Source organism: Diadema antillarum, unplaced genomic scaffold (genome assembly GCF_040938485.1).
Source record: "Diadema antillarum isolate AM-2024a unplaced genomic scaffold, OU_Dant_1.0 seq00000682_RagTag, whole genome shotgun sequence".
Taxonomy (NCBI): domain Eukaryota; kingdom Metazoa; phylum Echinodermata; class Echinoidea; order Diadematoida; family Diadematidae; genus Diadema; species Diadema antillarum.
The window spans coordinates 258393-389027 of NW_027271587.1; the positions used below are offsets into that span (position 1 = coordinate 258393).

The 130635-nt window shown below is 38.7% G+C and overlaps 1 protein-coding gene and 1 pseudogene across 1 annotated transcript; one reads left to right on the forward strand and one right to left on the reverse strand.

Moving 5' to 3' along the window:
- Positions 1-18516: 18516 nt before the first annotated feature.
- On the forward strand, positions 18517-111352 carry LOC139737091 (membrane-bound transcription factor site-2 protease-like). The gene is made up of 9 exons (XM_071647768.1): positions 18517-18631; positions 34422-34688; positions 50438-50541; positions 62474-62720; positions 65575-65755; positions 106024-106127; positions 107836-108028; positions 109060-109135; positions 109859-111352. Exons 1-9 carry the CDS (start codon positions 18557-18559, stop codon positions 110079-110081), a joined length of 1470 nt encoding a protein of 489 aa, XP_071503869.1. The 5' UTR covers positions 18517-18556; the 3' UTR covers positions 110082-111352.
- On the reverse strand, positions 80827-82836 carry LOC139737122 (uncharacterized; annotated as a pseudogene).
- Positions 111353-130635: the final 19283 nt, after the last annotated feature.

Genomic DNA, 130635 nt, shown 5'->3' on the forward strand with positions numbered 1-130635 from the left:
AGCCTTATATCTACGTCTACCACATAATATATTCTTAGTTGGTAGCACCGTCGTATCACGTCTTTTATATAAGGGTAAAAATTTGTAATGCTTTATGGTTACTAAACCGGAGGTTCGTTAATCCGAAAATCAAAAAGGGTTCGTTAATCCGAACATTTGTGGCGTTATTCCGAAGGTTCGTTATTCCGAAGGTTCATTTACCCGAAAACAAAATAGGGTTCGCCATTCCGAGGCTTGTCTATTCGAAAAAGAAATAGGGTTCGCCATTCCGAAGGTTCGTTAATCCGAACGCTTCTGGCGTTATTCCAAAGGTTCATTTATCCAAAAATATAATAGGGTTCGCTTTTCCGAAGGCTCGTTTATTCGAAAATGAAATGGGGTTCGTTATTCCGAAGGTTCGATGATCCGACAATGAAATAGGGTCCGTAACGAACCCTCGGAATAACGAGCTTTGTTTCATTTTCTGATTAACGAACCTTCTGAATAACGTTTAACCTTATTTCACTTTCGGATTAATAAACCTTCGGAATAACGAACCTTCGGGATAACGTACCTTCGGAATAACGAACTGTAACTCAGCAAACACACAACGTTTTCAGAACGTTTCCTAGACGTTTTTTTTTTTTTTTTGAGGTTCCGTAGGTCTTCGTATAAAATGGACATTTTTAAAACGTACATACAACGTCAAAGTTGGGAATTAGCATTTACCGCAAAGCACAGTTTTTTTTTTTGGAAACGTTTTAAGAACGTCAATGGACGTTACAAAACGATTTTATTACGTCTGCTACGTCTTCGTCCTTTATAAACTTCCACAAAACGTTTTCTCTAGGTCTGCTGTGTCGACTTCGTCTTTAATGAACGTTTAAAAAAAGTTTTTATTTGGTCCGCTACGTGTTCGTCATTGGTTTCATTATCATGAATATTCATGCATATCTATGAATATTCAAATAAGAAAGTATTAAAATAATTTGAAAACTAGTGGAAATAGATAAAAAAAAAAACATTTAATCTAAAGATTTATGGTGGGTCCGAACTTTCTGTGTTAAAAATAAGCTTACCTAAGTTATTGTTCAGTCACTCACAATTTCAAATTGTGTTATGAAGAGGTATTTTCATATGTTGATAGGCCTTATTAAGGTATGTGTGATCTAATCTTAGTAACCATGTCTTCATGCATCTCATCATTTTGCTGGTATATAAAAGAATGTGATACAGATTCATCAATTGGGAATAGGATGTAGTATAGATATAGGTGGTAGGACATTAGGAACAGGTTAGGATAGGATTATGATACGTAGGATTAGGATTAGGGTACATTAATCCCAGATTGTACCTACATTTTCTTAAAATATCCGATAACAAGATAAACATTAGACGTTCTTAACAGGCTTTCTGGACATTCTAGACGGATATAAAAAGTTCTCTTAAACGTTCTGGAACGGGTCATAAGACTTTTTAGACGTTCTTAAAACGTTGTTGAACGTTATAGACATTTGTCAAAAGTTTTCTTGACGTCGGCAGAACGTCCACAAAACGTTTTGAATACTCTTAATAAGTTTTACTGACGTCTATAACGTACAAAATATTTTCTGCAGGTCCTTAAAAATTGCGAAAGGTTTTTATTGTTTTTTTTAAACGTCTTCAAAACGTTTTCATAGCATAAAATCACTGCTCCCAAAGGTAAACAGGACCTTAAACATGTATGTATATGCACTCTCTATAGTAATCACTCCAAATATTTTTCAAATAACCTCTGTGATGCCAGTTCTATTACTTCATTAAAACGTCACGGAAAATACAATTCAAATAAATTTCTCAATGATATCTCTAAAAATGCCTACGAAGGAGAAATTATCAAAATACTCTTAAATGCATGGCTAAATTAAGTGACGAGCGCATCAAAACACCACTTTTTTTTTGCCGGGGGAGGGGTAGAATGAATTTTTGAACACTGTGTAGGTGATCAATAATTTCTAGTGGAGTCAACATCTTCTTGGTTTCGAGCCAATGTTGGCTCAACCTTATACATATAGTTATATTGGGCCGCTGCGGACTAACCATTCATGTAAACGCCACATGGATGTTGGCACAATTTGTTTTCACTTGATATTATCATTCCTTTATCTTTATCTTAATACCGTAGATCAAACATTTAAACAATCAATTTGCTGTCATACAAATGCGATCCTACACTAACCCTTCACAGACACCTGTTAACGCCATGCTAACACTCTTGAATAGCAAATTACTATCATACAGTATATAGCTGTTGTATAAAACAAACAAACAAAAAAGAACAATCATATGGATGCAAATGCAATTTCTTTCCCCCTCACTGCCTATATGTACACATCATTACATCATGCAGCACTATTATCCTACCCCCCATTAAAAAAAAAAAAAAAAATCATTCGTAGCTTGTCAACGGACACCACCTGACGCTCACTCCACTTTTGAGGCTGCCGCGGTTAATGTGTAAAAATAAGGCAGCCCATAAATAATCTGAAAACAAAGTGATCGCTGTCAGTGAAAGTGACCAGTGATGTGAACTTTGAAAAAGGCACCCTTTCGTTTCAATGTGCCTAATACCAAGGAGGTGAGAGAATTTTAGTCTCACCTCCCTGCTAAGTACCAGCGAGGAGAGTCACCTCTCTGCTGATGTTGTACACGTATACTGACTGCTGAATTTTGTAAATGATGATTTGCTAAACGACTTGCCCATGTGAAACATCTTCGAATAATGCTCCAATTTACCATGTACGACTTGTTTCCTAACGTCTCATTTTCCTCTGTAACTTCGATTAGTCGCAACGTGTTACTGTTGTGTGTATATTTGCACTGCGAGCAGAACAATACACCAAACACTTAAAAAAAAATGATGTTCTTTATTAGAATTTCATAGATATCAGGCCCATGTTTACAATGAAATTAATTTGAACAAAAATAAGCAGCTGAATTCTTTTCTCTTGTGCTCCTAAATCATATTTTTCTTAACATACAGTACAATATAGGCCTATATCGTACCATGCATAAAATATTGCATAGAATTCTGCATGAATTTCAGAAAAAGCTTTCTGATTTAATACTTATACCATAGTAACTTAATCAAGCCAATCCATATCTGCCTTACGCAACGGCGTAGCCAGGATTTCATCTTGGGGGGGGGGGGGGGTTAGTCTGCGAGGGAGCGAAGCGAGTGAGAGAGGGGGGGGGGGAGGGGAGGGTGTGGGAGGGGGTGTCCCCCTCCGACGATTAGAACTTTTTGCATTTTGATGTTGTAAATGGTGCAATTTGATGCATGTTTTTGCGCATTTTATCGACGTGAAACAGTCCCATTTGTTTAAGGTAGCAGTTTATTTTGATGTAGATTATTATTGAACAATTTGCCTATAAAATGGTATAATTTAGATACACTTCTTGTATTAATTCTTTTTCACTGAATATCATGAACGCGACTGAACTCGAGCGAGCGGAGCGAGCCAAGGGAGAGGGGAGTGTCTCCCCTCCCACAGTGAGAACTTTTTGCATTTTCATGTTGCAAATGGTGCAATTTGATGCATGTTTTTGCGTGTTTTAACGAGTTGAAACTGTTCCCCTTGTTTAAGGTTGCAGTATATTTTGATGTAGATTATCATTGAACAATTTGCCTATAATATGGTATGATTTAAATACACTTCTTGTATTAATTCTCTTCACTGAATATCATGGACGCGACTAAACCCGAGCGTGAGGAGCGAGCGAGGGGGGAGGGGAGGGTGTGGGAGGGAGGTCCCCCTCTCCCACGGTGAGAACTTTTTGCATTTTGATGTTGCAAATGGTACAATTTGATGCATGTTTTTGCGTGTTTTAACGAGTTGAAACAGTTCCACTTGTTTAAGGTTGCAGCATATTTTGATGCAGAGTATCATTGAACAATTTGCCTATAATATGGTATGATTTAAATACACTTCTTGTATGAATTTTTTTCACTGAATATCATGAACGCGACTAAACCCGAGCGTGCGGAGCGCGTGAGGGGGGGGGGGGGGGGAGGGTGTGGGAGGGGGGTGTCCCCCCTCCCATGGTGAGAACTTTTTGCATTTTGATGTTGCAAATGGTGCAATTTGATGCATGTTTTTGCGTGTTTTAACGAGTTGAAACAGTTCCACTTGTTTAAGGTTGCAGTATATTTTGATGTAGATTATCATTGAACAATTTGCCTATGATATGGTATGATTTAAATACACTTCTTGTATTAATTCTTTTCACTGAATATCATGAATGCGACTGAACCCGAGCGAGCGGAGTGAGCGAGGGGGGAGGGGAGGGTGTGTCCCCCCTCCCCACGGTGAGAACTTTTTGCATTTTGATGTTGCAAATGTTGCAATTTGATGCATGTTTTTGCGCGTTTTATCGACGTGAAACAGTCCCACTTGTTTAAGGTAGCAGTATATTTTGATGTAGATTATCATTGAACAATTTGCCTATAGTATGGTATTATTTAAATACGCTTAAATACGCTGAACCCGAGCGAGCGGAGCGAGCGAGGGGGAGGGGAGGGTGTGGGCGGGGGGTGTCCCCCCTCCCACGGTGAGAACTTTTTTGCATTTTGATGTTGCAGATCGTGCAATTTGATGCATGTTTTTGCGTGTTTTAACGAGTTGAAACAGTCCCACTTGTTTAAGGTTGCAGTACATTTTAGTGTAGATTATTATTGAACATTTTGCCTATAAAATGGTATCATCTAAATAATCTTCTTGTATTAATTCTTACACTGAATATCATGAACGCTGTCTGTTCAGCAATCAAACAGAAAAAGCATGCACACGAGGGTGTAGATAGGGGCATATCCCCTCCCACACGAATGTGATTCTGCGTTTTCAGACCTGAAATTCAGCGATCAGTGTTAAAATTTAGCTCTTATTCCGAATATGCACCATCTGTGTGTATGTATAAAGTCTAATGAGGTAGAGCGTAGGGGAAGGGGGATTCCCCCTCCCGCTCGCGGAGCTTTTGCGTTTTTAGAATTGAAATAAAGCGATCTGGTTATAGCCGGGCGAGCAGGGAGAAGGCGTGGACGAGTGTTATCTCCACCCTTCCCTTCCGATGGAGCTTTTGCCTTTTTAAGGTTGAAATTGAGATATCTCGTATACGCATATTTGATGGAATCAACATTTGGGAAATCAAAAAAAAAAAAAAAAACTGATGGGAGGGGGAACTGAGGGAGGAAAGGGTCGATTAAAAGGGGAAATTCCCCTTATACATAATATATGAGGGAACCTTGAGTTTTCGGAATATAAGTGATAAGTCTTGTGCACTCAGAATTATTCATAATTTTTTGTAAATCTAAAAAGTGTACTAAGCTAGGGAAAGAGGTACAGAGGGGGAAGGTTTGGGAGGGGGATACCCCTTCCCAAGCACGAGAGATTTTGCATATTTTGAATTGAAATTTAACGATCTGGTGCACACTTTGAGTGAAATATTCAACAAATTATCTTATTTGATGAAAGGTTGCAAAGGAGACCCGCTTCATGTGCATGCATACAATATACACGCATTTTTTTCCACCTCCCAAATCCCCGGTCCAAATCTTAGGGGTGGGGGGCGACCGCCCCCATCGCCCCCCCCCCCCCCCCCCCCTTGGCTACGCCACTGGCCTTACGCAAACACTTGTGCTGCTGAATCACCTTCTTTTTTTAACACTAACACACACACACACGCACACTCACACGCTCACACACACACACACACACACACACAAACAAACTCGTCGTTATGTTCAGGGAGGTCACCCCCCTGCAAATGTTTGAAAAGCATGAAGGCGTGCCATTCGAATCTGATTCTGTGTAGCAGACGACCATGCCATTGGTACTTGAACTTGAACTTGAACTTGAACTTTATTCTATCGACCCCTTTCGGAGTATGAGAACATACATTGTATAAACATGTCTATTATACATACATACAAGCATAAATACATGAAATAAAAAAAAGGAATGTGAGTACATGTATAATATAACAAGCTAACAGTTATAACAAGATGGCAAAAAGTATCGGAATGATGGAACTATATTAAATACTGTAACTATATCAATTCGCTTTTTCATCACATTTGCAAATCAGAACAGATATAACTTGAATAATATTAATGATAATAAGTATGTTAAACGACTAGAAAAGAAAAGAAATATATAGCGTATATATGAACTTATCTACTAAACTTTGACATAATGATATAATAATAGTAATAATAGTGAGACTCTTATAAAGCGCACATTTCTACCTAAAAAAAAAATACTCAAGGCGCTATAGAACAGAGTACATATTGTGTCACGTTACAACAGTATCACAGAAAATGATAAGACAATAAACCAACAAACAATAGGCCTATATACGTACACATACTATGCATACAGGTATACAATATTGTCAATTTAATTTGAAAATATATGTCTTGAGATTCTTTTTGAAACCATCAATGGAAGATGCTAAATTCTCTAAGAGATATGAGGAAACTTGGCAAGTTTTTACAGTAATTTGGTATTTGAAGTATTGAATAAACTATTAATTTTTAAAGCATTTGGACGTTTGGCAAACTGAGAGGGAATATACTTGCTTCTGTCTAACGTGATATGAGAACACTCAAATAAATAGTGAAATTTGTCACCAACCTTACCCAGGTTACAAAGATTACATAATCTAGGCCTATACCTGCATAGGAATACCTTCATAACGACCCTTGGTACAGGGTAAATAATGATTGCCACATCTGAATTTACAGAGATTCATTCGATCTTTATCATTAAGTTGCCTAAGATAAGGCTCTAAAATAAAGTTGTCTTTAAAAATCCTGTAAATTACATATTGGTTATTTGCAAAAATCTCGCTGTGCCAGTCTTGAATGGTCATATCGGTTTGGCGTAGCTCTAGAGCGGGAATTTAGGGCTCACACCCATAAATATTTTCCCATAGGGATGTGTGTTAAAAATCAAATTTCAAAAATTCTTTAAATATAGCTGGGAGTATGAGGTGTTTGAACTTCACTAACCTGGATAAGTTAGATATACCCTTTCATCCATCAAATTTTCAGGGTGGATTATTCAGTTCAAAGTCTGTCCAGGGGGCCGCAAAGCCAGACTACGAGTTCTTATCACTCAAAAAATCACCCATTTTCCGTACACGTACCCAATGAAATATAGTCCCCTCAAATTCCACCAGAAAAGCTTTCATCTTCCAACCAAAATGCAATTTGTAGAGGAATTCATACTCAATATATACAGCTAATCATTTTTTTGCCAAACTACATCATTGATTTTTAATTATTTTTTTTTCTTCTTTTATATTGGTATCTTTGGTACGAATTTGTGAAGGGGTCTGGGACATTCCATTGTATTTACGGGTGTGAGCCCTATAGTGGAGGTCATATTTCTTATTTGACTTTTAAACATCATAAATGTGTTTTTGAGGATATTTGCACCTACATCATATGGGAAATTACACATTCAAGGGTTATAAAGCTTCTCAAAGGGACACTTTTGAAACTCACACCCTTTGAGATTAAAAAAAAATGTAGTGTTGATCAGTTCTTCATAAGATGAATCTAGATGCAGGCAGTAATCTTTGATTATGGGGGTGTCATCATCACATTATTGCCTACAAAATACTTGAAAAGACTTGTTTTGTCAAACAGACTAACTTTATGAATTTTGACCTGTTTCAGTGGTAAACAAACAAAGAAATACATTAAAATAACACAGTCATTCAAAGTTGTGTGATACTGATGACTGCTATGTACAAAAATCTATCTATACCACAACAACATAATAAGAAAACAATTGTAGCCAAACAGAGTTGGGGGGGGGGGGTAGAGGAGAGAGAGGTAGGGGGGGGGGGTAGGAAGGGGAAGAGGGAGGGAGGAAGAGATCTGACACAATAGATCAACATAAACCAACAGAGTTTGTATGGGATGAATACTTCCCATAGACTTGTGTGCATTGCATGCATCCTCTATAGTGGAGGTCATATTTCTCATTTGACTTTTAAACATCATAAATGTGTTTTTGAGGATATTTGCACCTACATCATATGGGAAATTACACATTTAAAGGTTATAAAGCTTCTCAAAGGGACACTTTTGAAACTCACACCCTTTGAGGTTTAAAAAAAATAAAAATGTAGTGTTGATCAGTTCTTCATAAGATGAATACCTAGATGCAGGCAGTAATCTTTGATTATGGGGGTGTCATCATGACATTATTGCCTACACAATACTTGAAAAGACTTTGTTTTGTCAAACAGACTAACTTATGAATTTTGACCTGTTTCAGTGGTAGCAAACAAAGAAATACATTAAAATAACACAGTAATTCAAAGTTGTGTGATACTGATGACTGCTATGTACAAAGATCTATCTATACTACAACAACATAATAAGAAAACAAATTGTAGCAAAACAGAGTTGGGGGGGGGGGGGGGTAGAGGAGAGAGGTAAGGGGGGGGGGGTAGGAAGGGGAGATCTGACACAATAGATCAACATAAACCAGCAGAGTTTGTATGGGATGAATACTTCCCATAGACTTGTGTGCTAAATTTCTCTTGACTATAATGTAATGAAATGACGATTAAGTAGATTGCGTACAAGTATGTTGTGTATATAGCTTACGTGTACGTGTATTGGAAGGGCGTGCGCGCTCGGCAACTAATTATAGTACATGTGTAAAGGGCGGACGCGCTTAGCGCTCGTAGTATGCTATGCTATGGGTATATCTGCGAGCGCGTCCGCGTAGTTGGAGGGAGTTGCTGAGCGTTCACTACAGCGGACGGACGTGCTGTCTGAATTCTCTCCGGCAGACTAATCGTCACCTACGAGTTACCATAGGGTTACGTGTGTAGGTGTTAGGTGCTAGGCGTCGGCTTCACACCCACTTTGTGTCGACTGGATCGTCATATACGGTAATAAAGTTCTTTATCTTCATGAACTCGTTATGATTCGCGTGATTTAGTGTGATCAATTCTGCGATTATGATGTGGCGTGGTTTGTTGGCGTGATTTTTAACGTAAAGGCCGTGACCGTAGAGCCTACATAGAATACATCGTATATAAGATACTGTCTACTGACTGTTCAGAGAGAGAGAAACTAGAAGATACTTACGGTTACGTTACATTTTGGCGGCAGCGGTGGGATGCAACAACGGTATACAGATACTCATTATCTATATTAGTCTACGATTACGGCCGAAGATGTCAGAAAGACGTCGGCAACATCGCCTACATCGACGACTGTGTCGCCCGCAGTAACACTGACGCCTACCATATCTCAATGTACACAGAGTGCGCCTAGTAGCGCCTAACAACGGGAGAGTGCGAGTACAACACGGCGCCTGGCAGACGCGCCTAGACGACACGGCGCCTAGTTACGTGCGCCTGCCAGTATTGTGACGTGTTGGCATAGGTTATATTGCGCCTTACCAGTAGAGCGCATGTGTCACCTTCTGCAGGAGCGCCTGTGGAAGTAGGTTACGCCTATACTACTGTAGTATATGTACGATATATTCGCCTCGCATATATTTGTATATTCCAGTGAGGTATATAGAGCGCCTATGTAGAGCGCTACATACGCCTTCTCAGTTTAGTGCGCCTTTTGTGTAGAGCGCTATAGGCCCCCACGGCTTCTTGTAAGTCCTCGTTCTGGCTCTCTATAGTGTGTTGCATAGTTATGTGGCGCCTATAGAATGCAGGTTGAAGAGAAATAGGGCGCCTTCTATATGAAGAGCAGCCATATTGGACATGTCGAGAGATAAGCGCCTACTGTATTGTTAAATAATGTGAACGGCTCTTAAGGCAAGCTAAAAAAAAAAAGACACTAAATTTGTTAATGCGCCTTCAAGGTATAGTAGCATAGCGTTACATAAAGTTCCACATAAAGATTTTCGGATGTGGGTGCCTCAGTTTCAGTAGCGCCTGTAACCAGAGCGCCTTAAAGTGCAATTCAACAGTATTCAAATACCGAATACATCAATGTGTACTCAAATGAAGGACTTATGCGCCTACGTCATTTAGATACAGTATAACGTACATACGACTATAGCTTTTTACTTCCATAGATACTGATAGATAGAGCGTGTTAAATGGTTCTTCAGTATATAGCATTTACATGACGCCTACATATAGGTATACCTTTTGACACTGCGCCTACCAAGCGGCTATTGTATCACTCTATACAGCGCCTACAGAATAATAGTTGAGTTTAGTTTCTATACGACAATCTAAGTGGAAGAAAATGGCGACAGGAAAAGTCTCAGCTGAGGATGAGCTTGACGTTCTCACAACGGAGTTGAAGCAAAGTGAAGACAACCTACAACAGTCGAAGGAGGAAAACGATTTGCTGCTAGAACAGAACCGTTTGCTCAGACTGCAGATTGAACAATTGACACTAGGAGTGGCCGCAGATGGCAAAGTGACACCCCCAACCTCTTTGCCGCAATCGGCATTCTCCGTACCTGATTCTCAGAACAAGGTGAAAAGGGTAACAGACGATCTCGCTGATATTCAGCTTTCAGGATGGATGCCTAAAGCAACTTCAACGACAGATAATCGTTCACGGAGAAGGGTAAATGTAGATGGAGGAGTGCGAGTCGGTCAGGGAGGATTCCCAGAGCTTGGTAAAGCAACGGAAGAAATGAACCTCGATGTTGTCACAACCACTCGAAAAGATAATACTAGACATGGTTCCGAATCACCTCAATTCAGACAGAATTGCATGCCACTGAGGAATCTCTCCAAGCCAAATATTCTACCAGAGAAATTCGACGGGAAGACATCTTGGAGGGACTATTTCAAACATTTTGAGGCGTGCAAAGAAGCCAATAATTGGCAAGATGCGGAAGCTAAGGTGTTCTTGGCGGCGAGTCTTCGAGGTCAGGCAGTGAAGGTACTTGGGGATGATTCTTCCTTGCAGTACAAGGAGTTGGTGCGGCTTCTGGACAAACGATTTGGACCAGGGCAGTTAGCAGAAAATTATCTGCTCGAATTACGGTTCAAGCGTCAAGGACCTAAGGAATCACTGCAAGAACTCGGACAAGTGATACGGGAAATGTCAACTTTAGCTTACCCAGAGCTCTCTGAAGAAGCACAGGACCGTCTGGCTAGAACACATTTCACAGAGGCTATTGAGGACCAGGCGATCAGAGAAGGTGTGTTCCGGGCCAGGCCCGTGTCCATGGACGAAGCCATTCAAGCTGCATTAGCGACAGAAAACTTCTTGAGGTTAGAGGAGCAACGCAATGGCAGGGGTCGAAGTTATTTGAAGCATGCACGAGTTGCAGATGACAAGGAGAAGGATTCGATGTCCCTGATTTGGGAGGAAATGAAGAAGCTAAAAGACGCAATAGGAAAGCAAGCAAGAGAACACGCAGAGAAAAAATCGGAAGGTAGCAACCGTAGTGGACAGAAGAACTCAGGTCGAAGTCAAGAGTGTTACAACTGCCACGAGTTTGGACACTTTGCTAGAAACTGTCCTAAACGGGCTGCTGAGAAAACCTCCTCGGGAAACGACAACCAGCCAACTCTGGAACCCGAGAGGAGGCTGTAGGAGGTACAGGGTTCCAGCCAATCAGAACGGGACAAAGGAATACCACGACATCTAAAGGAGGTGATCACACAATATTTCTTCCAAGAGGGTGTGCGAAAGGTGGACTCTATGTCGACGTACAGGTACGAGGAGTTAAAGCATTACTCCTGGTCGATACTGGGGCAACTGACACAATTCTCTCCTCATCTATGTACTATAGGATACCACATGGACAGAGGCCGAATTTGAGCTCATTTGAAGCTGATGTACGGAATGCCGATGGGAGTGAAATGGAAACCATGGGCAGTGCCATCATGGAAGTGAAAGTGGGGCACAGTGTTTGTACATCACGTGTTGTGTTTGGTGATACAGGGAATCTAGAAGGAATCCTTGGGATGGATTTCCTGTTGGAAACACAAGCCCGCGTAGACCTCCGAGATATGCATCTGGAACTTAATGGTGAGAAGATCCAGTGCAAGAGCAGGTATGGCGACAGAATTTGCAGGAGAGTGGTTGTTAGTTCTACGACAAGCATACCTCCTGGCCATGAAGCTTTGATTTCGGGGTTAGTGAGAGGGCGACCTGAGGAGCTTGGTCTCGGACTGGTGGAACCAAATGAGAAGAGTGAGATAGTAAGCAAGGGAGTAATTGTGGCACGGGTAGTAGCATCGGCACAAGGTAATATCGTACCTGTTAGAGTCTTCAACCCAGGAGAGAGAGTGTGTGTGGTCAGAAAGGGAACAGCTGCTGGGTACTTCACTCCTTTAGAAGCAAGTGATGTGGAGGAAGTCAACACAGACTGTTTTGAGAGACAACAGGAAGTCGAAGTCCCTGAACACTTGAGCGATTTGTTGAAACAAAGTTTGGAAGGGGTTGATCCACTATTTCACTCTAAGATCGCGAAGCTGTTGAGTGATTACCAAGACATTTTCTCCAAGTCTGACGAAGACATCGGGTACACAAACCTAATTCAGCACCACATTGAAACGGGCACCACATCACCTATTCGACAACGCCCAAGACGGTTTCCTCCCAAGGAGCAAGATGAGGTGGATCGACAAGTGCAGAATCTGCTAAAGACAGGTCGGATTGAACCATCAGATAGTCCCTGGGCATCGAACATTGTCCTAGTGCGGAAGAAAGATGGGACTAAGAGGTTTTGCGTGGATTATCGCAAACTTAACAATGTGACAATCAAAGATGCGTATCCTATCCCACGCATTGACGACTCCCTAGATTCTTTGGCAGGTTCAACATGGTTCTCAACCTTGGATCTTGCTTCAGGATACTGGCAAGTTGGTATGGACGATGACGGGAGGAAGAAATCTTCATTTGTTGTCAGAGGAGGGCTGTACTCTTGGCGAGTCATGCCGTTTGGTTTGTGTAATGCACCTTCAACCTTTGAACGCCTCATGGAACGTGTTCTCTCTGGACTCCATTGGAACATCTTACTAGTGTATCTAGATGACATCATAGTCTTTGCGAGAACAATTGATGAAGAGCTAGCACGTCTGGCCACAGTGTTTCAAAGATTGCGGGATGCTGGTCTGAAACTGAAACCAAAGAAGTGTTTCCTCTTCCGTCGAAGTGTTCTATATCTTGGGCATACCGTGTCATCAGAAGGGGTATCGACAGACCCAGACAAGATAAGAGTCATTAAGGATTGGCCAACCCCAACCTGTGTGAAAGAGGTGCAGAGTTTCCTTGGCCTTGCCTCGTACTATAGGAGATTCATCAAGGGATTCTCGTCTATTGCACGCCCTCTACATCAGTTGACAGAGAAGGGACGAGATTTCATTTGGACAGATGACTGTGAGCAAGCCTTCAGGATCCTTCAAGACCACCTTGTGTCGGCTCCAATCTTGGCGTATCCAGACCCTGGAAAGGAGTACATCCTTGATACGGACGCAAGCAATGTCGGCATTGGTGCGGTCTTATCCCAAGAGGTGGATGGGAAGGAAAGGGTGATCGCATACGCGAGCAAGACTCTGACAAAAGCAGAAAGAAACTACTGTGTGACGAGGAGGGAGTTGCTTGCCATAGTTGTCTTTCTTAAGCAATTCCGCCAATATCTGTACGGCAGTAAGATCACAGTCAGGACTGATCACGGGGCACTGAAATGGCTTCTCAACTTCCGTGATCCACAAGGACAGATGGCCCGTTGGCTTCAGGTCATAGCTGAATACGATTTAACCATTGTCCATAGGGCAGGTCGCTCCCACGCGAATGCTGATAGTCTCTCCAGACGTCCATGTGGGACTTGCCGGCAATGTGATCGTAATCTCGAGGGCTCGACTGGACTAGTTTCACACTTGAGAGCACCCCCTTTACCGGAAAGTGACAAAGGACAAGCGGGTCATAGTTCTTCAGAACCTGAATCGAGCTTGAGAGCCGATGGTGTATCTGACAGCAACTACGTTCCTGCAGTAGAAGTAAAGGCTGTGACTGCTCAGCCGAATGTTACCACCGCAGACATAAAAGCTGCACAGTTGGAAGACTCATCCATGAAGTGGATCATAGAACGTAAGGAGAAATCTGACCCAAGACCAGACTGGTCAGAGATGATAGGCAAACCTGGAACTGAGAAGACATATTGGCGAATATGGGATCAGCTGGAGTTGAAGAGTGGTGTATTGTGCAGAAGATGGGAATCAGACGATGGAGGCGAGGTGAGATGGCACAGAGTCCTACCGGAAAGTCACCGCAAAGCAGTTGTCAGAGAACTGCATGGTGGTGCCACAGGAGGCCATCTCGGCATGAATAAAACCATCGCAAAGGTGCGCATGAGATTCTACTGGCCCAGTATGGATGCGGACATCAGGTCAGTGGTTAGAACATGCAACATGTGTGCCAGCAAGAAAGCTCCCAATGCTCACAAGAAAGCACCGCTACAACAAAGGCCAGTAGGAATGCCAATGGAAAGAGTTGCTCTGGACATAGTCGGACCTCTCCCGGAGACGGAACGGGGGAATAGATACATCCTTGTCGTTGGGGATTACTTTAGTAAGTGGATGGAGGCTTACCCAATAGCAGACCAATCAGCAGAGACGGTAGCAAACAAGTTCGTGCAAGAGTTTGTGTGCCGATTTGGAGTTCCCTTGACGTTACACTCTGATCAGGGCCGAAATTTTGAGTCCCGAGTGTTCAAGGAGATGTGTCGGATTCTAGGCATCGAAAAGACCCGTACGACACCTTACAATCCGAAGTCTGACGGCTTGATTGAGAGATTCAATCGAACTCTAATAACCATGGTATCGTTGATGATCAATCCACTTCAGAGGCAGCGTGACTGGGATGAAAAATTGCCATTAGCTCTTCTTGCTTACAGGTCTGCCCCTCAGGACTCTACAGGCGAGACGCCTAACATGCTGATGCTTGGGCGTGAGACACGTCTGCCGATAGACCTCACGACAGAGGTACTTCAAGACGAGTAGACCGAGGACGAACTGCAGACGGACTATGCGGAAAATCTTCGAAGACGCATGGGCTTAGCTCATGCAAGGGCAAGGAAGAATCTGCAAAAGAGCGCTAGACACCAAAAGATGACTTACGATAAGACTGCTGGTAAGAGAGACCTAAAGGTGGGGACATTCGTCTGGTGTTTTAACGCAGCCAAAACTAAGGGCTTGTCACCAAAACTCCAGAGGAAATGGCAAGGACCTTACCTTATCATCCACAAGTTATCAGATGTCACTTACAGACTTCAAGCAAAACCCCAGGGGAAGATGATGGTTGTCCATGCAGATCGCCTGAAACCGTATCAGGGCGAGGAGTTAGAAACGTGGAACCAAGAACCAGGCACAATACCAAAGCAACAAGACGTCGATTCGTCAGAGGGCAAACTAGTAATTCGAACAGCAGCACCACTTATCGAGTCAGAAGTTCCTGGTCTAAGCACCATGGATGTAAACACTGCTGTGGACCACCAACAGGAATACCACAATCAATCACCTATTGGGCGTCAGACTCCTGCATCAGCAGCTCGTAGGAATCCACAGAGACAGAGAAGAGAACCAAAGCGGTTGATTCAAGAAATATAATGCTCAGTCATTTTTATACTGAGCCACTAAGCCGATGTGATGCATCTGTGGTAATTTGCTGTTTATATTGGATTACACTTGACTTGACCACAGGTCTTCAGGACAGTAAAGATGTGTCCTGTTTGTTTGTTTTTGTTCTTAATTGTACAGGTATTTCACTATGGTTCGGTACGAGAGCGCCACCTTGAAGTGCTACACTTGTCGACGCTTCTTTCGTCATCGACGAAGTTTAATGCGGCATATAGATGTAGAGCACCGCAGGCCAATGTCCTATCAATGCGACCAGTGTGAGTGTGCATTCAATTGAAGGGACAATCTTCAGGCCCACATTAGGCACCGTCACCAGGGAAGGGATCGTCGTGGGGAAGGAAGCAGGAGTCAGGGCGGCATGTTTCCAGAGCGCCCGTCTGCTAGACAGGGACGGACTGAGCCTGTGGCGAGCAGGAAGGAAGAATCGGGAATTGAAATTCTTGTGTCGCCATTAACTAGGAAGGCTGTCGATGAAGAGCCGACGGAATCGCTGCCATCGAAGGAGGCAGCGAACGGCCCGGCAGAGAGTTCTGATGGCGAGGAACGTGCAGTTCATCTGGATGAAACCGAGCCTGTCGGTGAAGAGGCTGAGCTGCATCAGGCCCAGGTACAGGCAGCTCGTCCATCTTCCGTAATTGTTCGTCCCCCTTTGAGTGGAAAGCCAAGGGGAATGATGGCCCTCATTCAGGATGGAGCAGCATTCACAGACTCATCTGAGGAAGAGGAAACGGAAGAAGCTGAGGGTGATGGGATTGGGAACGGAAATGCGCCAATTTTGAGAGCGACTCAGGTTGGCCGTCCACTGCAGGAGCTAAGCGTCCACAAGCTGACTCCCGGTCAATTGCTCAACGTCAGTGAGCAAACTTCCAGTACAAGCTACAGTGGTGACGATAAGGTGTTTGAGGAGCATAAGGAACGGCGCTACCAAGTGATAGTGCTGCGACGGGCTACGGTACATACGTCGTCTCCTCCCACGAAGGTCCGCAAGCTGACACGGGGAGAGGTCGGATCTCCAATGAGCACCTCCCAACTTGAAGAGGCATGCGTCGGTCGAGTCTACCGTATCAAAGAGACTGCGAAACGCCAGACCTACAACGATGGAAACCTCGTCTTCCAGGAGGACTTAACCACCGTATACGACGTTAGTCTGGACGCAGGATTCCTTGGAGCTTGTTAACTGGCATTAAAGAAGGACATGTGAACTTTAAGGGACGCTGTACTCAGTTTTTTGTTGCAAAGACTGTTGTTTTTCTTTCTTGTTGTGTAACAATTTATACACATCAATTTTTATCAGTTTCAGGTAAACATTCTTACCTTGAAAGTTCCTGCGAGAACTTGTATCTGAACATTTCCGATAAGTACAGTTGTAGTTAAAAGTTGAGGTTGAGAAACGTTTCCGGCCTATAGAGGGCGGTGGTAGTCACGTGGCATGGAGATGTAATTAACATGGAGAATGACATGTTTACAAAGTGTTCTATGGAGTCAAAAGACATTTCATGATGTTGTACGAAGTGTGAGGTTATGAAGTCTTTAATGTTTTAGAATTTTTGATTGTCTTCCACAGTTGTCAAGGTGACAAAAAGATTTTATTGTTGAACTGTTGCACTGTAGCGTTCTAACAATGATGCTTATTCGGAGGACTAGTGATACGGAACAGTGAAACATTTTAATACCTCATCAATTTTGCTTTTTGAGGGGCTGAAACCCGATACATGCTGGTAGCAAGTGCCTCGTTAGTAGAGGAGTTCCTATAACGTTTGAAATGTTGAAACACTAGCTTGTGTAAATACGTGTATTCAGTAATTTCTTGAAGGAGAGAATGTGTTTTTGTAACATATCCATGTGTACTTAGTTGTATGGCATGATTACAAGAATATAAGTGAAGAGGCTGCTAGGCTAATTGTGTCGACTGGATCGTCATATACGGTAATAAAGTTCTTTATCTTCATGAACTCGTTATGATTCGCGTGATTTAGTGTGATCAATTCTGCGATTATGATGTGGCGTGGTTTGTTGGCGTGATTTTTAACGTAAAGGCCGTGACCGTAGAGCCTACATAGAATACATCGTATATAAGATACTGTCTACTGACTGTTCAGAGAGAGAGAAACTAGAAGATACTTACGGTTACGTTACAATACTAAAATGAAATACATGTACATGTATGTACAATGTTGCCTTGTTTGTTTTAGTATTACAAGTGTGTGTTTTAGGTTCTCTTTACCTCTCCTTAATGTATTTTTTTCTTTCTTCTCTTTTCTTTTCTTTCTCTTTTTCCTTCTTCCTATCTGTATTCCCTCCTGCATCCCTAGCTTTAGTCTCTTGTGTATCTGTACTTCGTCTCGTAAATATGTATATTTAAAAAAAAAATGTCTTTTTAGCTATGTTGATCAATCAGATTCAACTACATTTTCAAATGTTAAAGGTGCACTCACTTCAAGCTGTACTTACTGTGTTGTCACCTCCAGTTTGTCATTACTGAATTGTTACTGCTGTTACACGAATTGATCTGGAAATAAATGTTCTACTGAATTGAATTGAATTGAATTGCATGCATCCTCTATACTGTGCGACAGTACTATAGTAAATATTACAGTATGCCTAACGAAGTCCACGCGCATGCGTACAAAAACCAGCCAGTACACCGATAGTCTTTGCTCAAGTGACACAATTGGCAATTTCGACGCGTTAGGGTTACAGAAAAAAAAAAAAAATCGCATCCGGGACGCGTTTTTTTAAAAGACGGCACAGATTGGGGCATGGCGCGTATTAAACCTATGGGAAACACGTTGGGTTAGGGTTTAGGGTTAGGGTTAGGGTTAGGGCTAGGTTAGGGTTAGGGTTAGGGTCCCCAATCTGTGCCGTCTAAAAAACCACGCATCCGGTACCGGATCCACCAGTGCCCAGTATCCAGTGGTACTGATAGTGATATGTAAACATGCTACGCTCCACATGGATAGCTCTTGTACTTGGCTTTTGGTCTTCTCTTTACTTGGTGGATGTGTATTTGAGGGTAAGCATCAAGTTGTAGTTAAAGAAAAAACGGAACTCACGCGCTTATGAACTCATGGGGGGGGGGGGGGGGGGGGGGCTTAATGGTTAGTTTAGTTCCGCAGTTTTAACACGCGTTAGTTTAGTTTTTCTGTAGTCCCACATATTGATGTAAGGTGCGGCTGGCTGGAGTGACGACGACGACGTGAGGCAAGCAAGAAGGCCGACCGGACCGGCGCGTAATTACGTAGATTCTACTTTCTTATCCATGCAGATGTCAAAGCTCATTTGGTGGTAATAGGGAGCTTTAGATTCTAGACGCGCGGACGTTCAAAGGGAAAAAAACATATTCTGAGCGTGCGCAGTATAATGACCCGCGCTGCTGCGCACGCGCACTACACCTCAGATCATGTTTTTTCCCTTATGAACGTCCGCGCATCTAAAATCTAAAGCTCCCTAATTACTCGCGTGAATTTGAAGAGAATCTAGGAATATCGACGTTGACTTTCCGGCAATCATGCATTCTAGTCCTACATTTCTACGGCCTGTTGAACCCACATCAAATGTAAAAACATCCACAAATGTAAAAATACATCACCCGCAAATGTAGAAAATTGCCCACTAACGTTAATGTAAAAATTGGACATCGCCCACAAATGTAGAAAACGCCCACTAACGTAGAACTGATTCCAAAACGTCGCCCACAAATGTAAAAACGACAAATACGTTGTAGGTCTAACAGTGTTAGATCATACACATAATTTACTTCTTCTAGTAGGTATCGGTACTGTTTGTAGCCCGACCAGACGCTGTAAGTATGCTATTGCGACGTACCTATGTACAGCGACTGGGCTGTGTATAGTTACTAGCAGGGGCGGTTGCTCTTCTTGTATTAAAAAGTAAACTATATGGACTGTGTACGAGTGTTGTGTGTGTGTACACATGTCTGTAAATGTGTTGTGCATGTGGTGTGCTGCGTGTCACACCTTTCCGGGCAAGCTATGTGGCCACGGGCTTGTCGTGGAGATGCCAAGTTCAAAAAAATTTTATGAGTGAGATTTTCATGACTTGGGATCGGCGTCTCGGCTTGCGTGCACGTGAGCGAGGGAGTGAAGCGACCAGGCGGGGTTGGGGGTGGGAGGGTGTTCCCCTCCCACGGTAGGGAGCTTTTCAATTTTTAGCTCAGTGGTGCGATCTGGTGCTTCGATCTGGTTATTTTGAAAGACAAAACAGACATAGTTTTCATTGCCACTATCACACAATCCTTTGAGCTATAGAACCCTATGTCCCAATGAGTGAGAAAATGGATGCCATGCGTGAGATCGTGAGAGGACCCCTAAATGCGTGAGACTTGGTAGCTCTGTTGTTGCCAGTAGGGAATTTTCAGCACGCAGGTAAATTTTCTGCAGGCAGACAAGAATGTTTGGGGCTTCTTGCGAGAAGGGATTTTTCAGCACGCAGGACAATTTCTGCGGGTGGACAAGGATGTTGTTGGTGGGTTCTGTACTTGCGTGACATCTTACCTGCTAGAGGCGTGTTATTTACTACCTGCTGCTTGCGTGTATTCTGTGTGACCTGTGTGAGAGCTTCGAAACCGATCTGTTTTCAGTAATGAGTCCGCGTATTCGAAAACGAATCGGTTTCGAAGCTCTCACGCAGGTCACACGGACTACACGCAAGCAGCAGGTAGTAAGTAGCACACGTCTTACAGGTATAAAGACGCATGACGCAAGTACGGAACTCGCCAACATCCAGAAAATTCTCTAGCATGCTGGAAAATCTTTTTACTCGCAACAAGCTACATGTAGCTCGCATACGTAGCTTGCCTTGAAAGGTGTGACAGGGCCTTAAAATTGGTAAAGGCGCTCCTCTTTTACAGAATTCCTGGATCAGCCCCTGTGTTCAGGCCCCCCCCCCCCAAAAAAAAAAAAAATGAATTCATCCTACTGGTACACATGTAGGGAGTACTACAGCAGAACAGTCTACATAGATGCCCACTAATGTAGAAAGTCAACCACAAATGTAAAAATTTTCTACATTTGTGGTTGATGTTTGAATTTTTTACTACATCAGTGGGCATTTTCTACATTTGTGGGCGCTGTTCATTTTTACATTTGTGGGCGCTGTTCATTTTTACATTTGTGGTTGAAACTTTATACATTTGTGGGTGATGTTTTTTACATTTGTGGGCAATTTTTACATATTTTATTTGTGGGTGATGTACTTTTACATTTGTGGGTTCAACACGGCCCTTACTTCACAATGCTTCAGAGCACTGTGGCGGCTAACCTCGGCGCGGGGCACTGTACACATTTAATACGTTACGTACAAGTATTGGGGTCGCTGCTGCGGTTATATGGCGGCCATAAATGCATTTAATACTAAACAGTCTGGGGGCTTCCAAAGAAAAACAAAAGCATATTTAATTTCGCCGAATCAAGACCTCAACTAGTGGAGCATATGGCAGGCAAAAATATACGTGTGCTTTTATTTTCGCACTAGCTCCTGGTTGCGCGAAATATGTGAAAATTTCAACACCGTGAAAATTTCCACTTTACAGTTAATCATTTATGTTACAAATCCATTTTATTTCTGCTTTGTTGTGTTTTTTGTTGTGTGTTTTGCACCATGATAACTTAATGTCCAGATGTCAAAGTCAATTTAGGAGCCCAAGGAGGACTTTCAGGGCTTTCAGGGTACCCAACTTGTGTTGTCAGCTTCACAGCAAATGCAACTCTAAAATTTACATGAAAGATCTACCTTTGTTCATTAGAATTTTGCATCTTATCTACAATATAAAATGTGCTCACAGTATTATGGTTAAAGTCAAGAGGACTTCCTTTATTAATATTAGGGTCTATGTACATGTTTTTATACTCTTAAAATGACTATAGGATTTAACGTCTACCGTTAGTGGAGCGGCATAGCCGAACAATTGTGCATTTTGTGATAAAAGCACCAAATTTCATACACAGGTTGACAATCACCTTCAGATTAAATTTAGATATTGGGCCATCGTAAATAGTGCCCTCAACGTCCATGGCAGCCATTTTTCAAAATGGCTGCCATAAATGCCATGTTTTCGTAAAATTTGCTAATTCTAGGAGAGAAAAGTCAATAAGATTGTGGTTACAAATGGAAAAATTACATTCAAAATAAATCTAGATATCAGGCCATGGGAAATAGCGCCCTCAACGGCCATGGCAGCCATTTTTCAAAATGGCCGCCATAAATGCGTTTTTTTCAAAATATTTTTCCAACTCCAGAAGGAAAAGCCAGTAAGATTTTGCAAACAAGTGGAAAATTACATTCAAAATGAATTTGAATATTTGGCCATTGTTAATTGCGCCCTCAACGTCCATGATAGCCATTTTTCAAAATGGTTGTCTAATGTGCCACTTCTTCGATGATTTTGCAAAGTTCAGAAGGGAAAAGTTAATAAGATTTTGCCCATAAATGTTAATTACATTCAAATTAAATCTAGATATTGGGCCATCGGAAATTGCGCCCTCAACGGCCATGGTAGCCATTTTTTTTTAAATGGCCGCCATAAATGCCATTTTTTGTTAAGAAATGCAAATTTCAGAAGGGAAAGCCATTTTTTCTCTTTTTTGCAGACAAGCGGGAAATTACATCCAAAATAAGTCCAGATATTGGGCAATTGAAAATTGTGCTTTCAATGGCTGTGGCAGCCATTTTTTTTTTTTTTTTATGGGCACCATAAGTGCCACTTTTTCATTAAAAAGAATGCTAATTTCAAAAGGAAAAGTCAATGAAATTTGGGTTATAAATGGGAAATGACATTTAAAATAAATTTCGATATTGGGCCATCGGAAATTGCGCCCTAAACGGTCATGACAGACATTTTTCAAAATGGCCGCCGCCATAAATGCAATATTTTCGAAAAGATTTACTAAAATAAGAAGGGAAAGCCAATGAGATTTTGTAAACAGGTGGGAAATTACATTCAAAAGTAAACTTATTGGGCCATTGCAAATTGCCCCCTCAATGACCATTCCAGCCATTTTTTTAAAATGGCCACCATGAATGTCTTTTTTTTGGTAAAATGTTGCAGACGTCAATCAGAATTTCCACAAAGGTGGAAAATTACATTCAAACTGAATTTGATAATAGGGCCATCCAAAAGTGGACCCTGAACAGCCATAGCAGCCAAGTTTCAAAGCAGCTGCCATGAATGCCCCCCCCCCCCCCACCCGTTTTTGGCAAAAAATAAAAAATAAAATTGCTGATGTCAGAAGGAAAAGTCAATAATACTTTGCAAACAAGTTGAAAATTATGCTCAAAATAAATTTAAGTATAAGGTCTTCTTAGAAGGCGCCCTCAAGGGCCATGCTGACCACCATGGATGTCTGCTTCTCAGCATTTTTCTTTTCTTTTTTTGAAAGATTTGCTAATTTCAGAGAGAAAATCAATGAAATTTGTACATACACTACGTTGAAAATCATATTCAAAAGAAAATAATATATGAGGTTATTACAAATGACACCATCAACGACCATGGCAGCCATTTTCCAAAATGGTCACTATAAATGCTATTTATTTCTTGAAAATATGATAATGCCAGAGGAAGGCAATACAATTTCTTGTGCAAATTGACAAAAGAAATTCAAATAAATTCAAGTTTGAATTTGAAATGAAGATATTTAGCCACCATTTAAACATTGTCCCCAACGGCTATGGCAGCTCTTTGTCAAAATTGCGTCCACACATTCCTTTTTTTTTTCTTTGCTTATTCCAGGAGAAAGCAATAGAATACTGCTAAACAGCCATTATATCTAATGCAATCTGGTGTTTCATTGATGGGTTAGTTCTAAATTCATGTTTTCAGTTTAGTTTTAATTGCAGTATTTCGCGTGTGACGGCTAACAGTATGAATATCAAAGGTATGTATTTTTATTGAAGCATAGGAAGTACATTAACTTTTTTCCTAAAATGAAAGGCCATTTTTTTCGTACCTGTCTTAAGAATATTTAGGAAGTTACATTTTAGAATAGATACACGTCATGTAGTCCCATATATTCAATGATATGGTGTTACTGTCAAAGTTAATACATGGCGCCATTATCCCTGGATATTCATATTACTCTTTTTTTTCGGAAATTTTTCATGTTGGCCACATAAAGTATGCATTCATCATTGGTGAGATATAATCAATAAGTATTTGCCTTGTTTATTTTAGTTGTTCCTCAAATGATTTCTTTAACACCATATTTCAGGTTATATAATGTCTCCGTGAGTATTCTACTGTCTTCTCCTTCTGAAGTTAAGCAAATTTTCAAGACAAAAATAAAGAAAAGTGTATTGTAGCCAATTTGACAATTAGCTGAAAAAGCCATTGAGAACACAGCTTATGATGGCTCAATGTCTAAACTTCTTTGTATGTAATTGTCAACTTGCGCAAAAAAAAAAGATGTTTATTGCCTTCTGCCGGCATTAGGACATCTTCATAAAAGAAAAATGGCATCTATGACAGCCATTTTGGAAAATGGCTGCAATTACCGTTATTAGCAATTTTTTCTTCTTGAAAATTTGCGAAGGAACAATTTCTAGAGTTAATGCAATCTAGATATATTGTTTGATTTTAAACATGATTTTCAATTTATGTACACATTTGTTGATTTTTCTTTCTGAAATTACCATCTTTTAAAACAAAATGATTATGACAATGGCAGCCATTTTGGAATATGGCGGCCATGGCCGTTGAGGGCAGTATTATAAGAATCTAATACAAATATTTATTTGAAACATAATTTTCAAATTGTGTGCAAAATCTTATTGACTTTTCCTTTTGTGAAATCAGATAATAAAAAATAGTGGAATCCATGGTGGCCATTTTGAAAAATGGCTGCAATGGCAATTGAGGGCGCTATTTACAATGTAATACATAAGCGCAAGATATATTTCAAACGAAATTTTTAAATTGAGTGCAAGAGCTTATTGACTTTTCCATCTGGAATAAGTAAATTCAGAGAAAAAAAAGTGGTATTTATGGCAACCAATTTTAAACATGGCCACCATTGGCGTTGAGGGCGCAATTTGCGATGGCTCAATATCTAGATTTATTTTGAATTTTATTTCCCACTCGTTTGCAAAATCTTGTTGATTTTCCCTTCTGAAATCTGTATTTTTTTTGCGAAATATTGCATTTATGGCGACCATTTTTTAAAAATGGCTGCCATGGCCGTTGAGGGCGCAATTTGCAATGGCCCAATATCTGAATTTATTTTGAATGCTATATCCGACATGTTGGCAAAATATTATTGATTTTCCCTTCGGAAGTTTGTAAATTTTAAAGCAAAATGGCATTTATGTCGGCCATTTTGAAAAAATGGCTGCTCTGGCCGTTGAGGGCGCTATTTACGATGGGCCAATTTCTAAATTTATTTTGAATGTTATTTCCCACTCATTTGCAAAATCTAACTGATTTTCCTTTCTGAAATTTTTAATTTTTTGCGAAAAATGGCATTTATGGCGGCCATTTTGAAAAAGGGCTGCCATGGCCATTGAGGGCGTAATTTTCCGTGGCCCAATAACTAAATTTATTTTGAATGTTATTTCCCACTCGTTTGCAAAATCTTATTGATTTTCCCTTCTGAAATTTGTAAATTTTTACGAAAAATGGCATTTATGGCGGCCATTTTGAAAAATGGCTGCCATGGCCGTTGAGGGCGCTATTTACGATGGCCCAATATCTGAATTTATTTCAAATGTAATTGTCAACATATGTGCGAAATTTGGTGCTTTTATCACAAAATGCACAATTCCTCTAATTTTTCAAGCTATGCCGCTCCACTATAAATGCTAATTTTGTCAGACATGTTACGGGTACCATCATTTATCGATTCTTATGACCTAATTCATTACAGACAGGAACAAAGGAAAATTTAATTCATGTATATCATTTGCACAGAAATCTTTTCCAACATCATTTTTACCGTCTTCAGTGTAATTACAAAATTTTGGAAAATCAGAGAAAGTATATTTTAGATTTGTGTTTGTTTGGTTCTTGCATTTCACAAATATCTCAAAGCTTTATTGAAGAGTGTATCTAATCTTCTATCTATGACGAGATCATTCTTTACATTTAGAAGTGCGGTGTTTTAACAAAAATAGACATATTGTGATGTTCCTGCGAGCTAAAATGAATTGATTGGCATGATTGGTGTTGGGTCTGAAATTATATCATTATTTACAAATGTATGCTAATGGCACTGCTAATGTGTCACTGTAAAATACATTACCACACACCTTTCTTCTTTCGATCCAAAATGTATCTAGTCTGACAGAGATGCTACCTGGCATTTGCTATTAACGAGAAGTGTAATACTAATTCATAATGTTTCCATTATGCATAATCAATGAAATTATTGATGTACAACATATAATTCAAATGCAGGTAAAAAGTAAAGTTAGGGTAACATATTTTAAGCCGAAATACATACATGTTCTTGATTTTTATTTGACCTTCACTTTATGAATCATGATCATTTTCATTACAGATTAGACCAAGGTTGACTCCACAATGTTTCCATGATGTTTGTTTATCTTTAAGCTTGTAGTTTTACATTAAGCATTTCCATTTTAAAGCAAGAAATAAGCAGACAATGAACGATTTTCGAAGGTGCTACCTTTGGTAAGACATCTCATTATGTGGCTTTAACATTCACCAAAGGGACTCTGAGTTTGGAAATATTTCTAGAAAAAATATGAGCTTTCAAAAATCACCCATTGATAGTATTCCTAAGAGGGATTAAAGTTTCTGAATTGATAAAAAATTAATGAGATCTTTGATGCGGAATTTTTGTCATTGGTACAAATGTTTGCACACTTTTTCGGAGAATGGCCCAATTGTAAAAGAGGGGAATGTAAGAAATACACCTCTTTTTTCCCTGCTGGCACTTGGTATGTAAACTGAAGGGATTACAATTTTCTAGAACCACAGCTCAGATATTTGCTGTGGGTGATGATAAGTATCCCTTCTGAATTGGGGACTAAAGGCCTGGTCCCACTGCACTTACGGATGCAAAGAGGATGTAAAATGTAAAAAAAAATCTTGCCATCCGTTGGAAAACGCTACGCATCCGCTGTGTACTCATCGCTTACGTGTTTCATACGCTCTATACATCGAGCATCCGTCCACTGTGATTTCATCCGCAGAAAAAATTTTTAAGCTGCTTAAAACTTTTAGAACGGATGAACTTTCCAACGTGTACAATGTAAATCCACGGCATACAAGCAACAAACTTTGTACCGGTATGTCCGTTATCATCCCTTAAATGTCCGCTGTATCCTCTCTGCATCCTCTGGGCATCCTCGCAACTCACATCTGCTGCAGCTGAAAACGGAAAAAGGGAGGAAAGATATGGTACATGGAATGTCTGTACATCGTTAATACCACAGAAATAGAAAGGATGCCCTTATAAAAATCTTAGGTTGCGGCAAGCTTGCAGCAAGCTTGCGGTAAGCTTGCGGCAACCTTAATTAGCTTGTATTAAAGAGTGCAAGCTTGCGCATGCTTATTGCCATCTTACTGCAAGCATGATACAAACTTGGCATCCCCTGGTAAGCTTGCTGCAAGCTTGCGGTAAGCTTGCTGCAAGCTTGTGGTAAGCTTGCAGCAACTTACCATTAGCTTGTGGACGATTGCAAGGTCGCAAATATGATTGCAAAAATAATCGCAAGCTTGCAGATTGTGTCGCAAGCTTGCAGATAAGTTTGCAAGACCATATGAAAGCTGTGCAAGCTTATGACAAGCTTGCGGTGAGACAACTAACAGCTCTGCAAGCTGGCCGTAAGCTTGCAAGTAATGCAGAAATCTCCGCAAGCTTACCACAAGCTTGCAGGCCATTATCAGAATTTCTGTGAGCTTGTCGCAAGCTTGCAGGTTGTTAAAGAAAACTCCTCAAGCTTACTTAAGCTTGTGAACTGTGATCAAAATCTTTGCATGCTTGCTGCAAGCTTGCGGGTTAGAACCTCGCAAGCATGCAAAATGCAGTCAAAATCTTTGTGAGCTTGTCCCAAGCTAAAGCTTGTGGGTAAATTGTTAGAGCAAATTCTGCAACCTTACCGCAAGCTTACTGCAACTGTATGGCCACAATCAAAATCTTTGCAAGCTTGTCGCAAGCTTGTCGCAAGCTTGTCGCAAGCTTGTCGCAAGCTTATAGGTTAATTGATAGAGAAAATTGCCTGGTGCCCTCTCAGTTACAAAAAAGAAAGTTACTTTGTTCACTCTGAAATTCAAAATGGCGGTTTGACTGTTTCTGTGTGCAGCTTAGATTTAAGGACAATAATTCTGTTAAAGGTATGAAATTGATTAATACTATTATAACTAACTGCATGCATTAACATGCTGAATAACTTCACCATATTTTCATTCCCCATAAACCTCAATAATCTACACATTTTAACAAAGTAATCATAGTAACTTCCCCTAAATGTGCAATACAGTCCCACCCATTGTAATTTGTGTGTGTATTAACAGGTATTCTTATTGTTACATATAACTCAATACCGGTACATTCTGCATACCTCTTTTTTTTTTAATAGTAAAATAAATGAATGTAAAACAGATTTGAGTGTATTATTTATACTTCATCCTTTTTTTTTAATGTTTCACTTTTGTGCAAATTTCAATTAAATTTCCTAATTGTATCCCCCGAACAGAGTTCGGAGGATACTATGGATTTGGCCTCGTTGCACCGCTGCGTCCGCTGCATCCGCGTCCGCCACAGAGATTTTCTTGTGAGAGCGCTCTACTGGCTGCAGTTCTTCGTAGATCATCTTCAAATTTGGCATGAAGGTGTATTATGGTACAACGAAGATGTCTGTTGTTTCTGGTGATGGCGCCCTCGCTTGTTCTGTCTTTATACATGAAAATAAGGTCAATTTAACAGGGTCTGCTTGTGTGTGCAACGTACCCTGGCCTTGTTTCTTGACCGATTTTTTTTTTCAAATTTGGTAGGCCTATGTATTAATGTATCATAGTCAAATCTATACACCTACGTGTATACCTATTGATAATGCTGCCCTCACTGTTCCACCTTTTACAGGGTCAAAGGTCACCCTGATCATGTCAAAATTTGCAAATGTGCTTATATATGCAATAACTTGATTGTTACTCAACGGATTTTATTCAGACTTGCTAAGGAGGTGTATGGGTGGTCATTCTACATGAAGGACACAACAGTTTGTGGTGATGGCGCCCTCAGTGTTCCGACTTGGATGCCATGTCACATTTCTTGTGTGTGCTCTATCAGCCACATTTCTTATTAGATTAGAATTTGGCAAAAAGGTGCATCATAGTGAAATCAAGGTGCCTACTGTTTTTGGTGGTGGTGCCCTCGCTTGTTCCGTCTTTATACATGAAAAGGTAAATTCAACAGGGTCTGCTTGTGTGTGTGATGCTGGCCTTGTTTCTCGACCGATTTTTTTTCAAATTTGGTATGTAAAGGTATCATAGTCAAATCTATACACCTATACCTACAGTGTATTGATAATGCTGCCCTCACTGTTCTAGCTTTTACAGGTTCAAAGGTCACCCTGACCATGTCAAAATTTGCAAAAATGCTTAAATATTTATGCAATGACTTGATCGTTACTCACTGGATTTTACTCAGACTTGCTATTTTAAAGGAGGTGCGGGTGGTCAATCTACATTGTACATGAAGGACACATAACAGTTTGTGGTGACAGCGCCTTCAGTGTTCCGACTTGGAGGCCATGTCACATATCTTGTATATGCTCTATTCGTAAGCTATTCAGAAGCGACATTTCTTGTCAGATTTTATTCAGACTTGCTATGGAGGTTTTGTGGGGGGTTATTCTAGGTACCGGTAACAAAAGTTTTCATTGACAGCGTCCTCATTGTTCCAACTTTTAAGGATATGTCATATTTCTTGTATGTGCTGTATGGTACTACATGTAACCTCAATTCTTATGGGATTTAATTATTCAGACTTGCTAAGGATCGGTAAACGAATGATCATTGTACATGTACATGTAGGACACAACAGCTTGTGGTGGTGGCGCCCTCAGTGCTCCAACTTAGATGCCAGTCACATTTCTTGTGCATGCTCTATCAGCCACATTTCTTGTTGAATTTTGTTCAAACTTGCTATTGAGGTTTATGGGGAGTTATTCTAGGTAACAAAAATGTTCATTGCCAGTGCTCTCATTGTTCAAACTTTTATAGGATGACATGTTATATTCCTTGTATGTGCTATATACCAGCCTCATTTCTCGTCAGATTTTATTGTATCCTGCGACAGTTGCCATATTATACAACATTCTGGCCTAAAGTAATCCAGATGGGGAATGGGAGATTGGTTCAGGGGATACAATGTATGTGAAGAGTTGTTCGCAAAAACCGATAAGTCCATATTTACCAAATGGAGATATTTGCGATTAAAGGTCAAGAAAAATAAAGAGAATAATAAGGAAATTTTTGCTTCTTTTGACCGTAACTTCAAAAATGTACCTTTATATGTAAGGACCAATATATCATTTTAAGGGTATAATTTGTACTTTATAACAGAAACCGTACTTCAAAATCTTCAAAAATGGACTTATCGGTTTTTGCGAACAAACTCTTCAAGTGCTCGAACGGGTCTCCTGTGCGAGCGCTCTATAGTAATCAAATTTCTTAATTTCTTTAAAAAACTAAGCTTGCAAAGGCTTGCGACAAGCTTAGCAGCAAGCATTCCGCGAACTGGTGGCATAGCACACAAGGTTGCAAACTCCCTGCAAGCTTGCAGGTCAGCTAGCCCTGCAAGGTTGCCAGAAGTCAATACATAAGGCTGCAAATTTGCAGGTCAGCTACCAGTAGCCCTGCAAGGTTGCGGCAAGCTAATATGCAAGGTTTCAAACTTTGTGCCAGCTTGCAGGTCAGCTAGCCCCGGAAGGTTGCAGCAAGCTAGCATGTTAGGTTGCGGCTGCTCATTTGAATATTTGGAACCCTGCAAGCTTGCCGCAAGCTTGCCACAGACTGGCCCGCAAGCTTGCAGCGAGCTAGCCAGCAAGCTTGCGGCAAGCTAAAAACTTTGTGCAAGCTTGCAGGTATGTGAGCTAGCCCTGCAAGGTTGCAGCAAGCTAGTATGCAAATTTGCAGCGGCTCATTTAAATATTTGGAACCCTGCAAGCTTGCTGCAAGCTTGCTGCAAGCTTGCCACAGGCTGGCCCGCAAGCTTGCAGTGAGCTGGCCGGCAAGCTTGCGGCAAGCTAAAAACTTTGTGCAAGCTTGCAGGTATGTGAGCTAGCCCTGCAAGGTTGCAGCAAGCTAGTATGCAAATTTTCGGCAGCTCATTTAAATATTTGGAACCCTGCAAGCTTGCTGCAAGCTTGCCGCAAGCTTGCCGCAAGCTTACCGCAAGCTTGCCAAGATCTGGCCCGCAAGCTTGTGGCAAGCTAATCCGCAAGCTTGCGGCAAGCTTGCGAGGCATGCTTTACAGATTTGTATAAGGGTGTAAGCGTATGCATCTCGTATATAAAGTATTAAGAAGGGACAAAGCGTTTATTTCCGTTAGGTGTACGTGATGCATCCGCTTCATCCACTCTGCATCCGCTCTTTCCGCTATGCGTCCGTTTCGCAATTATCTCTGGTAACCCCTTCGGAGCTTTCATCCACTTCCATCCGCTTTCATCCACTAGGCTTCTGATGAACATCCGTTTAAAGTGAGGCAGTCCTCACGAATTTGAAAAAAATATGTTGTTGGTACCTCCAATGAACTACTTTCACCAAAAACAAACTTTCAAATCACCAAATAAGCTCGTAAATTTTGGTTGAAAAAGTGTGAATCTGCATGGTGAATATACTCTAATGAGCAAATCCTGTCGGAGAGTCAGACGTTACCGAGGCACAACTCTTCCCAGCCGTGTTCTGCTCGTTATCCGTACGCTCCATAGTTACCCGGATGCATGAAGAAGTCGGTGGCTACTAGTATTTGACATTGTTTCTATGTAGTGTGTGTGTGTGTGTGTGTATCGTGTATTGTATATTAGCACAGTACACGTGTGGACGGTACAACTAGGTCTACGGTAGATACCCCGTACGCGGTTTGCCCTTCGCACTTTTTCAGTCTATCACAAGCGCAGCTGCAGCCCTGTTGCCGCGCATGCATGTTCTAGTATGTACAGATTGTAGGTAGAAACGGTTCTACACAGACCTACTAGTACACTAGAGGGGCGACCGCATTCAGCGTCGTCTGGTCAGGCTATCTTACATCAGTAGTTTTGCTCGAATCATGCAGAAAATTTCCCAGGAAAATCCTTTTTCCATCCCAGACCCACAAAAGTATCGTGAAAGGTGAGCTGTATGGCTGGGAAATCTCGGTACAACGAAGCCGAACATAAACTTAGGGCCTACAAAATTTCGATATCGTGTTGTGACCTACCTGTGCGTGGACCATTTGAGAAGCAATGTTTTTACTTGGACCGGCAGGCTGTGGCCCTCGGTTATAAACTGAGAAAACTCCTGAAGCCAGATGCAATCCTGACCATTTGCTCACATGAGTTATAAAACAGAAACACCTCGAGCATCGACTTCGAAGAGAACCGAGGAAAAAAAATTGTAGAGAGGAAAGAAAAGTGGCGAGCTTATATGTTTCATTTACGGTGGGGCTGCAGCCGGGGTTGGACTGCAGTACAGTGCTACTGAGCTAGCTGCTGCCAGTGCCGACTGGACATGCACGGCAAAGTGGAGCGAAATCATATCCCTATGACCCCCTGTGTTTACCCTGCCCGGCAGACGTCATATTTTTTTTGAGGAAAGTGCTTACAGAAATATCGAGATACAGACAATATTTTTTCTGAAGAATTCAACTCTCTTATGCACAGGTTATCTTCGGTTTTAACGCCAAACTCAGCTAGACGGAGTACAGTGAATTTCCATTACAACGAACACGGTTATAACGAAGTAAAACTTCTGGTCCCAAAATAATGGCCATTAAAGTCTATTGTACAAAATTCGGTTGTAACGAACTCGGTTATAGCGAAATTTTTGTTATAATGAAGCCTTTTCCGAGCACCACTGACGAAGAAAAACAAAAGAAATGTGCTTCGTTATAACGAAATGCGGATCGCTTCCGAAAATACGTAGCGGAACAAGCATTTATAGCGTCTCTGCATGGGCAAACGCGTCACATCACTTCGTGTTCGCTCCGTGTGTAACGCAGTTTCCGAGGGGAACTTGCGTTATTGTAATACAATAATCCGAAATTGAATAACTGTTTGTTTTATTGTTCACAAAGCTTTCCAGTGTATGATGAGTACTCAACAAACAGACCATAATATATCCGTGACTTCCTTGTTTTCGTTTTATATTGTATTTGTTCGGTTATAACAAAATTTCGTTATAACGAAAGAAAACTGCCGGTCCCGAGCATTTCGTTATAACGGGAGTGCACTGTACTGTGTACATTATAGTATGGTAAGAATTCGCACGCGAGAGTGGTTTGTACGCTAAGAAGTACGCAACACGGACGGAAGCTAGAAAAGGACCGTGCCTATTTGATGTGAAGTTCATGGTATATTTGATTTAAAAATACATATGAATCTATGTTAACAATAATTTTTCATGAATTTCACATAACTAAGTTTGAAATATTTTGTTTGAAATAATAAAATCATGTACTTTCACATTTAGTGATAAAATTACAACTGATCATTTGAACACTTAAATTGTTTTTTAGAGGCACGGCTGTCAATCTTTTTGCCGGCTCTTACACTATCGCTTGCAGGAATTATTTTTCAAAATCGTGTACGGAGACAGTTTTTCATTTCTACGCGTATAAACTGGTGAAAGGTTCTGTTCTGTTCTGTTTTCGTCAATTTTTGCCAATTTTGTCAATTTCTGGAGCGAGTGAAAGCGGATGGAGCCATCTCCGAAATTTTGCTCGTCCGCTGTGTCCCTTCTGCATACGTTTTGTGTCCATCGGCCAGTGGGACCAGGCCTTACTCTATGCCACTACTTCAGGCATTTTGGAAATAAAGTGTGTATTGCCAATAAGATACACATGAATCATCCCCTTGAGCCTACTTAGGCAAAGTTAAGTGTATTAAATCACATGATAATGAACTCCTACATTGCTAATGTTGGAAAGCAACGTGCAGGACTTTTAATATCCCTGGAATTTCAAAGTGTCAGGAGAATAAAGCTTGAGAATATGGCACTGCAATTTTATTGTAGAATGGAATAAAGGCTTTTGAAACTAGCAAAGTTCATTTTGAGTGGTAAGCAAGTTTGACTCTAGTGCATATTGTTGTCACACTCCATGATATTTGACAAGGAAACAAAATAATGGCAACAGGTAGTGATGACAATTTGTACCATGTTCAAGAAAGTGATTGTTAGTTTCTCACACATGATCATTAAATTTTCGTACATCGTACTTCAATCTCAATGGTCCATTATGAATGATGCTCCTAGTAGGAAGGATAGATGGTACTCATGAGGACGTGATGATGGTTATGATAAGTGCATACAGTGCACTCTTGTAATACAGGTAGAGTGAACATGATCATAACAAAATTCCAGTCACAACAAGGTAAAAATTCAGGCTGCAACATAAAAGAAGATATCCGCTGTGTTTTTTGTTGTTGATTTGTTTGGTTATCACAAGATTTCGTTATAATAGAAAACTGCCAGTCCTGAGGACCTTGTAACAGGAGTCCACTGTATTTCATACAAATTGTATACAGAGTTTTTGATTCAAAAGACTGAATTTAGAATGCATATGCATAAACATTTTGAATTGTGAAGGGCTGAATGATTTATATGTATTTTTCTTTTATCTTAGACCAACAAACGATGCAGTGAGCAGTATTCTTCATTTAAGGGGCGATGTGGAATGCAGGTGTCCATTGGACAGATCAAGTTCCACACTGCCAAACTCAATCGACTCTTTTTGCGTCTTGGACAATGCAAGCCGAGAATGCTGCGATCATGGTTCACCCTAGGGTCATGGTTTGGAGTGGGTCTGATGTTTGTTGCTGTAGCACTGCTCCTAATGACATTGGTCAAGGCATTTTCCCAGGACAAACCTGAGCAAGTTTTAACTCCAGTAGTAAGTAGGGCATACCAATCAATCTTCATATTTCGATCTTGGATAGAATTGTCTTGTGATAGATTCTTGCAGCCTTTGATAAGGCAGCACTTTTAATTTTGCGCCTCCGCCACGAGATGTCGCTGGAGGCATTATGTCTTCGGGTTGTCCGTCCTTCCAAGTTCCATCTGTTCTTCTGTCTGTCCTTCCATCCGTCTGTAATCAATCTTGTGGACAACTAAAAAACCATGAGAGGTATCCTTATGAAACTTGGCATGCATATTTATGAGTGGGTGATGTTGTGCCTATTAACTTTTTGGTATAGATGCTCAAGCTCAAAGGTCAAGGTCAAATTCTCAAAATTTCACTATTCCTCCCATATCTATGCAATGCCTGAAGGTATCTTCTTGAAACCTAGTGTATTCATGAACTACCCAGTAAAGATTCTAAGAGAGAGTCTTGGGTCATGAGGTAGAGGTCAGAGGTCAAAGGTCAAGTGAAAAAAAAAATTAAATGTTCCACTTTTTTGCCATTTCTTGGAAGTGGTTCAAGGTATCTTCATGGAACTTAGTACATTGTACAATATGCAATGCATGTACTGATTGGAAGTGATTATCTAGGGAATTTTGGGGTTGTGGGATCAAAGGTCAAGGTTGACTCCTCAAAGTTTCACTTTTTCCCTCATATTTATTAAATGCAATGCCTGCAAGATTTTTCTTCAAACTTAGTGTATTAGGTATGTGACCCTGCATCACAAAACAAACAAAAAGTTGCCAGATATGGATTTTTAGTTAAGGGCAGATTCTGAAAGAGCAGATTCTAAGCTTTAAAATGGTGTATAACTCAATTCAGATGGATTCTCCTATTAAACCTGTATAAATACTGGAAAGAAAGCACACACTCTGTAAAGTATGAACTGAGAAAAGAGGCTCTGAAGTACAGGGTCTATGCCAGTGCTTAATCTTTACTAAGCCGTGCTACCTGTGCCATGAAAGGGAAAAAAACATGATGTTAACCACTGTAGCACCAACAATTAAGGGATTATCAAATTAAGCTTAAATTGAGCATGGTCTATTACGACATTCTGACAATGATCAATGTCAACTTTCAGAGCAGTAACATACATCCTTTCAAAAGTTATTAGACTTCAAAGTGCAGAGGGTGCAAAGGATTTTCAAGAAAGGAAAGGGGCCTCTTAAGAAAACCTGATCACAATACTCTAGCAAATAAGGGGTTGTAGAAAAACTGCATAACACCCATTTCCCCATTCAGTTTATGATCCCTTAGATCTCAAAAATAATGTAGAAGAAGAACAGCTCTTTCAGAAAATATGGAAACTCAAAATTGACTCGGTTCACCCATTTCACCTTTCTTGAGTTCTCACGTAAAATCAAGAGGTGCGACTTCTTGTTTGTTTTGGGGTGCACGGTCACATAGATTCTCTTGGAAGTCTTGTTTTAATGCCAGAAGGGTCAAAGGTCCAGTAAAAATGCTAAATTTCACTTCTTCCTCCATATCTCTGAAGTGGCTGAAGGTATCATCATGGAACTAAGTTACATATTTATGCATGTTCTGCTTGACAGTGATTCTCTTTGGAATTTTAGGGTCATAAGGTCAGAGGTCAAGGGGCAGAGGCCAGGTGACAAGTTACAGGCTTGTACTATGTAATCCTGAAATTAGACTTTTCCTCCATACCTTGAAATTTACTCTATGCATAAACTTATAAAAGGGTCAAAAGTGTCAAGTAAACATCCTCAAATCCCCAAATAGGACCTACAACTGTACATGCTCTCTTAGAAAATATGATCAGTTTTACAGTAAAGGGTGTAACTTTGATGTGGCAAGGGTAAAAAATTAAAGTTATGTTTCCATTTTTATCTTTGCCTTTATTTTATAATGGAATGTCTATATTTTCAATATTTTGTCATTCCAGAGCTTAATTCTTAGGCTAAATATGAAAAATGAAGTGACTATTATGGAATTTGAGACAAATTTAGGTAAAAACAACATGAATGTTTTGGTCACCCACAACAACCAAATGAACATAAATGGTGGAGTAATGCAACTTTTCATTTGCTGTGAACATATATATGAAATATCAAAACACTTTCCCCCCAACAGATATTCACTCTTGCAATTATTTGGATGTGAACTTCAAATTACGAGGTAAAAATGGTACCTGACAAACTATTTTTAAGTAAAAAGAATGTTCTAGAAGCAAGAGCCACTCTAAACATAGCCCCAAATTATCTCTTGGTAACAAACATTTATCAATCCAAATCCCAAAGAAATTCGATTATTTTTAACAAAGTTGAAATTTCCAGACTTGTGTGTTTCGGAGGCTTCAGTTAACAAACTAGTGTGTTTTGGAGGCTTCAAAATTGTTTTCGACACAAAGTTCTAGTCCTGTATTCACTTAAAATAATAAAATTACAGTAAGCAACTATCACAACATGCTATAAAATGTCAACATCAATAAAATGTGAATAACAGTATACAGATGTACATTTTATGGCAGTACATAATGTTAACTCTTCATACTTATTATTATTAGGAAATTGGCTTCCACAAAAGTGAATAACAATCTGTGTACACTTTGAGCAATGCTCAGTTCTAATTTATAACATTACATGTGGCAATATGATTCTAAAGGAAACTGCAACAGTAGCAATAAAGGTAACACTGATATGGAACATCTTTTTTGGCGGCTTGAAGTTAGCAGCAACACATATTTCGGAGGCTTCATCATAACTGTTAACATGCAAAAATGGTTCATTTTAATGTGATATGAAGTACATTAATGCAACTGATTGTTTCCAAATAACTAACAATGTTGTAACATGTAAAATAGTATGTACTGTATGTATACAGAAAAAAAGACTTGCCATCATATGTTAAGAGACAAAGAAAACTAGACTTGGAATTTGTCAAGACTGACAAATGAGGTGATCCGATTTTTTTTCAATCAATGATTCGAGTCCTGATCGCAATAGGCATGACCATATAGGTTTCATCTGTGTTTAGAGACATTGGCTGTGTGATATTTGGATTCTCATTTAGAAAAGAGAGTCAGGTCTGCCATCTTTGGTACCAAATTCGGTATACACTATAACGAAGATACAGAATGAAGTATATTTGACCATTGACCCAACTTTGCACAGCCAAGATGGCATCTGAGCAAAAAGTGGTTATCTTGTGAAATGATTCTTGTAACATGGTCTTTGCGTGTGCAAAATATGGGAAAGATAGGACATGTATTCACCAAGATACAGGTTGAAACATTTATGACCTTTGACCCTAATTTACATACCCAAGATGGTGTCTGATCAAGTAGTTGTTATTTTATGAAATAATGAAAGTGACATGAACTAAACATGTGCAAAATATGGGGATGATAGGGGCTGTTTTTCTTGAGTTATTGCAAAGAAAGTTGCAGAAAGAAAGAAATATCTCAATACATCGAAGATAAGTTTGATTTCAACCAAGTTTTTTGACGCGATCTCGGCGTCGTATGGAAAAATGGAGAGAACACTGACGATAGCCCAAAGTCTCAGCTACAACATATTAAAATCTGGGAGAAATTCACCGAAGAGTAAGTGAGCTAGTGCTAGATAAAGACAGTCATGTCAATTTTCATTTCCAGAAAAATTCCCTCCCATAGAGATAACATGTAAACTGGTTAAATTTGACAAGGTTACATTATATCCATTTTCACGAGGTGAAGACATCATCCGATTAAAATTTGATTGAACAAAACTTAAAGAGTATTAAATTGGCTACAACATACTAAAATCTGGAAGAAATTCACCTAAGGGTAAGTGAGCTAGTCGTCGATAAAGACAATCATGTCAATTTTCACATCTAGAAAAATTCCCTCCCATAGAGTTAACACGTCATAACGAAGATACAGGAAGAAGTACATATGACCTTTGACCCCACTTTGCACAGACAAGATGGCCTCTGAGCCAAAAATGGTTATTTTGTGAAATGATCCTTGTAACATGGTCTTTACGTGTGCAAAATATGGGAAAGATAGGACATGTATTCACCAAGATACAGGATGGAACATATATGACCTTTGACCCTAATTTACATACGCAAGATGGTGTCTGATCAAGTAGTTGTTATTTTGTGAAATAATGTACGTGACATGAACTAAACATGTGCAAAATATGGTGGTGATAGGGTATGTTTTTCTTGAGTTATTGCAAAGAAAGTTGCAGAAAGAAAGAAATATTTCAATACATCGAAGATAAGCTTTAATTTCAACCAAGTTTTTGGACGTGATGCCGACTCCGTATGAAAAAACGAAGGGCACATTTCGATAGCCCAAAGTCTCAGCTACAACATACTAAAATATGGGAGAAATTCACCAAAGCATAAGTGAGCTAGTGCTCGACAAAGATAGTCATGTCAGTTTTCATTTCCAGAAAAACTGCACTCCCATAGAGATAACACGTAAACTGGTCAAATTTGACAATGTTACTTTCAATCCCTTTTTACGAGGTGATGCCGTCATCCAATCAAAATGTTATTATATGACTGAAAGACCATTTAATAAGCTACAACATATTGAAATTCGGACGAAAATCGACAAAAGAATAAGTGAGATATGCTTGAGTGAACTTGAAATTTGATGACGTCATTTTGAAAATTTACTTTTTTTACTTTATTAAGAAATTTGATATCTTTTAATCATTTTTTCAGCATCGCCAACCCATGAAATGTCATGTACAACTCATCAGCTTTCAGAATATGTAAAGAAAATGGGGGGGTCACCGTCCATCCTGACAAGTAAAATCGGATTTAAAATTGGCGATTTTTTGGCATAGTTGCACTGTATATCGCCATTGACGCTCGCGCGAAATTTCAACTTTGACTGGCCCGTATGACGTCATATTGAGTCGGATTGACTTGAAACTTGGTAGAAATATTCCCTGACATTTCAGAAATCAGATATAAGTGAAAAAACGGGAAATTTCTATTGCATATGAGCTGTGCGTGCGTATATGTGCGCGCGCGTACGCATCCGTCCAATTTTTTCAATTTTTCAAAAAATGCTCTAAATGGTCTGAAACGTGTGCAAAAAGATTTTGAGCTCGATTGGAACATGTAAATATTTCAACGCGCGCGTACGCGCACGTTTTAAGAGTAGATATGAATTTTGAGAATATGAGTAGAATGCGCATAACTTGAAATATATGTGACGTGAATTTCATTGAAAAATTCCATTCCATTAATGAGATATGATTGAGAATGTGTTTTCATATAATGACGTCATAGTGACTTCACGGTGGACTGATCACATTGATACATTAGATTTGTTGTCTTTGGGACATGATACATACATGGTATAAGTTTGAAATTGATAGTCTCAGGACTTTCTGAACTTACCTCTGCACAACTTTTGAGGAGAAAGAAGTAAAAGAAAAAGAAGAAGAAGAAGAAGAACAAAGAATCAGTACAGATACAGAAGGTGATCCGAGAGGATACTCGGATCACCTAAATATAATATTTGCATAGCATGTGTATATCCATGACTGTGGCAGTGCAGAACATGAGTAGGCTACACACATGTACAGCTGTATGCATTTGTCAAACTTTTCACCATAATACAAATAGAATTACTTTCAATGAGTTCGAACTGCAGCTAGACTTAATGCAAAGATTATGTTTGCTTGCTTTATTTCTATTTTATAAGGACAGTTTGTGGGATGTATATTGACATAAACCACCCATCATAATTGTAGATATATATGTGAAATCGATTTCAGCTGTTGATGAGAATGGGATAGAAAATAGACTATGTGATGGCATGACGGTTAGAATACAACATAGTGTTGTAAAATATAAAAGGGGGTAAAGGCTTTTAAACATTCTTTTGCATATGGACCATGCCTGATATCCTCATACGTAGCTATCAAATGCAATGATCATGGTCATAGAACAGCAATCTAAAATGCTGATTAGCCATTCCATGTAAGGGTCATCATCAAACTGAAAAAATGGAGTTGGAATAATCATATGGGTGATATTATCATGGAGATAGAAATTAAAATGGTCAAGATCCCATTCATCTTTTTGAATCGCCTGTTGAAAAGATATTATGTCCTACCTATGACTGTGTATGAATTTTGAATTAAGAAAATGTTAACCAAATGTATAGTTTCCTATAGGATATGGTAGTTAGAATTTTGCTTTCTTTTTCTGTGGTATACAAGTCACCTCTGCTTCATATTATTTTCTCATATTTTTTATGCTTCAAAGGCTTCTTTTTTTTAAATAGTTATTGTATAAAATTCCAGTTTGTGTGACTCCTGTGACAGCTATTGTAGGAGGCCTGTTTTTGAAGGTAACGCATTGAGAAATTGCAAACAGAACTTTTACTTTTTCTAAAATGACAACCTTTTAGCAAAAGCAGATTAAAAAGGAGCAAATGTGATTAAATATCCAAGTTTGTTTTAGAATATAAACCCACAGACTACAGTTTTAACCCTTTGAATTTCAAAATACACTTAGGAGTTGTAACTTTTTCCAGAAAAGCCAGGACTAAACAGATTATAAAGATTTCAATCATTTCAATAATGTTCTTCATGAACATAACTTCTCCAGTTACCCCACCCATGTAAACTACATGTACCCCATGGCAAGAGGCTATTTATAAGTAGAGGTATCATTTATTAACAATCCTATCCCAACCATTACTGTCCATATACTGCACAGAGAACTACATCCGCAAACATGTCATAGAGTCTCACACTGCTGTCACACATGTATGATAAGAGATGTCTCGTAACACAAGTTACATTTTGTTTACTAAAAAAAAGTCAAGTGGTTACTGCCAGCATGACAAAATATGGAAAATAGAGTATAGTATCAAGATTGTGTTGCACCTAGCATGCATCAGATCTGACAATACATAATTGTACAGATTGATATGAAAACCTGTCTGAATGAAGTAATCAAATGTCAAAATTCCAAAACAATACCCTATGATGGAAGTCACACCACAGAAATGATAATCTGTAGGATGTTAGCTATTTTCTATCCAATCACAAATTTATTGATTACTTTCCTCCAAATAAGTAGCGGTATTGGAGATGAAAGCCAAAGAATTTGTTAGGAAATGGAAAGCTGAAAAAGGTCAGATTTTAGTATGGCAAAAACAAATGCCATGTGAGTAACAATGGAATGGATTTGTTGATATGTTAAAATGGACATGTAAAAGATTGTGTTTTGAAACTATCATACTCAGATAGTAGTGAGTCAAAAGTGTAAAGATCCAATGAGTATTTTCCACCATTTGCTTTTGATCATGCATAAATAGTACAACCTTAAATTCAAAAGTAATATATTTCTTAGTTTTGTGTATGTTTCCCTCTTGAATAACCATCTATTAAAATCCTTGAATCTTCAGGCCAGGAAGAGTGTTCAGCTTAAAAAAAAAAAGAAAAAGAAAAAAAAGTATATTTAATACTAAATAATCAGGTAATTATTTGGTCTTCATTTTCTAAGTCTGACCAGTCGAAAGAGTGATACAAAAATGGTATACAACACTTCATCTTCTCTCAAGAGTAAAAATGAGATGTCCTACTTAGTAAGAACATTGATGTGTCCACAACTACTTGCTTTGTTGCACTACTGTTGCATGATGTAGGCATGCACACTAGCTGGAAGTCACTTTCATTTCTCACAATATCTAGCCTATTATGTTGTTTCAAAAGGAAACCTACAAAATAAATGCTTTCAACACATTTAAACAACTACTTGTATGTACACCTTGTTTGATGAACCAACAAGTCTCATTCAGTCCAAACAGTTATTTAATAGACTTAGAATGGATCGAAACATTCCATTTACATGCTGTTAACATAAAATGAAGCCTCCAAAATGTCTGGAAAATTCATTTGGTATGCCTTATGTTTTCATGAAAATCATGTATGTTATGTAGAAAGTGATAGGTAAATTGTGTCTTTTTTGGTTGACATACACTGTTTAAACATATTTGTGGGGCAACATCCTCATCTACCAATATTTCATTGCTGAATGAAAAGGTGAGTGATGTATGACACGTCTGTGCTGTTAAGGAAAAATAGGTAAATTGATAGTAAATCTATGTTGGTGAGTAAACAAAGCAGCCAGAAAACTGAATGTAATAAAATATCTTTAGATATGTCATAAATGATTATTGGGTGGGTAAACAATAAATCTAATTTAATTTTGTCCAGAGAAAATCACAAAAATGCAGTGTTAACATCCTTCTGAATTCTCTGAAACCACTTTTTCTCTATAAAGTGTATTGGCTCAAAAAATTATTGCAGTATCAATGTTTTTATTATTTTTGTTGTCTGTCCATGGCTGTTGATGCTTTCATGGCATAATTTTGGGCAGACACTTAAAGAATTTATCAGAAATGTCGAATTAGATGTTTTTGCTGTTTCGGAGGCTTCACGTGTTAACGGAAAATTTGTATTGTCTCCTATTTTCAGAGAGTTTGGCAGATCTTAACTATTTTTGGTTTATTAGGTTAGGGTCCCATATCCTACATTTTGACATATAGATTGGGTCTCTTCTCTTTCTTTCATCTTATTCGACTAAACACTTTGTTTCGGAGGCTTCAAAACTGCTAACGGAAATTTCACTCGACAAAGTAAAATCATCACAAAATTTCAAATAGCCCTAGAATCAAGTAAACTTTGATGTAAGTCTAAAGTTTAGCTGTACCTTAATATTTTCAGCATAAAATAAAGTAACCAAAACACATCCACTGATCATTACTGTCCATCAAAGTTTGCTCACAATTGTTAACAGAAAATGAAACCTCCAAAACCTCAAATTTGAAGACATACATGTAGTATTCTAGAATACAGGGCCAGCTACCAACCAAACTAATTGGGTCATTTCAATTGACCATACAACTATGCTTTTAACATAAAAAATTAGATCTCTGCAGTTGCTGTAGAAAATTATTAACATTTCAAAAATGTCACATAAATTTCAATGCAACAAAATGGTCATTTTTAGGGTACTGTGACTGTCAAAACAAAATGCATCAATACCTGTACCTGACTATGCTACCCAAGATGGCTACTCATGAGGTGACTCACATGGGAAAAAATCTTTGAGATCTGTAACTATGTGTTCAGGGTGGGGTCAAAAGGCTAAAAATTGAAAGTTACACCCTTTACCGTAGAACTGACCATATACTTCAAGGCAAATGAACATTCAACACATTTGTGACAAACATGTCATTTTGATATTTTGCAAATTATGTGAAACTGTGATCACATATTGTCAAGATGTAGAGTTATTAGGAGAACCATGCATTATGGCTGAGGCATACCAGTCACCATAGCGACATTTCAAGTTTGTATTATATGGCTGTTACTCAAGGATTCAACTCAAATGTGTAGGATGTAATGCTTTAATACTTAATCATTATAAGAATAGGTTTGTACCACCAACATCAATATGTCATGCATACATTGTACATGTAGGCTGTAGATGAACTTGTGGAGTTCTAGTAATGTCTTGATTCTACAACAGAGTTTAGACACATACAATACTATTAATAAGAAAGTGCTAGCTATCAAAACTGACAACTGTGAATCAGGCTAAAAATTGCAGTAATTTGATTCTCACTAGATATTCAAAAGCCAACTTCGGACTGATCCAGATGCGAGCTGTTTAAAGAGTTGTACAGTGTAGGTAAATAAAGGCAAGAGACTAGTGAAAGTCTGAATGAAAACAAAGAAACTAAGAAGCAGTCATGTGTGTTATCATGACATTATATGACATTACATCTTATTTGGATCTCAAAACTTCTTTGACCATGATTATAAAGTAAGCAAATTAGAATTTATGGTCTTTATGAAGTGTATACTGAAAAAAAGATATAATGAATGTTTTGTTTTGCATCTCGTGTAAAATATTACCATAAATGCTGTGAAAAAAAGTTTGAGAACATGTTCTTTATGTATTATACATATTCGATACGTATCTATTTAATACAAAAGCTTGTATATCTGTTTTTATGCCTCTGCCACTAAGTGTCACTGAAGGCATTATGTTTTCGGGTTGTCCATCTATCCATCCATTCATCTGTCTGTCCGTCTGTCCATCCGTCCATCTGGTCCGTCTGTCCTTCCGTCTGTAATTGATTTTGTGGACAGTGTAACTTAGAACTGTACGAGGTATTCATATGAAACTCAGCATATGAGTGGATGAAGTTGTGCCTATCAACTTTTGGGCGCATGTGCTCAGCTCAAGATCAGAAGTCAAAGGTCAAAGTGAAATCATTAAGATTTCACTACTTTCCCCATATCTCTGCAATGCCTGAAGGCATTTTCACGAAACTTAGTGTATATGGATGTACAACTTACCAGTTAAAGATTGTCTGGGGGAAATTCTCAGCCATGGGGTCAAAGGTCAATGGAAATGCTTAAGTTTCACTTTTTTCTCCTTATCGTGGAAATAACTCATTTTACATGTTCATGGAACTTAGTTTATATGCATGTACTGCTTGACAATGATTCTTGTGAAAATGTTTTGGGTTATGGATCAATGGTCAAGGGTCAAAGGACAGGTGAAAATCTAAAAATCTGCTCTTTCATGCTGAAATTACAATATTTTCTCCATACGGTACCTTGAAAATTACTCAGTGCATGCACTTAAACTAAAGGAGAAGTCCAGACGATTTTGAATAAATTTCACCATAATCTTCATAAATCAAGGACCATAATGACTAAGTTTCATCGAAAAATACCCTCTCAACTCTTCACAATTGATTTTTTAGCGTCACTAATTTTGAATCATAACTGTTCAATTTCTGTACGCCAGCGAGAAAGATCACATGATGGCGTGACGTATTAGCATCACATTGCTCTTTGTTTGGAGCGTCAGCTGGCTCGGGGAGCCCTGCTTGAGCAACGGCGATACAGGCCGAGCAAGCGGTAGCGTTCCGCGTGGTTCCGGCCACGCAGCGGATGTACGCGGCATGATCTATTGCTTCACTTCGAAAACGCCCATGTGTGAAGCGTATGGGTGTTCTAGTAAACCGGGCGATGGCCAGAAGAAGAGTTTTTTTGCCATTCCGAACCCAGAAAATGAGCGGGAAAGGTGCGCAAGATGGCTCTCCAATATTTCAATTGACAAGATTGTCGTCAAAACTTACAAAACTACTCGATGCCGCCTCGTCATACTTCCCATCGGCGGCATAACTGCAACCAGCAGCCCCATACGCATAGCGTAATGGGGCTGCGCACTGTAGCATTCAGGATCATAATAAGGTAGTATCACGGATATATATCAACTTAAAATCGAAAAATTTCTTCAATTTGAAGACTTACCAGTAAAGTTAAAGTATTGACAACAGGCTTCGGGCAATGCTTGGTTCTGCCAATAGTCCCTTTCTGTTCGAATTAATGACTTAATGTGACTTGGTCGAGAGGAGCCTGGGAGAGCTACACTGAATTGACTGCCAGCGCATAACCGGTCGTCGATGGATTTGATTGTGTGCGTGTGATGTGTGCGCAAAGAGATGTCTCTTTGTGGGTGCGCCTGTGCTGGCCGTCAATAATTCAGTGTAGCTCTCCAAGGTTCCTCTCGACCGAGTCACATTAAGTCATTAATTTGAACAGAAAGGAACTATTGGCAGAACCAAACGGTGCCCGAAGCCTGTTGTCAATACTTTAACTTTACTGTTAGTCTAGAAATTGAAGAAATATTCCGATTTTAAGTTGATATTTATCCGCGATGCTACCTTATCATGATCCTGAATGCTACAGTACGCAGTCCCATTACGCTGCATTTTATGTGTATGGGGCTGCTGGTCGCAGTTACCGGCGGCGGTACTGTGATGAAGCTGGCGCTGGCGTTTCTTCCGCGGTTCAAATTATACTGTCGTAATTTACCACCGTCAGACATACTCAACAGTCTCGGACAACAAGAGAGGCAATAATTTTGAAATTGACAGACTGATTTCAGATTGTTCACACTCAGAAGTCGAAAAAAACGATCACGGATTGTGATAGCATTTGGCAGCAGCAGACGTAAATGTATGCCTGATCACTCTGATGACAACAATAGCCAATGAATTGCAAATTATGGGGTGGACACTAAAAAGTACGGCAGTATTACAATACATATGATATTTCAATAAAATGAAAATGTTATAACATTGCAACTATTTTACACTAATCTTTGACGGATTTTATATAGATATATACCGAAGATCATTTGAATAAAGGAATACAGCATTTGGCAACAGCACTCCTAAAACAGTGTACGGATTCCTGAGGTGGCGCCAACTAGGCAGACCTCGGCAGGCATGCAGATACCGCGCCGCAGTCAGCAGTGCTATGGGAGATCGATGCTTAGCTGGGCTGCACTTGCGGTGCTCTGCTGAGGAAAGTGAGTCTGTGACGTCACGCGCAATGCATATTGGGACAGATAGTACGAAGGGCTGCTCGCGACAGATTCGAACATGAAGAATTACCTTATTTGAAAAAAATCATAGTAAAAGTATCTGATGGTCATTTCTCGTTGGGAAAAGAGTAATAGGTTCATGAAATATTGTTCTTTTCACGGGAAACGGCTGATAATCGTCCGGACTTCCCCTTTAATTAAACTAGCTACAATTTTGTATATCATGTGCTACTGCACAGTAATTCTGTAATGAAAGATTTGGGCCATTGGGTCAAAGGTTAAAAAATGATGTTGAAATATCACAATCCGCCTCCCCCCCCCCCCCATTTTGATAATACAGCAAACCTCGCTTAAGTTGACGTTGCACAAGTCGACAACTCGCCTAGGAAAGTCGACACGGTAGAAAAAGTCCTGATTTTTCCCTTTGTTATTCCTTTAAAATTTCTTCATCTTTGTCGACTTTTATAAGTCGACAACACGCATAAGTTGACATGGTTTTCGGTGCCAACTGAGCTGAAATACGTATTAATTCCCTCGCCTAAGTCGACACAATTTTTCACTCAAATTCTTATCGCCATTCTCTGAAAAAGAATTGCTTTCCCACTCTGATTCGCAGCACTTCCACTTGGTAATTCACTAGTGTACGGCGCAATACCGTTCGCGCCATGGATCTGTTATATCTGTTGTCTTGTACATGTACGCCTGAATATAATGGGCATACACTCATTTACACTCAAGTACATTGTACTGTAGTACCGTACCCGAGGTAGTTCATTTTCTCCCCCTTTCTCCCTCTCTCTTTATGAGTGCTTGTGTCTCTGTGTATCGTTTGGTGCAGGAATGTCAGTGTGATGCAACTTATGGTGCAAACATGGAGCTAAAGCTGCATAGTCCAATGTGGGTGCAGCGGGAAATTGTTCTTGAACAGTTTTTTTCTCATTTTTTGTCATGTTTAAAATTACATGCATTGTACCAAGGGATGTACACTTGCCTGCTAGGCTAAGTCAAAAACATATTTTGTGTGATGACAGTAATGTATACAATTTTGTCAAATATGCTTATATCAAACCTCCTCTCTGCACGCTCATCTTGTTCACGCAGCTCGCAGGGATATGTTTGTTATGGGTGGTTTTGTTTATCCGAAACGCAGTGAGATTCCGTCATTATTTTGAAGATTTGGTATTCTCAAAACACACAAATTTGTACACCTACATGTAGGTTCTAGTAGATCTATATTCGTTATCGCAACATGAAATTGGCCTTTTCTTTAATCCGAATATTCTAATGTTTATTATTCCAAAGCGGGATTAGAAACCTGAGCCCGTTTCTAGAAACTGCTTTTAAATGCAACTTATGTGCACTGGACTATGACTGTCACTGCATGGTAATTTGTTAATTTCCTATAGCAACCAGGGATGACAGTTCATATCGCTTTGTATTCAGTGGAAAAGGTGCTCTAAAAATGTCTATTATTATTATTGTTATTATTATTACCATTATTATTAACTCAAAAAATCAATGCAGGTGTATCAAATCACATGCGATTTTGCATTTAAATTTTGCATCGCTGAAAATACTTGCGTTTGATAATCATACCGATTTAAGTAGAATATTGTTCAAAACTGACACTCTATTCCGTGTAAACGCAAAATCTAAAAATCAAATGCAGGTCCATCAAATCAAGTTGTGCCTGCCAACTTTTTGGTGCACATTCTCAAGGTCAAAGATCAAAAGGTCAAGGTCAAATGCTCAAAATTTTGCTATTTCCCCCATATCTATGCAATGGCAATGCCTGAAGATATTTTCATTAAACTTTGTGTATACGTGAACTACCAACCAAAGATTCTCCAGAGAGAGTTTTGCGTCGTGAGGTCAAAGGTCAAGTGAAAATGTTAAAATATCATTTTTTCTCCATACATCTCACAAATGGTATCTTCATGGAACTTAGTACTATGCATCCTATATGCATGTACTGACTGACAGTGATTATCTAGGTAATTTAGGGGTCATGGGTTAAAGGTCATGGGTCTAAGGTCAAAGTCAACTCCTCAAAATTTCACTATTTCCCTCTTATCTATGCAATGGCTGTAGGGTTTTCCTTTAAACTTACATGCATATTAGCCAATACAGAGTCCTTTGAAAGTTTTATTTTTTTCTTTTGCCAAAAGGTCAAAGGTCAATTTTTAGTGCTGAATTTCACTTCTTCCTTAAACTTGTAAAAGGGTCAAAAGTCAAGTAAAAATCCTCAAATCCCCAAATGCCTGATAGCCATTCATCCATTTAAACCTTGTTCAAGGGAAGTGAACATTCAACGCATTTGTGACAAACAGGCTGTCATTTTAATATTTTGTCAATTATGTGAAACTTTCATCACACATGGTCAAGACCTCGTACTATATATAGACCTATTAGGAGAACCATGCGTTATGGCAGAGGCATACCAGTTGCCATAGCAACATTTCTAGTTTTTAATGTTTTTTGTTTTGTGTGTGTTTACATTCCGTGCAAAATGTTTCTTTCCAGAATGAATGAAATTGATGATGTTCTGTGTGGAACACTGTATATCATTTGTACACAAAGGATCTTGTGTATGTTCATAGGGCAGCGGCTTCTTTGGTGTGACCATTAAGCCCTTGTCACACTTTGCTGGATAGGCCCATCATACACGAAACGGGCAATATTTTGCTCATCTGTCGTTCGAATCTTCAATCCGGTGAACAAAGTGTAAAGTTTCTGTATTAGAAGAGCGTACATATATGCACCATCTAGGGGCCAAACAAAACGCACCTGGGGCAATTGTATACAGGACAGTGGCACATGCCAAAACGCATGAGAAACGAATATGAACCACATGCCCACAGGACAAAACACGAGAGGAACAAACCGGCGATGTATGAGACGTTCATCGAATGTCTGAGAACCGTGCACATGTGCTGCATATAGTTTGTAGCTGTTAGAGAACTATCCGTTTCATTTTTTGCAGCAATGGACTGTACAGGAGGCCTAGCGAATGGAAACGTGTAGAAACGACAAAGTACAGTGCAGATACAGGAGAAAACGTACAACCATTGGGCAAGGGTCAGATTGCACTATCTGTTTTTGGCAAGAAAAAATTTTGTGCATGCACAAAGTTTTCTGGCTGCTCTGACGGAAATCACAGGAAGATAAACGTCTATCCAGTGGATAAAAAGGACATGAAATGCATATCAACGAATGCCAAAAATTGATAATCGTTTCTTATGTGTTTGCCTTATGCAGCAAAGTGTGATAGGGGCATTATACCCAATTACAAATTTACCACTTGTGCCTTTATTTTGTTGTTTTGCTGAATGTTTCTGTGACAGATGCCTGGTGTTAACCTTCCCCTAAACCAGATCACCTATTTCTTTGCTGTATTGTTCATAAGTGGCATCTTCCATGAACTTGGCCATGCTATTGCTGCAGTCAGGTAAGTTGAATATTTCTGAAATGTAATAGGTCCTTCTGTGTCACTGACTATATTTTCTTACATATCAAATATTAATCTATGCAAGATGTTATGTTTTTACACAGGGCTGCACACTAACCCATTTTTTCTGCCGGTCCAACCTGTCTCTGTCGGACCGGTATATGCCCCGTTTTACCATTTTTTGCCGGTCCGAACAGAAAATTTACCGGTCAACAACAACAACCTAAAAAAACATTAAATGACTTGCAAACTTATTTTCTTGTTTTTTATGGACATACCCCCCCCCCACCCATGTACATTTTACAGATTAATATTTTTTTTTTAAAACTTGCATTATTTATTGCACAAAAAAAAAGATATGAAAAAATAGAATGTTTGTTTGTGAATGACAGTGTAAAATGATAATGATCAAAATCAGATTGTATCAAATGCGTTTGTGACTTTTTCTAAACATCGGCACACAAACTTGCTGCGTAACCTGCTCTTGGTGGTCAGTTGGATTGCGACGATTTAATGAATTATTTTAGCTGTGATATTTTCTGATGCACGCGCTACAAGGGGTTCTTTATTTTTCTCCCGATAATCTATTCGCATTTGTGCATGCGTTCTTGAAAGGTACACGACATGCAGGGCCGAATTCGCGATCCTTTTTGCGCCCATTTCCACCTCAAATATTAGCGGGATTGTGACGATTTCATAAATTACTTCGGCTGTAATATTTTCTGATGCAAGCGCCAAAAGATGTGTAAAATGTGTCCTTTATTTTTTCCCGACAAACTCTTCGAATTTCGTAAGTGCGTTCTTAAAAAGATGCACCACCATGGCCGAATTCATGATACTTTTTTCGCCTATTTCTACCTTAAATATCAGCGGGATTGTGACGATTTCATAAATTACTTTGGCTGTAATCTTTTATGATGCACGCGCCAAAAGGGGTTGAAATGTGTCCTTTATATTTTCCCAATAAACTCTTCGAATTTCATAAGTGCGTTCTTACAGATGTTCCACACAGCCGAATTCATGATACTTTTTGCGCCTATTTCTACCTCAAATATCAGCGGAATTGTGGCGATTTCAGGTATTACTTCGGATGTAACTTTTTGTGATGCACGCACCGGCAAGAATGGTTGAAAATGCGTTCTTTATTTTTCTCTCCATAATCTCTTCGCATTCCGTACATGTGTTCTACGACACTGCCGAATTCACAAATCATTTTTGCGCCTATTTCTACCTCAAATATCAGCGGGATTGCGATGATTTCATGAATAACTTCGACAGTAATCTTTTATGATAAACGCGCCGAAATGGGTTGAAAATGTGTCCTTTACTTTTCCCGGATAAACTCTTCGCATTTCGTAATGCGTTCTAAACAGATATACGACACGGCCAAAAATCATGATTCTTTTTGCGCCTATTGTTTCCTCAAACTTCAACGGGATTGCGATGATTTCATGAATTATTATTTGGCCGTAATCTTTATGATGCACGGGCCAAAAGAGGTTGAAAATGTGTCCTGTATTTTTCTCCCAATAATCTCTTCGCATTTCGTACATGCGTATACGACACGGTCGAATTCACGATCCTTTTATCGCCTATTTCTACATTAAATATCAGACGAATTGTGGCAATTTCATCAATTACTTCAGATGTAATCTTTTGTGATGCACGCACCAGCTAGAATGGTTGAAAATGCGTTCTTTATTTTTCTCCCCATAATCTCTTCGCATTCCGTATATGCGTTCTTGAAAGGTATACGACATGGCCGAATTCACGATCCTTTTTGCGCCTATTTCTACCTCAAATATCAGCGGGATTGCGATGAGTTCATGTATGACTTCGGATGCAATCTTTTATGATACACGCGCCAAAAGGGGTTGAAAATGTGTCCTTTATTTTTCCCCGATAAACTCGTCGCATTTTGTAAATGCGTTCTTAAAATATACACGACACGGCCAAAAATCATGATTCTTTTTGCGCCTATCGTTTCCTCAAACTTCAACGGGATTGCGATGATTTTATGAATTATCACTCGGCTCTATAATCTTTATGATGCACGGGCCAAAAGGGGTTTGAAAATGTGTGCTGCATTTTTCACCCAATAATCACTTCGCATTGCGTACATGCCTGTACGTCACGGCCGAATTCACGGTCCTTTTAGCGCCTATTTCTACATCAAATATCAGCGGGATTGCGATATGTCATTAATTGTCCCCGACCGAACGAGTTCGAGCAGGGGACTATGAAACGGGCTCCGTACGTGTGTGTGTGTCTGTGCGTCCGTGCGTCCGTCCGTGCGTCCGTGCGTCCGTCCGTGTGTGCGTCCGTGTGTGATCAAAATGTTCAATTTGCTACTTCTCTGTCATTTATGAGCCAATTTTGATTCTGTTTGCTTTATATGATAGCACTACATGGGAGCTTTAAAACTTCTACACAGAATTTCAGTTGTGACCTTTGACCTTGACCTTTGACCTATATTGTACATTTGCTACAAAATGCTACTCCTTCGCCATTTCTAACCCGATTTCGATTCCGTTTGCTTTAAGTGATGGCACTAGGTGAGGGCTTCAAAACTTCTACACAGAATTTTGACCTTTGACTTCTTTGACCTTTGACCTTGATTTTTGACCTATGTTGTACATTTTGCTACAAAATGCTACTCCTTCGCCATTTCTAACCCGATTTCGATTCCGTTTGCTTTATATGATGGCACTAGTTGAGGGCTTCAAAACTTCTACACAGAATTTTGACCTTTGACTTCTTTGACCTTTGACCTTGATTTTTGACCTATATTCTGCATTTTGCTACAAAATGCTACTCCTTCGCCATTTCTAACCCGATTTCGATTCCGTTTGCTTTATGTGATGGCACTAGGTGAGGGCTTCAAAACTTCTACACAGAATTTTGACCTTTGTCTTCTTTGACCTTTGACCTTGATTTTTGACCTATATTGTACATTGGCTACAAAATGCTACTCCTTCGCCATTTCTAACCCAATTTCGATTCCATTTGCTTTATGTGATGGCACTAGGTGAGGGCTTCAAAACTTCTACACAGAATTTTGACCTTTGACTTCTTTGACCTTTGACCTTGATTTTTTACCTATATTGCACATTTTGTTACAAAATGCTACTTCCGGCGGGGACATATATTACGCACCGCGTAATTTCTACTTTTCCTTGTTATTTCGGCTGTGTAATCTTCTGTGATACATTCACCAGAAGGGTTGAAAATGCGTTCTTTATTTTTCTCCCGATAATTTCTTCGTATTTGGCGTTTTCAAAATTATACATTGCATGCAGGGCCGAATTCGACATTCTTTTTGCGCCTATTATTGTTTACTCAAATTCCAACGGGATTGCGAAATTTTCATGAATTACTATTCGGCTGTAATTTATATGATGCAAGCGCCAAAAGGGGTGAAAATGTGTCCTTTATTTTTCTCCCGCTAATCTTTTCCTATTTTGTACATGCATTACGACACGGCCTAATTCATGATCCTTTTTGCGCCTATTTCTACCTCAAATATCAGCGGGATTGTGGCGATTTCATGAATTACTTCGGATGTAATCTTTTGTAATACACGCACCAGAAGGGTAAAAATGTCTTTTTTATTTTTCTCCCGATAATCTCGTTGCATTTGTGTATGCGTTTTTGATAACCAAGACAGCATGCAGGACTGAATTCAAGATCCTTTTTTGCGCCTATTATTTCCTCAAATTTCAACGGGATATGCGTTGATTTCATGAATTATTATTCGGCTGTAATCGTTTATGATGCACTCACCAAAATGTGTCCTTTATTTTTTTTTTCTTTTTTTCCTCTATAATCTCTTCGCATTTCGTACATAATCTTTTGGAAGATACGACGCGGATCCTAAGGTCGAATTCATGATCCTTTTTGGGACGATTTCTACCTGAAATATGTAAGCGGGACTGCCATGATTTCATGATATTTTTTTCTCCCTAGCATTATCTCTTCACATTTTTTGCATGCGTTCTTAAAAAGTACACGGAAGGGCCGATTCTGTGATCCTTTTTGCGCCTATCTTCGTTATGAGAACATTCTGAGCGAATGAAAATATTAATTTGTGAAATGACTGTGCAAAATGAAAATAAACGAAATCAGATCCATTCACTGTATCGCTGAATATCGAATGTGTTTTTACTTTTTCTAAAAATTGACACAAGTAAATTAGTTCTAACATAACTGCCACGCTGCTGCGAAGCCGGGATCAGATCGAGCTTGCGTTAAAAAATCATGAGTAAAATGATCTAGAAATGCGTGCGCTTCTTTCAATGCTTCTTGTCTGGCATGACCGCAGATCGCTAGCAAACGAGAAGCAGTTACACTGTACATGCTTTAATTTGCATCGTGTGCTTTGCATGTATTGCATTGCATGGCAGTGCGTGAGCAGCGCCAAATGCGCAAGCGAGCGCGAATGTAACTGGTCCACTGCTAGTGCTAAAAACTATGTTTACTGTACAAATTGCACCGGTAGACATAAACGAAACTTGCGTAAAACTTGTTGAACAGTGCGATATCTTGCATTCTGTTTCTCCCTGATCGGGGCTGCTCTTTTCCTTTCTACTGACCCCACCAATGCTTTTTTTTTTTACTGGTCATGTCGGACCGGTAACTTGTGGATTTCCTGAAAAGTTACCGGTCCGACAGTGACTTTTACCGGTCTTTGACCGTCGGACCGGCGCCAGTGTGCAGCCCTGTTTTACATGTCAAATATCAACCTATGCAAGATGTTGCTATTCATGAAATTCTATTGAACTATGGATGTAAGATGCCTTCTATTCTGCATTGTTGTTATGGTAATTGCATAGATGTGAATCTGCTAAATATTGCATGGGTCCTATTGTATCCCTGATTCATGTGCGGAGGACACTTTGAATTCAGCAGTGTTAAACTGCCGCTTCGGCTCCTGCTGCATCACATTTGTATGTGCAATACTGGCCATGTTTCTAGAGCAGTTTTCTTAAAACTCATTTGAGATGTGCATTCATAAAAACATCTAGCATCCTAAACTTTTGCGGCAGCACCGTGAGTTTACTTGCCTGTTTGAACAACCTCTTTATTTTGAGGGTGTCTCCCTTCCTGAGATGACTGCACCATACAATACAGCCGTATAACACAGCACTTTCAATGACACTTTCAATGCAAAACAGTGTCATCAATATGAAAAGACTTCAGTTTCCTCACTGAAAGTAGTACATTCTTTGGCTGCCCTTACTTCAGCTGAATCACATCGTTCCCCCAGCTCAGTTTGTCATCCATCATGGTGCCCAGATACTTTGTGCCTGTTTACCCTTGGAATGTCAACTCCATGAACTGTAATTGAGGTTACCACCTGGTGACTGGACTTCCTAAAGTCTATAATTTCCTTTGTCAGCCTTTCATTAAGTTCTAGGTTATTTTCATCAAACCAATCTACAAATGAGTCTAAAGAGTTCCTATAATTCTTGTCATTACCTTCTTCAATTAGTCCAACTAAGGCAGTATCATCAGCATATTTCAGAATTGAGACATTTTCAAGGGCAGACCGACATGAGTTTGTGTACAATATAAACAGCACTGGTGAAAGTACACAGCCTCAGGGTACCCCATTTTAGTGAACACCGCATCTGATGAAGTGCCTGACACTGAGACTGTTTGAGTTCTGTTCTGTAAAAAATCCTGTATCCATAACAACAGTGTTGGATTTATGCACATAATTTTCAGATATTTGATTTAATAGTGTGTACTGGTACGGTTCCATTGTGTTAAACACAAGGGAGAGAGAAATCAGCAAACATAACTCTCATAGAGTTGCCAATACAATCAACATGCTGCGTTGAGGACAAGTCCCGAGTATACTCAGGGAAGGGTCTATGGGAGATGAGTGTTATAGCAAAATCAGTCAGTCCTCAACGGGTTAAAAATCATACCCGGTTGACCTATTGGCCTGGAGAAGTGTATCAAGTTGATGAAGTAATTCATCATCAAACTTATCATTCTTAAATCAATAAAAGAAATCGTTCAGGTCATCTGCCAACTGACTTGGGTTATCTGACATGTAGGAAAAACAGCTCCTGTTTTTAGCTCACCTGAGCCGAAGGCTCAAGTGAGCTATTGCAATTGCTCTTTGTCCGTCGTCCGTCGTGCATTGTGCATCATGTGTCGTGTGTAGAGGGACCAGAGTGGCCCACCCCCAAATTAAAAAATCTTTAAAAATCTTCTTCTCTACAACAAGAAGTGATAGAGCTAAGTGAATACTATTGTAAAAGTGGGAATTTTTGCAGTATTAAAATTAAAAACAGGCGAAATTCATCTTATCCAACTCAACGCTACTTGGCGAAAATATCCACTTAAATGAGTTAGTACATTGATACATGTGGTTTCAAGTTTTGTTTGTGGCGGATCCAGGGGTGCCCCCTTCATGTCCAGGAGGGAGGGAGGGTGGGATCCAAATGGGGGCCTAAATTGAACATTTTCATCTTCTTTCTGAAAACCCTTGATGGATTTTCACCAAAATTGTCAGGTAGCATCCCTAGGTGTACTAGCCTTGTGCCAGTCTCGCTGTATGGTGGTGAACAAATGGAGGGTGAATGAAGCGAGCCCTGCTGAGCAAGACCAGCTGAATAAGACAGTGCAGGACCCTTTTTGAGATCGGATTTGCATCCTTATGTTAGCTCTTTAAATTACCGTTTTATGCTACCCAAACTGGGTAGTAAAAATTGACCAATCTGCGTGTCGATTGGCATACTGTGAATGCATACTACTGACCTCCACTTATGCATGCGAACAGGCCGAACAATGCCAAGACAGAGGATGTGGACAGTGCATCATTACATTGGTTGAATGGAACCTGTTAACATGATAATTCAGTGGGGTTCCTTTGGTCATGAATAATAATGTGTGAAGCAGATCTCGAAAAAGGCTCTAATTGCACTGTCGCGCTCGGCTGGGCTTGCTTTGCCTGCCTGCTATAGGCATCACACAGCGAGAGGGTCTTGTTAAAAGGCTATAGCAGAGACTCCAACCCCAAGCACCTTCTGATTGCGAGATTCTCCTGCCTGAAACCCCTAGCAAACGGGAGACTCCAATTTGATGTGCGCGAAAATGCACATCACGGGCACAAAGCGCGAAGTTCCTTGCGGCCGGGGTCCAGGGCCCGCTTAAGGGCCCTGGAAGCTCTATAGGGTTCTAGATGCTCTCTCGTGCTATCTAAGGCTTATTTTTCAACATACAATGATATTAAGTAAGAAATCATTTCAAGCGGGAGACACAGAGCCAGGGTGGGAGAAATTAAATCTCAAACGGGAGAACGGGAGATTTTGGAAAAATGGGCTTTCGGTGGGAGTCTCTGCCATAGGGGAATAGGATCTCAAATTTGTTCAGGGCGGATCCAAGTGTACCCCCCTCGGAGACGGGGGGGGGGGGGGGGGGGGAGGACCAAATTCGGGCCTTTAATTGTAAATTTTCATCTTGTATTTGAGCATGATCGAATTTTCACCAAACTTGGCAGGTATTATTGCTTTGGTGATAGAATATTTGTACAAAATGGGCACTATTCCCCATCCGAGGGGGGGGGGGGGGGGGGGACTGGAGCACAATGCCTGATTGTGGGGGGGGGGGGGGGCGGGGTATACAGACAAAACTTCCAAGTTAAGGAATCTTTACAAATCTTCTCTCAAATTGTAAGTGATAAGCTACGGCAGTGCTATGTGCAATTTAGAATTAGTGACTGTGCGTAGGGTGAACTTGCAATACTTAGGTGAGCGCAAGACCTGGCCCGGGTCTCTAGTTTGATGTAAAACAGGTCATCTTCTGCATGCAACTCCAAGCATCCCTGGTGATATTTGTTATACCCCCACCCACACATAGTGCGTATAGGGGTATATTGGAATCACTCTGAAGTTGGATGGCTGGCCTGTTGGGTGGTAAGGCGGTCGGTCTGTTGCAAAATCTTGTGGATTGAACTACTCTCTCATTTTTTTAGCAATTGACCCCAAATTTGGCGTGTGTGACCGCTTTCAAAGGTAGACTTGCAAGACACCTTTTTCGTTAGTGTAGCGTAATGCATTACCATGGCAACAACAAATTTTTAAAAAATCTTACAAAATGTCGGGATCATATTTCTATCTCAGTTTCATAGCAATTCATTTGAAATTTGGGATGTGCGATGAATGTAATGTGTAGCTGTGCAAGATATGCCTTTTTTTGGTTTGTGAATAAATCTGTTGCCAAGGCAACAACAGTTTTTATACCAAGCGTACAAAAATATGTGGATAGACCTAACTCCCTGAGTTTTTGAGTATTTGACTTAAATTTTGACACATGTGACCACTGCAGTATGTAGATGTGCAGAACAAATCTTCTGTTAATGTTGAACAATGCATTGCCATGGTAACAGCATTTTTTCTCACTAAAAAGCATACAATATTGTGGATTCTGCTACATTGTAACTCTCAGCCATTGAGCATTGGGCTTGAAATTTGTCACATGCCACCGCTATAGTACATTGATGTGCAAACTCAATCTTTTGTCATTGTTAATGCATTGCCATGGTAACAGCATTTTTTCACTAAAAAGCATACAAAAATATTGTGGATTCAGTTACATTGTAATTCCCTCAGTCTTTGAGCATTGGGCTTGAAATTTGTCACATGCCACCACTATGGTCCATTGATGTGCAAACTCAATCTTTTGTCATTGTTAAACAGTGCATTGCCATGGTAACAACATTCTTTTAACTAAAAAGCACATAAAGATATTGTTGATTCAGCTAGTAGACTTCCTCAGTCTTTGAGCATTTGGCTTGAAATTTGGCACATGTGACCGCAATGGTACGTAGATCTGTGCAAATGCATTACTATGGTAACAGGATATTTTGAATGAAAATCATGCAAAAATACTGTGGATTCAGTTAACATTTGGCTTGAAATTTGGCACACGTGACCACTATAGTACATAGATGTGCAAACTTAATCTTTTGTCATTGTTGAACATTGCGTTACTAGGGTAACAGCATTTTTTCACTAAAAATCATACAATGATATTGTGAATTCAGCTAACTCTCTCAGTTTTTGAGCATTTGACTTGAAATTTGGCACATATGACAGCTATGATAATATAGTTGTGCAAACTTCATTTGTGACCGTGCATCACAAAACAAACAAAAAGTCACACCCACAGACTGATTTTGTGTGAGGACTGAAAATAGGTTAAATGGTTTAAGAGCAAGTCCTTTTCTACATTATGATAAAATTTGGGATCACAAAATGGGCAGGAAAGTTTTTTTTTTAGCAGTTTATCTCGAACAGCTTTTTGGTAGAATAGTGTGATTAGGTGTGTCTTTAGAGTCCCCTTTCATTTCTTAAAAACCTTGTACACTTCACTTTCAACTCTAATAACATTTGAAATTATGATGCTACTGCTTTAAAGGTGTATTAGCCCACATTTGTAAACCTGCAGCAATTGGTCTCATAGTTAGCATGGAGTTTGGGTATGATTGCAGTAACACCTGTGCAAAATTTCGTTCCAATTAGTCCATTACTTTCATAAAAATAAATGAAAATGCACCGTATGCATGCGTATAACGCTCGCTAGCTCCGGTCCACGTACGTACTACATGCATGCGATACATGTGTAAGTTACATGTACGTAGCTAGCCCGCGCTCGTAATTCGATTTTGGGTCGGGTTGACTTGGTTTGAAAATTGATTTTAAAACGATGATTTTCTCTCTTTTATCGAATGGTATAGACAAAGAGCAACAGGTGAGGTATGTTACTGTTATAACTTGTACTTGAAGTCATATTGGACCTGTTTTATGCAGTTTTGATTTTCGTGGGTTTGCAAATGTGGGCTAATACCTTTAAAATTTGGCATTAATCATGGACAGAATGTGTTAATAGGACATGCTCAATTTCAGTTTAATCTGATAATCCCTCCGTTGTTGTTACTCCAGAGGTTTACATCATGTTTTTTGTCCCATTCATCGCCAGCACGGCTTGGTAAAGATTAAGCACTTGAAGAGATACTGTACTTCAGAGCCTCTTTTCTCAGTTCACACTTTTCCTGAGTGTGTGCTTTCTTTCCAATATTTAAATAGGTTAGGAGAGTCCATTTTATTTGAGTTATGCATCATTTTAAAGCTTAAAGTCTGCTCTTTCAGAACATGCTCTGAACTAAAAGTCCACGTCTGGTGACTTTCTGTTGGTTTTGTGATGCCAATGTCAAACATTGTGTTGCCATGGTAACAACATTTTTTTAATGAAAATCATAGAAATTACTGATTGTTTTATCTTACTCAGGTTTTTAGCACTTGACTTGATATATGGCACATGTGACTATCAGTGAGCAAAACATACATTTATTCAGTATTGAACAATACATTGCCATGGTAACAATATATTTTTTTTCTCAATAAAAAACATACAAAGTAATTACTGGTTGAGCTAACTCCCTCAGTTTTAGGTGGTGGTATTAATCACAATGAGTGATACACGTAGTAGTAGTTTTAAAATAACTTTGCAGAGTAGCTCTCTTCTCTGTGTGTACAGTGTAGATTTAGCTCTGTTTATTTCCCTTTTCACTTCTTTTTGCAAAACTTTCAATATTTGTAAATCTTTTATCTTGAAATGATTCATGTTTGTTTCAACTCTTTTGTTAACCATGATTAGGCATCAGGGTACATTTTAACTTGGTTGGTTTCCACATAAAGCTGCTCACAAAACAGAATGTAATTTCATATCATCGGAACTTTCAAGAAATATATCCCAGACAGTGAGATCAAAGCAAGTATGTGATGGTCAGATCTAGATGCCTATTGTTCTTTACAATGCTGCCTCCAGTTATCCATCTTTTAGAGGGTCAGAGGTCATATTTAGGTCAGCCGACTTGTATACACTCTGCACTTTGACAATTTTTCTTTGGTTTGCAGGTCCATCAGGGTATACTCTCAACCCTTACAGTTTTACGAGGGCGGGGGGGGGGGGGGGGGGGGGGTGGGGTAAACTTCTGTTGTTGGAACAGATATTTCTACCTTCTCCCTTCCTCAGCATTTGGAGGGCATGCAAAGAAATTGGACTTGCCTCTGCTGAGATAAAACTTCCCAGTTACATAAACATTGTTTTGAATAGTTTGCAGTAATAGAATACCTTCAGTTTTCCATGGTTATAAAATCAAATCCAAGCAATGTCCTGTCTACTTTAGCACAAAAAATTCATTTTACAAGGTTACCGTAGTGGTGGTTGTGCATTCAACATACATACACACACACACACACACACACACACACACACAAAAGAAAGAAATAGATTGTGTGAAAGTAGACTGTGGAAGAAGATGCACTTGCCTACATACTCTTTCACAATATAAAGCTGTACGGTACCAATAACTGAGATTCAAATCCTGGCACTCTTGTTCACATGTACAAGAAAGAGATTATGATCCAAATCACACTGGTTCATTTAGAAAAATTGCAACCTAAATTTCGGAAAGTCAAACTTCACATGTGTGAGTCTTGGAGTTTGACCTCCATTATGTGTCTAGCCGTATGGGATACAAGAAAACTGAAATGATTTTGCACACTGTTCAAACAGTCTTTACCCTGCAATAATCGCGATTATTTTGGAAATGTGGTCATGATTGCGAATCATGATTTTGGATATCGCAAATAGTCACACAAAAAAAGTTTTATGTTGCAATCTGAATCACAATCGAAATGATAGCAACTATTGGTGGTTGTGTGAAAGGCCTAATGCATACCCTCATTTGGTTTTCTTGTGAAGTTTGTATTTATGCATGTTTTCATGTTTTGTATCAGTTTGCATTCATCACAGGCAAGGAACTCTCAGATAATGGTGAGATATTCTATACATGATGCAACATATACCTGTACCTGAATTTCTGTTTCAATGCATCCCGTCTGTCATAATGCAGGGAAAAGGTACGTGTCAATGGCTTTGGAGTCTTCATTATGCTGATTTATCCTGGTGCTTATGTTGACCTCCACACTGAAAACTTGCAGGCCTTGACACCCTTCAGCCAGTTGCGGATCTACTGTGCTGGAGTGTGGCACAATTTACTGCTTGTGCTCCTGGGGCTGGTCATACTAATGTTTCTACCCTACCTCCTGTACCCACTGTACCTCACAGGGCAGGGCGTCACCATTACATGGCTATCACCGGTTTGTTGTTTTTAGTAGCTCTTTCAATGTTTATGCCCCCTCAAGTACATAGTTCTGTGCTTTGAATTTTAGGACAGTATGGCAAAGAGGACTGGAGACAGAGCATAAAATTGATCTGCGCACATGTAAAACTGAACATCTCCCCATCCTGTTGATTTTCAGGAAGGTTCTTGATGAAAACAGTGTTTGGTCTGTGAACAGGACGGAGTGGCTAGCTACTGTGTGTTTAAAGATGGTATAAAGTTTTGGTACCTCAAAAGTTTCCCTGAGTTTCCTTGTCTTATTTTGTGTTTCAGGTTAAAGTACCTTTCATATAACTAACACTGTGAGACTAACTCGCCCCAAAGTGCTCTCATGTCTTAGTAATCATGCAATAATGGTTTCGTACAATACGTGTACATTGATTATCGCGGTACCGCGTCGAGTCAAACTAATGGCTCGTTAGAATTTTTCAGAGCCCACTCTGCTCTGGTATGAAACCAATATTGCATGATTATTAAGACATGAGAGCACTTTGGGGTGAGTAAGTCTCACAGTGTTAGTTATATGAAAGGTACTTTACCCTGAAACACAAACTAAGACAAGGAAACTCAGGGAAACTTTTGAAGTACCAAAACTTTATATTATCTTTAAGTACAGTGAGCATGCATGTGACAGCTTACACAGTACGGTTGACGCAAGTGTCCTCATCCACAGAAATTAAAACAACTAACAAATTGGGATAGAGCAAGACTGCCCTACTGTCCTGAATTGAAAGCTGCAGTGTGTGTGTGTGTGTATGTGTGTGTGTGTGTATGGGGGGGGGGGGAGGAGGTATAGAAATTATTCTTTGCTGAGGTCACGAGCTGGGGAGTAGATCGGTCAGTCTCTTTCAAAATTTTGTGGATCAAGCTACCCTCTCACTTTTTGAGCAAGTAACCTAAACTTGGGCACATGTGGCCACCATCATAGGTAGATTGGGAAGATACATTTTGTGGATTGAACTACTTTAAACCAGTTGGTTTTTAAAGCTATTCAGTCGAAATTAAGCACATGTGATTGATGTTTTGTACAATATCTTTTAAGAAATGTGTTGCCAACCCATGTCAACAGTATTTTCATGCAAATCACACGAAACTTTTGGATGTAACTACTCTCAGTTTTGAGCATTTGAGTTGAGTTGGAATTTGGGATATATGATGGCTGGTGACACGACATATGCTCCACCAACATATGCTCCACAGACAATTGCTCAAAAATTGCAACAAATGCTCCATGACAGTGGCTTTGTGGCATTTGCTCTTCCAGCAATTGCTCCGTTGACATTTGCTCTGCTGACATTTGCTCCACTGACACTTGCTTTGCCGTTGATGTTACCATGTTTGGTGTAAATGTGCTCTTAGTGTGCTTGTGTGGCTGAAGCAGCTTCACAAGCCGTCACGGCCATAGCTATACTAGTATCTGCCCTTAGATAGAATACACACCGTGTAAGGAGATTTGCCTGCAGCTGGTTCTAGTTCAAATAGAGTGCCAAGGCCTATGAGCCGTTTGAGAGGTGAGACTGATGAGGCACAAAAGCGCTAGTAGAAGTCTAAAAAGATAACATCTCTATACTTACTAGTAATTCTAAGCAAGATGGACTCAAGAAATAAAAATTTGCAAAAATTCTAACCAACTTGTACCTGATTCTGCGAAGAAGAGACTTCGCCTCCTACACAGATCACATGGAATTCATGCTTTAAACCACGGTGCTGCAAAGCAACAGTGCATCAGCACAGGGCTGATTCGTTGCTTGCGTGACGTCATAATTTCGGTCCCCAAAATTTTGCAGTCAGATTGGGTCTCAAAACACTATCTCTCCATCATTCTAGAGACGTTTTTACATTCTGAAACGTAGTTATTCATATTCCTAGAGACTTAAGCTTTCCAGAAATGTATAATTCACTTTACTTATGAATATCAAGCTATTTTTCGTGTGATGACTACTTTAAGGGTTTCTGGGAAGAACACTGAACTAGGGCTTTCTACAGCTCAGTCGGTAGAGCACTGGGCTAGCAATCCGGAGGTCTTGGGTGTGAATCCGATGGAATCCCATTTTCTGTGCTCATTTTTCCACTAATAAAGTGCTTGAAAATACAATTGAGAAGTTAATCTTCTGCAGAGTCAGTAAAGCACTTGCGAGGGGAGCAAATACTGTATCTTTGAAGACAATCTCGGCAGAGCAATAACATCGAAGCAAATATTACCCTTTCGGAGCAAATGTCGGCGGAGCAGTTGTCGATTGAGCAAATGTTGGCAGAGCAGATGTCGATGGAGCAGATATTGGTGAAGCAAATGACAGCAGAGCTATTGTCTGCAGAGCAAATGTCGACAGAGCAAATGTGAACGGAAGAAATGTTGCGGACCATTTGTCATGGAACCATGATGGCTATAATGTATAATTGTGCATTTGAGTCAAAAGCAAGCTTAATTTCCCCCCAAATATGCCAGCACACCAAGGATCACGCTGGATGTCTCCTAGCATTTATATAGTAATGCCGGAGAAAGCACAGATGACCCAAGAGCGACAATCTGGGATGATCTGTGATGTGAACTGTGAAAGTGTAAAAGGAGCTTTAGCAGTCAGAAACTAAATTTGTAATTGAAATTGTTCATAATTTCTCATCTTTGGGGTCCTTTTTTCAAATAGAAAAGGAATTATCCTCATCATGTTCAATCCACACATAGATATAGGGCTAAAGTCTTTGTACAAACACACACTCTTCTCTCGTTACCAATTCGTTATCATTTTGTTCCTTGCAGTATTCAGATTTGGGTGTCAGACCCAGCTGATACTATCACTAGTGATACATGCTTATCCCCTTGTTTTCATCAGAATTCCCCAGTACAAGGGCCTCGTGGTCTTGCCCCTGGCTACCAGGTTACGAGCATCAATGGCTGTCCTGTGTATAACACTGACATGTGGACCCAGTGTCTACGAGGGGCTGTATTCTATCCCATCTTAGGCCACTGTATGCCAGCTGGCAAGGCACAACTTCTAAACAGGGCTGTAAAACGTAAGTGTAGATCAGCTCTAATGAGTGCATCTTCTGACAGTAGTTGTAAGCATTTATTATAAGGAAAAATTTTCTTTGGATTGTTTATTTCATACCTGGCCCGGGCATGTATGGTACATGATGTATAGATGTGATGATCACATTTTGGGCAAAATACCTCCAGATCTTGTAGGTGATGTAAGTTAGTACATAGTAGGGAGGATAGTGATAATGAAGATTATTACCTATGTAAGGTAGTTTTACTGGGCAATTGTAGTTGGTATTTTGATTGGTCGGGAAACTACCAGTTTCCAGTGGGCAATATTAGTGGGTATTTTTCTTCTTCCAGGTTTTGCCAGTAATTTTACATGTAAGCATTGCGGTCAATCACCAAGAGAAAATAATGTGCACAAACTGCCAACATCCAGGCACTTGAGCAGGAGCTCCTGGTGATGAAAATTTGCTGTTGATGAGAGTTTCTCACGGAGAGGTTTCCCAATGAGGGGCAAATTCCCATACGTTAGTAACATGTAAAATAAGAGGATGATTGCTGCAACTGAAAAAAAAAAAAATCTCGCGCTCCAATTTGCAGCAGTACTGCTCACAGTTGCATTTAAACACAACTGAGTTTCAGTTTTGTACAAGTTTCTAGTCTTGTAGGATTATCTAACACAAGTCTTTTCAGCAATGCACTTGCATTTAGTTGCGTTTAAATGCAAAGTTGCATGTGATTTGATACACTTGCATTTTATTTTCTGAGTTGCATTTAAAGGGGCCCTGAAGCCCAAGTCAGCCTAATTTTAATGTTTAGGCAAATTTTATGTAATGATATGTGCTGATTTTGCATTTACAACTACTTTTTGTTGAATCTGACGGATGAAAGTGCTATTTTGAGAGAAGATACAGCTCTGGGAACGCCCCTTGAAATTCTGTCAAAACATGCGAACGGTGAGTAGGTCCTGACGACGTCGTCTCAAGAATGATGCGAGTTCAAGCAGACGCTACTCGGTTTTATTTGCACGATGTTGTATACAGATTCTATTAGCTTTTGTCGTTCATCTACAGTGGATAACACAACTATTTTTCTTTGGATAACCCTTTCCCCAGAAACTTGAGCGATTCATCGGATAGTAGCGTGGAAGAGAGGGTTGACTTTTCAAGTTCAGATTCTGAACATGCAGAATTTTGTGACAAAATTCCTGCAGTTTTGCCTAGTCCACGGTGCAGACGGGCAATTCCATTAGATTGGTGTCATGGGGTGAAAAAATAAATTGTTACGTTGAAACTTGCCACCTATTTCATTTTGTTCAGTATACATCTGTGCATGTGGAACAGCCATTTTTTACACTAATATACCTCCAGAATGGCAGATATTACACTTTAAAGTCAAATTACATTTTCATTGAGAATAACATTGAAAATGTATGTGAATGTTTGAGTTGAATCCATAGAATATAAAAGAATGGTATGTAATTGATTTGTTGATTTTTATGATGCATTGGGTATCAGTTACTAGTTTGTACTTTACTAGTAATTGGTAGATTGCATACTACCAAACTGCTAAAACTAATGTAACGTGAGTAACGAAAATACTCAAATAGTTTCATATCTTAATATTCCCTTGGATTTAAAATGTGCCAATGGAAATTCTCTTCATACTGCCTCTACCTAATATGAAAAATGGTGAAAGAGTTGTGTATATGCAGTTGTGTTATAATGAGAGAGGTTCAAAAATTGTAACGTGAGTAACAATGTAATGTAAGTAACAAGGGTGTAACGTGAGTAACGACAAAAAAATCACGAAATACAGATATATTTCTACACCAATGACAGCAACATTTTTTTGTGTGACTTGAGTAAGCTGAGGGAGCATAAAGAGAGTATGGTCTTGTAAATGACCTTACATGACCTTGCTTGAATTGGTTGTTATCTAATAGGCTAAACACAATTGCTATCCAAAGAAAATCTTGATTGGCAAACTAGACAAACCAGATGTGGATAATAATCGTGGAAATTAGAATTTTTTTTTGTTAAGTTCTAAGCCTTACATTATATTTTTTCAGATATCAGCTATGGATAACTTTAAATCCCTTTTAGAGCCAGCTTGATCTTTTTTTTTTTAATGCTCAAGGTTGTAAGTTGTACAATTTTGGGAATTGGTTAGTGGAGCAATCATAAGACAAACGGGAATTAACGTTGCATCTTGATGCAATTTACAAATGAATTGTAAGCATAATAGATTAACAAAAATCTGTATATATCTGATGTAACTTTGAGCAAGAGTTGGCATTGTCTCTTTTTACAATGCCATTTTTTTTTTTGAGTTGGGGGGGGGGGGGTTAACAATTATCATTTTCTAGCAGCTGGTAAGTGTGTCTAAGACATTTACATGAATTGTCAGTGTTACAGCTTTTTATATATTATTCTCTGGGATTATCAACCCAAAATAATGACAATTGCTTAACTACAATAACTTACTCAAAGTTAGAATTCACCACTACCAGAAGATACAAGAATATTTTTGGGTTAAGAGGTAGATCGATCAGTTAAGACTGTACATAGCAGGGCTGCCAAACTAGAGTGAGAAGTTGGAGTGAAGTGTGAGTAAGCCAGCGACTAATGGAAGTGACAGTGGTGGGGAGGGGGTTGGGGATGGTGTGGAAGGGGGTTGTCTCCCCTCCCTCCTTTCTACTGGAGTGAACTTCATCTATTTTGCATTTTAACTGGTGGATTTTGTGCATACTCTCGTAAAGATTTCAACACATGCCATAGAGAAAGTTTGCCTGTGGAAAAATCATGAAAGTTTGGGCTTGGGCATAATTGCATGTTCGGATAATCAGGAATTTTAGGGACATTACTTTTTTTTTTACATGCTGTTTTGGGGGTTAACTGTGAGAATTCTTTTATCAGAGATACTTAAAATTTGATGAATTGCGTGAGTCTTGTGCTAATTGCGCGAGAGTTGGCAGCCCTGACATAGAGTGGAAAGTCTACACTGGTAACAGTAGCTGGATGTAATTTGTAGACATATGTACTGTACATATTTCTAAAGTAGTTTGCAACTTATGAAATCAAGTGTTTCACTCATGATTAAAGCTACTTACATTTAAGTTCCTGTGAAAGGGAATAGAAGGAGAATATTTTGATTCACTGCATGAACTAGTATGTACTACTTTATATTTTCTTGCATTCGGTTTATAGTGGTTACTCGGATTCTGAAAAGTAAAGTATGTGGAATATATGACCGTATGATAGTGGGAAAATTATGAAAGAGTGCCAATATTGTTTTATTTTAGGGACAAAATATCTGTAGAGGTTAAAAGACATCAAAACCATTTAGTTTCCAGCTAATTCTCGTGGTCAGTTATGTGGTAGTGATTATGAGCTAATATGTAACGTGAGTAATGTGTAATGTGATTAACAATGATTTTGCTATTGCTGTCAAATATTTCCAATGCTCTCAAAATTTTGACCCCCTATATTTGAGTACCACAACATGAGTTATATAAATCATACAACAGTAGTTTGAAATACTGCCCAGTATGAGGACACTTTTTGAATAAAGGCATGTTGACTTTTTATGCCGTCCCAAAAAATGTAACGTGAGTAACGAAAGTATTTTTTCTTTATTTCCGGTATGGATGTGGTTAGTAAAATTCTATTAATATTGCATGGTAGACTAAGGACTTGTGCATCTATTGTACAACAGAGAGTATGTCAAACCTTCCAGTATAAAAAATATGACAATTACAATATGCAGAGATGCCTAAAAAGTGTAACGTGAGTAACGTGGAATTGCCCAGATAACTGTCGCTCGGTTCGATGATGGAGAAGACATTGGAAAGCGGCTTGGTAACATAGATTGGTAAACCAGACTGTCAATTTTATTTAACTGAAATTCTATTGGTTTTTGTAGTGAAACTGCAGTTCCCTAGCTACCAATTTGCCCCTTACCTGTACTTTTGCAGCTTTGACGTGCATATTATGTACTAGTAGTAGGCCTAATTATCACCCCGATCGGCCCGGGGAGCGAGCGTTTGCTACAGTCACTGCCAGCCGAGCCTAGCTGCGCCGCACTTTGACCGCGCCTTGACTGTGCTGTAGCTATAATACGTAATGAGTTTTTTCATGAGCTGAGCTAGGAACTCGAACTGCATGAGCAGAATTGAGATTTGCTTCGCTTAAAAATAATGAAAATAAGTTCTTGGAACTTTCAGCAATCATATTTGCATAAGCATGATGTTAAATTATGGTAGTGGACTATGAAAAAAAACCCAAACATACTTATTGTGGGGAATTATGCATTGATCAGGTTCTGACCAGCTCAGCCCCGGCGGTTTCCTGATGCTGATGTACGAACAACAGTGCCTAAGGCCTGCACAGCACTAGGCTCATGCTGATGAATGACAATGTTCCTTTTCATTAATTATCCCCTCTCTTTATCTGATCATAGGGCCTAAATGAGAAATTTCTGCGCATTCACATGAACAGAATCTTTAATCAGACCTTTTATTAGTTCCGAAAATATTATATCAAAATACATGTGGATCAATATGTGGATTTTTGTTTGTTTGTTCAGCAATTGTAGTATTTTTTTATATATTTATATCAACTCAAGAGACAAACTCTGATCATTCCAATTTCAGAGCAAAGTCTTCATTTATTGTTACAACTAACATCTACTGTATTGATACTAGTATCATCATTTTGTTTTTTACTTCATCTATTTTCATTGATTTACATACATGCATTTCTTCTATCAACTCTTTGTCAGTATGCCATGGTGCAAACCCCCTGTGTGTCACATTATTCTGAGACTGCAACGTAGTCATGCTTTGTGAAAAAATATTCTGTTTTGCAAACCTATGTAACTTTTTTTCTTAATATTTGTGTTAGTTACCGTGGACATGTAAAAGAACATAGTTGTAGAGAAAATCCCAAGCTCTGATTCGATGTAAATTGTATGACAAATCTATGATTTTGTTTCTTTCAAATTACTAATAGCTACATTATTGTAGAGGTACAGATTTTTGCACACAAAACAGCGACAGAAACCTGGAATTTACTCACAAAGCCAGTAGGAAACACCGCTTGATAGTGAGTAACAACATAAAATGCAAGCCACATGTGACAGGAATAGAATCTAAAGAAACTATTCCATTGTACTGTGGAATTTGGGGATTTATCGATTGGTCTGAGTGGGTTTATGCGTTTGAGCAGAATACGCGAACTTGGCACGTAGTTGACTGAGTCAGGTGTGGGAACGTGGCACATGATATACATTACCGGTGTATTACATGTATCATGGGGGGGGGGGGGAGGATTGCAAGTATTGGCCAGATGAACTTGTCATATACTTAAATGATTGCAAACCACCCTTATACAAATCTGTAAAGCATGCCTCGCAAGCTTGCCGCAAGCTTGCGGATTAGCTTGCCACAAGCTTGCGGGCCAGATCTTGGCAAGCTTGCGGTAAGCTTGCGGCAAGCTTGCGGCAAGCTTGCAGCAAGCTTGCAGGGTTCCAAATATTTAAATGAGCTGCCGAAAATTTGCATACTAGCTTGCTGCAACCTTGCAGGGCTAGCTCACATACCTGCAAGCTTGCACAAAGTTTTTAGCTTGCCGCAAGCTTGCCGGCCAGCTCACTGCAAGCTTGCGGGCCAGCCTGTGGCAAGCTTGCAGCAAGCTTGCAGCAAGCTTGCAGGGTTCCAAATATTTAAATGAGCCGCTGCAAATTTGCATACTAGCTTGCTGCAACCTTGCAGGGCTAGCTCACATACCTGCAAGCTTGCACAAAGTTTTTAGCTTGCCGCAAGCTTGCTGGCTAGCTCGCTGCAAGCTTGCGGGCCAGTCTGTGGCAAGCTTGCGGCAAGCTTGCAGGGTTCCAAATATTCAAATGAGCAGCCGCAACCTAACATGCTAGCTTGCTGCAACCTTCCGGGGCTAGCTGACCTGCAAGCTGGCACAAAGTTTGAAACCTTGCATATTAGCTTGCCGCAACCTTGCAGGGCTACTGGTAGCTGACCTGCAAATTTGCAGCCTTATGTATTGACTTCTGGCAACCTTGCAGGGCTAGCTGACCTGCAAGCTTGCAGGGAGTTTGCAACCTTGTGTGCTATGCCACCAGTTCGCGGAATGCTTGCTGCTAAGCTTGTCGCAAGCCTTTGCAAGCTTAGTTTTTTAAAGAAATTAAGAAATTTGATTACTATAGAGCGCTCGCACAGGAGACCCGTTCGAGCACTTGAAGAGTTTGTTCGCAAAAACCGATAAGTCCATTTTTGAAGATTTTGAAGTACGGTTTCTGTTATAAAGTACAAATTATACCCTTAAAATGATATATTGGTCCTTACATATAAAGGTACATTTTTGAAGTTACGGTCAAAAGAAGCAAAAATTTCCTTATTATTCTCTTTATTTTTCTTGACCTTTAATCGCAAATATCTCCATTTGGTAAATATGGACTTATCGGTTTTTGCGAACAACTCTTCACATACATTGTATCCCCTGAACCAATCTCCCATTCCCCATCTGGATTACTTTAGGCCAGAATGTTGTATAATATGGCAACTGTCGCAGGATACAATAAAATCTGACGAGAAATGAGGCTGGTATATAGCACATACAAGGAATATAACATGTCATCCTATAAAAGTTTGAACAATGAGAGCACTGGCAATGAACATTTTTGTTACCTAGAATAACTCCCCATAAACCTCAATAGCAAGTTTGAACAAAATTCAACAAGAAATGTGGCTGATAGAGCATGCACAAGAAATGTGACTGGCATCTAAGTTGGAGCACTGAGGGCGCCACCACCACAAGCTGTTGTGTCCTACATGTACATGTACAATGATCATTCGTTTACCGATCCTTAGCAAGTCTGAATAATTAAATCCCATAAGAATTGAGGTTACATGTAGTACCATACAGCACATACAAGAAATATGACATATCCTTAAAAGTTGGAACAATGAGGACGCTGTCAATGAAAACTTTTGTTACCGGTACCTAGAATAACCCCCCACAAAACCTCCATAGCAAGTCTGAATAAAATCTGACAAGAAATGTCGCTTCTGAATAGCTTACGAATAGAGCATATACAAGATATGTGACATGGCCTCCAAGTCGGAACACTGAAGGCGCTGTCACCACAAACTGTTATGTGTCCTTCATGTACAATGTAGATTGACCACCCGCACCTCCTTTAAAATAGCAAGTCTGAGTAAAATCCAGTGAGTAACGATCAAGTCATTGCATAAATATTTAAGCATTTTTGCAAATTTTGACATGGTCAGGGTGACCTTTGAACCTGTAAAAGCTAGAACAGTGAGGGCAGCATTATCAATACACTGTAGGTATAGGTGTATAGATTTGACTATGATACCTTTACATACCAAATTTGAAAAAAAATCGGTCGAGAAACAAGGCCAGCATCACACACACAAGCAGACCCTGTTGAATTTACCTTTTCATGTATAAAGACGGAACAAGCGAGGGCACCACCACCAAAAACAGTAGGCACCTTGATTTCACTATGATGCACCTTTTTGCCAAATTCTAATCTAATAAGAAATGTGGCTGATAGAGCACACACAAGAAATGTGACATGGCATCCAAGTCGGAACACTGAGGGCGCCATCACCACAAACTGTTGTGTCCTTCATGTAGAATGACCACCCATACACCTCCTTAGCAAGTCTGAATAAAATCCGTTGAGTAACAATCAAGTTATTGCATATATAAGCACATTTGCAAATTTTGACATGATCAGGGTGACCTTTGACCCTGTAAAAGGTGGAACAGTGAGGGCAGCATTATCAATAGGTATACACGTAGGTGTATAGATTTGACTATGATACATTAATACATAGGCCTACCAAATTTGAAAAAAAAAATCGGTCAAGAAACAAGGCCAGGGTACGTTGCACACACAAGCAGACCCTGTTAAATTGACCTTATTTTCATGTATAAAGACAGAACAAGCGAGGGCGCCATCACCAGAAACAACAGACATCTTCGTTGTACCATAATACACCTTCATGCCAAATTTGAAGATGATCTACGAAGAACTGCAGCCAGTAGAGCGCTCTCACAAGAAAATCTCTGTGGCGGACGCGGATGCAGCGGACGCAGCGGTGCAACGAGGCCAAATCCATAGTATCCTCCGAACTCTGTTCGGGGGATACAATTAGGAAATTTAATTGAAATTTGCACAAAAGTGAAACATTAAAAAAAAAGGATGAAGTATAAATAATACACTCAAATCTGTTTTACATTCATTTATTTTACTATTAAAAAAAAAAGAGGTATGCAGAATGTACCGGTATTGAGTTATATGTAACAATAAGAATACCTGTTAATACACACACAAATTACAATGGGTGGGACTGTATTGCACATTTAGGGGAAGTTACTATGATTACTTTGTTAAAATGTGTAGATTATTGAGGTTTATGGGGAATGAAAATATGGTGAAGTTATTCAGCATGTTAATGCATGCAGTTAGTTATAATAGTATTAATCAATTTCATACCTTTAACAGAATTATTGTCCTTAAATCTAAGCTGCACACAGAAACAGTCAAACCGCCATTTTGAATTTCAGAGTGAACAAAGTAACTTTCTTTTTTGTAACTGAGAGGGCACCAGGCAATTTTCTCTATCAATTAACCTATAAGCTTGCGACAAGCTTGCGACAAGCTTGCGACAAGCTTGCGACAAGCTTGCAAAGATTTTGATTGTGGCCATACAGTTGCAGTAAGCTTGCGGTAAGGTTGCAGAATTTGCTCTAACAATTTACCCACAAGCTTTAGCTTGGGACAAGCTCACAAAGATTTTGACTGCATTTTGCATGCTTGCGAGGTTCTAACCCGCAAGCTTGCAGCAAGCATGCAAAGATTTTGATCACAGTTCACAAGCTTAAGTAAGCTTGAGGAGTTTTCTTTAACAACCTGCAAGCTTGCGACAAGCTCACAGAAATTCTGATAATGGCCTGCAAGCTTGTGGTAAGCTTGCGGAGATTTCTGCATTACTTGCAAGCTTACGGCCAGCTTGCAGAGCTGTTAGTTGTCTCACCGCAAGCTTGTCATAAGCTTGCACAGCTTTCATATGGTCTTGCAAACTTATCTGCAAGCTTGCGACACAATCTGCAAGCTTGCGATTATTTTTGCAATCATATTTGCGACCTTGCAATCGTCCACAAGCTAATGGTAAGTTGCTGCAAGCTTACCGCAAGCTTGCAGCAAGCTTACCGCAAGCTTGCAGCAAGCTTACCAGGGGATGCCAAGTTTGTATCATGCTTGCAGTAAGATGGCAATAAGCATGCGCAAGCTTGCACTCTTTAATACAAGCTAATTAAGGTTGCCGCAAGCTTACCGCAAGCTTGCTGCAAGCTTGCCGCAACCTAAGATTTTTATAAGGGCATGCCTGGAATGACAGGTGCAGCATCGGGTTTCAGCCTTCTGATGTGTTTGATAACAAACTGGTTGTGCAGCTCCACTTTGAAGGCATCCTCCGGGAAGTGGGCGCTGCATACCAAGCTTGAGCTGCTGGGCCCGTCCCAATCGGCCCTCGTCCAGCTTTACTCTTGCTGTCCCAATTTTCTGTAAATTTGGATCTTATGAGAAAGGAGTGAAGACTCACCCCATCCTTTGCCGTGTTACTACACCCTGCAATGATGCATCATCTAGGCATGGTTTACAAGGTGCAGCTAAAGATCTCCTAAAACAATATTTTTCTTGCAATCAAACGTTTGGAAACCCAACGTCTTGTCAGCAATCAACACACGACAACAGCTGTCGGGGTACGCGTATGGGTAAGGCTGGGTATACGCGGTGCGGGTGCCTCGAACATTGGCTAAATGCAGTCAGCTGTCGTCTGCTACAGAAGCTTCATTCTTGAGATGACGTATATGGTCACTTGACTCACCTTTGTCGAAAGTTGACTTTTTTTTTTAGGGGCGGGGCTTAAGAACTTCGAAATGTGCAATATCAAAGTGGCAAAAGTGGTTTCTCTCTCACACCGGTGCTTTTTACAAACACTTGGTGGTAGAATATCAAAGAATAAACACATCTTCGCCCTCTCAGAGCCCAAATTTGTGGATTTCGGGGCCCCTTTAAATGCAAAGTTGTAAGAAAGGGCCCAGAGAGACACAAACACTCAGGGAGAGAGAGAGAGAGAGAGAGGGAGAAAGGGAGGGAGAAATCAAACTACCTTGGGTAGTAGTACTCGAGTGTAACTTAGTGTATGCCCTTTACATGTATATTCAGGCTTACAAGACAATGGAGGCATGGCGCGAATGGTACGGCGCGATACAGTAAATTAGCGAGTGGTAATGCTGTGAGTCAGCGGGAAAAGCAATTCTTTTCAGAGTATGGTGATAAGAATTTGAGCGACAAATTATGTCGACTTAGGTGAGGGAATTACCACATATTTCAGCTCAGTAGGCACTGAAAATCATTTCAACTTATACGAGTTGTCAACTAACAAATGTAGACTAAGACGAAATTTTCAAGGAATAACAAAGGGAAAAATCAGGACTTTTTGCTGTGTCGACTTAAGTGAGGTTTACTGTACAAAGGAGTAGACCTGTAACAAGAAAGAAAGGGGAAAAGACAAAGTATCGGAAGCTGCAACTGCAGGACAAACTAAGACTGCATTTATCAACTCACTTTTGGTGCAGAATTAAGGTTTCCAAACAACTTTTAGGGAGTTTGGGGCAGTTGATAATTACGAAGCTGTTTTGATTATGGGGTTAGAAACAAGTTTCTGAAACGCCCCCCCCCCCAAAAAAAAAGGAAGAAAAACCAGTGTGATCGCAGAAGAGTGACCACCTGAGTGGGTGGGGGGGGGGGTATTGTCTTTTAAGTGAGTATAACATAAGAAGTGTCACTGAATGTGATCAATGTCAGCAATAAAGAGCAAAGGGTGACAATGACAGTCAGAATAAAATACAAAGGAGTAGACCTATAACAAGAAATAATGGGGAAAAGACATAAGTATCAGAAACTGCAACTGCAGAACAAACTAAGGCTGTGTTTATCAACTCACTTTTGGTGCAGAATTAAGGTTTCCAAACAACTTTTAGGGAGTTTGGGGCAGTTGATAATCACAGAAGAACTGTTTTGATTATGGGGTTAGAAACAAGTTACTGAAATGTAAAAAAAAAAAAGCGCGATTGCAAACATGTTCGAAATAGAAATGCGTTTTTGGAGAGTTTTTTTACCTTTATATGTTTTATTGAATCAACAAAATCATGATATATACAAAATATTATAAATGATTAGACAAATTTATGGACGAAATCAAACATGAATAAAAAAGAAAAAAATAATAATGATATTAATAAATGCAGCTTATACCCCCCCCCCCCACAGAAAAAAAAAATCTATAGGATTACTAGTAAACATTAAGTTTGATTCGCTAATACATATATTTTCAAAACGATGTAAGAGATCGCATTCTGTCAGAGAGGGGAAGGGAGAGAGAGGTGGGGGAAAAAGAGTTGAGGCTTGGCGGAAGAAAAACCAACAACTTTAAAATCGAAAGAGAATCTGTGTAACAAACCACCAGCTCCCACAGGGTCCGCAAACAATTAAACCAACAAAGTAACCATTCATCAGTCTCACAACTTCCCTGTCGCGGCCCGACTCCATCTTCATCTTAATATGACTTGTTTTTAACCTTGTTGTAGTGTACACATTGTTTGAAACCAATAAACACACCCACACCCACACACACGCACACTTTTTTTTTTGTTTTCAGTGATCTTTTTATTAATTCCATTTCCTTTGAGAATATAACAATTCAAAAAAAAAATTACACACATTCTACATAACATCTGTCATAAATCATGTAGATATTCCTACAGTTATGAGACATAATCCATAATCCATAAAACAAGAATAATCCTTCAATTCATTTTAAGGCAGATATCAAACAGAAGAGAGGAAATAGAATGAATTATCCGATCATTCCTTTTTAACTACAAAACAAACAAGCAGAATTCATATATGCAATTGTGAGCAATTTAGCCAAACACTAAAAAAACAGGAAATGAAATTTCTATTATATCAAAAGAACGATGACAACAACAACAACATAAACCACCCTCATTCCCACCTTTCCACCATACCCAACCCTCAACTACTCATAACTTTAAACTTTAAACCCTCCCCCCCAAAAAAAAAGTCCTTCTCATCTCTAAACTACCTCCCCACCCTCTACACCACATCCACCTCCTTACCCGAGACAGACACACTCCCTCTCATCCACCTCTCATCTCATCCACCTTTCATCCACCCACCCATTTACACACCCACCCTGCACACACATCCGCTTAACACACACACACACACACACACACACATCCACTTAAACACACTTCCACACCCCCTGCACACACATTCACTCACCACAACACACAGTTATTTCTGCTCGCATTCAGAACATAATTATGCTAATTATGCTTAGGATATATGCTGCATACACACAATACATGCATGCACATACACATATCATACACACAATATACATATCCACATACCTGCATATATATTTTATATACACAATACTTATCTCTGAACTCAAAAATATCTAAAGAAAAGAAGTCAGTAATCAAACACACACAAAAGGGGAGAAGTACGGGTGCATAAATAAACTAATCCTTTACAAATTTTTTAAACATTCCCATTTCAGCAAATGCAAACCCAGTTTATTTCTTCTTATGGCAATATCATTCTCTTCCTTTCGACATGTCATTAATGCCTTTTTAAATTCTACCAATGTCGGTGTTATTAACTGTGACCTCGCTTTATATAACATATGTTTAACTATAAGAATAAGAGTGTTGTACAGTTTGATTCTGTGAGAAGTTCCTTCTAAACCAATATGTATATCCCGCCAAGCTAAATTACGTAACTCTTCTAACTGAAAGTACTCAATGAAATCATGCCATAAAGATTTAACTTTTTCACAGTTCCAAAATAAATGCGAGTAAGTTTCAGAGCTTTTTCCACAAAAGGAACATAAATTATCAGCCACAAAACCAAATTTTAGGAGCTGTTCCTTAGTATAAATCGCCCCGTGTAATAACTTATATTGAAATTCTCTTAAGTCTCCAATTAGAGTTGAACTTCTGGGCCTTATAAAAATATCTCTCATACTTTTATCAGCGAAAACAAATTTTTGGTGTCCATCTCTAATTTCTAAACAGTAAGACTGCTTTAAAAGAGACACGAAATGTGAATAAATCTTCCTGGATTGTATCTTTTTTAAATCTGTAATTTGGCCAAAAAACTTTAAAGGTATATTAAAATCACTGACATCTACTTCATACCAATTGCATAAAATTCCATCATATTTCCCACTTTTCAAAATGGACTCACAAAAGCTCCATACATAAGCAATATTTTCACTTTGTAAACCTAAACTTTGAAAATAACTAATTGGTCTTATGGATTGTTTATCAAATAATTGTTCTAAGTGATAAACCTTCCGCTCATATAAATCTGCATTAAATATCATTTTCCCTCTCAATAAAAAATCTTTATTATTAAATATAATTGGATTAATTTTCCCTTCTTCAAAACTTCTGCAGTTATATAAGTCTTCCCAGGCAGCTAGCATTTCTAAATAAAACGATGGTGCCTTAAGTGAAAGTTTTTTAGTCTCATAATTGCAAAGAAATAAAATTCTACCTCCTACAGCTTTAAAACTGTGATCAAAGTATACTTTCCAACTCATATTTCGTTCTCCATACAAAAGTCTTTTTACCCACATCACTCTCTGAGTTTTCACAAACAATTCAAAATTCATCATTCTCAATCCACCATCCTTGTAATCCTGATACATAATGGCTCGTTTGACGCGATCCTTGCCCTTCCACACAAAATCAAAGCAACTTTTTTGAATTTCATCAAATAACCATTTTGGAACAACAGAGGATGACGCCACATAAATCAATTTAGATAAAGCATAAGTTTTAAGTAAGTGAATTTTCCCCATGATGGTGAGATCTCTTTGCTTCCACCAACCTAAAAGTCTTTTAATTTTACTTAATATTTCTTTATAATTAACTTCCTCCATTCTCTTCCTTTCTAAAGCAAATGTAATCCCTAAAATCTTAATTTCTGTAACTATACTTCCAAACTGAAATTGTGCTACATTCTCTTCATCCTTACCAATAATCAAAACCTTCGTTTTATCCATATTAACCCTTAAACCACTGACTTCCGAAAAAATCTGAAATAAGTTTTGTAATAACCTAACTGACGCTTTATCTCTTATAAAAATTGTCATATCATCGGCATACAGTATCTGCTTTACTTCAAAATCACCAAGATCAATCCCTCTCAAAGTAGTCTCATTTCTCAAAGCATGTGCCAAAATTTCAATAACTACTAAAAATAAATAAGGTGATAATGGGTCACCCTGACGCACACCCCGTTCTATTCTAAAATAACCGGTTGAAAACCCCTCATTCATTACACAGCTGCTAATATCAGTATAACACAAGGAGACACATATAGACAGACACACACGCACACACAATAGACACACACTCACACTAGCTCACATACACACTAACATACATACACACAAACAAACAGCCACAGAGACACACACTGCAAAATTAACACCAACTCCTTGTATTCCATGGAGCTGTCCCTGCACTCGGGTAGGAGCGAGACAGACAAAACAACCCCTGGAGAGAAGTAAAACATGAAACTGGTGAAAATCGCGGAAACTCTCCCTGAGGTTTTGCAAAACATTTGAACAGGCCTTAACCCTGCTTTAGGTATAAAAAACAAAACACGTGTACACCGTACATTTTAGCATAAAACTAATCACGCAGTTTAATACATGCATACAATCACAATTTAGATAACATAGTATAACCTATACAGAGATGAACAATTATTAGTCACCTTATAATGATGGCAGTCCTCTTGAACTTTACAAACTCAGTTCTTAGAATACATAAATATATGCATATAAAAAAAAGATATGTAATTTGGGATTACTACACTTTTACAAGCAGTTGGGGAAAAAAGCAAAAACACAAACAAACAAGAAATATTCTTAATTAAGAAGTCATAAAGAAAATTTCCGTTTCCTAAAATGAAGCACTAACTTGTTTTTCTTCTTGGCAATACTATATTCTAACTCTTTATTACTTGCAATATATGCTTTATAGCCCTCAAAAGACGGTGATTTATTCTGAAACTTACATATGTAAATATAATATTTAAGTAAAAGAAACAAAAATGTAAGAAATCTGTCATTGTCAAAACCAAACATTTTTTCAAAAACAGTAGGGTTTAAAGTTTGTTTTGATTTCTCTATAATAACCTTAATAGTTTTCTCCCAAACAGGCTTGACCACAGGACACTCAACGAACAAATGTATGTAAGTTTCTGTGGCAATATTGCCAAAAGCACAGTTTGGTGAATCCTTCCTTTTAATTTTGTATAAAAACTCATTTAGAGGTATTGCTCTATGAAATAATTTAAAATAAAAAGAACGAATACGGGTGATAATGGTTGATCCAAAATTATTTGTATGAGTTTTTTTTCCCATTTCTCCTGCTCGGGATCAGGACAATTTTCCCAAAATATCATCTGTCTTTCGGGGATACAAGTTTCAAATAGTATATCATAAGCATAGTCCCTGTGAGGAATTTTCTTAATACTAAAAATTTTACTTTCATTTTATCAAATATAATACTTGGAGTTAAATCCGATAAAACCTACCACATACTTGCCAACTAATAAGATTTTATCAGATTCAGTAAGATTTTTTACATGAAAAACAGCAAAATAAGATTTTCTGTCAGAGAAATAAGATTTTTTTCTAAATATTTGGATATACCTTTCATGTGTATTTTCTGAAGATTTGACTATTTGACTGAAAGTAAGATTTTTAACTTAAGTTTGCACATAAAATAAGATTTTTGCAATCCACGAGTAAGATATTTCATCTGGAAATGTTTGCAGGTATGCAACCAATCTTTCGGAATACTTTTCATCAAAAAATTATACTTCCTCCTATCCCGTGAAGTTATATTAAAATCTAAAACCAATTCTTCAAATAACTTACTGCCAGGATAGGGAGGGTTCAATAAATCAGAAATAAAAATAATTCCTTTATCCGTCCAGTCTTGATAAAGGAAGTACTGTTTTGATTTTGATTGACAACCACCAATGGATGAGAATGGGATACCCCATTCTAGTTGAACAAACTTTTCTCCAAATAAATACCATGTTTGGAGTGATTCAGCTAATTGAGATAAGAATAATCTATCCAGAACACTTACAGGGGCATGCGTTTGTCATAAAACTTCCTTCTTTATACTAAATTGATTTAAAACAGAAATTTCAATGGTCTTCCATAGACTTTCATTATTATCATCTAGCAACAGTTTTACCCATAACATTTTTTGAGCCAGAGAAAAACTATGGATCAATCATGCGTAAACCACCAAAAGAAAAATCATTACACATGAACTGTCTTTTGACACTATCGCAGCCATCATTCCAAATAAACTTGAACAATAAAGTGTTCAATCATTTGAAAAAGGATTTGGGTAGTTTAATACAAAGTACTGAAAAAAAAATAAAGAAGCTGTGGCAGCAATAGGGTCTTTATCACACAGATCTTCCTGACAAGAGATAAATTTCTTGCACGCCAGCAATTTAAAGTGCTTTCAATAGTTTTAAGTTTTACTTTATGGTTCAAATCATATAATTGTTTAGTATTCAAGGAAAAATGAATGCCCAATGTCTTAAAAGTGAGCTTATTCCACTTCAAACCATTTGCAGGAAATGGGTGAGATGGACAACCCTCTTTTGAACCAATCCATATTGCTTCTGATTTGGATATATCAAGTTTACATCCAGAACTGTTTGAGAAAAAATCAATAGTGTCAAACAAAGATCGAAATGAGTTCTCTGAACCATCAATAAAACAGGTTGAATCATCAGCCAATATCTTTAACCGAGATTCCTTTAATGTTAGAATTTTGTCTAATAGCAAGGGCCATACATCCAATTACTAACAAAAATAAGGGGAGATGGGACACCCTTGGAAAATACCTCTTTGCATATCAATAGGTCTAGTCAAATTACCATAATTAGTAACATAACTTTTTCTTTGGGAATAAAAAACTGATCCAATTGAAAAACTTCTCAATAAAGTTAGATTTTTCAAGAACACAGAAAAGAAAATTGTGAGAGACGCTATCAAAGGCCTTTTGAATATCAAGGAGGAGAATCGCACGGGGAATATTGTTTGATTTTGTATATTCAATCACATCAGTAATTAAACGAACGTTATTTCCAGTATTTCTTCCTTTTAAAAATCAGACTGATCTGAATGAATTAAAATATGACAAACATCTTTTAAGCCGGTTTGCAAAAGTTTTAGCTAAAATTTTATAATCAAATGTTGAAAGAGATATGTGTCTGTAATTTTTCAGATAATTACTATCTTTATCTTTTTTAGGAATTAAAGTACTGATTCCATTTCTTTGGGAAGAGGACATTAAACCATTTTGTAGAGAAAAATTAAAAGAACTCAAAACATATCTAATATGTCCTTCCAAAATACAATATAAAACTCCACAGACAGACCATCAAAGCGGGGTGATTTATTGGTTTCATGGAAATAACGGTCTCATATAATTCTTGTTTCGAAATTGGTTCATCAAAAAACAGTTTATCAACTTCATTCAAATTTCGAGCCTCTATGCATTTAAGAAAATTTTCAATAATGGCTTGACTACTATTATGTTCCTCTTTATACAAATTCTGATAAAAAGAATGCATTTGATGGAGTATCTGTTGTTGATTTACAATATTATTTTCATTCTCAGCTTTTAATGTAAAAATAGTATTCTTTTCTCCCATTCTTTTCTCTAAATTGCAAAAATACCTTGAACTTTTTTCTCCTTCCTCAGCCCATCTTAATCTAGAACGAACTAGAAATGTCGCAATGGCGACTGATGCCTCCGCCATAATGCATGATTCTCCCAATAGGCGTATAGTACAAAGTCTTGACAATGTGTGATCCATGACAGTTTCACATAACTGGCAAAATATTGAAATGACAGGTTTGTCAGAAATGTCTTGAACTGGGTTTGCTATAATTTTCAAATTTTGGGGAAGTTTATGCATTGAGTAATTTCCAAGGTATGAAGAAAGAGTGATGACCGTACAAAATAGATTTTTTTTTTTTTTTTGGGGGGGGGGCATTGAAACCTAGCTGGTTTGACCCTTAACCTTTGACTTGCTGGAAATTTCCTGGAGAATCTCCATTAGGTAATGCATGTATTAAGTTTTGAAATTAATAATGCAAGCATTGCATATACTAGTATATGAGGGATATTGTAACATTTTGAGGAGTTGACCTTGACCTTTGACCCCTGACTATTGACCCATGACCCCTAAATTCCCTAAATAATCCCTGCCAGACAGTACATGCGTATGTACCAACTTCTACGAAGATACATTGAACCATTTGCGAGAAAAGTGATATTGCAACATTTTCACCTAACCTTTGACCTTTTGACCTTTGACCTTATGACAGGCAACGCTCTCTGGAGAATCTTCACGCAGTAGTACATGTCCACACCAAGTTTCAATAGAATACCTTTGGGCGTTGCATAGATATGGGGGAAATTGCAATATTTGTAGCATTTGACCTTGACCTTTTCACCTTTGATGTCTTGCTAATGTCACTAAAATCTACTCAACTAATTGTCCCATCATACATCATCCTTGGACCAAGTTTAGTGAAAGCTGCTTCATCCAGTTTTGAGTTAAATCACGTAAACAGATAAATGTTAGGATTTGACCTTGATCTTTGACCTTTGACCTCTGTCCAATTTCACTGAAAAACTAATCAAGTAATAGTCCCATCATACATCATCCTCCAACAAAGTTTGGTGAAATTTGCTCCATCCAGTCTTGAGTTATCGAGTAAACGGATACAATTTCACGATTTGACCTTGACCTTTGACCTTTAGCCGATTTCACCCAAAATTTAATCAAATAATTGCCCCATCATACTTCATACTTGGACCAAGTTTGGTAAAATTCCAGTAAATATTACTCAAGTTATCGCGTAAACAAAAGCTGATGGACGTACGTACGGACGGACAACCCGAAAACATAATGCCTCCGGCACCACTTCGTGGCGGAGTCATAATTATAAGACCTTTAGTTTCTTCCTCTAATGTTTGAACTAACACCTCTTTTTCAACCAGAAAGTCTTCATTATTCATATCATTACCCAATTTCTTATCAATTTCTTCTACATCTTTCAACAACTGTTTTTTATGCCTCCGCCACGAAGTGGTGCCGGAGGCATTATGTTTTCGGGTTGTCCGTCCGTCTGTCTGTACGTCCGTCCGCATTCGTTTACGCGATAACTTGAGTAATATTGACTGGAATTTTACCAAACTTGGTCTAAATATAAAGTATGATAGGGCAAGTACTTGATTAGATTTTTGAGTGAAATCGGCTGAAGGCCAAAGGTCAAAGGTCAAGGTTGAATCATGGAATTGTATCTGTTTACGCGATAACTCAAGACTGGATCAAGCAAATTTCACCAAACTTTGTCTGAGGATGATGTATGATGGGACAATTACTTGATTAGTTTTTGAGTGAAATTGGACAGAGGTCAAAGGTCAAAGATCAAGATCAAATCCTAAAATCTATCTGCGCGATAACTCAAAACTGGATGAAGCAACTTTCACCAAATTTGGTCCAAGGATGACATATGATTGGGCAATTATTTGAGTAGTTTTTTAGTAAAATTGGCAAGAGGTCAATGGTCAAAAGGTCAAGGTCAAATGCTAAAAATGTTGCTATTTTCCCCACATATATGCAATGCCCATAGATATTTTCTTGAAACTTAGTGTAGACATGTACTACTGCGTAAAGATTCTCCAGAGAGAGTTTCATGTCATAAGGTCAAAGGTCAGGTGAAAATGTTACAATTTCACTTTTCTCGCAAATGGTTCAATGTATCTTCTTGGAACTTGGTACATACACATGTACTGGCTGGCAGGGATTATCTAGGGTATTTAGGGGTCATGGGACAATAGTCAAAGGTCAAAGGTCAAGGTCAACTCCTCAAAATTTCACTATTTCCGTCATATACTAGTATATGCAATGCTTGCAGGATTATTATAACCTAATATAAACATGTATTACCTTATGGAGATTCTCTTGGAAATTTCCTGCCAGAAGGTCAAAGGTTAAAGGATGTGTACAGTTCTGATCGAGGTGTAGATTTAGCTTTTAACATTTTGCGAGATATTCAGAAACCACTCTGTGAGATGTCAAAGAGCATGCAGTTCTAAGGGGTATCAAAAGTTTATTCGATGAAAATCGGTTTTGAAATGGCTGAGATATCCAAAAACAAGGTGAAACAAAGAGATCCTAATAAAGTTTTGGGATGTCGCCTTTTATTATTAGCACTTTTTTGATATCTCAGCCATTTGAAAACCTATTTTCATCAAATAAACATTGAATCCTTCTTAAAATTACATGCTCTTTCATATTTCATAAGAGGCTTTTCATTATCTCACTTAGGAATGTTCAAAACATGAATCCCTACCTCAACCAGTACTGTACAGTCCCTTTAAGGGTCAAAGACCAGGCTAGAATTAAAAAAAAAAATTATTTTATGCTGTAATTACACTTTTTCTTCATACCCTGAAAATTACTCAATGCATAAACTTATAAAAGGGTCATCCAAAGTCAAGTAAAAATCCTCAATTCCCCAAATGCGTGTACCTGCACTCTTAGACAATAGCAAACCTAGTTCAAGGAAAGTGAACATTCAAGACATTTTTTACAAACCTGTCATTTCAATATTTTGCCAGTTATGTGAAACTGTCATCTCACATTGTGAAGATATTGTACTGTACACCTACTGGGAGAGTCATGCATTATGGCGGAAGCATACCAGTCACTATAGCGACATTTCTGGTTTGCAAAATTTGTTTCTTTTTTTTTTTCTAGCACAGTATTCTAAACATGATCCTGTTATCGTACATTTTATAGTATCCCATAGAATATTGGGATTGCAGTTAGAATTTGTATGGATAATTTTAAATTCTTGTATTTTTCCTGTAATAATCTCATTCAAATCTGAATCATTGTGTAAATATTGACAATTAAGTTTCCAAAAAGATTTACCTCTTACTGGCTGAATTCCTTTAAAATTTAACATGACAGCTGAATGGTCAGATTGAATACCTGGGATTATCTTAGATTGTAAACAATTTGCAATAAAATTATCTGAAATGAGAATAGAATCAAGCCTTGATAAAACTTAAGGATTTCTTTGGTGTCTAGAATACTGCTTCAAATTTTCATGAAAACTACGCCAAATGTCACATAAATTAAATTCTTCAATTAAAGTTAATAATATATTCCTCGCTCTTACGTTAGAATGCATTTCTTTGCTTCCTTGATAATCTGCAGGTCCCAAAACTAAGTTAAAATCACCAGCACATATTATTAGAGAAAAATCAAACTGGTCCAATCTACTAAACACCTCAAGAAAAAAACTCAGGATCATCATTGTTTGGACCATACACATCAATTGAAATCAAAGATACATCATTAATAGTTGCAGAAGTTATTAGATATCTACCATTAGGATCATTGTGCATGGAATTGAAAGTAACGGATACACAATTGCGAATTAAAATAGCTACTCCTTTACTGTTTGAATTGTAACTTGAAAACCATATCTTTTCCCCCATTGCTGTTTCCAAGAAGTTTCATCAGTTTTAGAAGAGTGAGTCTCTTGGGGGAAAACTATATTGGCATCAAGGGACCTTGAATAATGGAAAGTTTTTTCATCTTATAATCTTGGAAACCCCTACAATTAAAGGTTATTAATTTTAACTCCTTCATTCTGGTTGATAAAAACCTAATTTCAAGTAAATTGAATCCAAATATTGATTAGAACTAAAAACAACAAAATGACTGCCAGCATGAAGCAATAACTTTCAACATCACTGTAAATAAAAGCTGCAACTCATCAAAAACATACTCGTATAAATAATTGAAGATCATCAAAAACTGGTACAAAGCAGAACAAGAAAAAAAGCAATTGAAAAGCAAACAAAAAGAGCGTGCAAGTGCACAAGATAACAAAGGAAAGGGCTTCAAATCAAAAGCCAGCCGTTCCCTAGTGTGCAAATTAACAGCAGTTGGCTATATTTATTTCTTAATGAAAAAAAAGAACAAAACAACATTTAGAGATTGATTTCCCTAAAAAGGAAGAAGAGAAAAAAAGGTACAAGTGTCATATCTGACCTTATAAACAGCAATTAAAAAAGAAAGTCATACACATTAACCCTATACAGGACCATATATTTTGAGAAATTAAAAAGATTTTGTTGAATAAACATGGAAGAGCAAATTTATATCTCTCAAAAAAAAAATAAAGTAAAAGGATTACACCTAGTTTAAACTATAAGTGCATTTCAATTATTAACACAGATCATAAAATGTATATGAAATAAAAGAAAGTAACTTAAAAAAATTATAAGAGTGAAAATATATTCAAAAATGTTCTATGGTCAAAGCAAACAATATCAATGACTAAAACTCTTCAAGTGATAAAAAATATATATGATTATATGCACATAACAATAATGTACAAAACTAAAACCTGATGTATCTGTTTGCAGTTTGCAGATAAAAACTAAACAATGTGGGTACCAAGTTGTTTTGACTACCAGTGAAAGACCTAGACAAAACTTTTTTATTTTCCAACAGTACAGGTCTGGAGTAGCAGGAAAAAATTATAATAAGTACAGACCAAATGTGATATATACAAAACAAAACATTCAACCATTAAACTGTCATTTTCCATTCATATCACTTCATGAAGTTGGATGCTTTTAAGTCTCTCTTTTGTGAATTCCTGGAATTTGGTTAAAAATTAAATAACAAGACAGAGTTTCGTGATCAAAATCAGTAGTTTTTCCATGGGCAGCAAATAAGTTGAGTTTATTCAACGATGTGCAATTTCCCCTCTTTGCTTCTAAACCCAAGGCGGTCAGGGTAGAGAAAAAAAGGCCTTTTCCCCTCTTCTTTTAAGCATCTGAATGTATCCATTTTCTCTTTTCTCTTGTTTATAGACTGGGGGCCCAGAAGTTTTATTCAGCTGAAAAGGGTCACACTTTTTGATGGTCTCATCATATAAGGATGTGGCCAAGGGTCAATAAAATGAATTGCTGGCAAGTCACATCCTGTACCGTAAGCCTAGGGGCCACAAAAAGGGGCCCCGAAAAATGGATTTATTCAGCCGAAGGGGGTCACGGACAAAAGTTGGTGGATATTGTTCCTTGTGGTGTACTTATCATGAAAACAGCAATGCCAGCTATTTTATCCTGTACGGGGCCCCAGACAGTAGCCCCAAAGGGCCCCACCCATATGGTGTTATTCAGCTGAAAAGGGTCACGGCTAATTTCTTTTGCAATGGAAGTAGGTCCCATCAGAGATATCCAAAACACCAATGCCAGCTATTTCATCCTGTACGGGGCCCCAGACAGTAGCCCCAAAGTGCCCCCCCCTCCCACACACACACATTAGTTTCATTCAGCTAAAAAGGGTCATGGCTAATTTCTTTTGCAATGGAAGTAGTACCCATCAGAGATATCCAAAATACCAAAGCTAGTTATTTTATCCTACACGGGGCCCCAGACAGTAGCCCCAAATTGCCCCCTTACCCCCTTCCCATCCCCCCCCCCCCCACACACATTGATTTTATTCAGCTGAAAAGGGTCATGGCTACTTTCTTTTGCAATCGGAAGTAGTACTCATCAGAGATATCCAAAACACTAAAGCCAGTTATTTTATCCTGTACGAGGCCCCAGACAGTAGCCCCAAAGTGCCCCCCCCCCCACACACACATTAGTTTCATTCAGCTGAAAAGGGTCACGGCTAATTTCTTTTGCAATGGAAGTAGTACCCATCAGAGATATCCAAAATACCAAAGCCAGTTATTTTATCCTGCACGGGGCCCCAAACAGTAGCCCCAAAGTGCCCCCCACCCACACACACACATTAGTTTCATTCAGCTGAAAAGAGTCACGGCTAATTTCTTTTGCAATGGAAGTAGTACCCATCAGAGATATCCAAAATACCAAAGCCAGTTATTTTATCCTGCACGGGGCCCCAGACAGTAGCCCCAAATTGCCCCTGAAAAGGGTTGGCTACTTTCTTTTGCCGGAAGTAGTACTCATCAGAGATATCCAAAACACTAAAGCCCCCCTCCCCCCAACACACACACATTGATTTTATTCAGCTAAAAAGGGTCATGGCTAATTTCTTTTGCAATGGAAGTAGTACCCATCAGAGATATCCAAAACACCAAAGCCAGCTATTTTATCCTGTACAGGGCCCCAGACAGTAGCCCCAAAGTGCCCCCCCCCCCCCACACACACATTAGTTTCATTCAGCTGAAAAGAAAGGGCCACGGCTTATTTCTTTTGCAATGGAAGTAGTACCCATCAGAGATATCCAAAATACCAAAGCCAGCTATTTCATCCTGCATGGGGCCCCAGTCAGTAGCCCCAAATTGCTCCCTTCCCCCTCCCCCCCCCCCCCACACACATTGATTTTATTCAGCTGAAAAGGGTCATGGCTACTTTCTTTTGCAATCGGAAGTAGTACTCATCAGAGATATCCAAAACACTAAAGCCAGTTATTTTATTCTGTACTGGGCCCCAGACAGTAGCCCCAAACATGGGTAATTTCTTTTGCACTGGAAGAAGTACCTATCAGAGATATTCAACCCACCAATGCCAGTTATTTTATCCTGTACGGAGCAGCCTCAGACTGTAGCTCCACAGTGTCCCATCCATTATACATGTACTGTGAATCAGCTGAAAAAGGTCTTACAAATTCGTTTGTAATGTAAATATCAGGGCCTACTAAACAAAGATATCACAAACACCAAAAGCAGGTCATCTTATCCTGCATACGGGGTCCTATAGGTTACAGTAGGAAAACACCCAAGAAATTTGCAAAGGAAGCATACTTTTGTATACTGTAAACGTGGAAATTTTCGCGGTACATTAATTTTCGCGGATTTCGCGCTACGCTCGGCTTTCGCGGATTTCGCGCTACGCTCGGCTAGCGCGAATTCAAAAACGCGCAAATATATCTTCACAATTTTCTACGCACATTTTGAACGGGATGAATTGTGTGCGCTTCATCGATGATACTGCTACGTAGTACAATGTACAGGCATGTTTACGCTACTAGTACTGTGCGAAGAGACGATACCTTAGATTGCTGTGTACTGTAGCATGCATGTGTGCACCGCACGCATCGATGCTACAGTCCCCCGTGACTACGGTACTAGAGTCACAGCTGTACTACGTATTTGAGTGCTTGTACTCGCAGTCGAGCCGCTCGCTACGTCGCTTGTCGTACGCTGGCATAGCAAGCTATGTAGCAGAGGCTTTGGATGAAAGCAGTGAATGTGTACTACAGTAAAGTAACCTGCTGCGGAGTGCGAATTTAAGAACCCGCGAATACGTTTTCGAGCCGCTCAGCGCGAAAAATTAATCGCGCGAAAATATTGACGTTTACAGTAGTGCACAACCGAGATGACCATATTACAAAGTACCAGTCATTTCATCCTGTACTGGGCCCGGAGCAGTAGCCGTAAAGTGCCCCTCCCCCTCATAATTATCATGACATCATTTAAGCTGAAAAGGGTCATAGTTTTTCTTTTACAATCGAAGTAGGCCTTAGTTTACATCGTAGATACCCAAAACATCAAAGCCAGTTAGGTTTTCCCAGCCAATTTCGCACTTTGTCGGTTCATTTGATAGAAGGTTCGAATTCGTAAAATGGGTATTCAAATTGGCTGGTACCCTACGTTCATTCAAATTTGCCTTGCCAAAAAGGGTATTTCAGTCATTAAATTTCGCGAAAGACAGTCAAATTCCAAACATGTTCATTCAAATTTACATCATGCTATTTCTTTTTTTTTAAAGGTGAGGACATTTTAATGTGTCTTTCTGTATGAGTTTTTGTTTCATCTATAAATTACTGTTGTTAAGCAGTAAAAGTATCATATTTCTTATCTAGTATAACTGGATTTGGTTGTTCTGTAACGCTCCTTCTCTTTCATACATGTCATTATAGACCTATATGTGTACCAGTAATGCAGATTAACTTCATTTTGTTATAGTCATGACAGCACAATAGATACAGACGTATATCTCTAGAAGACATAGAAAGAATTATTTTAAAAAAAAAATTGAGGATCATAACCTTGACTTCCTGGAACTGGCCGACCGCTCGTAATAAAGCGCTTGTAACGGCCAGATAATTTGTGGCTTCTTACTTCTTCGGATTCAATAAGCACGTTAAAGAAAAATTGTTGTCAAAGTCTCTTAAACGAATACGAAAACATGAAATGTTATGATGCTTACAAAACAATAACTACGATGAAAGAAAATAAGGAAAGAGGTCAAGCATGAACATATCTGTTTAATTGACTGCAGAGCATGTTAAATTAGATGCCCAGAAATCAATTTGAAATAACGAGCGCAGCATATACGTGATCACGTGACTATATCATTATGAATTTATGAATGAACGGATAGTGGAATGGTGCTTATCTTATATATGAATTTCAGTTAAAAAAGTGTTATTTAGAATAAGGTTAGAGGTAATGTGAATGTTTCAAAATGAATTTGAATGAAGAGATCATGACATTGAACTACCATGTCATCTAGGCTAAATTTTTGCTAAATTTAATTCAGCATTAAAGAATTGGATTAAAAGAGGTGTGAAATTGGCCCGGATGCAGGGCCCGTGACAGGTATAGCCCCAAGGTATTCCCACCCCATATGAATTAATCGTTTTTAGGTGAAAAGAATCATGTATGCCTATTTTCCTTGGCAGTGGAATTAACAGCTGAGATACCTAAAACACAAACCCATCCAGTTATTTTTATTCTTTAAGGGGCCCCCAACCAGTAGCTGGAAGGTGCTCCCGTATTATTTCATTCTACGTGAAAAGAATCACGGCTATAATTTCTTTTGCAATGGAAGTAGTACTCAACGAGGTATCAAAAACACCGAAACCAGTTATAGCTGTACGGGGCCCCACGGAGTGTTCCTAAAGTGTCCTCACATGTAATTCCACTATCAAGATCTGCATCCAGATCTATTCTATCTGTCAGATCGGGAGAGAGCGGCAAAAGTGTACGGGGACCGGGAGCATCGTAGCAGCAGCGTTTGGGTGATGGGGTTGGATCTGGCAATTTTACAGATCGGGAAGAAATTTTGAACTTGTTCAAAATTTCTTCCCTACATGTATCTCCCCATCAAGATTGACCTATTTTGAATCATAGCTCAAACGGGGAGAGAGCAGTTACAGTGTAAATACCGCAGGATGAGCGTAACAATTCCAGGTTTTTCTGATCGTAGTAACAGCGGCACAAGAACGGGAAGTAGGCTAAACTAGACACCGACGTTGTCCCGCTGCTGCGCCGCTTTCTTGATCAAAGCACGACCTTCCCGCTTTAACGACGCTCTCACTAAGTTCTCTACTCTCGTATAAAATCAAGGCCTGTTCCGATACGACGCTTCATTCCTGCTTTGATAACGCTGTTGGCCGTTTTAGCTACGCTGTTCCTACGCTTTACCAGACTCAATTCCGCATGTCTTCCGCTCTTGCCGCTCTAAAATCGAACGTAGCCGATACGCTGGAAAATGTTTGCCAGAACAGCAAAACTGATGATGATGAGGAGGACGTTGTCGTTGTCACGAAAATGAAGATGAAGAAGCACATATTTAAGAAGAAGAAGAGATGAAGACAAAGAAGAGAAGAAAGCAAATTTAAGCACTTTGGAGCTACTGTCTGGGGCCCCGTGCAGGATAAAATATCGGACTTTGGTATTGTGGATATCCGATGGGTATACTTCCATTGCAAAAGAAATTAGCCGTGACCCTTTTCGGCTGAATGAAACCAATGTGTCTGTGTGTGTGTGTGTGTAGGGGGGGCACTTTGAGGCTACTGTCTGGGGCCCCGTACAGGATAAAATAACTGGCTTTAGTGTTTTGGATATCTCTGATGAGTACTACAGTCAACCTCGCCTAAGTCGACCTCGCATAAGTCGAAAACTCGGCCAAGTCGAAGCTCCAGAAAAGTCCCGATTTTCTCTTTACTTATTTCTTTAAAATAATCTTGCACAAGTCGAAGTTTTACAAGTCGAATTTCGCCTATGTCGAAGATAATTTCGAGTCCAGATTTGTGTAAATGCATGTAATTTTCATCGCACAAGTCGAAGTTTTTTCCACGTCCGTCATTCAAACATGGAAGTGAAGCATTCTTTCATTCTTTGATAAATAAATGAAGGAAAAAAAACACCACTTTTGTAATAAAATACTCCCAAGGGTCGAAAAGAAGTTAAACCTAATATCCCTTGTATCCTTGATGTCCAGCTGAGAAGAACATAAATCACATGTACCAGGGTAGAGGCGAGCCATGTGCGGGCAGCGCAGCAGGGTTTGGGGAGAAAAAGGAAGAAGAAAAGGTCCTCACAATCCGGTACGAGCCACCAATCTCTGTTTGCGAGCGTCTTTGGGACAACAAAAACCGCTTCCACGACAATAAAAGCAGTGTGCGAGTTTGACTGCAATAATATTTACGAATTTAATTGCAACTGTTCAAGAATTTTGAAATTCCCTAGTAGGTGCCTATTCGCCACGCTCGCAAACATCTGCAACTCAGTGAGACTTTGTGGAGCATGCGAACGATTTGCGAAGGACGCGAATGGCAAAATCAAACTTTCGGAAGTTTTTATCCGAATGTGTTCCGAAAATGAAGCAAAACACAAAACAAAACAAAAACACACATTCTTGCGCAGTTTATGCCAAGTTCCCATGATGCAGGCCTATGTGTAAATGTCGCGTGTATACTTTTGCTAAAATACGGCCAGTTACGTAAACGAAAAACACGCAACGGAAATGCAACCACGCAAATTTTTCACTAATCATGGGGAATTTTTTTCAAGGAGATTGACAACTGTCTTGAGTTTAGGATTTTCTCTTTCCTGTATTTTACCTTTCTCTCTCTTTCATTTCTCCGTTGCGTATATGTGTGTGCAGACCGTGAGTGCTACCCCACAATTCACAAGCATCTTTTTTTGTCCCCGCCGAACGAGTTCGAGCAGGGGACTATGAAACGGGCTCCGTACGTGTGTGTGTCCGTGTGTCCGTCCATCCGTCTGTCCGTCTGTCCGTCCGTGCGTCCGTGTGTGATCAAAATGTTCAAAATGCTACTCCTTCGCCATTTCTAACCCGATTTTGATTCTGTTTGCTTTATATGATAGCACTACATGGGAGCTTTGAAATTTCTATACAGAATTTCAGTTGTGACCTTTGACCTTGACCTTTGACCTATATTGTACATTTTGCTTCAAAATGCTACTCCTTCGCCATTTCTAACCCGATTTTGATTCCGTTTGCTTTATATGATGGCACTAGGTGAGGGCTTCCAAACTCCTACACAGAATTTTGACCTTTGACTTCTTTGACCTTTGACCTTGATTTTTGACCTATATTGTACATTGCCTACAAAATGCTACTCCTTCGCCATTTCTAACCCGATTTCAATTCCGTTTGCTTTATTTGATGGCACTAGGTGAGGGCTTCAAAACTTCTACACAGAATTTTGACCTTTGACTTCTTTGACCTTTGACCTTGATTTTTTACCTATATTGTACATTTTGCTACAAAATGCTACTCCTTCGCCATTTGTGACCCGATTTCAATTCCGTTTGCTTTAAGTGATGGCACTAGGTGAGGGCTTCAAAACTCCTACACAGAATTTTGACCTTTGACTTCTTTGACCTCTGACCTTGATTTTTGACCTGTATTGTACATTTTGCTACCAAATGCTACTCCTTCCCCATTTCTAACCCGATTTCGATTCCGTTTACTTTATGTGATGGCACTACAATTGTAGGTGAGGGCTTCAAAACTTCTACACAGAATTTTGACCTTGACTTCTTTGACTTTTGACCTTGATTTTTTACCTATATTGTACATTGGCTACAAAATGCTACTCCTTCGCCATTTCTAACCCGATTTCGATTCCGTTTGCTTTATGTGATGGCACTAGGTGAGGGCTTCAAAACTTCTACATAGAATTTTGACCTTTGACTTCTTTGACCTTTGACCTTGATCTTTTTACCTATATTGTACATTTTGCTACTAAATGCTACTTCCGGCGGGGACATATATTACGCACCGCGTAATTTCTACTTTTCCTTGTTTTCATACGTTCCCCCACACAATTATCTTAAGTTTCAAACATAATTTTCGCGTGCATTGGGAGTTATCTAAAGTGTATTTAGGGACTTTTTTTTATTAAAAGAATAATGCATTTTCAAACAGGCCTACAGTGTATATACAGGGCTTGACACTAACGGTGGCCCAGGGCTACCAAAATTTCAGAAATGAAGATTTTGGTGGCCCGCGAAAAAAGTCGGATGTTTGCCATTACTTTTTTGAATGAACAGCGGTAACAATCGGCTCCGTAAGATGCTGAAATAAATGTCAGATGTTTGCTTTTAATTTTGGAAATAACGGTAATATTCGCCTCCATATGATACTAAAACGAATGTCGGATCTTTGCTCATACTTTTGGAAATGAATAACGGTAAGATTAAGCTCCGTACGGTGCTGAAATTAATGTCAGATATTTGATTTTTGCGTTTGGAAATGAATAAGGATAACAATCGGCACCGGATGATGCTGAAATGAATGTCGAATGTTTGCTTTGACGTTCGGAAATGAATAATAATGATATTCAAGTCCGTACGATGGTAAAATTAATGCCGGATGTTTGCTTTTACGTTCAAAAGTAAAAAACAACATTCAGCTCAGGAAGATTCTAAAGTAAATGTCGAATGGTCACTTTGACGTTCGGAGATGAATAACAATAATATTCAACCCCGTATTTGTACCATGATTTAATAAATGTCGGATGCTTGTTTTTAATTTCGAAAGTAAATATAGCAATAACATTCGGCTCCAGAAAACGCTGAAATAAATGTCAGATGATTGCTTTTACGTTCGGAAATGAATAGCAGTAATATTCTGCTCCATACGATGCTAAAATAACTGTCGGATGTTTGCTTTCAAATTTTGAAATGAATAACAGTAACATTTAGATGGGTTCGATGGCAAAATTAACGTTTGATGTTTGCTTTGATGTTCGGAAATGAATAACAACAGTATTCAACTCTGTACGATGATAAAATAAATGCCGGATGTTTGCTTTTACGTTCGAAAATAAATGGCAAAAACATTTAGCTCCGGAAGATGCTAAAATAAATGTCGAATGGTCACTTATACGTCCGGAGATGAATAACAATAATATTCAACACCGTATTTGTACCATGATTAAATAGAATAGATGTCGGATGCTTGTTTTTACTTTCGAAAGTAAATAGCAATTACATTCAGCTCCGGAAGATGCGGAAATAAATGTCAGATGATTGTTTTTACGTTCGGAAGTGAATAACAGTAATACTCTGCTCCATACGATGCTAGAATAACTGTCGGAAGTTTGCTTTTAAATTTCGAAATGATGTGTTCGATGGTTATGCAGCGGAAATTAGTGTTTTATGTTTGCTTTAACGTTCGGAAATGAATAACAATAGTATTCAACTCCGTACAATGATAAAATAAATGCCAGATATTTGCTTTTACGTTTGAAAATAAATAGCAATAACATTCAGCTCCGGAAGATGCTAAAATAAATGTCGAATGATCCCTTTGACGTACATGAAACGCATTTCGATTATTACAGTCCAATAACTAAGTTTCTCGATTTTTTAAAACTCAAAACGAAACAAAAAACACTTAATACTATACGTATTTCTGCCGTCTACTGTATTTCAACTGCCAATAGAGACATAAAAAGACACTGCATTTAAAAAATTTATCGGAGAATATTGCGAAACATGCGCGAGACATTCTCCGAAGAAGCTTCAGGGTCTGTTTGAGGTTTCACGAAGATTTTGCGAACATCGCGCACGTCTGGCGAAGGTCAAGCGCTATGTCGAGACAGTAAATACATTTTCAAAAACAAATCACGACCAGATCATGATGCATTGTGCAGAAAAGTTCATTGAAAAAAAATATATATATCTAATTCAAATTCTTACCGAAGTAAAAACATCCCCAAACAAACGGCGCCCCGAACTCCCGCGTTCGTTTCGCGATCTTTTGCAGAAATTAGGTACAACGCATTTCGATTATCACAGTCCAATAATTGAGCTCCAGGATTCTTTTTTAAAACGTAAACAAAACAAAAATACTAATTACAACATAATACTACCGTCTACTGTAATGTCATGGCCACTAAACACATAATAAGACACTGCATTATGAAAATTCGTCTGGAAGTACAAGTCGAAGAAAAATTCGACTTCCGCGGAAGTCGAATTTTTCGTAAGTCGAAGTGTTTTCGCCGGTCCCAATAGATTCGACTTACGCGAGGTTGACTGTACTTCCGATTGCAAAAGAAAGTAGCCGTGACCCTTTTCAGCTGAATAAAATCAATGTGTGTGTGGGGGGGGGGGGGGGGGAGGGGGAGGGGGTAAGGGGGTAATTTTGGGCTACTGTCTGGGGCCCCGTGCAGGATAAAATAACTGGCTTTGGTATTTTGGATTTCTCAGATGGGTACTACATCCATTGCAAAAGAAATTAGGCGTGACCTTTTTCAGCTGAATGAAACTAATGTGTGTGTGTGTTGGGGGTGGGGGGGCACTTTGGGGCTACTGTCTGGGGCCCCGTACAGGATAGAATAGCTGACTTTGGTGTTTTGAATATCTCTGATGGGTACTACTTCCATTGCAAAAGAAATTAGCCGTGACTCTTATCAGCTGAATAAAGTCAATGTGTGTGTGTGTTTGTATGTAGGGCCTATAGGGGGTGGGGCACTTTGTGGCTACTGTCTGGGGCCCCATACAGGATGAAATAGCTGGCATTGGTGTTTTGGATATCTCTGATGGGTACTACTTCCATTGCAAAAGAAATTAGCCGTGACCCTGTTCAGCTGAGTAACACCATATGGGTGGGGCCCTTTGGGGCTACTGTCTGGGGCCCCGTACAGGATAAAATAGCTGGCATTGCTGTTTTCATGATAAGTACACCCAAAGGAACAATATCCACCAACTTTTGTTCGTGACCCCCTTCGGCTGAATAAATCCATTTTTCGGGGCCCCTTTTTGTGGCCCCATGGCTTACGGTACAGGATGTGACTTGCCAGCAATTCATTTTATTGACCCTTGGCCACATCCTTATACGATGAGACCATCAAAAAGTGCGACCCTTTTCAGCTGAATAAATCCTCTTGGCCCCCGGTTTATTAGGACCCTCATAGAAAAGTCGTCACTGATGAAGATCTTCCCATCCTTGAATTTGTTGGCTCGGAATTTCTCTACGCATGCCTTGCGAACGTGCTCCTCCAAGTAAGAGCTAAAAGCTACATGGATGATTCTGGGTCTTGGACCGGCGTTGATTCCAGGAGCTGTTGTTATGTGCGAGCCTGGCGTGGTGGCATCTCTCCACTTTGAAGTTATTTGGTGAAAGACTAATGAAGTCTACGAGGAGCTCCTTTGTAATCAAGTTGTAACAGTTCTCTTTTGGGGACTCATCAATCCCATGGAAGACAAGATTGTTCCTGCATGACCTGTTCTCGAGATCATCTAGCTTTGATACTAATTCATTTCTTTCTTTTTTCAGTTTCTTCACCTCCTGCTCCATAACTTCTAACTGATGTGTAACCCCAACAATTGTGTCTTCATGTTCCAGAACTTTCACCGTCAAATCGTCCAATCTCTTGGAAAATCTCTCTTCCCACTTGTTATCGAAATCTTTCATAAATCGAATGAACCAACGGGGTGGTGGATCGCCCTCATTGGCGGCTGCTTCGTCAGAGTAGGACAGTCGTTTAGCGGCCTGCTTCCCCACCATCTCGGTCCGCGGAGCACCTCCTTCATCGTCCGTAGCTGATTTCAACTTCTTCGGGGGCTGGAATGGTGACACTGGAGTTGTGTCTTGCTGATCCACACAATGCTTTTTCTGATCCATATTCACTGTCTAGTCAGCACTTATGATCCAAAACACATATGTACAGATGACTCGATCACTGTCTTTATAAACACCCAAAAAACCATCAAATTTTGTAGAGAAAATTTATTCCGGTTCAGCCATTTTGTCTGTCAGTGGAGCCCTCGTGTTTTTGGAGAGTTGATAAATGCAAAGCAGTTTTGAAATTCATTTATAGCTTGGACCTGCCCATGTAACCACTGCCAACTACTTATCTCTACTCCTTGTGTCAAACTGCGCCATGGAGCTATGCAGTGACAAGGCCTCTCAATCAACTCATGATTGAGTTGATAAACGCAACAACTTGAGAAACCTGATGCGAAGTGTGTTTGCAAATATGCATTTAGATAGTGGGTATTGCAATGCGTCTAAATATCAGAAAGTTGATAAACATGGCCAAAGAAACACAGCCAAGTAAGGCCAAAAAAAGACATTTGTTTGTTTGCCCTTAATTGTCAAAACCTAAGAGGGTCGGTAGGTTTTTTTGTGTGTGTGTGTGTGGTTTTTTTTTAAAATACAGGGTACCCTTTTTTTCCATGTCAATGCACTCAACACTCCAAGGGATTCATTCAAATTTACGTCTTGCCAGGGCCCGGTACACAAGGCAGAAACACTCACTGACAAACACTTAAATAACGCTCATCTTTGTTAAATTTTGCAAACAGCTCCAAAAAAGTACCTTCCAATGAGATGCTGGCAACTGAACTCCAAACAGTTTTGGTGCCATGACAGCTGGTAACGGATGCTGCAAAAGTAGCCATCTTGTGAAGGGCTGCACACTAACCCATTTTTTCTGCCGGTCCGACCCGTCTCTGTCGGACCGGTAAATGCCCCGTTTTACCATTTGTTACAGGTCCTAACAGAAAATTTACCGGTCAACAACGACAACATAAAAAACATTAAATGACTTGCAAACTTATTTTCTTGTTTTTTATGGACGTACCCCCCCCCCCATGTACATTTTACAGATTAATTTTTTTTTTTATAACTTAGATTATTTATTGCACAAGAAATTTAAAAATAAAGATAGGAAAAAATTAGAACGTTTGTTTGTGAATTAGTGTAAAATGATAATGAACAAAATCAGATTGTATCAAATGCGTTTGTGACTTTTTCTAAACATCGGTGCACGAACTTGCTGCGTAACCTGCTCTTGGTGGTCAGTTGGATTGCGATGATTTAATGAATTATTTTAGCTGTGATATTTTCTGATGCACGCGATACAAGGGGTTCTTTGTTTTTCTCCCGATAATCTCTTCGCATTTGTGCATGCGTTCTTGAAAGGTACATGACATGCAGGGCCGAATTCGCAATCCTTTTTGCGCCCATTTCCACCTCAAATATTAGCGGGATTGTGACGATTTCATAAATTACTTAGGCTGTAATATTTTATGATGCAAGAGCCAAAAGGGGTTGAAAATGTGTCCTTTATTTTTTCCCGATAAACTCTTCGAATTTCGTAAGTGCGTTCTTAAAAGATGTACCACACGGCCGAATTCATGATACTTTTTTGCACCTATTTCTACCTCAAATGTCAGCGGGATTGTGACGATTTCATAAATTACTTCGGATGTAATCTTTTGTGATGCACGCACCAGCTAGAATGGTTGAAAATGCATTCTTTATTTTTCTCCCCATAATCTCTTCGCATTCCGTAAATGCGTTCTTGAAAGATATACGACACGGCCAAAAATCATGATTCTTTTTGTGCCTATTGTTTCCTCAAACTTCAACGGGATTGCGATGATTAATGAATTACTTCAGCTGTAATTTTTTATGATACACGTGCCAAAAGGGGTTGAAAACGTGTTCTTTATTTTTTGTCCCCGCCGAACGAGTTCGAGCAGGGGACTATGAAACGGGCTCTGTACGTGTGTGTGTCCGTGTGTCCGTCCGTCCGTGTGTCCGTCCGTGTGTGCGTCCGTGTGTGATCAAAATCTTCAATTTGCTACTTCTCTGTCATTTATGAGCCAATTTTGATTCTGTTTGCTTTATATGATAGCACTACATGGGAGCTTTGAAACTTCTACACAGAATTTCAGTCGTGACCTTTGACCTTGACCTTTGACCTATATTGTACATTTTGCTACAAAATGCTACTCCTTCGCCATTTCTAACCCGATTTCGATTCCGTTTGCTTTATATGATGGCACTAGGTGAGGGCTTCAAAACTTCTACACAGAATTTTGACCTTGACTTCTTTGACCTTTGACCTTGATTTTTTACCTTTATTGTACATTTTGCTACAAAATGCTACTCCTTCGCCATTTCTAACCCGATTTCGATTCCGTTTGCTTTATGTGATGGCACTAGGTGAGGGCTTCAAAACTTCTACACAGAATTTTGACCTTTGACTTCTTTGACCTTTGACCTTGATTTTTGACCTATATTGTACATTGGCTACAAAATGCTACTCCTTCACCATTTCTAACCCGATTTCGATTCTGTTTGCTTTATGTGATGGCACTAGGTGAGGGCTTCAAAACTTCTACACAGAATTTTGACCTTTGACCTTTGACCTTGATTTTTGACCTATATTGGACAATGGCTACAAAATGCTACTCCTTCGCCATTTCTAACCCGATTTCGATTCTGTTTGCTTTATGTGATGGCAGCAGGTGAGGGCTTCAAAACTTTCTACACAGAATTTTGACCTTTGACTTCTTTGACCTTTGACCTTGATTTGTGACCTGTATTGTACATTTTGCTACAAAATGCTACTTCCGGCGGGGACATATATTACGCACCGCGTAATTTCTACTTTTCCTTGTTCCCCGATAAACTCTTCGCATTTCGTAAATGCGTTCGTAAAAGATATACACATTTGTATGACACGGCCAAAAATCATGATTCTTTTTGCGCCTATTGTTTCCTCAAACTTCAACGGGATTGCGATGATTTTATGAATTATTATTTGGCTGTAATCTTTATGATGCACGGGCCAAAAGGGGTTGAAAATGTGTCCTTTATTTTTTTCCCTATAATCTCTTCGCATTTCGTACATGCGTATACGACACGGCCGAATTCACGATCCTTTTAGAGCCTATTTCTACATCAAATATCAGCGGGATTGCGATATTTTGTTAATTATTTCGGCTGTAACCTTTTGTTATACATGCACCAGAAGGTTTGAAATGCGTTCTTTATTTTTCTCCCGATAATCTCTTCGCATTTGTGCATGCGTTTTCAAAATTATACACTGCATGCAGGGCTGCATTCGAAATTCTTTTTGCGCCTATTATTGTTTACTCAAATTTCAACGGGATTGCAAATTTTCATGAATTACTACTCGGCTGTAATCTATATTATGCAAGCGCCAAAAGGGGTTGAAAATGTGTCCTTTATTTTTTTCCCTATAATCTCTTCGCATTTCGTACATGCGTATACGACACGGCCGAATTCACGATCCTTTTAGAGCCTATTTCTACATCAAATATCAGCGGGATTGCGATATTTTGTTAATTATTTCGGCTGTAACCTTTTGTTATACATGCACCAGAAGGTTTGAAATGCGTTCTTTATTTTTCTCCCGATAATCTCTTCGCATTTGTGCATGCGTTTTCAAAATTATACACTGCATGCAGGGCCGCATTCGAAATTCTTTTTGCGCCTATTATTGTTTACTCAAATTTCAACGGGATTGCAAATTTTCATGAATTACTACTCGGCTGTAATCTATATTATGCAAGCGCCAAAAGGGGATGAAAATGTGTCCTTTATTTTTCTCCCGCTGATGTCTTCCCATTTCGTACATGCGTTCTTAAAAGGTATACGACACGGCCGAATTTATGTTCCTTTTTGCGCCTATTTCTACCTTAAATATCAGCGGGATTGTGGCGATTTCATGAATTACTTTGGATGTAAACTTTTGTAATGCACGCACCAGAAGGGGAAAAAGGTGTTTTTTATTTTTCTCCCGATAATCTCGTCACATTTGTGCATGCGTTTTGATAACCAACACGGCATGCAGGACTGAATTCAAGATCCTTTTTGCGGCTATTATTTCCTCAAATTTCAACGGGATTGCGTTGATTTTATGAATTGTTATTGGGCTGTAATCTTTTATGATGCACGCATCAAATGTGTCCTTTATTTTTTTTCCCCTCCTCTATAATCTCTTCGCATTTCGTACATGAGCTTTTGAAAGGTGTACGATGCGGCCGGCCAAATTCATGATCATTTTTGAGACGATTTCTACATCAAATATGTAAGCGGGACTGCGATGATTTTATGATTTTTTTTTCTCCCTAGTATTGTCTCTTCACATTTTGTGCATGCGTTCTTAAAAAGTACACGGAAGGGCCGATTTCGTGATCCTTTTTGCGCCTATCTTCATTGTGCGATCATTCTGAACGAATGAAAATATTCATTTGTGAAATGACTGTGTAAAATGAAACTGAACGCAATCAGATCCATTTACTGTATCGCTGAATATCGAATATGTTTTTACTTTTCTAAAAATCGACACAAGTAAATTAGTTCTAACATGTCAACTGCTACGCTGCTGCGAAGCCGGGATTGGATCGTGAGTAAAATGACCCAGAAATGCGTGCGCTTCTAATTCTATCAATGCTTCTTGTCTGGCATGACCGCTGATCGCAAGCAAACGAAAAGCAGTTACACTGTACATGCTTTGCATGTATTGCATGGCATGGCAGTGCGTGAGCAGCGCAGCAAGCTAGCGCGAATAAGTGGTCGACTACTAGTGCTCAAAACTAATGTTTACTGTACTAATTGCACCGGTAGACATAAACGAAAACTTGCGTAAAACTTGTTGAACAGTGCGATATCTTTGCATTCTGTTTCTCCCTGATTGGGGCTGCTCTTTTTCTTTCTACTGACCCCGCCAATGCTTTTTTTTTTTTTTTACTGGTCATGTTGGACTGGTAACTTGTGGATTTCCTGAAAAGTTACCGGTCCGACAGTGACTTTTACCGGTCTTTGACCGTCGGACCGGCGCCAGTGTGCAGCCCCGTAAGCGCATATATGCATGCATTGATTGGATTTCGTGCGCGTGCATGCATGTGAGCCAAAAAGGTAGCTAGCATGCAATGCATGCTATAAAACGTAGCCTGCGGCCCCGCGCGGCCCGACCACAATTACGACGGGTCAATGAGATGAAAAAATAACAAACATTTTTAGACATTTTTTCATTCTTTCTTTAGCTTAAAATGGATAATTTTGGGTTTAAAACCATTCACAAATTTGTAGAAGATGAAATTTGTGGAAAAAAATAAACTTGAAACGGCAAAAAAAAAGAAAAAAAAGAAAAAAACGCCACCCGAAATTTCTGTGATTTCGGTCGGTCGCAAAGGGCAAACAAACCATTTTTTTTTTTTGGCCTAATGCAGCATACCAAAAGAGGCAATGGCAGAGAACAGATCAACAACAACAAGTACAATAAGGACAGTTTTTATCTATGGTATAGTCAAAGAATGAATAACGGCTGCCTGCCGACCAGGCAGTTGTAAGAACAGGTCTCAGGCAGTTGTAAGAACAGGTCTAAGTTGAACACAGTTTTTGCCATGGTATGATAATTAACACTTGGGCTCTTGTAACAAACACATATTCAGGGCTAGAGTTCATGGTAATGCACACTATTCATGTGTAAAATATTAAAGGCATGATGAACGGCAATATAGGAGCAAATACTCAGAAGTAGTTTAGGACTTAATGTTAAATGTAGAGAGCATCCTTTTAAGGCAAACAGCTGCATCATCAGCTCCACACTGATCAAGGAACCTCAGGCACATGACCAAGAGAGGAACCCCCATAAAAACAATTACAACAAACAAAAAATGATTCCATAGGAAAAGATTTGGGCAATGGGGTCAGAACAATTTGCCACTCAAATGAAACTTGATATTTCTAGTTATCATGCCTTGCCTACAAAATGTAATTTGCATATGCAATTGCTACTGATGTCAGGTTCATGAAATTGAAATGCCATGATTGTTTGTGTGTATGTGTGTGTGCGTGTGTGTCTGATGTTATTGAAACTTTTTTCCTTTTGTTTTGGCTCTACTGCTCTTATCAAAGTGTATTTGAACTTTGTATGTACATGTACATAACTTCAAATCAACTCTTTGTATTTCTCATGTGTTACTCAGTATACAAAGGATCAGGAGGACAAGTTGACTGCTGCAGAAATGACAGCATTTCAGAGCTTTGTTTCAGTTATCATCTTGGAGAAGATGCTGACAAACCAGAAAAGGTAGCTGACTTAATTTGCATCAGGTTTTATTACAAGAAGTGTATCTTACAATATTATCATTGGAAACCTATCAAAAAAGGGTAAGATGCTATTAAACATGATAAGCTCGGTAGTCTCGTAGATAAAAGGCCTGTCCTGTAATCTAGGGATCATTGGTTTGAATCCAAATTCAGTATGTGTGCTCACGTTTTTTTATCATAGCTACTAAAGAAACACTGAATCAGTGCTTATTAACATTGATAAAGTGCAATTTGTCAATGACTTACAATAGTGGAGGCATACCAGTCGCCATAGTCACATTTATAGTTGTAATTCATACCATGTTGCATGAGCCTCATGCTGTCAATCAGTGGAGGCTTTGAAACTTTTTTTTTCTAAACATGTGATACTGCCTTTGCTAACATTTGTGTATATTACAGAGTTGCAAAGAATTAAGCATGTCAGGGATATCATGTGCAGATACCCCCCCCCCCCCACCACACTCACACAAAGTGTCTCTGTAGCATTTGTAATGCTTTACTCATTCCAATGACTTGCCCAAAAAATACTCCTTAGGTTTTGTTTCTCCTTTGAGAAAATGTCATGTGAAATTGGTTCCAACTTATTTTTGAACCATATTCTAACTGGGGGGGGGGGTCAATTTGACCACCCCCTCGACATTTCGCGCTGCGATTCCGCAACGCGCAAAGATTTTGCCGCGTCGTTTCATGACTTTTTTCTTTGAAGTCTCCCGCATATTTTGAGACCAAATTTGCGATGTCCGGGTACACCGTTCTGAAGTTACGTAATGTTTTGCGTATGCATGTCAACCTGAAAATGGCTCAAATTCATGATATCGTATGCAAATCCAATGCAAATTGTGTTTTTTGGTTAGATTGATATAAATTAGATTATTTCAACTTCTAACCATTGAAATTAATCAATTTTGATATAGATAAGCTTGAAAAAGTGCCTGCAACAAATTTTGGCCAAAAAACAATAGAAAACAAAAGGTCAAAAAACAGTGAAATAAATAAGAAATTAACAAAACAATAAAAAACAAAAGAAACTGATTTTGATTGTGCTATTTTTTACAAGAAAATCGTTCAATGTGTCTTGAGGAACTCTTGCACACAAATTTAGCAATCATTCAGTCTTTTTAATGGAGTTATAGGTGAAAATATGATTTCATGCGTGAATTTGCATAATTAATTTACTGAAAATAGAAAATCAAAATTTTTCATTTGTATGACCTTGTAATCTTATAGTTGACATCCGGCTCTATGTTCAGGCAAAATTTTGCAATTTTTGCAAATTGACCCTCCGTTAAAAACTTGGTCTCAAATAGCCCAGTTAGAATTGGGTTAAGGATTTGAAAGTATCATCCCTGGATGCTTGGATTAGAGTATGTACTGTATGAGAGTTATCAGTGAAAATTGACCCATGCAGCATACACGATCTATGTTAAGTGTACATGTACAAGAAAGCAACCACATTTCTCCATCAAAATAGAACTAAATTACAAAGGGTAACCAGTTTTCAATCTCAGTCAACATTACATTGTGATAACACACAAATAGTGAATAAGTGGTTGATACACATATTTCTAAACAAAGTGAAATACAAATTTAAAATCTAAACCTTTCATACCATATTCGTACTGTTAACTATTTGCGGAATTTCTTTTTGTGGATTGTTAACAGTTTGCAGAATTTCTCTTTGTGTACAGATGTTTACATGTCTGGAGGCTAGGCCTGTTGCGGAGCTCCCTCGTTGCCGAAAAGCAAGTGACTGCTTGCAGACAAGGAAGACTGTGTGTCTTCGCCCTTCACTTGACAATTCCAGTCGTCTGCTAAGGATAGCTCACAACTCTGGCCCTCCTGTACTCTATGTTGGAGATCCTTACTTTTTCAGCTACACAGGTACAAAATTAAGTAAACGTGTGTGTTTACACCACATGCAACTTTTTTTTTTCTTTTTTTTTTGGGGGGGGGGGGAGGGGGGGATGGAATTGCTGATATACTGAGCAAATGGGCCTGCAAAATTTACATTACAAAGACACCCTACACATTTCCTGTGATTTTTGCAGCATCCTGGAATGAAGTGAGGCCAAAAAGAGAAACTTTCTCACTGTAACAGAGTTGACAGGCAATACATGTATTTGCAATTTCTGTGCTCACAGGAGATTCACATGTTACAGCTCATATCTCAGTACCCATCATGATTGGGTAATATAAGGGAGTCAATGAGTAAAAAAAACCCCACACAAACTGAAATATTGTTGTTCCATGCAATTTCCCCTTGTGACACATGCTCTTTAGATGATTTAAAATGCCACCACTCTTGAATGTGCTTGAATCCGTGACTTTCATTGTCAAATTTAACTTTAACTCTTTATGTGCCACGATGGAAACCCCCTGTGTGCCACGTTATTCTGATACACGAAGGTAGTCATGCTTTGAGAAAGAATTCTGTTTTTCCAATTTGTATAACTTCTACAAATTTCTGTCAAGCTGGACATAATAATGAGCAAAGTTACAGAGGAATGCCAAACTTTGCTTCCATATACAATGTATGACAATTCTATTTTAAATTTTTCTTTTAAATTACCAGTTGCTACATTACTGTAAAGGCATGACTTTTGCACATAAAATAGTGACAGAAACTTAGAATGTACAGGCAAATTTAGTTGGGAACACCGTTTGATAGTCAATTACCAAATAGAATGCAAGCCGTATGTGAGAGGAAAAAAAGTGCGAGAAACGCTTTGAATGTACCGCCGGATTAGCGATTTATCGATCGGTTTTGGCGGCTTTGTTTGTTGAGCAGAATATGCGAAGTTTGCACGCCGTCGACCGAGTCAGACGTGCGAACGTGGCACATAAAGAGTTAAAGGTGTTATACAAGTTGTGGGCTTGACTAACTGTATACTTCACTTCTTTGTTCAATGCAGTGATGGTTAGCAACTATGTGCCGAAGTATCAGTGCCTTCCCCTTGATTTGCCTGGTATCATTCAGCTCTTCTGCAAGTATCCTTTGCACATACATTGTAAGATACAAAGACAACATACATGTACACACTGTATGTTGGTTACCATAACATTTTAAAAATTTACAGAGAAATCTGACTTATTTTTATAGTAATTTAATAAGTTTACCGCGGGTACTTGCTCAAATATTTTTATGTGGAAACAAAACATGTACAAAACCTGTAAACTGCGTTCAAAATTTGAGAATGTGTGCTATCAGGAAAGAATGAAGACAAGGACATTTGACTAGGACATTAAATCATGATAAAATAAAATGTATGGGGATATATGTACACAGTATACATGTATGTTAAAAGTTTCATATACTGTAAAAGTGAGTATTTTCATGCGACTTATTTTTCACGCTTGGCTGGGCAAGAAGAGTTTCGCGTGTTTTTAATTCCGCGGAATCAAAAGATCAACTACTGAAAGAGTATGGGCAGCAGAAATATTCGTGTGCTGTTAATTTCGTCCTAGTTTCTGGTTGCGAGAAATGCACGAAAATTTCAATACTGCGAAAATTTCCACTTTTACAGTATCTAATTGGTCTCTAGAAGACTTACTATTGTAAAGAAAATTGTGTTTGTTCTACATTTCCATACATTAGGGAGAAGTAAAAGCAAAGAAAAACATTTTTTGCACATTTATGCTTTCTGTCATAACTAACATTAACATACCACCTACTGAGAGAATTGACTTCTCCTTAATCATATATTTCCCAAGATATCTTATTTCATTGTCAGGTGCACTGGCCTTACTCAACGCAATGCCCTGCTATGCCCTTGATGGCCAGTGGATCCTTTTGGCTGCTATAGAACATTTTCTTTCGAGTGTGGTTCCCAGCCCTTCTGACAGGAATGTTATATATAGCCTTATTATGATCTTTGGTACAGTTATCCTCATTGCCAATGTTGTCCTTGCCATGCTTACCCTTGTTACCAGGTAGCAAAGGGGACGTTGGGCTAGGGAGGGTATATACAGTATGCTATTATTTGTTTAATTACCATGTATTTGTACAATGTATTTGTGTGAAAGTTATGAATGTCAAAGTAACCCTTTTCTCTTCCATCAAATGTATGGGGGAGGGGGTTGTTGCTTTTGTTTTAGTTTTTTCTCTTACTAACTATTAACCCTTAAACCTTAAATCATAATAGGGACTTTTCGATTAGTGCAGTCACCTAGTGGCCGGCTGCTGTGACTGTCTTGTACAAATACTACGCATGCGTTGAGGAGTGAGCATCAGATTTTTCAACTTGATTACCACATTTTTCACTTGTGACCTAAAATGAAATGCTGCTCATTGGCTCTTTACCCTACTGTGATTGGCTCATGGCCCTATCTTGCCATGGCAATCACCGCCACGCTGTTAGCTAGGGTTATCACAGTAGGAGCTTCTCGTGTACATGTGTAAGATTGCAACTGCTGATCTGTAAATTAACACACGTCGGAAAAAAGGAACCAGTGGGACTCCAACCTGTCATCTACTGCTTTCTGGGCAGTGACACTACCACCAGGCTGTCCCCAGTTCCCGGCAGTGACATGATGAACTTGGAACAAATAGCTAAGCTCTGAAATTCTGAAATTAACTGTCGGCAACAAGGGATAGCCTGGTGATGGTAGTGTCACTGCCTGAAAAGCAGTAGATGGCAGGTTCCAGTCCCATTGGTTCCTTTTTTATGACATTTTGTTAATTTATATAGATCAGCAGTTGCAATCTTAATAAATGTCGGACAGACGCGCACGTGTGGAATTTTTTGAAACGCTTAAAATTGTCTGAAATGTATAGAAAACCAGTCGGGAAATCGTTCTGAGCATTTTAAAATTTTGATGTACGCATGATGACCTGGATGATTAGCATAGTACAGGACAACTTTATGTCTACCGAAAATGATAAAGAAATGACATTTAGTTATGAAGTTATGATCGATCAATTGACATCTGAAAATGACAAAGTAAATTATGATCAGTAAATGGATCATATTTTGCATATTTTAGGCTTCTACGTTACTGTTAAAATGGAATAAGTCAGTCTTGGCTTAAGATTGGCTTTGTGAAACAGACTTAGTATTAAAGTCATACTCAGCTAAGATCAACTAGTGCTAAGTTGAACTAGCAGTATTTGTCAAACAGGCCCCAGTACTGGCGAGCATGTCCAATTATGCTGTGCGATATGAGGGATACAAATTCACTGTTTTATCTGTTCATGGATGTACATTTATCTAAAAAGGAAATGATAGAATTTCTGTAAAGAAAATATTACTCATTGTCTTCTTCAGTTTAATGTGTGAAATGGCTTCATAATTTATTTACAAAGCAGTAACAATCCATGATCATTTGTTAGATGTACACTGTATCCACAGCGATTCATAGCCGCACATATTAATGGTGACAATGAGGATGTACATTAACACATTAGCATTGTGCTGAATCAAAAAGGTTTCTACTCAGTAAATGGATCATATTTACTGAACATCAACATCTCTTTCACGGGTGCTGTTCGTTATTCCAAAGGTTCATTATTCCGAAGGTTCGTTATTCCGAAGGTTCGTTGATCTGAAACACGCAAATTTCCTATACCTAGAGGTTCGTTAATCCCAAAATGAAAAAGGGTTCGTTAATCCGAACATTTGTGGCCTCACTCCGAAGATTCGTTATTCCGAAGGTTCGTTGATCCGAAAATGTAATATGGTTCGCTATTCTGAAGGCCCGTAAATCCTTGGTTTTGAAATGGCTGAGATATCCAAAAATCAGGCAATCTTTAAAAAAAGTGGCTGGGACCCACCTTTTATTGAGATCGCTTTGTTTTACTTTGTTTTATGATATCTCAGCCATTTCAGTACCGATTTTTATCAGATAAATTTTGAACTCCCCTTAGAATTGAATGCTCTTTATCATTTCATAAAGTAGCTTCTAAGTATCTCGCAAAATGTTTAATGTTGAATCCTCACCTCAACCAATACTATACCATCCATTTAACCATCGGCGCTGCAGCATTCTTTTCAAAGGGATGTATATGACGCTGCACATTGTATTTGTCCATAATTATTATAACTGAGAAAGGTTGATTCTCAGGTTGATATTCTTTATATTTGAAGATGGAAGTTCGAATTATAGGTCATTCCATCAAATAAGATGCACAATCATTTTAATCGTCATGCAAGCGCATTACAGCTTGGGGTTCGGGGCTAGGACGACGTCCCAGCCTACTCCCAGGCCTATGAAAATAGTTTCCTTTCATACAGAAATTATTGTTCTTATATTAATTATTGTATATACATCGTTTGAACGGTCAGTGGATGTTCAAGCGAGTATGGAAAAATATTTGGAGCTTCGTGATTGCTAAACAGGCATCATAGACAACGCTAGACCACTTAGTTTTAGTTTCAGTGAGCCATAGTTGGAGCATTGTGTATTTAGTGATATAAGTTATGGTTGATGCCAGTGCTCTTGTTCTATCAATATTTCTGCAAAGTCGTTGCTATAGCAATCACCATGCCCTAGGGGAAATGTGACTTTGTATAACCAAGATGCTAATGGAACAGAGCTTTAAACTGAAAGAGATATTTTCAGACACTTATTTCAAGTTATTTCATTATTTCATTATAAATACATGGTAGTTTCCGGATCTTTTAAGTGTTACCATGGCAACAGAGATTGTTTATCACCCCCATTTTGATTGCATTTGAACAGGTGGCTGTAAGTCCACAAAATTTATTTAGTCACTTTTGGCACCTTTGCTACTGTAAAATGAGTAGAGGTGTATTTTTTTCAAAAACATTGTGTTACCATGGCAACATCAGAAGAAATAAGGGAATATTTTGGACTTTTATTGCAATAGAACAAGTAATTCCAGTACTATGAAGTGAGCCACTTTTCTTGAACAATGGTATCATATCATTGGAAACACACTATTTTTTTAATGTTGCCATGGCAATGGGAGAAGACGCCAGATTTCAGAAAGGCTCATTAGCAAAATCTGTTTGAATATTATAAGCCGAATGTGATGCTTTTACACAGATTGAAAAACTTGTTCATTATGTTGGCAGGGGGGGGGGGGGGGAGAGAAGAGTGCGTTCTCGTTAGCACGAACTATGAGGGAATAAAAATGGGAAAATAAAGGTAATTTCTTAATTTTTTATAGTAACAAGCAGAAAGAAAACTTAATATGACATCATGAGGTTTTCAACACATCCATTTTTCACCTTAAAACTGGAAAAAAAAAATTAAAGGGAGGAACAATTTCCTTTACAGTGGTTTACATACTATAATGGCCGCCGATGGGCTCCATGGCGTACTACGTCCGTTCATGAGTAAAAACTGGCGAGTAAGCCCTTTAAGTGCCATTATCCCCAGAGATGGGGCAAGTTTGATATTACTTTTGTAAAATTTGCTTTGAGATTCCCCGAGATTTTACAGTGGTTTTGTTTTTTTTTTCGTTTACATAATAAAGTTCATACAACATGTATCTCAAACTGTTATATTTACCGTCAATGAGGACGTCATTTTGTAATTTTGAAATTAAGTGCTCCATTCCATGTCCCACCTTCCCCATACTGTAGACGGGATCTTTGACATGCAGCGGTTCATTATGAGCTCACATCGTCCACCTTCATAATGGTTATTTTTTGCACTCAGAATCATGATTATGATTGGTCGTATGATAACGACTAATATAATCGGCAACATCTATACGCATGTTTTTTTTATTGTACCAATATCAAATGACGTCTTGTATATATGTGACCATGCATCACAAAACGAACAAAAAGTCGCACACACTGATATTGCGTGAGGCCTGAAAATAAGTGAAATGGGTCAACCTAGCCGATATTGACTTTTTCATATTTTCTGAAAGAGCAAGTTTTTTTTTTACATCATGCTAAAATTTGGGATCATAAAACGGGCAGGAAAGTGTGTTTTTTTAGCAGTTTATCTCGCACATTTTTGTTAGAATAGTGTGATTAGGTGTGTCTTTAGAGTCCCCTTTTCATTTCTGCAAAAACTTGTACACACTCTTTTTTTTTTATCTTTCATTTTTTTTTATTTCCATCCTTTCACAAAAACAATAATAATCATCGTACATAATTATACATACCAAAAACCAAAAACAGACAAAAAAGAGGAAAAATTAGCAGGTGCACACAAGCTTGCACTTATTTAAATTTCGCATAGATAACATATTGAATTATGCTATCAATATCTCATACATGTACCACAGAAAAGTAACGGCCAGAATGTCATATCAAGGAGGCATGCAGATTTATCCACTTCCTTTCAAATTTACTTAGTTGTCTATTTTGAAAACCAATTTGCCTCTCAGTCATATACATAATTTTTAACTTTGACCAGAACAGTTTAAATGTTGGCAAAATACCCAAATGTCTACATACATATATCATCTGTTTGGCTATAACTATACAGTGATTCAAAAGGGGCCTATGCTGGCTTCCACCAAATACACCGAACAAGATCTCTTCTTCCTTCAATTGTAGATTTATGTCAAACTTTGTATGCCACCATTTCAAAAACTCTTCCCAAAAATCACATGCATGTTGACATTCAGCGAATATATGTTCTGGCGTTTCCTCCACTTGCTTACAAAAGGTACACAATTCAGAGTCAACAATTTTCATTTTGTGTAATCTTTTGTTCAAAAGAAGTGTTCTTGTATTAATTTTATACTGAAATGTTCTGCTCTTAGTATCAACTAAACACACAAAAGGCATTTTGTATATAAGCTTCCATGTAATATCATCTATCGCATATTTATTTAATACTCCAGTAGATTTCCGATGTTGGAGTCTCAAAATGTTTGCCTTTCAAAATACAATTAATAATCTGCGTTGTTAGCTTCTCAAAGTCTACTTCATTGCCCTTAAAAACACAACTGAGTTTTAAGGCTGGTATTGTTTCCCGATTGGAAAGGCATCTCAACTTCAATTCTTTTGGAATAGCAGAAACAATCGAGCACCATTTCAAATACATTTGCTTTTCAACTCCCCTCCTCACCCATGTGTTGAAATCTATCAATCTGCCTTCTCCATCAAACAGATCTGAAATATACCATAAACCAGCCCTAAAAAATTCTGCAAAAAACACCGTTCTACCATTTACTCTAACATATTCATTATTCCATACAATAATCTCACTTTTTTCTGTATGTTTTAAATCTAAAAGTCGAAAATCAAAATAGGCACTCAGTATATCCCTGTAAAAACTTGGGCACTGGCCCATTGTTTTACAACTCTTTTTGGACATGTTGCAAAATAAAATAAAATGACCTCCAAATTTCTTCATGAAATATCTAAAGATAACTGACCACAGAGAGCTACTTTCATTCAAAAACCTTGAAATCCATTTTACCTTCAATGCATTGAAAAAGGAAGGGATATGTATCATATTTAAACCACCTTGTTCATACGAACCAATTAGGGTTAATTTTTTAACATATCTATTTTTCCCATTCCATACAAAATCTTTAATAACACTCTCTAATTGTTTCAGTATATGACCTGGTATTGGCAAAACGGACCCACAATAAACAAATTTTGATATAGCAAATGTTTTTACTATTTGTATTTTCCCTATCAAACTCACATTCTTTTTTCTCCAAACATTAAGTATAACTTTCACATCTACTAAACATTTCTCAAAATTTAATGATATCATCTGTTCCATATCGGAAGACAATAATATGCCCAATACCCGAAATGGTTCAGATGGCAAATTAATATCAAGAGGTTTAAGTTTACAATTTCTTTTTGATCCCAACCACATAGCATTCGTTTTGCTTTTATTAATTCTAAGACCTGAAAAAAAAGCAAAATCTTCAATTATACCAAACGCTTCCTTTGCGGATTCTAAATCAGCCAAAACCAAAGTGGTATCATCTGCATATTGTACTATGTTTACTGCAGGCCCATCAATTTCTATACCTCTAATTTGTTTATTTTGACGTATAGCACTTGAAAGTATTTCTACACAAAGTATAAACAAGTATGGAGATATAGGGTCTCCCTGTCTTACTCCTCGACTCAGACCAAAATAACCAGAAGTATGACCATTACTGCAAACGCAACTGCTTATATTCTTGTAGAATGTCTGAATATAACTCTGGAACTTGGGTCCAAACCCAAATTTGCCTAATACTTTCATCATAAAATCCCACTCTAAAGAATCAAAGGCTTTTTCATAATCTAGAAAAAATAATAATCCTGGTATATTATGCATTTTAGTATAAAACATAATGTCTATAATAACTCTAATGGATTCACCTATATATCTTCCCTTGACAAAACCGGTCTGACAAACACTAATCAATTTATCTATAAACTTACACATTCGTTTAGCAAAAACTTTAGTTACAATTTTCACATCCACATTCAACAGAGATATCGGTCTCCAATTCTTCAACTCCCTTTCATCTTTCCCTTCTTTTTTAATCAGAATGAGAATTGCTTGCCTTTGTGAGGTAGACATTTCTCCTTTATCAAAACTACAGTCAACCTCGCGTAAGTCGACATAATCGGGACTGAGAAAAACACGTCGACTTACGCGAAAGTCGACTTACGCGTAAGTCGACATTTTGTCGACTTATAAATGAAAACTAATTTCCCCTATACAGAGTAAGATCACGATGCAGATCGCCACCCAGATCTTACTCCTTTTGCCGCCAAAACATACCTACTGACATTAGCAACAATTATGTTTTAATTCATGCACAAATCTCGCGCGGATTAGTAACGACAACGCACAATTTCCAAATTTCTTTAGAGATTTTAAGAGAGCGGGATCGGAAACCTGGGCCCGTTTCTAGACACTGTACGTTTTAAATTTGATTTGAAAAATCAAACGCACATTCCTCAAATTGCATGCAACTTGGCGATTTAAATTGAAGTGCGTTGCTGCGAAGATATGCGTGTGAATTAACATGATTCTGTCGAGATAATTTTTTAGTGCCGACTGAGTTTAAATAGGATGTGTGATTTTCCCTCCCTACGTCGCCATATTTGTTTTGCTTAAATTTCTATTGCCATACTGTGAAAATGACTTGTTCTCGCTCTCCGATTCGCAACATTACCGCTCTGTACGGCGCGGGCCAGTCTAAAATAAAAAGAAGAAGAAAAGTTTGTTGATCCGAAAACGACATGTTTACTTACCTTCGTAAAAAACAAATCTCTTTCCATCGTCGGACTAATTTAAGTTTGGACTGAGATTTAAACCTTCGGCATCGCGAACTGTAACAATAATTTGCTACTATTTTTTCATTGACATTGCTTGAAGTAGCATGCGTTTCGGTAGTTTGAAACGTATAAATGTTGCGATGTCTTTCCCCTGCTAGTGCAGACTAAGTTCGGTCATGGCGAAAGTTCCGCTACAAAATAAAAAATAATGCAAGTCTTTTCAACAATAACAAACTTCCGTATAGATTTTTATGCGTTTAAACGCAGTTTCTAGTTTCGTACAAAAACCGCAATTCTTTTCTGAAACACTCTTGCGTTTTAAATACAGCGTTGCTTGTGATTTGATGGACTTGCATTTGATTTTTAGAATTGCGTCTAAACGCAATTGAGTTTAAGTTTCTTACAATTTTCTAGTTTCGGATGATTATCAAACGCAAGTCTTTTCAGCGTTCCGTGTGATTTGATGGACTTGCATTTGAGTTTCGGGGTTTCATTAAATTTTTAATTTTGCGTACAAAATAAGAAATAATGCAAGTCTTTAAAAAAATAACGCACTTCCGTAGATGTTTAGAGATGCTTTTAAACGCAATTTCTAGTTTCTTACGAAAACCACGAGTCTTCTCTGCAACGCTCTTGCGTTTGAATACAGCGTTGCGCGTTATTTGATGGACTTCATTAAATTTTAGAGCTGCGTTTAAACGCAATTGACTTTAAAAAAAGTTCCCTACAAATTTCTAGTTTCGTATGATTATCAAACGCAAGTCTTTTCAGCGTTCCATGTGATATGATGGACTTGCAATTGCATTTGATTTTCAGAGTTGCGTTTAATTTTTAATTTTGCATACGAAATGGAAAATAATGCAAGGCTTTTCAACAATAACGCACCTCCTTATGTATAGATGTTAAGAGATGCTTTTAAACGCAGTTTCTAGTTTCTTACGAAAACCGCAAGTCTTCTCTGCAACGCTCTTGCATTTGAATACAGCGTTGCGCGTGTTTTGATGGACTTCATTTGATTTTTAAAGTTGCGTTTAAACGCAAATGAGTTTCATGTTCGTGCAACTATTTTCTAGTTTCATATGATTATCAAACGCAAGCCTTTTCAGGAACGCACTTGCGTTCATGTGCAAAGTTGCTCGTGATTTGATACACCTGCATTTGATTTTTAGTTGCATTTAATTACATATAGTTGCATTTTAATTAATTTTCTAAAAACGGGCCCAGGTTTCTAATACCGCTTCGGAATAATTAACGTTATAATATTCGGATAAATGGGGAAACCTATTTCATGTTCCGATAATGATTCTCTACTAGGACCTACAGTTGTATAGGTGTACAAAATTTGTGCATTTTGAGAATAACGAGGAGAAGAAAAGGGGGAAAGTGAACTGCTTTGGGTACTACATGTAATTCTCCAATGTAAATGAGTGTATGCCCTTTCTATCCCGGCGTACAAAACAATGGACGCATGGCGCGAACGCTACCGCGCCGTACTCTAGCGAATTACCGAGTAGAAATGCGGCAAATCGGAGCGGGAAAACGATTCTTTTTCAGAGAATGGCGATAAGATTTTGAGCGAAAAAAATTATGTCGACTTAGATGAGGGAATTAACACGTATTTCAGCTCAGTTGGCACTCAAAAATTAGGTCGACTTACGCGAGTTGTCGACTTATAAATGTCGACTAAGACGAAGAAATTTTCAAGGAATAACAAAGGCAAAAATCGGGACTTTTTTATCGTGTCGACTTAAGCGAGTTTTCGACTTATGCGATGTCGACTTAAGCGAGGTTTACTGTATCTAATACCGAGTACACACTCTTAACTTTCAACTCTAATAACTTTTGAAAGGATAATGGTACTGCTTTGAAAGTTAGCATTAATTATGGACAGAATGTGTTAATGAGGCATGCCTAATTTCAGTTTAATCTGATAATCCCTTCATTGTTGTTACTCTGGTGGATTACTTCCTGTTTTTTGTCCCATTCATCATACAGCCAGCGCAGTTAGGTAAAGATTAAGTGCTTGAATAGACACTGTACTTCAGAGCCTCATTTCTCAGTTCACACTTTTCCCGAGTTTGTGCTTTCTTTCCAGTATTTCGATAGGTTAGGAGAGTCCATTTGATTTGAGTTATACATCATTTTAAAGCTTAAAGTCTGCTCTTTCAGAATATGGTCTCAACTAAAAATTCATGTCTAGCGACTTTTTGTTTGTTTTGTGGTGCAGGGTCACATATAGACTTTGAAAGAGATGAGAAATGAAAGAAATGCACTTTCTGTAGCAAGAAATGATGGGGAACAAGCTGAAATACAATGCGGGCCTATGTTTAATTCCACTCTTTACAGGAGATTCACTGTTTCTGATGGATGTAATAACACAAGAGCATAGATGGCAATTATTATCCTGGGTTTGAACCGAATGCAAACATGTCTATGTAACTTTTTCGGAATCCTGCGAATGTAATACGACTAGTGTCATGGCAAAGGCTATCATTATGGAGTACTAAAATGCAATTTACTTAACTTTACGAGAGATAGAAATTATGCATACACTGGCTTACATTTTGTCATTTGCCATAACAACATGAATTCCATGTGTTACCATGTCACACAAAAAAAGTGAAGAACTGCATCTAACTTCTCATTGAATTCATGCAAAAATAATTACCTGCGTATTGACTGATCGGTAGGACAAGTTCGATTACATTCCATTCTTCACAGTGAAGCTTATTAAAAGCGATGTAGCATTTGAAATCTGCTTGTTGAGTATATTTCATTGTTTATTTGTTTAATAGCCTTTATTCTTAAGACCACGCATGTGTGTGTGTGTGTTTTTCCTGCTTGAGACATGTTAGCATGGCAGAATATGGTAATAATTTCAAATAATGAATGTATTTTCCTGACAATGATGAAGAAGTGAAGAAGGAGTCAGCAGAGGGGACAAGCTCATTCTCCGGAGGAGAAAATACCTCTACTTTCATCATCAATATACATGTACAAATGAAATCACAAATTACGACGGCATTCTACATCGTTGAAAAAACTTTGTACGGAATCGCGTGTGTTTGTGATTGCCTGTTTGCGTGTGTGTGTGTGTGTGTGTGCGCGCGTATGTGTTTATGTGTCCAAAGAGAGTTTGAGTATGCTGGCATCCCCTTGTCAGAGTGAACATGCCTCTCCTGAATTGTTATGATGATGATCATGAATTTTTGACTACCGATAAACGATGGCTATAAGGCAACGATAATGGGGGTGAAAGATAAGATGGGCATTTAAACAGTAATTTCAAAGGTTCTATGTACTAGTACTTGACCTCAATACACACAGTCACATATATGCACACAGGTGTCAACGAACACATAAGACAGTATTCTAATTAAAACACAATATTTTGTCACAACAAGAACTTTACTCCTTTGTTCGGAATTTAAGAGCCATATTTTATTTTCGGAATAACGAGCCTTATTTCCTTTTCGGATCAACGAACCTTCAGAATAACGAGCCTATTTTTATTTTCGGATCAACGAACCTTCGGAATAATGAGCCTTGTTTCATTTTCGGATTAACGAACCTTCGGAATAACGAGCCTATTATTATTTTCGGATCAACGAACCTTCGGAATAACGAATCTTATTTCATTTTCGGATTAATGAACCTTCAAAATAACGAACCCTATTACATTTTCGGATCAACGTACCTTATTTTGTTTTCCGATTAACGAACCTTCGGAATGGCAGAGTGACCTTATTTCATTTTCGGATTAACGAAGCTTCGGAATAACGAACCTTCTTTCATTTTCGGATTAATGAACCTTCGGAATAACAAATCTTATTTCATTTTCGGATCAATGACCCTTCGGAATAACGAATATTCGGAATAACGAACCTGCGGACCAAAGAACCTTTGGAATAATGAACCTTTGGAATAACGAGCTGTAACCCTCTTTCACCAGATGAGTTGCTTGTGTTTGGCAACTCAATCAAAGACCGCAATGTTTTTGTATTAATGAGTCATCTGTTATCAATTTTGTAGACAACCCAACTTAACAACTTAACTTAACAACATAACTATAAACCATTATAGGTATCCAAATAATGCTTGGCCTATGTATACATGACTGCACAGAACTGCTGTTATCATCTTGTGGGCACAAATGCTAGAAAGGTCACAGTTAATTTTATGTTTTGCTCTGTATCTCTGCAGTGCCAAAATGGGTACATGTACTGACAGGTAAAGGTTTGCCAAGGAAAATTCTGGGCCATGGTGTCAAAGGTCAAGTGGAAATGCACAGTTTTTACCTTTTCCCTTATTTTAAAAATGCCTTACACTGTTGTCATGGAAATTAGTGTATCCATTCTGAGGTCATGATTATTTTGAAAAAGTTGTGACCCATTGGGGTTATAATTCAAGGGTCACAGGTCACACAACTTGGGGTTGTGCGACCAAACTTTCAAACATGTTATTTCAGTTTCTGACTAATCATATGACACTGTCATATCATGTTGTCAAGAAATTCTCTAGGGAGAATATTGCGATGCAGAATAGGCATACCAGTTGCCATAGCAGCATTTCTAGTTTTTCATCTGTTTTTGTAGTACCTGGTCCAGATATGCTGTGTTAGGCGTAGAGAGGCTAACAAGATTTTGCTCAAAATCCCTCAAGGTCAAAGGTCATCAAACTTCAGGTAGAGGTGGTATCTCTAGCTGTAACTTAAGTTAGGAGTGTTTGCTAGTGATATTGTCACATACAGATAAAATTGCATGCGTGACTATTGGCTGTGTGAACTGAAAGGTCAAGTTTAAGATAATTTTGTTGAAAAGCCATTCTCTGGCCATACAGTTAATTAGACATAGTTTCAATGCTATTTGATAAAATGGTGAAAACAAATTAGAAATTGTTTCCTGTGTTTTGAGATGCTTATCCCTATTTTAACTGGGGGGTCTCGACCCCCCTTGACATTTCACGCCACGATTCCGCAACGCGCAAAGATTTTGCCACATCATTTGATTACTTTTTTCACTGAAGTCTCCCGCGTATTTTGAGACCAAATTTGCGACGTCCAGGTACACCATTCTGAAGATATGTAATGTTTTGCATTATATGCATGTCAACCCGAAAACAGCTCAAATTCATGATATCGCGTGCAAATCCAATGCAAATTGTGTTTTTTGTTAAATTGATATGAATTAAGACTATTTCAACATTTAACCATTGAAATTAATCAAATCTAATGTAGATGAGCTTGAAATAGTGCATGCAACAAATTTTGGCAAACAAACAATTGAAAACAAAAGGTCAAAAAAACAATAAAATTCATAAGAAATTAGCAAAACAATAAAGAACAAAAGAAACTGATTTTGATTGTGTTATTTGTTTAAAAGAAAATTGATGTGTCTTGAGGAACTCTGACACAAAAAATTTAGCAATCCTTCAGTCTTTTTAATGGAGTTATAGGTGAAAATATGATTTCATGCATAAATTTGCATAATCAATTCACTAAAAATAGAAAACCAATATTCCTATTTACTAGTCATATCAATTAAGTGTGAATGAATGGGCTACATACCTATGGTAGATGTAGTGATTGTGTGAGAAGTAGAGGCATTCCAGTCAGCTGCCTGAGAGTTAAATTGCTCTAGTTAATTTTCACCAAAAGTTGCAGTTTGTATGGCATTTCCGTGAATGTAGGCAAGAATAAACTGGTTCTAAATTTATTTTTACTTTTAACCTTTTGCATCTTTGAAGAAATAGGCATTGGAATTTAGCAAAATTTAATAAACTAAAACCACTATGAAGAACCACGTAGAAGATGCAATATTAGGCAAAAAATATCCACATGTAAAACAAAGTATTCAGTTTTATCAAGATACATTTTGTATACTGGTTTTGTTGTGCTGGGTCCTGTAGATTTTTGTAGAGACATTATTCTTGCATCAGTGGACTTTGCAGACGAAGATGCAATAAAAAAAATGTAATTTTACTCCTGTACTTCACTGAAGTTCTTGTGTGTGTGTGTGTGTGTGTGTGTGTGTGTGTGTGTGTGAAAGTGTTTAAGTCAGTAAATTGCCTTAGTCGCCATGATTTATCAGTCAAAGTTGGAAATATGTTGAGTGCACCACATAACTTCTTCCACAAAAATCAAAACATGAACTGCAAGTACGTGGTAATGGCAAGGAAATTTCTGTACCTGGTAGGGCAGGTACCGGTAGTTTAAATCTCTCTTGTGCAACATGGTGCATGTAACTTCACTGAATGTATCTGTATGTGTGTGCTTATGTCATGCTCATTGACAATGCACATGTATTCAGTAGTCAGATGGAAGTGGAAATAGAGAGTGAGGGGAAAGCACGCACAAAAATTTAAGGGAAAACTGAAACATGCAGTCTTGTGTGTACAGTTGGATGATAAAGTGCATTTGAAGAAGTTTGTTATGAGTGATTTAGCCATCAATTAAAGCCAACATGTTTGCAGGCCACAATATTTGTATGCCTTGGGCCTGTCGCCAGAAACGTTGCGTTTAAATGCAACTCGAAAAATCCCCTAAAGTCCCCCAAATCACAAGCAACAAGTCCGTTGCTGAAAGCACTTGCATTTGATTTTATACGCAATTATCAAGTGCAACTTTGCATTTGATGCCGACCAAATGCAATGTTGTGTTTGATTCTTAATGGTCAAATAGAATTGTCGACATAGCCCCCCCCCCCCCCCAAAAAAAAAGGCATTGTCACCATCAGTATGCTCATTTGTACGACAAAGTTTTATTGAATTGAGTAAGTGAAATCAGTTGCTAAAACATTGCAAAAATTCATATGAAGTTTGGTTTTCATCAACTACAGAAATGTAGTTAGATGATAAGTGTAATACACAGTCTAATACAGTCCGGAAGCAAACGACCCCCCCCCCCCCCCCCCCAATATTGATCGTCATCTAATGAAGACAAACGTACATGTGTATACGTAGCTAGCTAGAGAGAAGTGTTCATATGATAGTGTAATGCCATATGTAGGCGACCTTGCAATGATAACCCTGCCAAATTGAAATCATACACTTTCTATCGTTATCAGCAATTTTTTTTTTCCGTTGCAGCATAGTATTTGATGATCAAACTGTTATTTATGTACCGTAATAAAGATCTCCTAATTCGCACATGTCAGGAATTACTTGAAGTGCAAACTACAAGCTGCAATATTTGCGATTGTGAAAAATTCATTGCCAATGAACTCGCCACAGCTTTAATTGATCCCATAGTCCCACTTGTTGATTTCAACGTCATATTGCAGGAAGTGTTTTTCAGGAACTGAAGTCGGCATGAATGTGAGTTTATTTTTTGTACAAGCAAATTCTGCGCACATGAGGTATCCTAGCCATTTAAATCCTAAAGTGCACTTCATTACTCAAGGTATTTGACACATATTTTGTATTTTAGCATACTTTTCAATAATTGCCCCGTTGCTTGTTGCAATTTACGGACGATGCGCTTGCTATTTGCAGTGATTTATTTTGGCTAATTTCAGACTATCCTCGTCTACAATGATTTAGATCAGAATTATTAACGAGAATCAAACACAAATTGCGATCAAATGAGAGTAATGGAATGCAGGGATCAGACGCAATTAAAGGGCGATACTTGCATTAGATGTAAAGTTGTGTTTAATCGCATGTCGAGTTTCTAGCAACGGGATTCTGTTCTGTGTATTTCCCAATACAATATGTTGCAGTGATAGGGATGTATATTCCTTATCAGTTGTTCATGATGACAAGATATACGGTTTGACCGTCTTGACCGAGTTCAGATCCACATGTCAGAAGAGAGTTTGCTCATGGCTGATCATCTGTTTAGGCCCATTATCAGCTAGATGTACTCAACAAATATCACCATACGCTTTTCATATGCTTTTCAGTATAACAATAATTACAATATCTCTTTAATGGTTTGTAAGCAATGCATCTCATAACTGGAAAATACAGGGGGAACTCTATATAACGAGGTCAGGACCGAGTCGTTTTCGTTGTTACAGTGGCTATCTCGTTATATCAGTAGGCATGAAAAAAAAAGCATAACATTAAGACATTAATTTTTTCATATGGGACTACATAACATGTTTCAACTAGGAAAGCACTCTGAGAGCGCAGACCTCCGCCAAGCAGTTACTTTCCACCCATGATCTTGCTCTTCCCAGAGAGATTTTTTTCTCCTCTCTACCACTGAGGAAAAGCTCTTTGGGATCTTTCATAGAGATGAGTGATTTCCACCCATAGGTCTACATGCTGAAAAATTGCCCGATTTCCCAATATAGCCTTTGCTACGTCATAAACCCTCAGCTGCATGGCGCGCCTCGCCCTAGCAGAAACTAGAGCACGCACTTTAGTGTGCGCATGCAAACCTCAAATATGCGCAGCCTGCACTCCCAAGTTCATTGACCCTACCTGCCAAAATATTAATAATCCTTCATAAATTTCCCCAAAATTCTTGGATCGCTATCAAAAGTTAATCGTTTGTTTCGTGTGTTATTCTCAACCTTTCCTGCAAGTTTCATTCCAATCCGTAAACTACTTTTTGAGTTATTTTGCACACGGACAAACTAACGAACTAACTACATGTATTAAAGTAGAATGGAAGTAGCATGGTAGGTATGTATGGTAGAGGTAGGTATGATGCATGCAAAACTTGCCCAAATCCTAGTCCGCCTGCAAAAATTGTCCTGCATGCTGGAAAATCACCACACACAACAAGCCCGTGTAGCTTGCTTGAAAAGGTGTGACAGGGCCTAAAACTGGTTGCGGGTGAATAGGACTTGCGTGAGCAACTCCAGGTAACTACGGGTGAGATACGTGCTAGGTACTGTCATGTGCGGGTCATCTGCGGGGACTTCGGGTAGCAAACATTGTTCTTTGCAAGTCGCATGCAAGACTTGCCCTGAAAGGTGTGACAGAGCCTTAAGTGAAAGACAGTGAAGTACTCTCTTTCTCCCCTCCTGTGACAAATGGGTAATTGATATTGAACTCTTGGAGTTCACCCACGGTGAGTCACACTTTTTGGCAAATGATATACTGTAAAAGTGGATATTTTCGCGCTCGGCGCGGTAAGAAACGTTTCTCGTGTTGTTAATTCCGCGGTATCAAGACATCAACTACAGGAACATATGGCAAGCAAAAATATTTGCATGCTTTTATTTTCACGCTAGTTTCTGATTGCGCGAAATGCGGGAAAATTTCAACACCGCGAAAATTTCCACTTTTACAGTAAATACATAAGTGGATAAACTAAAGCTATCACTGAAGGTGATTGATATCCCTGCTCAAGCAGCTCAGACTCCAATAAAAAAGATTTGAACCAGGGTTCGATAAAAGGTTCTGTTTGTGTGTATTGTGTTTAGTACCTTGTGAGCAGGGAGGTGCTAGAGAAGGAGAGACAACTACTGCTCTCCTTTGAAGTCATGCTCGGCACTGTCGAGAAGTTATGCGTTCAACTACAGGTGTTACCCATGTGCTTTGACAAAAGAGAGCATCAACAATCGGGACTAGCGCTCTCACATCTAGAAATACTTGCTCCTACTGCAATTCGCTCTCTCTTTCAATGTGATGACAACGATGAATTTGTGTACCTTGAACTGGAGGAGTGAATCAAAATGCAGTGTAACACTGACAATTTTAACAGCAAATAGTTTAAAAACACGCTGGAACAAGCTTTAGCGGACTACTGCATTTGAAAGATCAAAATATCCCATATTACAAGATAGAAAACTTACATGTGGAAATGTGCGCATTATAGAAAAATATTAGGTTTTTAAGAGGGCCTAATTTTCATTTCACTTCGATTTGCGCATTACGAAGAAACTAGAAATACATGTTTATAATATTGAATTCTTTCTTGAACTTTTCTAAATCAATTCGAGTAATTCATTTGAAATTTTACGGTGAAATAAAGCTTGTAATTCAACGAAAGGTGAAATTCGTTCTTCGTCTCCAAACTTCGTCTTCAACTAGAGCGGTGCCGAGCACGACTTCAAAGTGTAGTGGAATGCTAGACTTCCCATTGTAACGCCTTGAACCTAAACATGTGTTTGCATGAATTACTCCATCTCTGTAACACCTCCCTGTTGTGAGTAGGCCCTACCTTGTGAGTTTGATTAGGTCTGCCTTACTCTTTCTTGTACATTGAAGCACTTCGCTCTTTTAAAGATTTTTCAAAAAATATGCGGACACCATGGCCATGCATTGTCGGGTACAAACACAAGGGCATTTTGCACAAATTCGCCTATATATCTTCATACTCACCAAATGTAATAACCATGACAATGCTTTGTCTGCCCCCCTCCCCCCCCCCCCCCAAAAAAAAAAAAAAAAAAAAAAAAATCATGTCTCAACATCTAAAATGCCTCAATGCCATAATATCTACCAAATTTGATTTCCATTGCTTCACACTTGTGGAAGTAGTTCACTCCACAGGATTTTCAAGAAGATATGCAGTTACCATGGCACCCCTTTGTTGGGTACAAACAGAGTATCTTGCATGACTATAGATCATGATACACACCAAATTTGAAATGAATTGCTTAAATACTGTGGAAGTAGTTTGCTCCACATTGTTTTGCTAAAATTGTGGTTACCATGGCAATGCTTTGTCTGGCAAACACAAAAAACATGTCTTGCACATCTACACCTCAATGTCATCATGTACTTAAGTCTCATCTAAATTGCTTCAAAACTGTAGAAGTTTGCGACGCAAGATTTGCAATGGACCGCCCGACCTCAATGTCATCATGTACTTAAGTCTCATCTAAATTGCTTCAAAACTGTAGAAGTTTGCGACGCAAGATTTGCAATGGACCGCCCGACCGCTAACATGCTGATTCATAAATACCCCCTTATACACTTTGTGTATAAATAAATAAATAAACACTCCTGTATGAATATTTGACTCATAATGAAACTATTCATCTACTGAGAATGAGCAGTAGTGACAGAACCTTCAAGGTATTGGTGAGGTTTTCCAAATGTGGGTACATGTGTCTGCAGTTATGCCACACTTTCACAGTCTGAGGACAGTGACATCAAATAAAAGCAAATATCTGCGGAAGTCATTAAATATCCTTGTCAAAGAAACTCAAAATTTTATTATAAAAATCATATAGCAGCAAAAAAAAAAAGGGGGAAAAAAAACCAAACAAACCCTTGTCTTTAACAATTCTCTGTTCTACACAGCATCATCTATACATTTACAATGGTAGCTTGGAGTCTCAAGGCCGGAATTTATAAGTGTTTGCTCTAGTATCATCTGCATATAACATTTTGTCACAATGATTTCAATCATATACCTTTCCATCTTTGTCACAACATTCACTGAAGCTACAAATGTTGATATCATATTTCCAGAAACATCCACATAGTATTTACAATGAAATATCCAAAGTAGAGGAGGAAAATACTTTTGACACTAAATAAAGAGTATGAAAATCAAGCATGTGCTTGTGGATTTCCTGCATGATAAGTCTTTGATCACACATAAGTCTACAAGACGCTCCCTTTACATAGGTGCATAAAAGAAGTCTAACAGAGTGCTGCTACTTCACCACATCATTCAGTCATAAAGTCTTAGTAAGAAAGATGATAAATATTTGAAAATTAGTGGAAGTGGAGTAAGCTCTCCAAACAGCCACAAACAGACAATCTTAGATCCTTGTCGAATTACTTCTTCCACAACTGAATTGGAGGAACCATCACAATATATCACCATGAACATGTCAATAAATATATCTTCCTGACTTTTATATACACCTTGTAAAAATTAAATGGTATGTTTAGAAAGTTCTACATTGATACAGTTCATGACAATTGCATATGTTTTACCACCCCCACAACATGAAGTACATCGCTCGTCAGTCAATGAAAATACTCTTTTCTACCTGCACTCAGCAAAGAAAACTACGTCAAATTCTTAAATAAAATTTTCTCAGGTGATAAGAGTGATGGAAAATAAGCTTTTCAGTTCTTGGAACATCATACGCCTGTTAAAACTTATGAAATATTTGACATTAGTCCATTACTGGTAATACATTTACATAAGACAAGTGACTATTACTAACTCAATTACATATTTCATGTCTGAACAGGATGATTTCCTTATTTCATCGCGTAAATCAAAAAAGATTTTGACCAAATGGACTTCTTCACTACACTATGTTGGGGGTAAGCCAACATTAGGATGAGTCCAGAGTATACTCGCGCAGGTGTCTCTGGGAAATGCGTGTTGTAATAAAATCAGTCCGTTCTCAATGGGTTAAGGTCCCTGCAATCTAGACGTATGTTGACCTCTGTTGATGCCTTTTCGTCTGTACATAATCAAATCACTAAATACTTTTTGAAAGTATGCATCATACATTTTGTAAACATATATATATCATTATTTTCTCTGCACCCTGTTAAGCCCCTCCTTTAAAAAAAAAAGAAATCCTCAAGATCATCTTTATTCACATATACCTGTTGTGACATCCTCCCCACACAGTTATGTCCCTCACTATCTATCGCTATTAATACCTGCACTTACAACAGCATCACATGTTCTTTTTGAAGCAAATGCTTCTGACAAATTTTTGATGTAACAAAGAATAGTTACGGCATGTAACTGTGTCTATTGTTCAGCTCAAGTGTACAAAAGGACGATGTCACAACGTGAATATGAATAAAGATAATCTGGGGGGCATTTCATAAGGCATTTTGTCAGACAAATTGGTTGAGCAAATGTGCTCTCGGCAAATCAGATAGAAGGATGTCAGTAGCTCATAACAGTTTGTCAGAAATAAGAGACCCGCGGGTCACGCGCTCACCTGAGTATCGCAATTTCACCTTACATGCATTCTTGCATACTCTTACCTGAGAACATTGGAAACTTAATAGGTCTCCATACGGATCCCCCCCCCCCCCAACTCCAGGGTGGGGGGGGGGGGGGGGGGGGGGGGGGGGGGGGGCAGACACCCCGGGATCTGCAATGAGCAACCTTGGAACTAAAGTCATCAATGTACAAACTCATGGTTTTAACTTTGCTTTATCATTTCTGGTTCTAGAGTAGATTTTAAATATTCCTTAATGTGGGGGGGGGGGGGTGGGTGGGTGGGCCCCCTAGGGACCCCCAAGAGGGACATGGTGCCCATTTGAAGGAATTGAGATTCTACCCCCCTAAGGATGCTACCTGCTAAGTTTGGTCAAAATTCATCATGAGGTTTTCAGGAAGAAGATGAACATGTACAATTCAGGCACCATTAGGACCCATCCCCATCCCCTCTCCTGGGTCCCAAGGGGGCACCCCTGATTCCCCCA

Excerpts from the sequence above, each read along its gene's own strand:
- LOC139737091 (XM_071647768.1), top strand. The coding sequence starts at position 18,557 with ATGCTACGCTCCACATGGATAGCTCTTGTACTTGGCTTTTGGTCTTCT. Across the intron at positions 18,632-34,421 it reads TGGTGGATGTGTATTTGAGG|ACCAACAAACGATGCAGTGA; the intron begins GTAAGCATCAAG and ends CTTTTATCTTAG. Across the intron at positions 62,721-65,574 it reads CCATTACATGGCTATCACCG|AATTCCCCAGTACAAGGGCC; the intron begins GTTTGTTGTTTT and ends TGTTTTCATCAG.